We start from the raw sequence: 144,179 nt of genomic DNA, 5'->3' as shown, positions 1-144,179 counted from the left end.
AGATTCTTTTCATACTTTGAGTCAATCATCATGAAGGAGTCACAGATTTTACTGCATGATATTTGCTCAGCTTTTGACCTTGGGCTGAGGGTCACAGCCATAAAAAATTTGTGTCATTGTTATTGGTGAAAGGTATTCATTTCATCATATTACCCATACCCCTTCACTGCATCTTGAAATGTTTCATTATGAAGCAAAGAAAATTCACTCTGCTAAACACTTGCTCATCTTTTTGACCTTGGGTCAAGTTCACAAGGTTGAACTCAGTGCTGAAGTTCTTGGATTAAGGAATGGGCCATAATGGTCACCTCTCATAAAACGGTAACCTATTATATCTAACTAGCCTCATATCACCTATCAAGTAGCCACATGTACAATCTGTTCAGATATCATTTTAGTCTGTTACTTTATTTGCTGTAGGAGCTAAATTATGGTTAATTAATTTACCTGACTCTTGGATTTATGGTAGAATCAGACCTGGGAGGGTGGGGTGGGATTTGCATCTGAGACTTTTTATATGGACAGAATTGTATGGGTTCATTTCTCATAATGGCAGTTTTGGTTTTGTTTAATAATATTTGGCTGGTATGCATAATTTGAATTTTATGCTATTTTTAATACATGTATATGTGGCCTTTTATGAATATAATATGTGGAGTCGATGTTGAAGGCCAGGACTTGCTGCTGTACAGAACCAGTTCTGGCACAATGTTCACTTATTGTTGATACAGTGCAGCAATTTTTTTGGTAGAAAAGTAAAATTGCAATGTATAAAATATATTGTTGGCTGGATTGCAGAGCAGTTCTTGCTTGTGGATTGATACAAAATAATGTCAGACCATCAATACTAAGGGAAATGTTTTTGTTTAGATATTTCTCTCAGACACTCTTTCTTGTAGAGTCACATGACTTGGTATGTAGATGCTTCATTAAGGCATCCATGAAAACTAGGTCACTCTGGTATATATTATATTTTTTCATGGTTCACTATTTTGTGCCTACCTTTGTGTTAAACTCAGTTTTTCTGACACCTTTGCTTACATAGTCTTGTGATAAGGAGTAAAGAATCATGACGAATACTACACACTGAACACAAAACTATGTAAGTCTTATTTCTCAGCACAGTGACCAGCTTTGTGTTTAGCTTGGTTTCTCAGACACTGTGGTTTTCAGAGTCATGTAAATTTAAATGTAGATGTGTCATGAAGAACCTTAAATCAAAACTAGGTCACTGTGACCCATATTTCACACTCCATTGACATTTAAATTTAGCTTGATTTTTCTCAGACAGTTCTGCTTGCAGAGTAATGTAGGTTGGTAGGCAGATGGTTCATGAAAAGCACAAAACTCGGATGCAAAATTACTTCATTGTCTTAACAGGAGCTGCAGTGGAACTGTTGAGAAACCAGTGTTTCCCATCCAACCCAAGGTAAGAAGCATAATGACCAACCATTCAATTTTGACATTTTGTATTAGGGGGAGGGACAGAGGGCCCATGATTTACTTTTGAACCCGGATACATTTTGTTTTCTTAAACCTCATGACATTCTTTTCTGAATAATATAATAGATATAATTAATATTTTTAAGGCAAGAATATTTTTTAAGCTATTTAAGTACGGGATTTTTTGTTCTTCAAAAAAATCCCTGTCACCCCCTACTTCTCAATTTGTCAGTTTAAATTGTAGGTCCCTAAAGGTTGACTTTACACTTTCATACATTCTATCAAACCATTTAATGGTTATGGTATTTATGAAGTTAAGTCTACAAAGCTGATGTAATTGCTGCCAGCTACTATTTCATGTTTTACAGGCGTTTTGATCCAAGCTTTCAACAGGTTCATGACAAAATAAGGAGTGGGGAGCTGGGCAGACTTCGAGTATTCAAATCTACTAGCAGAGATGTGAAACCACCTCCATTAAGCTATGTCAAATCTTCAGGTATAATTTTTATGAAGTCCATTAATGTAATTAATGTAGTCATTTTTAACAAGAAAAGCATTGAAAAAAAATTACATTTTTGAGAAAAATTGTCTTGTTTACACAGACTTGTCATGACATTATTTTGTTAACATAGAAGTGTGTACCATGACCAAACATGTAAAATAAATTGAAGAAAGTCTGTCATGTTTACCCCGACCCAGAGTAGCCCAGTTGAAGAAAGTCCTTATTTTTCACAGCATAAAATCTTCATGGATTCGTTTTTTTTTATACATACATATAAGATTCCATGTTTTGCATTGTTGAGGAAAAGTGCATCATCATGGAAGTTGTACTTTTTAAAGAAAAGTAACTTTTTCATTAAAGGTTTGCATAAACATATGTGGGCACTTTATTGTTAAGAAGTTACATTCTTTATGAAGATTACACTTTTTCACCCAAAAAGTTTCTTTTTCTTAAAAAACTGGATACACAGGCAAGTTTTTCGTCAAGAAAGTTACATGAAAGCATTAACCAGTCCAGTAGCTTAAGTGGTTAGAGTGTCCACCTCAGTCATGAGTTCAAACCCCAGCCAAGTCATACCAGAGACTTATAAAAATGGTACTAACAACTGCCTCGCTTGGTGCTGAGCATTAAGAGGTTAGTGTTAGGACTGGTCAGCCTGGTGTCGGGATAATTTGACTGAGTGGGACATGATGCTACGTGTCTGTGGCATGATGCCCCAGTGCTAGACATCACTATAAACTGCCACACTGCAGACATTATAGCAATATGATTGAAATATTGTTAAAGCAGCATTAAAAATCCCAATCACTCATACACATACACACACACATGAAATCATTATTTCATGAAGCATTTCCAATTTATGTGAAGAAACCATTATTTTTACAAAACAATCAGTCTTCATAAAGATTGTATAATTGCCTGTTGGTGTCATTAAATGCACCAATACTTTAAAGTGAACCCTCAGTGGCTGACAAGATGAGGTGACAATGAAAGATCACTTGCCTAAATAATAATTAGGTAAGATATAAAGAAGCCACCTGGGACTAATACCATGTAACATATCCACCATCCCCCAGATGCTGCTGATACCAGATACCTTTTAGCATATCTGCCAGACCTTGCGGACACCAACTATCTTGTAGCATATCCGCCAGACCTTGCTGACACCGTCTATCTTGTAGCATATCCACCAGACCTTGCTGACACCAGCTACCTTGCAGTGGAGTTCCATTGTACATGACATCAGACCTAATGCTTACATTATTTGGTTTCTGAGTGGAGTTACATAGTATATTTAAGTATATTAACTAATATAAAGTAGTAAATTATGAATGCCATTTTTGACATCCATACAGCATGATTACTTTTGAAATTATAGGTGGCATATTTTTTGACTCAACAATTCATGACCTGGATGTTGTATCTTGGATGGTGGGGTCAAAACCAAGAACAGTCTATGCGCAAGGAAATGCTTTTAATCCAGAAATAGGACATTGTGGTGACAATGATCAGGTGTTTGTGGTTATAAAGCATGAAAATGGTGTGCTGTCCTTCATTGACAATGGCAGGCTTGCACCGTATGGATATGATCAAAGGGTAGAGGTAAGGTATCGTCTTCTCCAGGCACCCCCACTCCTCTTACATATTCTTAAATTGTTTTTACCTGTTTGATTGAGGTAAGATAAAACTATAAAATATTTATAAAATTTGCCATTATGTAACCCAAACCTGACTGTGAACTGCATAAATCCAGACTTAATGTCACATAATACACCTGTATGTCAGGGTCAAGGCTGCTTGTTTGAAATCATGAATAAACAAGCAATGTGGACCCAGATCTGCTGGTGCATTATGGGATGGAAGATCTATGTCTTAGCTGTTTGCAGACTGGTGCACATTATATGAAATAAACCTTGCAGAACACAGTAAACATATAGACACAACTACATATGTGATTTATTCAAAGCTGGTGGAAAGAATGAGTTTGATATGACAAAGGAAAACATCTAGGCTGTCATGCCTAGAACTATTTATAAGCCATATCAAAGATCTTTCCACCGACTTAGAAAAAAACACAAATGCAGTTTTGTATTTACCGCCTCCTTTACACTTTTAAAATTTGTTTAGCTTTACAGTATAAATAAAATTCAAAATTTGTTTAGCTTTACAGTATAAATGAATTTTTTTTTATATAAATATGTCACTGTAAAAATGAAATTCAAACTTTTTATAGCATTACTGTATTAATGACATTCAAAATTTGTTTGTTTTCAGAGTATAAATGAAATTAAAAATTTGTTTAGTTATGAAATTCAGAATAAATTGGGATTTATAAAGAAGTTCAGATCACTGCATGTATAAATATAAATGCACATACATCAGAGAAGACACCAAAGTAGTTAAAATTGGGGTGTTTAGAAATTCAGATTGATGATTTGTATTGATCACCAGATTGATGATTTGTATTGATCACCAGATCAACCATGTAAGATTAATTGGGTATCAGAATAACAATTGATAATTGTTTTGTCACAACCTCCTCAACTGGATATGAAAACCCAGTTTGCCAAAAAGGTCACTTGGGAACATATCTCAAGCTGGCCAAAAAGGTCAGTTGGGGATGTATCTCAAGCTGGCCAAAAAAGGTCACTTGAGGACGTATCTCAAGCTGGCCAAAAAAGGTCACTTGAGGACGTATCTCAAGCTGGCCAAAAAAGGTCACTTGGGATGTATCTCAAGCTGGCCAAAAAAGGTCACTTGAGGACGTATCTCAAGCTGGCCAAAAAAGGTCACTTGAGGACGTATCTCAAGCTGGCCAAAAAAGGTCACTTGGGGACATATCTCAAGCTGGCCAAAAAAGGTCACTTGAGGACGTATCTCAAGCTGGCCAAAAAAGGTCACTTGGGGACATATCTCAAGCTGGCCAAAAAAGGTCACTTGAGGACATATCTCAAGCTGGCCAAAAAGGTCACTTGGGGACATATCTCAAGCTGGCCAAAAGGGTCACTTGGGGACTTATTTCAGGGTGGCCAAAAAAGGTCACTTGGGGACATATCTCCAGCTGGCCAAAAAGGTCACTTGAGGACATATCTCAAGCTGGCCAATATATTGTGGAACTGTTCTGACTCCAGTTTACGGCGCTGTGACCAGAAAATTTGGCTCATGTTTTAATTGCATTCTTAAAGTGTATTGGTGGTCTTCGGTTATTATAAAAAGAAACAAATTCATATTTAGAACTCAGATGAACCCAGGTCACAAAAATATTTAAATGGTAGTTGAAGCCTAACTGTTTTTTAGGTCACAAGTGCAGAAACACCTATGTGTACACAAACTGGTTATGATCAGTAAAACATCACCAGGATTTACATGGCATGAAATTAATATTACGAAATCCTATCAATGAAAATGAACATAGTTGTTTGGTATTAAGGGTTAGTTTGAAGTATTTAATATATTTGAAGAATTTAACCATTTCATCTGATTTTTTAAACTATTTATTTAGTCCGATTTAGATTGGGGTACAAGCTGTTGCTTCACATGACATACTTGTTTCACATTGGTGTGCTTGCTTCACATGACATACTTGTTTCGCATTGGTGTGCTTGCTTCACATGCTGTACTTCTTTCACATTGGTGTGCTTGCTTCACATGCTGTACTTCTTTGGGGCCCTGAGTGGCCGAGTGGTCTAAAGCGCTGTCCATTACGGATCACTGCCATCTCACCTCTGTCTGCCTGGGTTCGAGTCTCGGATTCGGCCTATGTGGATATGTGAGAAAGCTTGCCAGTAGCTTCTCAAGGGTCGGTGGTTCTTTCCGAGGATTTCCGGGGTTCTTCCTCCACCATTAATACTGGCCGCCATGTATAGCCTATCGTGTGCTGAAAAATGGTGTTAAACCCTACAACAGCAACAAAAAAATGTACTTCTTTCACATTGGTGTGCTTGCTTCACTTTCTAGTGCCTAAGTACAAAAGATGAAACTTTTATATATCTCAACTGGTATAAAATTATTTGGACAGCAAGAGGATCAGTGGTGTATGGCAGTATATAATACATTAAAAGAAACACAAAGCATAGACTCATTCTCATACACTGATGCATATCAAACACAAAGCATAGACTCTGCCACACAATGATACATATCAAACACAAAGCATAGACTCATTGCCACACACTGATACATATCAAACACAAAGCATAGACTCATTGCCACACACTGATACATATCAAACTCAAAGCATAGACTCTGCCACACACTGATACATATCAAACACAAAGCATAGAGTCATTGCCACACACTGATACATATCAAACACAAAGCATAGACTCATTGCCACACACTGGTAGATATCAAACACAAAGCATAGACTCATTGCCACACACTGATACATATCAAACACAAAGCGTGGACTCATTGCCACACACTGATGCACATCAAAACACAAAGCAAAGACTCATTGCCATACACTGATGCATATCAGACACAAAGCATAGACTCATTGCCACACAGTGATGCATATCCAACACAAAGCATAGACACATTGCCATACACTGATACATATCAAACACAAACCACAGACTCATTGCCATACACTGATACATATCAAACACAAAGCATAGACTCATTGCCACCCACTGATAAATATCAAACACAGAGCATAGACTCATTGCCACACACTGATGCACATCAAACACAAAGCATAGACTCATTGCCATAACTGATGCATATCAAACACAAGGCATAGACTCATTGCCACACAGTGATGCATATCCAACACAAAGCATAGACACATTGCCATACACTGGTACATATCAAACACAAACTACAGACTCATTGCCATACACTGATATATACCAAATACAAAGAATTAGACTCTTTGCCAATACACTGATGCATATCAAACACAAAGCATAGACACATTGCCATACACTGATGCATATCAAACAAAGCATAGACATATTGCCACACAGTGATACATATCAAACATGAAGCATAGACTCATTGCCACACACTGATACATATCAAACACGAAGCATAGACTCATTGCCACACACTGATACATATCAAAGAAAGCATTGACTCATTGCCACACACTGATGCATATCAAACACAAAACATAAGACTCATTGCCACACACTGATCATGTCAGACACAATGCATAGTCTCATTGCCACATACTGATACATATCAAGCACAAAGCAGACTCATTGCCACACACTGATACATATCAAACACAAAGCAAAGACTCATTGCCACACACTGATACATATCAAACACAAAGCATAGACACATTGCCACACACTGATACATATCAAACACAAAGCATAGATTCATTGCCACATACTGATGCACATCAAACAACAAAGCATAGACTCGTTGCCATACACTGATACATATCAAACACAAAGCATAGACTCATTGCGACAGTGATGCATATCCAACACAAAGCATAGACACATTGCCATACACTGATACATATCAAACACAAACCACAGACTCATTGCCATACACTGATACATATCAAACACAAAGCATAGATTCATTGCCAATACACTGATGCATATCAAACACAAAGCATAGACTCTGCCACACACTGATACATATCAAACACAAAGCATAGAGTCATTGCCACACACTGATACATATCAAACACAAAGCATAGAGTCATTGCCACACACTGATACATATCAAACACAAAGCGTAGACTCATTGCCACACACTGATGCTCATCAAAACACAAAGCATAGACTCATTGCCATACACTGATGCATATCAAACACAAAGCAGACTCATTGCCACACACTGATACATATCAAGCACAAAGCAGACTCATTGCCTCACAGTGATACATATCAAACACAAAGCATAGACTCATTGCCACACACTGATACATATCAAAGAAAGCATTGACACATTGCCACACACTGATGCATATCAAACACAAAACATAAGAGTCATTACCACGCACTGATTATGTCAAACACAATGCATAGACTCATTGCCACATACTGATACATATCAAGCACAAAGCAGACTCATTGCCACACACTGATACATATCAAACACAAAGCATAGACTCATTGCCATACACTGATACATATCAAACACAAAGCATAGACTCTGCCACACACTGATACATATCAAACACAAAGTATAGAGTCATTGCCACACACTGATACATATCAAACACAAAGCATAGACTCATTGCCACACACTGATACATATCAAACACAAAGCATAGACTCATTGCCACACACTGATACATATCAAACACAAAGTATAGACTCATTGCCACACACTGATACATATCAAAGAAAGCACTGACACATTGCCACACACTGATGCATATCAAACACAAAACATAAGAGTCATTGCCACACACTGATTATGTCAAACACAATGCATAGACTCATTGCTACATACTGATACATATCAAGCACAAAGCAGACTCATTGCCACACACTGATACATATCAAACACAAAGCATAGACTCATTGCCATACACTGATACATATCAAACACAAAGCATAGACTCTGCCACACACTGATACATATCAAACACAAAGTATAGAGTCATTGCCACACACTGATACATATCAAACACAAAGCATAGACTCATTGCCACACACTGATACATATCAAACACAAAGCATAGACTCATTGCCACACACTGATACATATCAAACACAAAGCATAGACTCATTGCCACACACTGATACATATCAAAGAAAGCATTGACACATTGCCACACACTGATGCATATCAAACACAAAACATAAGAGTCATTGCCACACACTGATTATGTCAAACACAATGCATAGACTCATTGCCACATACTGATACATATCAAGCACAAAGCAGACTCATTGCCACACACTGATACATATCAAACACAAAGCATAGACTTATTGCCATACACTGATACATATCAAACACAAAGCATAGACTCTGCCACACACTGATACATATCAAACACAAAGCATAGACTCATTGCCACACACTGATACATATCAAACACAAAGCATAGACTCATTGCCACACACTGATGCTCATCAAAACACAAAGCATAGACTCATTGCCATACACTGATGCATATCAAACACAAAGCACAGACTCATTGCGACACACTGATACATATTAAGCACAAAGCAGACTCATTGCCACACAGTGATACATATCAAACACAAAGCATAGACTCATTGCCACACACTGATACATATCAAACACAAGACTCATTGCCATACACTGTTGCATATCAACCACAAAGCACAGACTCATTGCCACACACTGATACATATCAAACACAAATCAGAGACTCATTTCAGTACACTGATACATATCAGACCGGAAGGATAGACTCATTGTTACACTGATACATATCAAACACAAATCAGACTCATTACAACACAGTGATACATATCAAACAAAGCATAGACTCATTGCCATACACTGATACATATCAAACACAAGATTCATTGCCATACACTGATGCATATCAAACACAAAGCATAGACACATTGCCACACACTGATAGATATCAAACAAAGCATTGACTCATTGCCACACACTGATGCATATCAAACACAAAGCATATACTCATTGCCACATACTGATACATATCAAACACAAAGCAGACTCATTTCCACACAGTGATACATATCAAACACAAAGCATAGACTCATTACCATATACTGATACATATCAAACACAAGACTCATTGCCATACACTGATGCATATCAAACTCAAAACATAGACACATTGCCACACACTGATACATATCAAACAGAAATCATAGACTTATTGCCATACACTGTTGCATATCAAACAAAGCATAGACACATTGCAACACCATGATACATATCAAACACAAAGCATAGACCCATTGCCACACAGTGATACATATCAAACACAAAGCATAGTCTCAGTGCCACACACTGATACATATCAAACACAAAGCATATACTCATTGCCACATACTGATGCATATCAAACACAAAGCAGACTCATTGCCATACACTGATACATATCAAACACAAAGCATAGACCCATTGCCATACACTGATACATATCAAACACAAAGCATAGACTCATCGTCATACACTGATACATATCAAACACAAAGCATAAACTCATTGCCACACACTGATACATATCAAACGCAAAGCATAGACTCGTTGACACACTCTGATACATATATATCATATTCAAGGCATAGAGACATTATTATACACTGATACTTATCACTCACACAGCATACAGAAATTATCATACATTGATATATAACATACTTATCATGGAAGGCATGGATATGATACCATATGCACATTGGGTACATATGAGGAACAAAGCATAGTGACCTTGTCTTACATTGATACATAACGTGTATCACACACAAGGCATATCTACATTATCATACACTTATACAATGCATATTTATCACATACAAAGCATAGATACATTACCATATATTGATATATATCACATACAAGGTGTATAGACATTATCATATACTGATATATAACATATTTTAAACAATGATTTAAACATATTTTTCCATTATTTTAAGACTTGTATAATAATATCAAACACAATATATGCATACAATATGTATAATAATAGCAAATACATACATAGAATCATACACCCACCCACACACCACAATTCACTAACGATACTAGAATAGTCATGGCAATGCAATTCACCATAGTTCAGCAGACACTCTAGAAAAGTTGTGGCAAAGCAGGTTCACCATAGTTCACCAAACACACTAAAATAGTCCTGGCAGTGCAGTTCATCATAGTTTACCAAACACACTAGAATAGTCCTGGCATTGCAGGTTCACCATAGTTTACCAAACACACTAAAATAGTCCTGGCAATGCAGGTTCACCATAGTTTACCAAACACACTAAAATAGTCCTGGCAATGCAGGTTCATCATAGTTTACCAAATACTCTAGAATAGTTGTGGCAATGCAGGTTCACCATAGTTTACCAAGCATACTAAAAAAGTATCTACTCCAGCTGCTTTTTTATAATTTCACTCAGGATAGATTTTCTTACTGAATGATAATTCTGATAGCGCTTGGCGGTTTACTTTAAGTACTTTTGTGATAGTATGAGACCCATTTTAATCCAATCCCAGTCTCTGTATTTTATGTGACATTTATAAATAAATCACTGAAAACTGAGCATAAATCTTTTTGGTTAGATATATTGTTTATGCATCTAAAAATAAATCATTGCAAAATTTACCTATTTTTGGTTAGATATAATGTTGCTATAATTAGAAATAAATCATTGAAAATTGAGCATACATCTTTATGGTTAGATACAATGTTTCTAAATATAGAAATAAATCACTGAAAATTGAGCATTCATCCTTTTGGTTGGATACAAGGTTGCTATAATTATACACGAATCATTGAAAATTGAGCATGCATGTTTTTTGGTTAGATACATTGTTTCTATATATAGAAATAAATCACTGAAAATTGAGCATTCATCCTTTTGGTTAGATACAAGGTTGCTATAATTAGACACAAATCATTGAATATTGAGCATACATCTTTTTTGGTTAGATACATTGTTTTTATATATAGAAATAAATCCCAGAACATTGAGCATATGTCCTTTTGGTTAGATACAGAGTGGCTATAAGTTGAAATAAATTATTGAAAATTTAGCACACGTTTTTGGTTAGATACAATGTTGTTACATTCCAAATGGATATTTGTGTGATCATTCATTTTGCCCTTCTTAGACAGAAAAAGTATTTTAGTGGATCAGAAGTTTTTTGATTGTTTTCCCCACCCACAGAGCACTTATAAGAAAGTATATCCCATTACCATTCCTCTTTATTTTTGTTCCTTTTTTTCTTTCATTTCTGTAATTTTCCCAGTTGGTATTATTTATTAATCATGCAAGAACCATTGTAGATAGATCATCACACTGACAATCCAACTGTTCCTGGTTCAGTATCCACCCTGTCCATCCTGGGTACTCAGCTGTCTCAGTGTGTCCTTGGGAAAGGCACTTAGTTCCCATTTTCTCAGCGTGATACAGCAAATATTGTACTAATTTAAGTACCATTTAAATCAACAACAAGAAGTTGTCATGCAAGAAATCTAATGTGGAAATATATGTAATGTGGTTATCAGTTATTATTATTATTATTATTATAATTATTAACATTATTATACCAGGCTCTTTGTGAGAAAGGCATGTTGACTGTTGAGAACAGGCCTATGTACAACATGACATCACATACAGCTATGGGCAATTCCGTTCCACAGATTGACCAGATTTATAAGACTAGATATGTGGAGGCTTACAGAAATGAACTGGAACACTTTCTAGATGTTATACAAGGTATTTTTATTTTGAAGTTATTAAGGCCTTCCTATGACAGTTTTCTTTTGTTTAATGAATTTGATGATTTTATTTGCACCTGTCCAGCTTATGATGTGTCTATGCAACGGACATGTATATGTTTGAATGACTATCAGTTCATTAGCCACTGTGATTTTAAAGCAGCATAATGTTTTGAGCCTAATTAATGATAGAGATCACAGCAAGAAGTATTTAAATCTGAATGAAATATTTACAAATCCTGTATCACTTCCAGAAATAGTCTTAAAGCATTAATTAAAAGAAATGAAAGAAAAACTGCTCGGTGTATGTATGCATGTATATATGATTTATGATCAGCTTGGTTAGTTGAAAAACTGACTGTATAGGAATTTTAATCTTAATTGTGTTGCATCTTCTAAAATAATTCTTTTTCTTTATAAAAATGTTACCTGTATTTAGCTCACTGAGGTTAACATCTGTTCTTACACAAAACTATCACTGACAATACTTTAATTACAGTTCACTTTGAAATTCATATTACACAACACTATGACTGACTATAGCTGTGTTAGAGTTCACTTTCATGTTATACAACACTGTGACTGACTATAGCTGTGTTAGAGTTCACTTTCATGTTATACAACACTGTGACTGACTATAGCTGTGTTAGAGTTCACTTTCATGTTATACATTGTTATGACTGACTATAGCTGTGTTAGAGTTCACTTTCATGTTATACAATATTATGACTGATTATAACTGTGTTAGAGTTCACTTTCATGTTATACAATGTTATGACTGACTATAGCTGTTAGAATTCACTTTCATGTTATACAATGTTATGACTGAATATAGCTGTGTTAGAGTTCACTTTCATGTTATGACTGACTATAGCTGTATTAGAGTTCACTTTCATGTTATACAATGTTATGACTGACTATAGCTGTGTTAGAGTTCACTTTCATGTTATACAACACTGACTGACTATAGCTGTGTTAGAGTTCACTTTCATGTTGTACAACACTTTGACTGACTATAGCTATGTTAGAGTTCACTTTCATGTTATACAACACTATGACTGACTATAGCTGTTAGAATTCACTTTCATGTTATACAATATGATGACCGACTATAGCTGTATTAGAGTTCACTTTCATGTTATACAATATGATGACTGGCTATAGCTGTGTTAGAGTTCACTTTCATGTTATACAATATTATGACTGACTATAGCTGTTAGAGTTCACTTTCATGTTATACAATATGATTGACTATAGCTGTGTTAGAGTTCACTTTCATGTTACACAATGTTATGACTGGCTATAGCTGTTAGAGTTCACTTTCATGTTATACAACACTGACTGACTATAGCTGTGTTAGAGTTCACTTTCATGTTATACAACACTGACTGACTATAGCTGTGTTAGAGTTCACTTTCATGTTATACAACACTGACTGACTAAAGTTGTGTTAGAGTTCACTTTCATGTTATACAATATTATGACTGTAGAAAAGTGGCAGTAAATAGTATTAGTAGGTTGAGATTACTGTTGTAGAAAAGTGTCATAGTGACAAGTAAAAGAAATCGAGCAAGTTAAGAAACTAAAGTAATTTCAGTCATCACCAATCTTTACACCTGTCATCACCAATCTTTACGCTTTTCATCACCAATATTCACACTTTTCATCACCAATATTCACACTTTTCATCACCAATCTTCACACTTGTTGTCATCAGCAATCTTCACACTTTCACTTAAAGGCGGCCTGAACTTACACATGCTTTGACAAAATTCCATTCAATGCTTTAGGAGTAGATAGGGCAGCCGATGGACTGGAAGACAGGGCATAATAATATCCACCAAAATCTGGTTAAAATAAAGATCTACTTGTGATGTTGGAGAGCTCTTAGATTTTATCAAATTTACTTTTTGTTTTTTAGAAAAGCATTAAGTGTTAAAGGTGACAGAAGAACAATGCTGATGGAATAATGGTTCATTATTTTGTTTCACTCATTATTTTAACCAAGTTATTGTTTGCCAGGATAAAAAGGAAAAAATAATTGGAATAGTTGTTTGTATTATTTCAGAAAAAGATGAACTTAAGGTTACAAAGGAGGATACCATAATGGCAATGCGATTAGCCAATCTTTGCACCGAATCAGTGAAAGCCAGGAAAGAACTAATCTACATGGATTAGTGCAAGCCAGGAAAGAACTAATCTACATGGATTAGTGCAAGCCAGGAAAGAACTAATCTACATGGATTAGTAATGCTTTATAGTCTGTGTCTCCATATTAGATAAATTCTCAGCGCGTAATGTTGTTTATAAACATAACCATAATCATGTATAAATGCTGTGACAGGGCTTATTCTTATGGTTATAGGTTTATATGTTTTCCTTACAAGATGCTGAATGCAAATGCCTCATTATAAGCATAGACAAATTCAATTAAATCATGACAAACAGTAAATAATGACTTGTTTGATTTTTGTAAGATCTTTTTGAGAGAGAAAAAGAGGGTGGAGGGAGAAAAATGACCCTTTTTAAAAGCATAGAGTGAAAATAGTTCTGACTTCTGGATATTATTAAGGAAGTCTGATTTCTTTTGTATTCCAATTACTTTTCATTTAATCTCAACTGATCTAGTACAGATTTACACCTTTTAGTTTCATATTTAGGTTGATTGACTCATTTTTTCAGTTCACCTAGTCTTTGGTATAGCCCTACATCTGCCCATTGATATTTCCCACAGGTGTTTACTTCCCCTTAATTGCTGAGGCAGTTCAGATCAATCCTAATGTTTCTAAGGCATGTCCTACTAAAACTATGTGTTTGGTCGCTTCATTGAATACAGTTCATCTTCGTTAGCAACCAGGTGGAGAATATATTCTTGACATCTACTACTTCAAGGATAATGAGCCAGGTTAGATAACACTTTTGAAGGCATAGTCATTAATACGTGTTCTACCAAAGTTGTGTGTCTTTGGAAATTTTTTGGTTTCCATTGTACTGGATGGAAACTATTTTTTTTATATATCTCTTCCAGAACTGCTTGAATGACCAGACTTGATCAAATCTTGTAATAATGTGGCCTGTTATTAAATTAATGTTTTTGGTGGCTTCCATACCAGCTGTTTGGTTTTTAGAGCAACAAGGTGAGAAAGAATTCTGATGTGCCGCTATGGTGGCCTAGTGGTTAGAGTGTCCACTTTGGATGTTGGAGGTTGTGGGTTTGAACACAGACTGAGCCATACCAAAGACTTCTAAAAATGGTACTAACAGCTGCCTCGCTAAGGCTCAGCATTAAGAGGTTAGTGTTAGGACTGGTCGGCCTGGTGTCGGGATAATGTGATTTGGTGGGACATCATGTTATATGTCTGTGGCATGATTCCCCAGTGCTAGACATCACTATAAACTGACACACTACAGAGATCATAGTGATATGACTGAAAAATTTCTAAAGCTACGTTAAAAATCAAACAACACACATAATTCTGATGTCTTATCCAAATCTACTGAGCAAATTTTGATCAAACCTTTGTAGAGATATTCCTTAAAACACCTACCCCAAATTAAGTGTTGGACAGTTTCGTTAGTAAGTTTTCCTTTTATAGCAGCCATGTTGAATTTTCATGTCTCCTCCAAAACCACTAGTCAGGCCACTCTTTATAAAAAATCATGCTTAGGACAGCCATTGTCTTCCAAAACCTTTAGCCAGGCTACTTTTGATAAAACCTATTTGAAATCATTCTAATAACAAGTTTGTATCTTTGACATAATTACTAGCAACCTTCTAGCTTGAAAAATTTGTAGCAAGTTGTAAATGTGTTCTGCAAGCCTGAGAGGCCTCCCAAACAATGACTGGCTTCTTCAGTAACTGTGAGGGATCTCGGGATTCCATTTGGCCTTGTGTTTCAGTATATAGTAAGATCTTTCTGTCATCAAAATAACAGATGTCAGTCAAGTATGAAATGATATGTAGATTATTTTAAGGCAGCTCAGTATAACAGCAGCTATGTGGCAGCATTTAGAGGTAAAGTTTGAAAAATCAGAAAATCAAAAATTGTACAAAAAGTTTGAAAGATAAACCTTCACCATAAATATAAATAAAGTACAACACTGTAAAATGTAAAATTAAAGATGTTAAAATTCTGTTACATGTATATAAAAAACACAGGTAAAGGTAACACATGTAAAATCCTTAAAACATGGTTAAAAAAACCTGATTATCTATTTTAAAAAAGGTCTGAGATTTTCACCGATGGTACATCATCATAGTTTCTTGATGCAGTTCACATCAAATTACTTGTGTCTCACAAGGTGAAAGTTGACACACTCGGCAAGAAAGTGTTCCTATCTCGGTGTACACTGACATGATAAGCACTCTATTTGATTTTCACCATTCAGTAGGTATACATGAGTCAGGTACATATGGCTGATTGGCAAAATATCACGTCATTTCTGCAATATTTTCTAAATGAAGGATGCTGCTTTTTTCAGTAGTGGTTTTAATGTTATGAACTATGTTGTTGTAATAGGATCGAACCCTGGATCAAGCAAAAACACTTGAGACAAGTTTGTTGTTGTAATTGGATGAAAAACTGATCTAGCAAACATGATTAACACAAGTTTGTTATTGTAATTGGATGAAACCCTGGATCTATCGAAAATGCATGAAACAATCATGTGAATGAGATGTTTACTTACCATGCAAATTAATGATGAATGTATCAGACACCCAAATTAATGATGAATGTATCAGACACCCAAATAAATGATAAATGTATCAGACACACAAATTAATGATGAATGTATCAGACACACAAATTAATGAATGTATCAAACACCCTTCCTGTGCACACAAAGTTCAACAAAAGATATAACAAAATAATATCATTCAAAATAGATATGGTCAAGCATGGATTTTTGACAACTGATCTTACATGTCAGTGGATATTATCAGTGTATTGTTCTCAACAGGCATGACACTGATTGTCACATATAGAGTGACATTTGCTTTTTTAGGTTCGAAAAGCACTATATATATATATATATATATATATATATATATATATATATATATATATATATATATATATATATATATACACACATGTATATATATGCTGAATTTGTCAATCATACAAAGCCATGGAAAGCTTGAACTATTTAATTTATAAGTGAACTCTAAGTTGTTAATCGTATATGGATTAAGTTGATGACTGACAGTGACAATATTGAGACTACAATGGTTTGTTTCACACAACATTGTGAATTTTATCATATCTGTACTTCTGTAAATATTCAGGTCAGCGCCATTAAATGTAGCTAAAAGTACCTTATTTATTTTAGATATATCATGTGAAATGAATTAGGTATTTTTATCTTCATTTAATGGTGAGTTACAGATAAGATAAAATTCACGATGCTGTGTGGAACGAACTACATTAACACTGTGTTGACTTGTGATGCTGTCCATCTTGAACACATCTGCTGAAAATGTCAAAAATGCATTCATTTCATTTTCTTCCTGTAAAGTATTGTTTACAACCAATTTTCTCTACTCTTTACAAGTGATAAACCATGCATTGATGAGATTTTTTTATAAGCATTAGTACCAGTAACATTTGGTCTTGTAGCAGCTTTTTCCATCCTTGCTGTTACTAGGTCCTGGTAATAGCAAAAACTTGGACTATTTCTTATAAAATTTATCAGAGATGGACATTAAAGCAGGTCCACATGTTGCCTGAGACTAAAATTTATACCTGATATAATGGGGTTATCCATTTAACAGAGATTGAGATAAGCGGGGGAAAAATAATTAGTTTAACAAAAAATGAATTTTTGGGACCAAACAAAAATGCTTGACATACACAGATTCTCAAGATAACCGTGGTCAAGATAAGTGGGTTTCACTCTTTCTCTCTCTCTCTCTCTTGATAGATAGATGAATGGATGGATGGACAGGTGGGTGGGTGGATGGATAATATATACTGCTGTATCTTTGATATATAAGTTGTATAAACATTTCATTGTAAAGAAATGAGGCTTACTGAATTTACTTTTAATTAACAATTTTCACAACAAATGATATATCAAAGATACAGCATACATCCTATACATATATTTTATGTATGCCACCTGCAAATACACATACTTATTTTGCAACAGACTTAAAGACTAAAGGAAACTCTGTATGGAATGAGAAGTGAGCGTATCACATTCCTTACCTGTGCATCCACCAGTAAATATGCTTCAGCAATGATTGTAGCTATTCACATTCCTTACCAGTGCATCCACCAGTAAATATACTTCAGCAATGATTGTAGCTATTCACATTCCTTACCTGTGCATCCACCAGCAAATATACTTCAGCAATGATTGTAGCTATTCACATTCCTTACCTGTGCATCCACCAGCAAATATACTTCAGCAATGATTGTAGCTATTCACATTCCTTACCTGTGCATCCACCAGCAAATATACTTCAGCAGTGATTGTAGCTATTCACATTCCTTACCTGTGCATCCACCAGCAAATATAATTCAGCAATGATTGTAGCTATTCACATTCCTTGATGAAGTTGTTACATTGGCTTCTTTTTTGACCTGTTTGAGAATCTGATAGGATAAAAAAAACACAACATGAAATAAAACAAAATAGATTACAGTATGTGTATGTCATGGAATTTACCATTTGGCTTACTAGTCTCCACAGACTATTACAGTCTTGTAACATTGGTATTGTGTAACACTGGAAAGATCTCAGTAAAAGTGTACACATATCATTATTTTATTCACATCCTTTAGGTTACTTGGTGGAAGTTACAGCTTAAGGTTTTCATTCAGCTCAAATTCTTTTCTGTCTCACTCATTTCCATGCATTGTTGTCACTTAAAACATGAGAGAGAGAGATAATAGGGAAAGCAGTGGGGATTTTTTTATAAAATTGTGTAACATGTTTAAGTCATTACAAAATGGGGATAATTAGTTTTCATGTTATTTTCTCATTTTTTGAGTGAAAATTCATCACTGATAGAGAGTATCAAAGCAAGTATCCTGTTGACGCTATAATAATATGAATATTTATATGCCATGGACAAATCACAATTTGATATACCAACAGTACTGGTATATCAAACTGCTTTATACCAACACATCAAAAATCATGTGATTTGTAATGCATGTGTGTGTGTGTGTGTGTGAACATTAACATTTCTGATCATCTAATGCATACAACATGTCATTGAATTCAGCCCGTCTATTCATCTGTGAAATATTTATCTATCTGATAGCATGACATTATGTAATGTGTCTAAAACAACTTCAAAAAAATTCAATATATCAAATTTCATTACATAGAATAGACGGCAAGAAAGATTAGCTCTCATCTTCACATACCTATACAGCTGAAGATTGCTGCCATAAAGTGGACAGCTTCCTCACAAGACCTCGTTCATATTGTGATAATAGGGAATTTGGGTAACAAATGCTGTCCTGGTCGTATCCATTGCCAGAGAACTTGAGGTAATTTGAGTTCCCAGCTGCCAGAGCTTTGTGTGCAACAGTGAGGGAACAAAAATCGGTATTTTTAAATTGCCAAGGTAAACAATAATACAATCCTTGGGTAATATTACAACTGGCTAAGAAGCCCATCAACATTTTCATTCTTATATATTGCATTATTAGGCAATTTTGTGAGATATGGGAAAAATTGAGAGGAAACTCGTTTTGTTACCAGGACAAGATAGCAAGAAGAAAATCTCAAATATTTTGCCCATCTTTTCCAATGCTCAGACTGCATCAATTTGGAAGTGATACTGCTGTAAAGTCAATGCCCAATGTATCAATCATTTCTTGCTTTTGCTTTCTTTAAGAACACGAGGGCCTGGTGTCACCAAGCAGTTTTGCTCCTGAGGCAGAAATTTCCTACTTAAGGAATGAGAAACTTTACCCCTTCTTGCTCCTATAGCAAAACTTCTTAATCCCTTGTAAGATGCACCAGTTCTAAACATAAATGACTTATTAAACTCTTGCAAGTTCAGGATTTTGGTGTTCTGTTTTAATTTCTCTTTCAAATGCTTTTTCTGATCACATTAACATCAGGAATATAAGCTTATTATCTCCCAAATCCACCTCTCCAAAAGATGATAAAGCATCTCTTTTCATCTAAATCATTTAAACATTGGGCAATAACTCTTGCCCATTACCTCCCCATGACTTCCCCTAGTGTCGCTTTATTTTAGCTTTAAATGTTCATCAGTCAACAATGTGCAGATACCTCCACTAAATAAACTTCAGTAAATTCCTGAATTGCATCCATCCATCATCCGCTTTGGCTAATTTGTGTATAATAACATATCTACTAATGCTTTATACTTTATTTTATCGTTTTTGATAAGTTTGATGCAAATTTATCACATTTGTGAACTTCGATACTTTGGAACTTGTACTTCAATGAAGTATCAATGTTGCATGTTGTTGGGGTAAGAATTTTAAATTGATTCTGAATGCCCATCTCAGATAGGACTGGTCCTAGGTCTAGTAATAGATCAACCCAGGAAGATTCCAGCAAAGCCAAATCTTCTCAAACAGCTGCAGCCACATGCATTCCATCCCTGCCTGGACTAACTCCTCCTTCACATCTGGCTCTTGTCATGAGTGCCCTACAAAGGATAGAATTGAAGCCTTTGACTTTGGAGAGAATCATTATAAAAAAGGCACTCCACTTTAAGGACCAGCAGGGGAATGTGGCGTATAATCAGGGAATTAATCCAACAACTGGCTGATTTTTTTTCTCTGGCTTTATGAGGAGAAAGGTTGGTTCCAATTATTATCAAAGGTTACTGACCCATGATATTAGACACATTCAGCATCATGGTAGATTAGGTATCTGGCATGATAAAGATATATTAGACCTTGCCCATTGTCCCTCACCCTGCTTCTGAAATGGACTATCTCATGTGTCCTGCATAGCTTAATTCAGACAAATTCTAGCCTTTAGCTAGGACCTTAACGAAGCTACAATCATAAAAAACTTGTTTTGGGATAGGTTTATATTTTTATGCAGGGTGAGCAGGTTATATGTGGACCTGAACTATATTTAGGTCAGATCAGATGGTTCCATGGTCTTTATAATACAAACAGGTTTTGTCACAAAGAATTGGTTGCCATCAGTGAGCAATCAGAATCATCATATGCTCCCTCTCTTCATCAGACAAGATTACAATCACTATGAGCTTCACTTTAGATTACAATGGCTTGGAATGAGACATAAAAGAAGATGATGCCTGACATGCGCATTCAACCTTCTCAAGTTTCTATCTCCTGGATCTAGCTTCACAGACACAAGAATTAAATCTGGTGGATCCAGAGGCTGCAGCCTAGTTTTCCACCAGACCTTGCTAACATAGCACAGCCTTCATCATGGACATTCCAAGCATTTTCAATGGATTCGCCCAGTTGTCGGCAAGAAGGTTTCAATAACACTCTTCGTACATCAGTTATAATTGTCACAGGCTATGTGATTATCAGCTGTGCTGCATCCACATTAGAAGAGTGAGTCATCTTTCATTTAGGTGTTATGTATATTTATGTTTTTGTAATTCCTGGTACATGATTTTATTTCATTTTTGCAACTTTTATTCATGGTTGTAAATTGTAGTACAGAATATCTTTGGTTAGATTTTGCCAACATGACCCGAGTCTATTATGTGTATAAAATTAAATAGGATCTATAAATATATGCTTACGTATGTGTTGACAGTTACAAATAATAATCTTATTACAGTGTAATAAGACTTAATGGCACCTTTGGATTCATTCTTCATTGGCTGATGGGATTTTGACTGTTCTAGAAGAGTTTAATTAACTTCACATTGGTTGTGTTAGGTGACATGAATACACAATTTCGAGACAAATTGAGTTGTAAGATCTGTCACGTGGAATATATAATCTTAATAGACTTGTATAGAAGGAGTGAACTGAACAATCAGATTCATTCCTATTTTGGAGTCATTCTCATATCTTATGTTCCTGTTGCAAGTCTGCAGACTACTGTTAGTTTTATGTTGTACTTAGACATTATTGAGAGGGAAAACATGCTGGGACTATTTAGTAGAAATAGAAAGTGCTCATTATTTGGGCTAGTAATTATTCTGGAGCCGCTGCTGTAGTGAATTATTTCAAAAGAATTCTTGACAAAGCCATCTCAACAACATTGTGATTCTTGGCAGACCAGTACATTTCCGGTTTCTACATTTTTGCAGAACATTTCATTTACTTGGGTTTTCAAAGAACTTTGTCAACATTATTTTGGATTCATTTCCTTTGTATCTTTGATCATTAAATTATTTCTGAAGTTTTACAAAACATGTTGGTTTTGCTTTTTTCTGTTACTTAATTTATGACCATAGAGTTGAAACATGGGGAATCCAGCCTTTCTTCCCTCGAAGCTACTGGCAGCATTCTCACATATCCACACTGACCGAGTCAAACCTACGTGGACAGATGTAAAATGGCAGTGAAGGTGAGCACTTTAGCCCACTCAGCCACCCCTACCCCACTAAGCGCTGGTTCATGAGAAAATTCAATCCCATGTAAATGAAAACCTGAGATGGAGTGAATTCTGACTTCTTTAGTTAACTGTGCATCAGCAACAGAACATATCCTGATGGAAGGACTGAACCTGAATGTTGTTCATTGGCCTGTCTTTGAAATACTGGAGAATAATCAGAAGTATGCCCCTAGTACTCCCATAATACCAGATTTAAGACTCGGGGTGCGAGAGATTCTGAAAAGCATAACCAAGAATTGACAAACTTCTAAGAAATATGAGGTATTTGCTATATTTAGGAACTATCGGGGATGGGCAAATATGCATCCTGAAGATTGATGGAGATCACCCAATCTGATGGACAAAGTGCAGTATGGATTGAGGATGTGGTCTTCATTTTGAAAGATTCCTCAAGAAGAAAATTGTTTAAAGGGGAGAGATCAAAACCCTTCATCTTTTTTAAACCAGGATGATTTGGAAATGGAATGTGGGAGACCAATTGGTCAGGACTCTCTCAACTGCAACTTTATGTAAAAGGTAGGATGTTGGCAAGAACGATGCATGGGAAGAAAAGGGTTTGGGTTCCTTGGGCTGCTCCCTCCCTCTTCCTTTGGTAGGTAAGGAAAGTGAGTTCGAGAACTTCTTTTGGGTCTGAGGCATCTACTTCATGTAAACTATGAAGTTATAGTTTTGAGGTTGCATATTTGACTTGTGATTTACCCGTTTGAAAAGTTTAGTGGATGGCCCCTGAGGAAGATTTACATTTCCACTCTGCATAGTTGAAAGTGATGGGCTTAGAGCAGTTGGGAGAGATTAATGCTGATGATCCAAGTCTTGGAAAGCCACTATAGGGATGAATCACCTGAAGAGGGTCTTGGCTTTGAATGAAACTGTCACTTAGAAGGTCTTCACTTTATGGTTTGAAGAGTCCAGTGCAATGTCATGACAGAAATATATAAATTCTATCAATAATGATATTGTGAGAGAAAGTGCTGTCTAGATGTCTTGGCCACAGCTTTCAGCATGTGTTGTAAGACAGAATGTTTCAATGAAGACTTTCTCAACATACTAAACAATGTAGCAGAAGTGATGTCAGCAGCAAAGATATGGTGATGGGTAGCCCAGGTTTCTGTTTCATGGCTTCAATTGTTTTGATGGGAAGGCTCCCAATGAAGAAGAAAAAAAACCACTTTGAATGAACCAGCAACGTGGTGAGGTTAAGTAGGCCATTTCAGGAAATCTACCTGTTAACTAGCAGTGGAGACCTGGGGTCTCAATGTCGAGGAAGGGATGGACAAGCCTAACCTTTCATTGAGCAACATTTTGGCCTTCTGTGAACCTCTGTGAAATTTCCTCAGTCATGGAGGAGTAAGAGGTCTGGTTGAGGCTGCATCACAGAAATCTATTCCATTAAGAGGGAGTATGATAACAATATTTTCAAGATGGTCACTGTCGTGGCCATATTGGAAATCAGATCTACACCATTTTCATTTTGGACCTAATAACCATGAACCATTCATTTTGCATTAGCCAGACATAAAATCAGGTGGTTTGAGAAATTCATAAAAATTCTTGTTCATTGTGTAATACACAGTTATTTGAAAATACAGTAGAACTTTGATTACCTGTCAGGGTGTGGGACTGAGACCATTATGGATATGATAATAGACAGATAATAGAATATGTACATTAAAAATAATATGAAATAAAACCGGGTCATCAAAAAAAATCCCATCTACATACATGTGTACATGTACCTGTTTTTAACATTTTGACGTACAATGCCCTGATGGTTAACAGAGATTGATGGTTAATTGGGTGACTAATAATCAAAGTTCTACCAAAGTGGAGTTTTCAAACCTTTTGCCAAACATAACTAAGAAACTGGTTTATACCATATCTTAAGTCAGGATATAGAAGTGAGTGCTGTGCAGTTTTGAATGCTTTATCTGTATGTGACAAGGCAGCCAGCAATACAGAATGCTTTTCCTAGATTATTTCTATAATACCTGGGATATTATTGGGTTGTCAAATTTAAGCATTTGCAAGGCTTTCCAGGTGGAAATTTAATATGAAAAGATCATGAAATTTCCAATTTTGTCTCAGTCTTTTGAACTGTTAAGTATATACGGATGCATGGCTATGACAGAGGTTCGGAGTTCATTGAATTTATCCTGATAAAGGAGAGGATGTGTTGCTGGCAGATGAAATAACTTGTTTTTGGTGTTGATAATATACAATTTTGTTTTAAAGATTGATAGATATATGAAAAAAACAATCAGAAGTTGAAAAATAAACAAATCAGGAACAATGATTTTATTATAACCAAAGTAGCACTGTTTATTTATTCATGAAAATGGTCATGCTATACTAACAAATGTTCCAAATATAGACTAGTTATATACATATATCATTTAAATGCATTGATTCTGCAAACTTCAAACTTAACAGAGCCTTAAAAAACAGTTCAGCTGGTAATAATTTATTCAATCTTGAGAACTTCTCCCTTCCATGAATCAAGATGTTAAAGAAATTAGAAGTTTTAATCTATTCTGTAAATTATTTGTAGTTTTACAGTTTTCCACAACCACAAATGACTAATACAAATGTGTGTGTGTGTGTATATGTGTATATATATATATATATATATATATATATATATATATATATATATATATATATAAAGATAGAGAGAGAGAGAGAGAGAGAGAGAGAGAGAGAGAGATTGCATATCCAGACATGAGTCACTAGTGGCATATATAAAACAGTAAGATTCTATCATCCAGATGTTGGTTATGTAGACTGACTGATCATTCAGTCTGGTGGTTATCCAGACTGATCATTCAGTCTAGTGGTTATCCAGACTGATCATTCATGTATATGTTGGTTTTCTAGGCTGCTTATACAAGCTTATATAACTGCTCTGGTGACCTAGTGGTTAGAGCTTCTGCCTTGGATGCAGGTTCAAACCCATGCCGAGTCATACCAAAGACTTATAAAAATGGTATCAACAGATGCCTCGCTTGGTGCTCAGCATTAAGAGGTTAGTGTTGGGACTGGTCGGCCTGTTGTCAGAATAATGTGACTGGGTGGGACATCATGCTACATGTCTGCGGCATGATGCCCCAATGCTAGATATCACTATAAACTGCCACAATGCAGACATCGAAGTGATGTGACTGAAAAATTGTTAAAGCTACATAAAAAATCCAAATAACACACAATGACACAAGCTTATGTATTTTAGACATGAACCATTCATTTTGCATTAACCAGACATGAAATCAGGTGGTTAGAGAAAAAAATATAAACTGAAACATTACCCTTTTTTACTAGAATGAAACCAAATTTAAGAACTTTTTCTGATGTGAAAAGCTGAAACAATTACTTAAAAATTTAATGGCTGATTAAAGTAATTCCTCAACATTTCCCCTAGTGAATAAAGACAGGGTCAAAATTGTAAAATTGTAGATTGATAAAAAGAAATTTCATTGTGATGCCAAGTTGGTCACAGTGAGACCAATGTGGATTGCAAAGCAGTCAATGATTACTGACCAAGTAACTATCCTGATTACAATTTCCATATCAAGAAATGAAATAACAACGCTGGTAGCACAGATAGTTGCTACATTTCATTAAACAAAAAAAAACAGATCACATAATTAAAAGAGAAAGAATAATGATAAATACACTCACACATAAACCAGGTCCATTTGCAAACAGCAGAGAGCCTGATTTGCCATTACATAGTGCTATGGCAAATCAGGGTCTGTGTTGTTTGTTGATTATACCTAACAAACTGCACAGACCCAGATCTGTCACTGCATTATACAATTGCAGATCTGGGTTTATTCAGTTTGCAATTGATCTGTCTTGTACATATTAAGTATATTCAGCAGGTAAAAGAAATGGAAACACCTGACTGGAATGTAATTCATCATCACTTATTAAAGAAAAAAGGAACTATTGCCAAAAAATGAAACCAGAAACATATTGTAGCAGCTCTATGTATATCACTCGTAATATGTGACATCATTATATAATAGCTCCATTTACACCACTGCTAATATGTGACATCACAAAGTAACAGTTCCATGTAAATTACTACTAATATGTGACATCACAATGTAATAGTTCCATGTAAATTACTACTAATATGTCACACCACACTGTAATTGTTCTATTTACATCATGGTTAATATGTGACATCACAATGTAACAGCTCTATGTACATCACTGCTAATATATAACATCAGAATGTACATCACTGCTAATATGTGACATCAGTGTAACATCTCTATCCCTGTTAACATGTACATAATGTAACAGCTGTCTCACTGCTAATATGTGACATAATGTAACAGTTCCATTTAAATCACTGCTAATATGTGACATCACAATGTAACAGCTCTATGTACATCACTGCTAATATGTAACATCAAAATGTACATCACTGCTAATATGTGACATAATGTAACAGTTCCATTTAAATAACTGCTAATATGTGACATCACAAAGTAAGTTCCATGTACATTACTGCTTATCTGTGACAACAATGTAACAGCTCTATTTACATAACTAATATGTGACATCACAAAGTAACAGTTTAATTTATGCAACTGCTTATATGACATCACAAAGTAGGAGATTTATTTACATAACTGTTAATGTGAAAATACGAAGAAGTAAGCAAGAACGTCATCTTTTCACATGACAACAAAATTGACTAAGTTTTAACATTATGTTTCTGCTTTATTTCAATCATGGTCTACAAAGTGACAATGTTTGAGACTTCATTTGGTTTAAAGTATATAATCTGTGCTGAAAAATATAGTGTCTTACTGTTTTGTTCGTGAACATTGAAACTTGTCAGCCACTACCAAAACAAATCATCCCAATGAATATTTTTATATTCAAATAACAACCCATGCTAAAAGTGTCCTGAAGACACAATTTATCAACATGAATATTTATAAGAGTGCTGTAAGTGGCACATGATATATTTTCTCCATGTCCTGTATGTAGAGATTTAAAAAATTTCCACACAAGCCATTTTTTTCTTCATCTGAGTGACACTGGCAGTTGACCTTTTAATCCCAGTCAATAGGCTTCTTCCTTCCGTACAAGCCATTAGTAAAGTTTGGGTCATGGATGTAATGCAAAATTAATGTTATTGTGCGGAAACTTTTTTCGTTTTAGCCAGTGACCTAAATCTTTTTGATTTCTTTACTCCAAAATTAATAGCTCTCTTCCTTTTCCCAAATGCAAGCAATCCAAAAACTCTGTAGAGGTATGTCATGCAAAACTAATTTTCCTGTCCATAAAACATAGTTCTTGCAGTCACTGTGATCTTGACCACCGACTTTGTGATTCCAAAAATCAGTAAAGTTCTTCCTTACATCAGGTACAAGATTGTGACTGTAGATAATGGAAAACTAAAATTAATTTTTGTGTAAACCATTTTTCTTCTTGCAGTCTGAGTGACTTTGACCTTTGAGTCGTAATCAGTTTCTTCCTTACCCCAAGTGCAGACAGTCAAATAAAAGTGTTAACTGTAGACAGTGGAGAATTCGAGCTCTTGTGCAAAAACCATTTCCTTCATTCAGTCACAGTGGCCTTGACCTTTGACCTGTTGACCACAAAATCAATATGGTTTTTCCTTATCCCAAGTACAAGCCATCCACAAATTTTGGTAACTGTAGGAGGTGGATAGTTAAAGTTGTTGTGCAGACACCAACTGGTAACATAAATGTATCATCATAACCCAGACACAGTTTTTCCAAATGAATCTTTTTAAGTACAAATGTAATAACCCATGTCTCCCCCACACAGTTTACTATGTATAAAAAAAACAGTCTGGATGATCAACTATTTACTGTAATAATATCTGCAGTATAGTGAAGGGTCACCTCTTGCGAAGACCAAAACAGTAAGGCTCAATTTCTATGCAAAAGGGGCAAATCTTTTGATTCAACACAACTTCATTTCGCTTGTAGGTACCTATCCCAGTTCCAGTGGGGTCAATGAATAAGTTGGTTCTCATTGCAGGTGATATATACGTCACAAGTTATCAAATAAAAGCTAACAATACAATTTTTGTATCAACCTAAAAATCAATGAGGAGGCTTTGTACCTTAACTAATTGTGTTGAAAAATTTAAGTACAAAGTTTACACAATGCCCGTTTCCTCTCAACTGAAGTAACTCTTCACGAATTAGAAGGGAATTTTATTGCTTTTCAACTTCATCAATACAGTTGACATTATTTCTGTCAATTTCAAGAAATCAGCTTGAGGAAAACATAAAAATTGTTCATAAACAACATAGTAATACTAATTGATGTAATCAATACATTTAGAACGCATATAATGTCTTGGATTTTGGCTAATATTTCTAAGAATAATGTCATTACTAATAAGGGCAGAAAAAACATGTAAATCATACGGTTTCTAATTACTTCACTAACCGGTTTCAAAAATGTAGGATAAGCGTTCACTGTTCAAGAAGGGTAAAGTGTGCCATGGTGGTTTGTACTGTTTACATTCTGTGTATTGTGCCATGGTGTTTTCTACTATTTGAGATCACAGAGTGTGCCTTGGTGGTTTGTACTGTTTACAATCTGTAGAGTGTACCATGGTGGTTTGTACTGTTTACAATCTATATATTGTGCCATTATAGTGGTTTGTACTGTTTACAATCGGTAGAGTGTGCCATGATGGTTGTACTGTTTACAATCTGTAGAATGTGCTATGGTGGTTTGTACTGTTTACAATCCGTAGAGTATGCCATGGTGGTTTGTACTGTTTACAATCTGTAGAGTGTGCTATGGTGGTTTGTACTGTTTACAATCTGTACAGTGTGCCATGGTGGTTTGGACTGTTTACAATCTGTAGAGTGTGCCATGGTGGTTTGTACTGTTTACAATCTGTAGAGCACGCCAAGGTAGTTTGTTCTTGATGAAATCTGTGTTCCATAATGGTTTTTACTGTTTGAGATCTGTAGAGTATGCCATAGTGGCTTTCGTACTGTTTAACATGTGTATTGTGCCTTAATGGTTTTTACTGTTTGAGATATGAAGAGTGTGCCTTGGTTGTTTTGTACTATATTGGTTTGTACTGCTTAAGATCTGAAGAGAATGCAACAATGCAGGGATCGTCCTGGACTTCGCCAATGTCGCAAATTGCAATTTTTTTTCCTTATTGGCGACAAAAATATCCCATCTGGAGATTTTTTTGGTGACAGACTTTTTGGTCATTTAATTTGTACATACAATCATTGATTTGGACTGGATAAATTAAAAGGGCGAACGAAAGGAAGCCACAAACTTGACTAAGCAATGCATTGGAATCTATCTGTTAAACAAACGATCCTTTGTTCGTATTGACAACCCCATCTTTACAGTGCATTGTTACATCATAATCTGCTTATGCTGACGTCTGGGCTGCGTACTGTATGCTGTGATACAGTCCATCATGCTACCGAACTATACCTACAACTGACTGACTTCTGAAGACGCGAATAGAACAGATACAATTAATTGAATGGCTAATCCTTTTGTTTTTTGTTTTTTTTGTTTTTTTTTACATATACCAATACAATAGTTTTGCTGAACCATCATAGAAAACTGATAACCTTTGAAGTACCGACTACTGTGTATAAATACAAAAATAATTGTTTATTTCTCAAAATACAGGAGTGAAAGAATCCCTAAATTGGGTGTGAATTTATGCTTATATATACGGTCCAATATTGGCAGGTGTTGACTCGTGTAAGTTTCATTCGTGGGAATGGAGATCCTATTTTGCTTGTCGAGAAAATTTATACAGCTTTCAGTGATCATTCTTGGAATTTAAAAAGCAATTACAAGCTTTGTGAAGCTAGCCATAAGGGGGGGGAGGGGCATTTAATTACGGAATGCATGCAATCGACGGTCGCATTATATGTCACTTATCTTACATTGCAGTGTACGATCATAGAGTTTTATTATTATTAAAATGTCAACTAAAGTTGATAATGCATTGGTTAGTCAGGAGTTGGCTGGCTTTGTGGCTTATGCTAGGGTTCAAGTTCTCAGGAATGGTAAGGTGTATAGAGGTGTTAAGGGCTTGATTCAGCTGGCCGTGAGATCCAGGGCAACGTACCCTTGCGCATCTGCGGCTGCTGAGAGACTACTGGTGTCACCTGTCAGCACTGTAGACTGTGAACGTGGATTCAGTAAGATGAACTTCATAAAAACTGACATCAGAAATAAACTCTGCATCTCATCTCTCGAGAATTTAATGAGAATCAGCATGTACAGGTGTGAAAAATTAGACTGCATTCAACAAGTGGGCAGCCCTAAAATTGCGACGGACCTTCATGTAACACTTTGTAACATTTTGTTAATGCTTGTTGTAATTAAAGTATTAACTAATCTTTTGTAATTTTCATTGCCTGTTACATTAATAGATTAAATTAACACTTGGAAAAATGTACACTGCTTGTTCTGGCGACACTTTTTGAAAATTGGCAACAAAATATTGAGGTTGGCGATTTTTTTGGCGACAGCTTTTTAAAAGCCAGGACGATCCCTGAACAATGTGATGTACTGTTTAAGATTTACAGAATGTGCTATAGTGGCTTTTACAAAGCTGAGAACAAGATTTTGATTTCCATTAGAATAAATGACTAGATATTTTGAACTTCAGGGAAAACCAGATTCAATAACATATTTGATAACACTGAAATAATGAATAACACTGCTGCCAATGAACTTAACTGTTTACTCTGAAACGCTGAATAACACTGCTGCCAATGAACTTGACTGCTTACTCTGAAACACTGAATAATAACTGCTGCCAATGAACTTGACTGTTTACTCTGAAACGCTGAATAACATTGTTGCCAATAAACTTGACCGTTTACTCTGAAACGCTGAATAACACTGCTGCCAATGAACTTAACTGTTTACTCTGAAAAGCTGAATGATACTGCTGCCAATAAACTTGACTGTTTACTCTGAAATGCTGAATAACATTGTTGCCAATGAACTTGATTGTTTACTCTGAAATGCTGAATAACATTGTTGCCAATGGACTTGATTGTTTTCTCATATGGCCATCTCTCCTATAACACTGTCCTTCTATGGTGAAACATATTTTTCTATCTTGGGACCACTCTATTTTACTGCCATTATACCACCTCCAACTGAATGAAGAAAACTTTACAGAACAATTGTACAATTTCTTATGAGAGGACTGCTAACATATCTGTATGATGTGCAACCAACACTGATGACTCAGAACTGTAAATTCAGAGTTCAGCAGCTAATCTAGGTCTATGTTCCTTGGTTTACTATTTTTCTGATGATTCCCCACCTCCATCTGCTTCACATTTATGGCAAATATCTAATAAACATAATTCTGTCTGATAACAAGCTCACCCCTTCTTTTGACAAATGTATTAAGATAACCCCTGGTCATATTATGAAAGAAATACGGTAAGACTTCTGGTGGAAACATGGACCCCCTCTGCAGGTGTAATGTGCAATGACAGATAAGGATCTCTCCTCTCTGCAGTCTGCTGCAAGAAATTTCTGAGAAAGTCATGCTTTTCATATTCATGTAATTGTGTTTTTTTGTACTAGCAGATGAAAGTTGGTTCATTAATAAATACTAATTTGACAATGTATCACATCTACTGCCTACAAATAATATCCTACAAAAAAAAATATTTTCAAAACAAGCAAACTCATGTATGTATTTATTTGCATAAACTAAAAATGAAACAAAACAAAACAAAAGGAAACCAAATAAACAAAATACATTATACCAAATTCTGAAGCTCATGATTATTGAAAACATGGATAAACATTGCCTATAATGAACATTGAATGTGAAACATGAACAGAAATAGATGTTATGAAGTAATAACATATGGTAAAAACTGTACAAATTCCAACTTAAAAAAAATATTTAAAGAAAAACAATTTTTTTTTCTGTAACCTTTCACACTTTGATATTTCTCATGACTGGAAGTTTCAAAAACATGAACACAATTGTCTGGTGAAAATGCAGTAAAATAAATTTTCTTTATGTTTAAAATATATATTTTAAACAAGAATTGTAAACATGCATCCTCCAATGAACACAATTATGTTGCTCACCCCACCCTAATTCTGTTTCAAAAATGTAAATTACCTGAAGAGTAATGAAAATTACACCCAAATGTCCAAATCACTTGGATTCTACTTAGCCAAAAAACAATTTTAATGGAATTTATACTTTTCTGATGGTTTTATATTTTAATGACAAGTGCAGATTTTCAAAATTAATAATTGTTAGAAGAATTAAACACAAAATTATCAAATTTTATTTTTATGTAAGTGTTGTATGAGCATTTATAACAGAAGGAAGAGCCTTTAATAATATTTCTTTGTTAAATCTTTTATGCCTATCAAGACAAGTTCGGCAAATAAACTATAACAACATTAATTGATCACCATTACAAATCATCATGCTTTTTCTGTGTGCTTCAGATTCAAACCTATATCCATTCAGCCACAAGTCCTGCATGCTTACCACTGAGACACTATGGTTCCTGTCTGGACTGAGGTTAAAAACGTTAAAACTTTTTGGTGTTATTTTATTGTTTCTCTCTATAATACAATAATACTGACAGATTGTAAGTATTAAGTTTGAAGTTTTTAATCTGATTCCAATTTATTTCCTGTCAGTTTCATAACTTTATGACCTAGACATACATGTCTACACAACAAGTACAGAGAGTTTTGTAGCTTCAACTTGAGCCATCTGGTGGAACAAACAGCACAGACCCTGACTGGCCTAAATTTTATGCAACAGATGATCTGGGTCTATTCTGTTCATAGTTTATACCCATTATAGGAAAATTACATCTCCCATCCAGAACAAATCACAGAGATGATGTGGCAGTGTTATTAAGACACTTGCACTTTGCACAACTCAGGACAGGTGAACCTTGACCAGAATGCATACCTTGCCAGTGTTGTGTCCATTAGCAACAAAATACATTCTTGTTGAGTGAGTCCAATTACCTCTAAAAAGGACAAAAGTTCTTGTGAACTGAATTGAGAAGTACCCTCTTCAGAAAATGTTTGGCTTATGAACGGAATACAGTTTAGATAATTTATTTTGAGCTGACATATCAAGTATTTTATGGGTTTTTTAATCTTTCTCTTGCATCAGGTAGGATTACAAATTTACTTTTATTTTAAAGATTTTATATTAATATTAGAGGTGCATGGTATTACCGGTATAATGTTTATTGTGGTATTTGTTCCAGTGGTACATATCATGGTATTTTTTCACTGCATCGGTAATTGGTAGTTTCCCCTGAAGTGAATCTATGGAAATTCTCAAGTAATCTATTACGAATTTCATATCATTAATAGAATGTTTTAGTTTACAATGGAAATATTATCTCTATTTTTTTAAATACAGAATATCTTAATTTGCCACAAATTAATTTAGAACATTACATTAAAACCTGTCCTGAAAGATCACTGCAATGTGAGACCACCTGTCTTGAGAGACCATATTCTCAAAGCACAAATTTATTGATTATATAACATTGTGACCTGTTATGAGACCACCTGTCTTCAGAGACCATAATTTTCTGGCACAAGAGGTGGTCTTTCAAGACAGGTTCTACTGTATAATCACATTCATGATGCTTTCTTTGAGGTATTTTCTAGCATATGTTAACATTTTAAGGCCAAGTATTCCAGTGCAAGACTACACATCATCCTCAGATTTCACGGAAAGCAGTTGTTTTTTGTTTTGAATTTTATGTAATTTCTCAAGTCCACTAAATATTTGTTCATTTGTTCAGTCAGTGTATTTTATGTTTACCGGTCCTTCTCTCATAAATATCTTACTCACCCCACTCAAAGTTGCTCTGCCTTCGATATCAACACTAACTGCAGTGTCAGCACTTCCTATTTTTATCAACAAGGACACTAATGTCAACACAATAATCATCTCACATTAGTTATAGCTTTTAGATTACAACTTATGCAACAATTTACATACACATAGTAAATTCTACTATAAGGTACTGATTATATACCTGTGGGGAGGGGGCTGTGACACTCTTCTGAGCTGAGATTTTGTTTGCATTTATCTGAAAATAATTATTTTTTTCAAATAATATGAAGGATGTAAAATATGGTGTTATTTTCCTGTAAGTCAAAGCAAGAATTTTTCCAGCTATAAACTGATAGAATATTTTTCTCAGAGCGTTAAATCGTTGGTCCATAATATATAGAGAATCGATATCGATTTAATACTGAATTTATGAAACGAGTTGAATAATGTCCAGCTTCGGTGAAAAGTTATTATATGCAGCTCTCAATACTCACTGGAATAAATACAATCTTAATTAAGTGACACTCATTCTTACAGTAGCTAAAAATTATGTACATGTATTTTTTGTAAGCTTAAGTACAAAAATTATAAGCAAACTTACCTCATAATTAATTCAGCAGATTGCAGTTACAATAATTCTTTGTCATTATCATTTAACTTCAAAAGAATATAATTATCTTTTGGAGGGGATGCAAGAGTGTACTGTCACCTCAAGGAAATATAATAGGAAACAATATGCCTATGTCACATACAGTAAAACCTGTCTTGAAAGACCACTGCTTTGTGAGACCACCTGTCTTGAGAGATCATATTCTCAAAGTACAAATTTATTGATTATCATTGTGACATGAGACCACCTGTCTTCAGAGATCATAATTTTTTGGCACAAGAGGTGGTCTTTCAAGATAGGTTCTACTGTATTAATGCATACTGTGGCAAACAACCTATGATGCAATACATATCCATACATGTATAATAAAATACAGAGTCAGTGACTAATAATTAATAGTTACTGAAACTTTTGTAAGGTATGGAATCCATTTTCCTCCCTGAAATCAATGTGTATTGAAACATCAAAATTATCAATGCATGAATACATCAGTGACTTCTTTCATCAATAAAAAGTACAATGTCATCCTTGGTGAACAAGGTGTACCAAATGTGAAATGACATTTTCCACGAAAAATGTAGAAATATAGCCAACCAATTAAAATGAATGGATAATTGTTTCTGAAAGTGTGTGGATATACATGCACATGAAAGCAAAGGTAGGCTCAATAATTTGGTTCAGTTCTGTCCCACAAACCACAAATACCAAATTAATGTCCCTGATTTAGTAAAAATAGGCTACGGTGGCCTATATTTGATATGTTAATGTTGTCATCATTAAGATACATGTATTCTTATCCAACATTACACATAAATCAGACACCATCAACTTATATGACCAAGTTTGTTTTCAACCATATTTACCATAGCAACATAACATAGCAAAATATATCTTTGGAGGATTTGTTATCCTTGTCTAATTTTTGTCAAACCAGAATTTACTAAAGAGACACGAGTCAGATGTATATAGCTATACTTATTACAGTAAAACTTGTCTTAAAAGATCACTCCAATGTGAGACCACCTGTCTTGAGAGACCATATTCTCAAAGCACAAATTTATTGATTATATAACACTGTGACCTGTTATGAGAGACCACCTGTCTTCAGAGACCATACTTTTTTGGCACAAGAGATGGCCTTTCAAGACTGTATTAAAATATTATCATAGTTTAATTTAATAATTTCGTATACTTTCCCCTCTATTTAAAATGAATTTATCTAGAAATAAAATGTTTGCATACTATTATCTGACATTTTTTCCAAAATGTAAAATCTGAAGGAATGACATTGTATTGTAAAGACCACCATAAAGGTTGTGTCAGTTGAATATTCCGTAATAAAGATCAGATTTCCACCAACACCAGTATCACAATGATTTTATGTTGGAACACAAATATTCCACAGCATTTAATGTCCTTGTAATGGTTTGACTCTATAGGTTTGTTTTATATATTTACATAAAGCAAGGGTTACATTCCATCTATACTAAAGTAATTACAGTATTACTCCCATTATATGGCCTACTACAGCAATCAGTATGAATTCCCATTATAAAACCATCAAGGGATTAAGATAAGATCAGGGGACCTATTACAGGGCTACTCACATTGAAGAATCAGATAGCCTATTACAGTATATCCTCCCATCATAAAACCATCAAGGGCCTATGATAAGCACAGCAGGCCTATTACAGTATTACACACATGACAAAATCTGGTGACCAATTACAGTTTTACTCAAATGATAAGAACAGGAGACCTATTATTACATGATACAATCACAGTTCCTATTACAGTTTTACTCCCATGATCAGAAGACATATTACACTATCATACTCCTATGATAAGATCAGGAGACCTACTGCAATACTGCTCACAGGGTAAGATCAGGGGACCTATTACAGTTTTGTTTCCATGATAAGATCAGGGGACCTATTACAATATTGCTCACAAAATATGATCTGGGGGCCTATTATAGCACTGCTTACATTATAAGATCAGGGGACCTATTAGTTTTACTCACATGATAAAATCAGGATGTGTATTACAATATTTACCCATAGAACAAGGCCATGGGCCTTTTGCACTATTAATCAAAGGTTAAGATCAGCAGTGAATATTATGGTTACCATATTATTCACATGATGGGATCGGGGAACCTATTGCATTATTTACTCCTATGATAAGACCATGGGGGATATTACAATCCTATTGGATAAGATAAGAAAACCTATTGTAATATTTTCTCCAAAGTTAAGGCCATGGGGTACTATTGCAATATTACTCACAGGATAAGATTAAAGGTGGGGGGAATATTATGATTACTGTATTTTTCACATGATGCGGGTGGTGGTGCTATTACATTATTTACTCCAATGATAAGACCATGGGGGACTTACATTATTACTCACTGATAAGATAATGAAGCATATTACAGGATTTCTCCTATGATTAATTCAGGAGTTGGGGTGTATGCCTGTTACAGAATTACCTCCATGATCAGAAATGGGGACAATCAAATAAATTTGTCAATTTGTAGGGGTGGGATTATTAATAGACAAGGATATCATTAGAAAGTATTTGCCATAAATCCACAAATATGGAGGGGATCTTATCATCAAACATGGGCTTATCACTGGATAAATACAGTAACCTGACAATGTCTACATGACTCAAAAAAAAGGGAGTCATATATACATTTACATGGTGTTCATCATCTACTCATGGTTAGAGAATATATTGCAATATACACACATGTATTAAAAAAAAAGGTCAGACAAACATACCTCAAGACATATCAGCTTTTCTCCATGCCAAAAAAGTGGGAGACACAAACCATAAATGGTAGATATTCAGTATATTGCCTTGGTTCAAAATAATATTTCCCATGCTTACTTTTATGCAGGTATAATTCTGTCAAATCAACCAAAAATATTAAGAAGAACAAGTTCTCCTGCTAAATAATCATCTTTCTAAACAGCAGTAGACAAAAACAAGTGTTTTTCTTGCTAATCATTAATAAGCACCAAAATTCCTAAATTTTCAAAACTATGTCAAATAATCCCTATAGGAGCATCATCACAATTCAAACAAGTCGTCAATTGCTTTTTCTGATCTCCTGAGTGAATTTTGCACTGTGTAAGACTGAGTGCGAGATCGAATCACCAACACAGGAGAATCAGGAGAATCTGGATTGTCAATTACCCACTGCTGCTGATATACATGGCGAGAATTCGTCTCTGAATTTCTTCGGGGTGGAAAATCTAGAGTGTCTTCATCACTCTTGAAACTGCAAGATAAGCATCATCAATTAGAAGATATATGTTGTTAGTAAATAAAAAAATATGTATTAAACAGGTAAAGTTGTATATTTAGCAATAATGTAATACTTTTATCTGGTGTTTAACTTTAACAAGCCTAATCAAGGCAGGCTATAAAACATGGAATTAAATCTTATAGCTGAGAAAACATCTGAACATTTGCTGCACATAAAGATTAGATTATGGTGAACACGGTCTGTAGGAGAAGTACTGGGCACATAAAGATTAGATTATGGTAAACACGGTCTGTAGGAGAAGTACTGGTGATGTAACAGTTATTACTGTTGCCTTTTTGTATTACATGTACTTTTTCTACTAGTAGAGGCTGCGGATGTGAAAATATATTTCAAGTATAGCATTTTCTCTTATTACAAAACCTGCAAGCCTTAAAACAAATTAAGCTGAATTAACCAGACCAATATTTGGAGTTTCTAATTTTCCATTAAAAATGTTCACTCAATTAACATGCAATAATACTGTAAGTAAACTATAAAATATAACATTATTTATTTTTGCAATAATAAAACAAGCAATTAATCTCATTGAAAAAAAAACAAAATAGAAACACTTCAAGTTTTATATAAATCTTTTTAGATAATTCCAAAATTTTAAATTATTTTGGGTGTATCAGATTTCACCCTTTCTAAAAGGTTATACACATCAACATATTTGCTAGCCCAGTTTAAAATTAACTTGCCCTGGAAATATTAATTCAAAGACCTAGCCTGAATGTGACTCATGAATAGTCTTTCTTTTAAAATACAACTCAAATGGATTTGAAGAAAAAATATTTGTCGGGTTAATTTTGTTATTTGTCATTACCAACCCATCTTAATTCCAGCACAAACTCTTCAACCCTTACCCGTACCCCACTAGCCAACCAGTCATCCTAATACCAGTTTTAGTGGGACAAGACGAAAAAGAAACTTACCGATACTGTATACAGGGGGTATTTTACAAAATGTGTCTATGGGATCATTTCCACCCAAAGGAATTATGGGAAAAGGCATGATGAATGCATGTTGTGATGGGGAAGAGGCACCGGCTTTTGATGTGTAAATTAGAAAATGGCTATAATGAGATACAGGTGTGCTGACAGGTAAACTAGATACTACTGTCCAATAATTCACTCTATTGTCCAATAATTCACTCTATTGTCCAATAATTCACTCTATTCAGACAATTGTGCTCAATATACCAATGGAGATGCTTTGCCAAGATCATAATGTGCACAGTTTAGAGTCAAATTTGCAACTAATTTACCAATGAGAATGTGCTGCCAAGATCACAAGATGCACAGTCCTGAAATAGGTTTAATACCAATGTACTAATGGGGATGCATTGCCATGATCACATGGTGCCAGTCTTGAGTTAAGTTTTCTACTGGTACAAGTTACTTCAAATTCAGGCACAGGTACATAGCCAATTTTCATAAAGTTCTTCATAAAAATATTAGAAACAAACACAACTAAGAAAAAACTTCACAGCTAGAGAATAAATGATTAAAAACTACATATGTGTCAGTCCAACACAGGCTACCCCACCAGTATGATACAATCCCAGGACAAAGATCTAATTCAAACAGAGGCCATAACACCAATAAGTTCTGTCAGAAGATGGTGAAAACTGAACTTAACATAAGTTATTTTTAAAGTAAAATTTTTTTACCAAATCCATTTCAATCCAAGGACTCCTTCCAAAGTTGTGGAGCATTAATGAAATTAATGATGGAAAGAATAGGACAGATGGACACTGGCAATGCTCCCTCTGTAGATATTGGTGGGGACATACATGTACTCTGTATGATGTTCTACTGGAATATCTTTATCTCAATGAGCACCTTCTATTATGCTCTCCTTGACTACTTTTCAGCATTTCAGGAAGAATATGAAGACAATATCAGAACATCAGAATGCCGAAAAACTCGTAATGATGGTTATTACATTTGTATGGGAAAATATGAACAAGGTTTTTATGGAAGTACAGTATCACTTATTAAAAAAACATGGTATAATTTCTCACTCAAATGTGGTATCATATTTATTACATAGTATTTCTGTATCAAGGGGTGGATCTAACATGAACCTGTTTTGCTTCCCTAGACAATGAATGGAGAAAAAGGGATATTTACATATTGATTATAGATGCCCTCTTTCTGAGGCCTACCAATGTCAACAACAGTAGTATTCTATATTGCTCAACATTCCAACGACATCACTGACATAATTGGTAATTATTTAAAACTGCAATATAAAACAGATACCTACTTTCACTTCATGACTTATTAAATATGGAAACACTGCTCAAATTGATTACTGTGAATTTCGAAGGAATATATTATTGCACACAGATAAGATGCAAGCAAAAGTACAACTATGTATTCACATATTCATAGCATAGCAGACTTTGTAATGTGCTGTGCATTATAATTCTCAAGACTGTAAACTTCAGGTAAACAATGTAACATAGAGTAGAGTGTATTTCATGAAGCATAATTCATGGAGTAGAGTGAAGTTCGTGGAGTAAAGTATTTCCTGGAGAAGCATATAATACATGAGTTTAGTTTAGTCCCTGGAGTAGAATTATTTCACAGAGTGTAGTTAATGGAGTAGAGTGTATTTCACAGAGTAGAGTGTAGTGTAGCACATGAGCATAGAATAGTCCATGGAGTAGAGTCTATTTCATGGATCATAGCTCAGAAAGGGGAGTATAGTCCATGGAGTAGAGTCTATTTCATGGATCATAGTTCAGGAAGTGGAGTATAGTTCATGGAGTAGATTCTATTTCATGGATCATAGCTCAGGAAGTGGAGTATAGTCCATGGAGTATAGGCTATTTCATGGGTCATAGTTCAGGAAGTGGAGGATAGTTCATGGAGTAGAGTCTATTTCATGAATCATAGCTCAGGAAGTGGAGTATAGTTCATGGAGTAGAGTCTATTGCATGGATCACAGCTCAGGAAGTGGAGTATAGTTCATGGAGTAGAGTCTATTTCATGGATCATAGCTCAGGAAGTGGAGTATAGTTCATGGAGTAGAGTCTATTTCGTGGATCATAGCTCAGGAAGTGGAGTCTATTTCATGGGGTAAAGTATTTCATGGAGTTGAGTATAGTGCTTGAGTATGGTTTAGCCCATGGAGTAGAGTGTATTTCATGGAGTAAGTTTATTTCATGAAGCACAATTCATGCTACAGGGTGTAGTTCATGGAGTGGAGTGTATTTAATGGAGCACAGTTCATGGAGTACAGTGTAGGGCATGAATATAGTTTGTCCATGGTGAAGAGTGTATTTCATGAAACTGTAGTTCATGCAGCACAGTGTATTTCATGAAGCATAGTTCATGGAGTGGAATATTTCATGGAGTAGAGTGTAGTGCATGGGTGTAGTTTAGTCTATGGGTAAAGTGTATTTCATGAAGTTGACTAGTTCATGGAGCAGAGTGTAGTTCAAAAATGCATGAAACAAACTACCAGTGATGCACAAATTTCAAAACAATCATTATTCAAATGCAATGAACAAGTTAAAATACAATGGCACAAATATATACATATACAACCACTATTAATATTCCTAAAGTTACACTAAATTAGACATAATGGCAACTGTTTAATAGTGTAATCTTTTTCTAACATAAAATATTGATCAAAAAGATAAATGTAGGTAAAAGGAAAATTCAGCGATGTCAATACTGTAGCAGCTGTTACCCACAAGACAATCTATAAAGTTGCAGGTCCAGCACTTTACCACTGAAGACAATTTGTCCTTTGTGACATGTTTCACTTTGTGACATATTTCACTGAACCTGAGCAGAACATATGTCTCTCAGTCAACTCTTTGTATGCTTAAGTACATTTAGGTATGATTGAATATTTTTGGGTCTTTATTACTGAAAAACTTATTAATTTGGTGCAAATGCAGCAACTGGAAAAACTGTAGCCTAATTAAAATGAATGGGTTGGTGTTATTGCAGCAATTGGAAAAACAGTGTCCTAATTAAACTGAATCAGTTGGTGTTATTGCAGTAATTGACAAAATAGTGTCCTAATTAAAAACAATTGGGTTGATGTAATTACAGTAATTGGCAAAACAGTGTCCTAATTAAAAACAATTGGGTTGGTGTAATTATAGTAATTGGCAAAACACTGTCCTAATTATATTCCTCTCAAACATACAAAGCCACAATGATCAGTCCAAGAAAAGATTGGTTGGATTTGGTGTTTTTATAGCACAGCAACATTTTGAATGTTATATCATGCCAAGATATATAGAGGTCATGATCTGATGGTGGAAATCTAATCCACACCTTTCTGATCATGGGTCCAGCACCTTAACCACAAAGCCACTACAACTCCTTTCAACTAGTCAAAGGCCTTAACCACTAAGCCACAATGGATCCTTTCAATTAATCAAAGTTCTTAACCATTTGGCCACAATGGCTCCTTTCAATTAATCAATGTTCTTAACCATTAGAACACCTTGGTTCCATTCAACTAGTCAAAGGCCTTGACCACAAAGCACCATGACTCCTTTCAACTAGTCAAAGGCCTTGATCACAAAGCCACCATGGCTCCTTTCAACTAGTCAAAGGCCTTGACCACAAAGCCACCTTGGCTCCTTTCAACTAGTCAAATACCTTAATCATTAAGCCACCTCCAGGACCCCTTTCAATTAATCCAACTATTAGGCCACCAAAGTTCCTTTTAACTTGTGTAAGGTCTTAACCACTAAGAAACCAGGACTCATTTCATCTAGTCAAATGCTTAACCACTAAGAAACCAGGACTCATTTCATCTAGTCAAATGCTTAACCACTAAGAAACCAGGACTCATTTCAACTAGTCAATGGCTTTAACCAATAAGAAACCAGGACTCATTTCAACTAGTCAAATGCTTTAAGCACAAAGAAACCAGACCTCATTTCAACTAGTCAAATGCAATAAGCACAAAGAAACCAGGACTCATTTCAACTAGTCAAATGCTTTAATCACCAAGCCACCAAAACTCCTATCAAACATATAAAAGAGGAAAACAAAACAGAACTGGATTTGCATTTGTAAAACATGTATGCCCTCACTGCACACCAAAAAATAAATCCTAAATGTGGAAAATGTCCTGCAATGGCATGAAAATCTGATCAAGACATCTGCATACAAATATGTTAACAAAGTGTGTTTGCCTCAAATAGTTTTTGTATAATCATACTGACAAGTTTTCCTGAAAAAGTCTACCTGCCAAAAGACTGAAACCATAAAAACTAAAAAATTGTCTTGTCATATACCGATGGATACATTCAAATCAAGTTGCCCCAGCTGTGAGAAGCAGGGGCATGAAAGACTCGCCAGGTCATGTACAGATGGATACATTCAAATCAAGTTGCCCCAGCTGAGAGAAGCAGGGGCATGAAAGACTCGCCAGGTCATGTACAGATGGAAACATTCAAATCAAGTTGCCCCAGCTGAGAGAAGCAGGGGCATGAAAGACTCGCCAGGTAATGTACAGATGGACAAAATCAAATCAAGACACACAGGTGAGAGCAGTAGGGGCATGAAAAAGAAGCACATGGTATCAGCATCTTGCTTAACCACAGGCATCAAAGACCAGAACTCTGTGGATAAGAAGAGAAGAGTGCTGATTATGTAAGCTTTTCATTCATCTTAGCAAACATGGTGTTGCTATTACATTGAGATTCTGCACCCACTGCCTCATGGAAATTATCCAACACATGATTATCAATTATTCTTGCCTCTAGTATCTCTTTAAAATATATTTAAGTTAAAACTAAAAACAAGAAACACTTCATAGCTACAGCTAACAAAAATTCTGCACAAAACTAAGAATAAAAAACGATAGCTTGGTATCTGGTTCCATGCTGTATCTGGCTTACACCCTCTAAAAATATGCAATTGATTATCCAAATTACCTAGTACATTATCTGAACCATGGGTCAAAATATTTTGAAATAACAAGAAAGTCCCCAGTCTAACCAGATAAAAGCATTCTGCTGTTATTTAGACCATTGCCTGTCAGACAATAATATATGATATTTTTGGTTGCTGTTATTTAGACCATTGCCATGTCAAACAATGGTATCAGCCATTTCTTGCAGTTATTACTGTTTCACTCATATTTCTTTTATCTTGATTTGAGAAAGTCAAACATATATTACATACCAAGGGAGAAATTTTTTAAAACTAAAAATACAGATGACCTTTTTCAGTGCAAGAAACTGACCTGTATGTAGAACTTGACCAGATGGATGGATGGATGTACAGACCAATGGACAATAACATGCACTCATCCTTACTGAAGTGGGACACAATAAAATCAAACGAGATTCAGCTTCGGTTTCTCTGTTCCATTTAAGGTGTCACTGTCACATTCCTTTATGGAATTATTTATTCTTAACAACTACCACCCCTATAAAAGCAAAACACTCTAGGCCAAAAGTGATATGGTTGTGGATAATAATTACCATGACTGCAAAAGCAAAACACTGACAGACACAAGTGTCATGTTTTATGTAGTAAATGCCAATTCGTTATTTCACAAGTGTCATATTCATGTCGTACATACCCATTTGTTATTTCACAAGTGTCATATTTATCTGGCACATACCAATTTCTTATTTCACAAGTGTCATATTCATGTGGTACATAAGAATTTGTTATTTCACAAGTGTCATAGTCATCTGGTACATACCAATTTCTTATTTCACATTAGTACCATGATGATATTCAACTGATGATGCTGACTGTCAACTCGATTCAATGTTCAAGCATAGTGTGTGCAGTCAACCAGATTCAATGAAGCATAGTGTATGCAGTCAACTCGATTCAATGAAGCATAGTGTATGCAGTTAACTCGATTCAGTGAAGCATAGTGTATGCAGTCACTGGTTGAATAATACATGTGCTGTTATCAGTCAAAAGCTATATTACTGTTACCATCTTGATGGAATGTGAAAAATCCTGAATTTGTTTTCACCATAGTTCATATTTAATTTGGTAATATTACAGGTCAGTGCTCCAGCTAGAAACAAAATTGATGGGTGCCCTACTCCTCTAAGTAACAACCCCACTGTACAGTCCTCTGTCCCTTCTGTGCATCCAATGGCCTTCATAAACTGCAAAAATCTGCATCTTTATAAGCACTATGTAATTTCCATGTGACCTATATAATTAAAGTGATTGTTTTGTTTGTTTTCTTCAAAGTTGAAATACACGTTTAATTAATTGCCAGCCACATCTGACTGGGTTTCGACACCAAGTGGCATGTATATGTTCTTGCCAGAAACAAAAAAGATGAAAAGGCATTACTTCATGCAGTCTGTACTGATCATATATGTTTAAAGATCACATCACTTGTTCTATTTGGCACATTAAATGTAAGTGTCAAAGCCTAAATATTCACTGCAAAATCCAAATTTTTAATAAAAACTCATATTTAACATAAACTTTAGCATTTCACAAATGGTTGTTTGAGGAATTGATGCCAATTGGCATAAACATGCCAAATCAAAAAATGTCAACTTTTCCAGTTTCAAAATCACAATCAATCCATAACTTCCATTTAGGCACAAAAAAAAGCAGCTCTCTGTTATATATTCAGTTTGTCTGAAATAACAGTACATATAGGCATCCACTGACTTCCGCCCTTAAGTTGGTCATTTTAATCAATAAATATAATGAACCAATATGCTGTTCAATATCCAATCAATATGTTCAGCTGTTTAAAAAAAATTTAAGTACAGTTTTGATATGTATTGATTTGGAGAAAACATAAAGGTGAGGATGAAAACTTGTGCACATCTGTATGAATGACTGTTCATATCATTCAAGGATGCATTGATTCTTCACAAAGAAAAGCTTTCACGAACATGAGCATTGTGAATGGTGCAGTATATGCCTCCACCGTGTTCAAGTCACCTACGTACATGTGGATAACTGAAACTGTGCTAAACCATCCATTTTTGTTCATGGTGACCTTGACCTTTTAACCCCAAAATGAATAGGTTTCTTCTTTACTATATGTGTAAGCCATCCACAAAGTTTGACTGCAGTATGCAATGTATAACTAATGTCTTTTTGTAGAAACTATTTTTCTCTTTTCCTTTCCATGAAAATGATGGGGGCTTTTAACCATCTCATCTGAAAATCAGCAGGCTTTGTCTTTTCCCCTTCTGAAATCTATCCACAAAGGTTAGTGACTGCAGATGTGTAGAGTTATTTTGCTGAGACCAGTTTTTATTCTTTCTGTCACAACTGACCTTACGCCAGAAGGTAGATCGCTCCGACTACTGAACACGTGACTTGACAACCTCTTAACCTCCGACAAACATTTGTGAAAATGGCGGGCATGATAACATTAAAAGATATACCAGACGATATTGGTGACCAATATTTGCCATATGAAACAACACTGAGACAGAGACAGAAAGCGAGAGCATTTATCCATCGCTTGCACTTCTCTAAGTTACTTCGGTATGCGTTGAACTCGCCCCATGGGCAACTCGCCCCCACGTATCTGGAGAAGTCGCCCCAGAGTGGTTGGAGAAGTTGCCCCAATTGGTTGGAGAAGTCATCCCAAAACTAGTCACCCAAATAACCTTTTCATAACAGAATTAAGTCATCTTTTATGTGATTCATATATATATTTTTATATATACGCGATCACAAAAGAGATATTAACTAAATTAAAGCATAATCATAGTAATATTTATAAGGACGAAATTAAGTTTGTATATAATCTAATGAATGACGACAGTATAGTGATTAAAAAGGATGATAAGTCAAACACTATTATTATTGTGAATCAAGATGATTATGTTAAAGAAGATGAACGTCAATTAGAAATTAAATAAAAAATTTCAACATGCATTAATGAGATCGTTAAAAATAATAATTCCGTATGTGAGGAATTTGATACTTTCCCTCTTAACATACGTACACCTCAAAAATAATAATTCTGTATGAGGAATTTGATACTTTCCCTCTTAATATACGTACACCTCAATTCTACATATTACCCAAAACTCATACAAATCCTGACCATAATTTATCTTTAAATTTTCCAGGATGACCCATTAAATCAGGTTGTAATTCATATACTGAAAACCTATCCAAATGTATTGATAGTGTTTTACAACCTTTAATGAAATCACTTCCTTCATACATTAAAGATACAACTACTTTCATTAAAAAGTCGAAGTCTATTCCACATCTATCTGATAATTTCAATCCTGGTATCATTAGATGTAACATCACTATATACCAACATTCCGCATGCAGATGGTATTGAAGCGTGCAAATATTTTCTTGATAACAATCCTAATAATAGCACACTATCTAGCAAAGATATTTGTAAAATAATAAAAATTTATATTGGAAAATAATTATTTTCAATTTAATAATACGAATTACATACAGATAATTGGTATTAATATGGCTCCTATATACTCTCCCCTTTCATGGGTGAATTAGAAAAGGATTTTATTCAAAACGAAAAGTTTAATCCATCTCTTTGGTTCAGATTTTAAGATGACATATTTATGATCTGGAAGCAATCAAGTGAAGAACTGAAAAAAATTATTGATATACAATAGCCGAGTCGATATCGACAGAAGCAGCTTGTTGGAGGAAAATGGCGGACGTAAACAGAATGATTGACAGCTGGCGATAGGTCAATTACCTTGACCTCTGACCCCCAAATCCATTGTGTTTCCTTACACCAAATGCAACCTATCCATAGAGGTTGTAACTGTAAATGGTGGAGAATTCTACTTACTGTTCAGAAATCATTTTTCTTCATTTAGTCACAGTGACTTTGACCTCTAAACTTGTAAGCCGGAAACAAATAGCTTTATCACTGTGTAAGTTATCCACAAAGCTTGGTAACTGTAGATCATGGACACTCGAGGTATTTTTGCAGAAATTAAATTGGCAACAGACATATGGATGCACTGCCATTTTAACATAATATGCCATGCAGATGAATAAAAATATTTCTTTGAGAAAAAGTGCCTCTTTCACAAAAAATCATTTTATAAAAGGTATGCAACCTGGCCAAACATATTAAAAATTGAATAAATGTTTAGTGAAGAAACCTGTTCTAATGAATCATCTAGCCTCACAAAGAAAACAAGAGTCCCTTGAAGGGACTGATGCTCTACTGGGCAAATATTATTTACAAAATCATAATGGCCACTGGAGACAGGCATATTGGACATTTCATCGGTACAATTTTCATTTAGGACCATGGGTATTCAAAGTTTCATGACAATCCTGCAAGTGGTTTAGAATAAGAAGCAATCAAAAGCTTCTAACAATGGACAGATGGATGGCAGATGAATGTCCATCACATAAGTCAGGCATGTGCAACTTCCTCTAGTGTGTAGGCTGGACAGAGATTTTTAAAGCAATGCCATAAAGCTGATGTCAATGCAACCAGATAAAACCCGTTTACAGTCTGAATGTGGCCTGTGGTTGTACGTTTAGGCTCTCATGGTAGAGCTAGTTGCCCCATTACTATTTATTTAAGTCACAACATCATAATAAACTTTGAAACCAGACTTAGTATTGCTGTTTTGAAAGTTGACTGAATTTTTCTCAAACATTTTTTTATTGCCTGTTTTAGCTTAGATGAAGTTTGTGTACTCATATTCATGTCTATTTGTAGTTCTGTTGATTACAGACATAAATCAAACAAATGATCACAAGTGTTCAGTCTATTTACAGTTTTGTTTCTCAGTATCTTCCATTGTATTTGTTATGTGATATCTTGGCTATTAAATGAAGCAACCCAAAATCTCTATTTGTATTACAGTCACCTGTAATGGTGAAGATTTTTACTCCAGTTGTCTTCACATGTGAATCCAGCTCCGATGTCTACTACTGACATATTAATGACAATGTGTAGTAAGTAATCAATCATTATCAACAATCCAAATGTCAACTTGCCTTTTTTTATATCTTGATTATTTATTATTGCAAAAAATGTGCCCAAAATGTTAGCTTTGATTATTTATTCCTTATAACTTCAACTTGAAAAATGAAGAAAATAACAAAGAAAGTTTTATTGTAAATTCATAATTATCTTTATGATCTAGGACTTGTGACAATGGCCCTCCTTGTAAGAAAATACCATTCATCCCTCCAATGGTCACCCCACCCACACCACATAATAAATATCTGTCTAGAGCACTGAAGGTAGCTTAGTAATTGATGCATATACATGCTGATACAATACAATATATAAAAAACTGTGTATCAAGCAGAATGCCCCTTTGCTTTTGTTTTACATCATGGATTCTTCCCAGGAAATGTTTCTGTGTACTAGGCTCCTTCTTATCACAAACCCTCTCCCAAATGGTGAAATAAAAATGAGAAGATGCTTACAAATTTAATATGATACTATATAATGGTCCCTCACTGTAAGAAAAGGCCATTCATGGAAACCATAAATTGGATCCATTAAATCACCAAGGATGATATATATATAGGAGCAGTTTGCTGACTCAACTCTTGGAAAACAAAAGAATAAAGACAATTGAAGAAGAAAACAGACTGTGCATAAAGTACTATTGGTAACATAATGTAATATCAATAGCATAAAAAGCACCTATGGTGACATAAAGTACTATTGGTAGCATAAAGTACTATTGATAACAAAGTAATATCAACAGCATAAAAAGCACCTATGGTAAGATAAAGTACTAGCGGTAATAAAGTACTATTGGTAACATAAAGTACTATCAGTAGCATAAAAAGCACCTATTGGTAGCATAAAGTACTATTGGTAGCATAAAGTACTATTGGTAACATAAAGTACTATTGGTAACATAAAGTAATATCAATAGCATAAAAAGCACCTATGGTAACAAAGTATTATTGGTAACATAAAGTACTATCAGTAGCATAAAAAGCACCATTGGTAACATAAAGTACTAGTGGTAACATAAAGTACTATTGGTAACATAAAGTACCATTGGTAACATACCTAACATGGGAATGATGAGGTTATCAAGTAATTAGCAATCTGTGTCCTTGTCTGTAAGGTTAAGATGATATCGTGATTCGAGGGACATGTGTTGTGAGTGAGCCGGAATGGTGGAAGAGTCACTGAAACAACATATCAAACACATTTCTTAGCTTTCATCATGACTGGTATTTTTGACAGTCAAACATTGACTTAGATCAGCCAAAACAGTGAAAGTGATCCCCTCTTATTAGGCAAACCTTATGATAAGAAAAGGTGGCCTCAAATTGCAGTTCTACAATTCATTCTAAGCCCCAACCAAACTCATTAAGCCCCACCCAAACTCATTTTGCATTAGAACATCTTTTTACTATATCAAATTTTATCACATTGTTGTGACTCAATGCTTTGATCAAGTCAAAGACCAAGTATGCTCAGATGTGAACAAACCATAACACTAGTCCTTGAGTTATTTTATGTTCGCTAGTATAAACATTCTACATTTTAGCCGAGTTTATGTGACTATGTTCCATAAGGCAACCTACCCATGAACATCACACATGGGTGTACCAACTCGTAAAGTTATATACTTGAAAAAACATTATTTGCATAATGATAAGTACCTCCAATTTACTGGGTTACTGGCTAGAGAAAACATTATTTGCCCTGATATGTACACCCCGTGCTCCATTTTACAATCTGTACACCTCACCCTCATTTTTCAATATGTACACCCCACTCTCATTTTTACAAATGTACATTCCACACTCATTTTTACAAAGCTGGTGCTTATATTTATGATGATAATCAAATCTACTCTCTACTTGGATGACAATCAAGCCCACTCTCTACTTGGATGATAATCAAGCCCACTCTCTACTTGGATGACAATCAAGCCCACTCTCTACTTGGATGATAATCAAGCCCACTCTCTACTTGGATGATAAACAAGCCCACTCTCTACTTGGATGATAATCAAGCCCACTCTCTACTTGGATGACAATCAAGCCCACTCTCTACTTGGATGATAATCAAGCCCACTCTCTACTTGGATGATAATCAAGCCCACTCTCTACTTGGATGACAATCAAGCCCACTCTCTACCTGGATGATAATCAAGCCCACTCTCTACTTGGATGATAGATAATCAAGCCCACTCTCTACTTGGATGATAATCACGCCCACTCTCTACTTGGATGATAATCAAGCCCACTCTCTACTTGGATGATAATCAAGCCCACTCTCTACCTGGATGATAATCAAGCCAACTCTCTACTTGGATGATAGATAATCAAGCCCACTCTCTCCTTGGATGATAATCAAGCCCACTCTCTACTTGGATGTTAATTAAGCCCACTCTCTACTTTGGTGACAATCAAGCCCACTCTCTACTTAGATGATAATTAAGCCAACTCTCTATTTTGATGACAATCAAGCCCACTCTCCACCTGGATGATAATCAAGCCCATTCTCTACTTGGATGATAATCAAGCCCACTCTTTACCTGGATGATAAACAAGCCCGCTCTCTACTTGGATGATAATTAAGCCCACTCTCTACTTGGATGATAATTAAGCCCACTCTCTACTTGGATGATAATCAAGCCCACTCTCTACTTTGGTGACAATCAAGCCCCCTCTCTACTTGGATGATAATCAAGCCCACTCGTTACTTGGATGATAATGAAGCCCACTCTCTACTTGGATGAAAATTAAGCCCACTCTCTACTTTGGTGACAATCAAGCCCACTCTCTACTTGGATGATAATCAAACCCACTCTCTACTTTGATGACAATCAAGCCCACTCTCTACTTGGATGATAATGAAGCCCACTCTCTACTTGGATGATAATTAAGCCCACTCTCTACTTTGGTGACAATCAAGCCCACCCTCTACTTGGATGATAATCAAGCCCACTCTCTACTTTGATGACAATCAAGCCCACTCTCTACTTGGATGATAATCAAGCCCATTCTCTACGTGGATGATAATCAAGCCCACTCTCTACTTGGATGACAATCAAGCCCACTCTTTACATGGATGATAAGCAAGCACACTCTCTACTTGAATGATTGTTGTTGTTGTTGGAGGAAGAACCCGGGAAAACCCCAGAAAGAACCATCGACCCACGAGAAGCTACTGGCAAGCTTTCTCACATATCCACATTGGCCGAATCCAAGACTTGAACACACACAGACACAGATGAGATGGCGATGATCCGTAACGGACAGCACTTTAGACAACTCGGCCACTAGGGGCCCCTCTACTTGGATGATAATCAAGCCCACTCTCTACTTGGATAATAATCAAGCCCACTCTCTACTTTGATGATAATCAAGCCCACTCTCTACTTGGATGATAATCAAGCCCACTCTCTACTTGGATAACAATCAAGCCCACTCTCTACTTTGATGATAATCAAGCCCACTCTCTACTTGGATGATAATCAAGCCCACTCTCTACTTTGATGACAATCAAGCCCACTCTTTACTTGGATGACAACCAAGCCCACTCTCTACTTGGATGATAATCAAGCCCACTCTCTACTTGGATGGTAATCAAGCCTACTCTCTACTTGGATGACAATCAAGCCCACTCTCTACTTGGATGATAATTAAGCCCACTCTCTACTTTGGTGACAATCAAGTCCACTCTCTACTTAGATGATAATTAAGCCAACTCTCTATTTTGATGACAATCAAGCCCACTCTCCACCTGGATGATAATCAAGCCCACTCTCTACTTGGATGATAATCAAGCCCACTCTTTACCTGGATGATAATCAAGCCCGCTCTCTACTTGGATGATAATCAAGCCCATTCTCTACTTGGACGATAATTAAGCCCACTCTCTACTTGGATGATAATCAAGCCCACTCTCTACTTTGGTGACAATCAAGCCCCCTCTCTACTTGGATGATAATCAAGCCCACTCTCTACTTGGATGATAATCAAGCCCATTCTCTACATGGTTGATATTCAAGCCCACTCTCTACATGGATGATAATCAAGCCCACTCTCTACTTTGATGATAATCAAGCAAACTCTCTACTTGGATGATAATCAAGCCCACTCGTTACTTGGATGATAATCAAGCCCACTCTCTACTTGGATGAAAATTAAGCCCATTCTCTACTTTGGTGACAATCAAGCCCACTCTCTACTTGGATGATAATCAAACCCACTCTCTACTTTGATGACAATCAAGCCCACTCTCTACTTGGATGATAATCAAGCCCACTCTCTACCTGGATGATAATTAAGCCCACTCTCTACTTTGGTGACAATCAAGCCCACACTCTACTTGGATGATAATCAAGCCCACTCTCTACTTGGATGATAATCAAGCCCACTCTCTACTTTGGTGACAATCAAGCCCACTCTCTACTTGGATGATAATCAAGCCCACTCTCTACTTGGATGATAATCAAGCCCATTCTCTACTTGGATGATAATGAAGCCCACTCTCTACTTGGATGAAAATTAAGCCCATTCTCTACTTTGGTGACAATCAAGCCCACTCTCTACTTGGATGATAATCAAACCCACTCTCTACTTTGATGACAATCAAGCCCACTCTCTACTTGGATGATAATCAAGCCCACTCTCTACCTGGATGATAATTAAGCCCACTCTCTACTTTGGTGACAATCAAGCCCACACTCTACTTGGATGATAATCAAGCCCACTCTCTACTTCGATGATAATCAAGCCCACTCTCTACTTTGGTGACAATCAAGCCCACTCTCTACTTGGATGATAATCAAGCCCACTCTCTACTTGGATGATAATCAAGCCCATTCTCTACATGGTTGATATTCAAGCCCACTCTCTACGTGGATGATAATCAAGCCCACTCTCTACTTTGGTGACAATCAAGCCCCCTCTCTACTTGGATGATAATCAAGCCCACTCTCTACTTGGATGATAATCAAGCCCATTCTCTACATGGTTGATATTCAAGCCCACTCTCTACATGGATGATAATCAAGCCCACTCTCTACTTTGATGATAATCAATCAAACTCTCTACCAGGATGACAATCAAGCCCACACTCCACTTGGATGATAATCAAGCCTACTCTCTACTTGCATGACAATCAAGCCCACTCTCTACTTGGATGATAATCAAGCCTACTCTCTACTTGCATGACAATCAAGCCCACTCTCTACTTGGATGATAATCAAGCCCACTCTCTACTTGGATGATAGATAATCAAGCCCACTCTCTACCCGGATGATAATCAAGCCCACTCTCTACTTGGATGATAGATAATCAAGCCCACTCTCTACTTGGATGATAATGAAGCCCACTCTCTACTTGGATGATAATTAAGCCCACTCTCTACTTTGGTGACAATCAAGTCCACTCTCTACTTGGATGATAATTAAGCCCACTCTCTACTTGGATGATAATCAAGCCCACTCTCTACTTTGGTGACAATCAAGCCCACTCTCTACTTGGATGATAATCAAGCCCACTCTCTACTTGGATGATAATCAAGCCCATTCTCTACTTGGATGATATTCAAGCCCACTTTCTACATGGATGATAATCAAGCCCACTCTCTACTTTGATAATAATCAAGCCCACTCTCTACTTGGATGATAATCAAGCCCACTCGTTACTTGGATGATAATGAAGCCCACTCTCTACTTGGATGAAAATTAAGCCCACTCTCTACTTTGGTGACAATCAAGCCTACTCTCTACTTGGATGATAATCAAACCCACTCTCTACTTTGATGACAATCAAGCCCACTCTCTACTTGGATGATAATCAAGCCCATTCTCTACTTGGATGATAATTAAGCCCACTCTCTACTTTGGTGACAATCAAGCCCACCCTCTACTTGGATGATAATCAAGCCCACTCTCTACTTGGATGATAATCAAATCTACTCTCTACTTGGATGATAATCAAGCCCACTCTCTACTTGGATGATAATCAAGCCCATTCTCTACTTGGATGATATTCAAGCCCACTCTCTACATGGATGATAATCAAGCCCACTCTCTACTTGGATGATAATCAAGCCCACTCGTTACTTGGATGATAATGAAGCCCACTCTCTACTTGGATGAAAATTAAGCCCACTCTCTACTTTGCTGACAATCAAGCCCACTCTCTACTTGGATGATAATCAAACCCACTCTCTACTTTGATGACAATCAAGCCCACTCTCTACTTGGATGATAATCAAGCCCACTCTCTACTTGGATGATAATTAAGCCCACTCTCTACTTTGGTGACAATCAAGCCCACCCTCTACTTGGATGATAATCAAGCCCACTCTCTACTTGGATGATAATTAAGCCCACTCTCTACTTTGGTGACAATCAAGTCCACTCTCTACTTGGATGATAATTAAGCCCACTCTCTACTTGGATGATAATTAAGCCCACTCTCTACTTTGGTGACAATCAAGCCCACTCTCTACTTGGATGATAATCAAGCCCACTCTCTACTTGGATGATAATCAAGCCCACTCGTTACTTGGATGATAATGAAGCCCACTCTCTACTTGGATGAAAATTAAGCCCACTCTCTACTTTGGTGACAATCAAGCCTACTCTCTACTTGGATGATAATCAAACCCACTCTCTACTTTGATGACAATCAAGCCCACTCTCTACTTGGATGATAATCAAGCCCATTCTCTACTTGGATGATATTCAAGCCCACTCTCTACATGGATGATAATCAAGCCCACTCTCTACTTTGATGATAATCAAGCCCACTCTCTACTTGGATGATAATCAAGCCCACTCGTTGCTTGGATGATAATGAAGCCCACTCTCTACTTGGATGAAAATTAAGCCCACTCTCTACTTTGGTGACAATCAAGCCCACTCTCTACTTGGATGATAATCAAACCCACTCTCTACTTTGATGACAATCAAGCCCGCTCTCTACTTGGATGATAATCAAGCCCACTCTCTACTTGGATGATAATTAAGCCCACTCTCTACTTTGGTGACAATCAAGCCCACCCTCTACTTGGATGATAATCAAGCCCACTCTCTACTTGGATGATAATTAAGCCCACTCTCTACTTTGGTGACAATCAAGTCCACTCTCTACTTGGATGATAATTAAGCCCACTCTCTACTTGGATGATAATCAAGCCCACTCTCTACTTTGGTGACAATCAAGCCCACTCTCTACTTGGATGATAATCAAGCCCACTCTCTACTTGGATGATAATTAAGCCCATTCTCTACTTGGATGATATTCAAGCCCACTCTCTACATGGATGATAATCAAGCCCACTCTCTACTTTGATGATAATCAAGCCCACTCTCTACTTGGATGATAATCAAGCCCACTCGTTACTTGGATGATAATGAAGCCCACTCTCTACTTGGATGAAAATTAAGCCCACTCTCTACTTTGGTGACAATCAAGCCTACTCTCTACTTGGATGATAATCAAACCCACTCTCTACTTTGATGACAATCAAGCCCACTCTCTACTTGGATCATAATGAAGCCCATTCTCTACTTGGATGATAATTAAGCCCACTCTCTACTTTGGTGACAATCAAGCCCACCCTCTACTTGGATGATAATCAAGCCCACTCTCTACTTGGATGATAATCAAATCTACTCTCTACTTGGATGATAATTAAGCCCACTCTCTACTTTGGTGACAATCAAGCCCACTCTCTACTTGGATGATAATCAAGCCCACTCTCTACTTTGATGATAATCAACCCCACTCTCTACTTGGATGATAATCAAGCCCACTCTCTACTTGGATGACAATCAAGCCCACTCTCTACTTGGATGATAATCAAGCCCACTCTCTGCTTGGATGACAATCTAGCCCACTCTCTACTTGATGCTAATCAACCGTACACCCACCCTAACTTTGAGAATAATCAAACTAGGGCTTGCTACTTTGTCAGATAACAATTAAACCCAACTCCTACTTTGATACCAGTTAAACACACACCCTACTTTGATACCAGTTTAACCCACCCCTCACTTTGATACAAGTTAAAGCCACTCCTACTTTGATGCCAGTTAAACCCACTCCCTACCTTAAGTGTGTGTATTGGAATTTTAATGTAGCTTTAACAACTTTTCAGTCATCGCTACAATGTCTGCAGTGTGGCAGTTTATAGTGATGTCTAGCACTGGGTCATCATGCCGCAGATATGTAGCATGATGTCCCACCCAGGTATATTATCCTGAAACTTGGCCAACCAGTCCAAACACTAACCTCTTACTGCTAAGCGCCAAACGAGGCAGCTGTAGGTACCATTTTTATAAGTCTTTGATACCATTTAAACCCACCCCCTACTTTGATACCAGATAAACACACCCCTACTTTGATACCAGTTAAACCCACCCCCTACTTTGGTACCAGCTAAACCCACCCCCTACTTTGTCTAATAATAATTAGGCCAATCCTCTTCCTTGCCTGATAAAATTTAACCCCCCACCCCCCACTTTTGTCTAATAAAGATCAGGAAAACCCCCTACTTTGCATTATAAAAATAAAGCTCATTCTCGATTTTATATGATAACATTTAAACCCATCCTATTAGCTGTCTACTAATAATTAGGCCTACCCCTATTCTGTCTAATAATAATAATAATAATTAAGCTCACTCCCTACTGACAAAATTTAAACCCACCCCATACTCTATCTGATAATAAATCAGCCTACCCCATACCGTTTGTGTTGGACAAATCATACAGAATGGCCTCTGATCTATTCTAGGAGAACTACTCTAACTAGATTAGGAATGCAAAGTGATGCTGACTGGAACATCCAATTCAGTCGTCAGTTGTGAGGAATAAAATGGTACAAGATGACAACCATTTCATATGGACCATCTGGAGATGGACCTCACAGGATGGAGGGAACATAATGGATTGAGGATGGAGTTGTTACAACAAAAATCATTCAAGCATACAAATTGCATCACTGTGACCTATTTTCCTTTAAGAACTCTACAAGATGAGAAATAAATAGCGGTGTAACATTTTGAATGTAAGTTATTTCAGTGTGGATTTTATAGTGCATCAGCACTATATGGCTACACAGCACCACAAAATGGTTAAATGATAACGATTTATGCATTTAAAAAAATGTTTGTTAGCCATGAGCAATAACAGGCCAAAACAAAATGATGAGATGGAATGATAAGATTTTTGAATGTTAGAACAAATGTGAATATTGTTGACGGATATGTTTTAATATGGACCATATACACCCAAGTACAAAGTTGTTGAAAACAGAGCTGATTAAAATAAATTACATACATATTTTCAACAATAATAACTACTAACTTAGGTAAATTTCTATGTAAACTCCATAGTATTTTATTATTATTATTACCATTATTATTATTATTATCATGTTGTTGTTGTTACTTCTACTGTTATTACTATTATTATTATTATTAATTATTACTTTTTATTCTCAACATGGCTACCTGCTTAATACTCACTCCCACCCATAGCCATACACTGTAAACTTCTATAAAGCCTTGGCAGGGTTTGGTTTTTGCAAAAATGTATCCCGTCAGGCATAGACCTAACTATGACTGGCAAATAATTATCATAGATCATAATATCAATATATTTGTATAAGGAAGTTGCATGGAATTGTCATTTATTTTGAGGCAGTAAGAATGTCAAAATTTGGTTTTAACAAACCCTAATCTGAGCCAAAGTACGAACATTAGCAATTATCATATTGTGGGCTATTGTTAGAATTAGTTGTTGTTGTTGTTGTTATCCGGGGTTTAACACCATTATTCAGTACATGGTAGCCGGTATAACTGGTAGAGGAAGAACTTCGTAAAACACCAGTAAGAATGACTGACCCATGGGAGGTGAATGTGTGACTGATTTTCATTTTTAATGTAGCTTTAATTTTTCAGTCATATCGCAAAATGTCTGCAGTGTGGCAGTCTGTAGCGATGTCTAGCACTGGGACATCATGCCATAGACATGTAGCATGATGTCCCACTCAGTCACATCATCCCGACACCAGTCCAACCAGTCCTAACACTAACTTCTTAATGAGCACCAAGCAAGGCAGCTGCTTGTACCATTTTTAGAAGTCTTTGGTATGACATGGCTTGGGTTTGAATCTGCATCCGCAGCAGACACTCTAACCACATAAGCCATACGACATTATGGCTCATATTAATGTGTCCCATTTCAATGGAAGACTACTTAGACTTTCACACACATTCCCATTAATGTGTCCCATTTCCACAGGAGGCTACATACAGATTTTCACACACTTTCCCATTAATGTGTCCCATTTCCATGGGAGGCTACTGGCAAACTTTCATACACATTCACATTACTGTGTCCCATTTCATTGGGAGGCTTCTGCCAAATTTTCACACACATTCACATTAATGTGTCCCATTTCCATGGGAGGCAACTGACAAACTCTCACATTAATGTGTCCCATTTCCATGAGAAGCTACTGGCAAACTTTCATACACATTCAAGTTAATGTGTCCCATTTCCATGGGAGGCAACTGACAAACTCTCACGTTAATGTGTCCCATTTCCATGGGAAGCTACTGGCAAACTTTCACACACATTCCCAAGCCATAAACCCACCAGAACAGAGGTGAGATGGCAGTAATCAGTAAAGACAAGCACTTAAGACAAGTTGGCCACCTGGGGCCAATGTTTAATTTAAAATCCTCTTAAAGTAAACTTTAAAAAAATATATTTCGCAAAAACAAAATTCAACCAAAAGGGTTTTATTTAATGCATGTATGTCCTAGTGGTAGTTTTGATACTTTAAATTCAAAAGTAATATTTATACAAATATGAATATCTGTAACAACTGTATATCCTTTGTGCTAATTGCTTTATCCACTTGACCTACTTTGTTCTGTCTCAGTAACAAGCTATACATTGATAACGATTTAAGTTTTTTCCTAACACATCTATTCAAGTCAATACAAGTCAACAGCATTATTGCATTACAACTTGACTCTTGCTTGTACCTGAATAAGCATGTTCCTATTCAGCAAGGGTAAACACTAATATGATAAATGTACTCATAATATCTATCCCTCCTTCTCTCTCTCTCTCCTAATTGTCAAAGAAAAAGTAAATTTCAATTACAAATTTATAACACATGGCAATTACTTTAAACAGTGTGTGTGTGATTTGAACTTTTAATGTAGCTTTGATGATTTTTCAGTCATATCGCTACGATGTCTGCAGTGTGGCAGTTTATAGTGATGCCTAGCATTGGGGCATCATGCCACAGACATGTAGCATTAAGTCCAACCCAGTGACAATATCCTGACACCAGGCCGACCAGTCCTAAGACTAACCTCTTAATGCTGAGCATCTTAAGCAGGCAGCTGTTAGTACCATGTTTATTAGTCTTTGGTATGACTCAACCAGGGTTCGAACCTGCAACCTCCTGCATCCGTGGTGGATGCTCTAACCACTAGACCACTGGGAAGTCACTTTAATAGTGAATGAATCTATTAATTAAATCAATTGCAATGCATTTTATTCTTTAAAAAAACCAATTGTTTGATGTATGTATGGATAAATGCCACTTGAATTTCATATTTGACCAATGTAATATTTTCTTGGCTGATTGATTCCAAGGATCTATTAGGCAAAGTGACATATTCTATGTATTCTTTTTCTGAAACATTTACGATTAGTATAGTATGAAGAATGCAACTTTTAGGGACCAACCATGTTAAATTCGTGACATGACATAACATATAATGGATTCAAATGATTTTCAACATTTAACAATAGCATTAGGGAGTTTATGCTTTATCAATTTATTTAATTTCTTTTAAAAGAATGTTGTGCCTTTTTTGCATACTAATAACTACATGTATATATACCAGTAATATAACATTTAGGAGATTTTGATTCTAAGACCTTTTTCCTTGAGATATTCATGTAAAGCAATGGCTGATAACCTTAAAAAGGACACATTAAACTCTTTTACAGGAGACATACATACCCATTTTTAAATACCGACCATTGTATTAAATTAAATCACCATTTTTCTTCTTAATGAAAACTGTCACTGATCATATTTTGTCCAAAATTTAGGGTAAGAAATACAAATACTGACAACTACTTTATCAAAACTATGGGCTCATGTAAACTTAGTTTAGCAAAAAATTAAGGGTTTCCAAAACCAGGGCAAAAGTAGTATTTGACTCGTTAGCAACAGTTCTATGGATGGTTGACCCAAATTATGGTGGACATATTTTACAGGAAAGGTAAATCCAACTGGCTCAAACAATACACAGTATTTGCTGCTTAATGATTTGTTGGTTTTAATGGCACTTTTAACACATTATTGGCTGTATCATTCTGAGGAAATGGAAATTATGTGCCCTTCCAAACGACACACAGGATCGCCTGGACAAAACTGAAATTAAGTAAGAATGTGAAATAAGAGTCCATTTATATATTTGCAAAATGGACCAATACACAATTAAGGAAATATTAAAACCAAAATTCAACCTGCAAACTGAAGATACATGTAACAAGATGCCAGAAGAAGTGATTGATAGTATGAAACGAGTTTGAATACAGAAAGAAAACCCACTACAAGTAGTACATTATACATCCAAAAAGGCTATAAAAGATGCTTCAAAATGCCATATACTCTAGTGATGATGATGATCATGATGATGATGAAGATGACGATGACGATGATGACCAAACAGCAGCAATAGTGGTAGTATCAGTAGCAGTGATAAAAGTAGCAGTAGCAGTAATAGTAGTATGGTGATTGGTGTTTCATATCACAGCAAGACATGTGGTGCCAAAGCAAGTGGAGAAGAGTAGAGTGAAGTACCTTGTCCATGGAAACACATGATGGTCACCAACCAGGATTGACTGATGTTATCTAATGGCAAGATTTGAATCTGAATCACTTCGTTTGCAAGTCCTGCACACTAAACACTAAGCCATCATGAAACCTGCCTCCATTAATTATCTCTTACACCCTGCAGGAGTATCCACTGGACCTATGCTACATCATCAAGCCTGGAGGAGGTAGCAATAGCAGTAGAAGCAGTAATAGCAACAGAAGCACAAGCCACAGCAGGAGTAATAGCAATAGCAGAATCCTCAACAACAAAAAGCAATGAAAAAATACAAGGTAAACAAACCTTTCTGATGCGGGAAATTCTAGATTGCCATGTACATACATAGAAGGTTAATAAAAAAACAACTGAAAATGGTAACTTAAAATAAGCTGAAATCTGGCATGATATGAATGCATGGAAATGAATTAAATTCAATGAGTACTTATAGTCACAGGGATCAATCAATCTTCAAATTAAATTAATTGAACACTGTAAATCTTAGATCTTTAGAACTGATGTGTTGCAATAATGCTTTTGAAATGAATATGCATGTATTTGAGAGCACTGTCAATAAAAGTTTGTCAATGAGAGCAGAAGAGAACTGTCAAAGCTATGCCAATAAGCACAAGAGTACTCTCAATACAAGCTAAGCCAATGAGAGCACAACAGTACTGTCAATAGAGCTAAGCCAATGAGAGCACAACAGTACTGTCAATAGAGCTATGCCAATGAGAGCACAACAGTACTGTCAATAGAGCTATGCCAATGAGAGCACTCTCTCTGTCAATAGAGCTATGCCAGTGAGAGCACAACAGTACTGTCAATAGAGCTATGACAACAAGAGCACAAAAGCACTGTCAATACAATGTATGCCAATGAGAGCACAAGACTACTGTCAGTCAAAGCTATGCCAATGGCAGCCTATGTGTAGTCAATAAAAGCTATATGACTGAGATCACATGAGTAGTGTCACTGAAAGCCATGCCAATGTAAGCACTATGAAAATTTTGCAGTAAAAAATATTTTGAAAAAAACTTACCCTGGCATGATGTGAATGCATGGATGGTGCTGCAATGATTCTTATTTCTGGCTTGTTTTCCAAGCAAGACAAAAACATGTCAGAAAGTAAAACCCATGTGATGACCACCCTCTAGGAACGGAAAAAGTATCTTTCTAGGATAAATATTTGCCTAATATAGATTTCCAAAACAATTTGGATAAAAGACCTCAAACAAGTGTGACCTAATGAACCATATTATTATATCATCACTTCTAAATCCTCCTATTAAACTGCTTCAGTACCAAGAGCATTATTTTCCATGCAATTAAAAACATTAATCCATGCAATTAAAAACATTAATCCACAAGATTAAAAATATTAATCCACAAGATTAATAGCATTAATCCAAAACAAGACAGTACCAATGTTTACTGTCTGAAAACCAAAGTAATGTATATACTCGCTTATAAGTTGAGTCCAACTGGAAAAATAAAGATCCTAATGTGTCATAGCATAATGCACATGCAGATCAGGGTCTATGTTGTTTATTCTACTAACTACTGTAGTCTACTTACAGACTACACAGATTCAGATCTGCCAGCGCATTACACGATGGCAGAGCTGAGTGATTAGTTTGAAGTTAGACTTGTCTTATAAGCAAGTATATTATGACTTGTGCATCAATATAACGGATGAGTTTCCTTACAGTACAGTATGTACTTACCACAAAAATGTTTTTAAGTTTATTTTCAGATTCCAAATAAAATTCAATACAATTTATTTTTTGAAAAGGAGGTTTGAGAGGTTTGATAATAGAATGTTCTGGATTGACTCAATGAAATCATAAATCTGTTTTTGGCATGCTAAGTCTATATATTTCATGTGGAACTTGCAGTCGGATGAAAAATTACTTAATATGCATGAAAACCTGACTTATCAGACACTTCCATATAATGGATACCTGGTAATATTGAAGAAACTGTATGTGTTCCTTGAATTAATTTTCATAGATTTATCTTTGTTTAAAGGACATATGTTAGTAGTTTAGGCCAGCAAGAAATAGCAGTCCTCATGTTAAACAAGGTCAAAAATTTATGGCATTCACAACACTTCAGTAAATCCTACTCATCATATCTCAAATGTATGCCAATAGCTGCTATTCAAACCACCTCTGCTATGTACAAAAAAGGACTGATTGAGCAGTTACAAATTCATCAAACTAGTTTTTCATTTCTAACTTCTTACTCAATCCTGTAGTCAATCCAATAGTAGACACAGACAAGGTCATTTGAATAGTTTCGTTTTTACAAAGAAATTTCTAGTGAACAAAATTCGATTTGTATGCACTTACATCTTTAAGGCATATTTTTCTCTCGCAGAAATAGTTGATACTGTTCCAAAAAGAGTTTTGGTGTGTCTATGGGAAATTAATATTAAGCCAACGTTTTGAAATGCATGTTTGCAACAGTGTAACACACGTTGGTCTCCACTACCACTGATATGCTGTATTATATTTTATGCTTCATGACATATATGCCATCGAGATAACATTGTATACATTGTAATAGTAATAAGTTGTTGACCTCAAATGATACTCTATGACATTTAAATGGAATTTAATATTGTGGTACATTGTTCGAGATTTTTTTATATCTTAAAATGCAAACTCCTTGTATAGGGATCAATGCTCAGTCAACTACTATCCATCATCCCATGAAATTTGTCATGACAAATACCTCACATTTATTATCCAACACAACAATAGCACATATACTATCCAAAACACAGTGTGAAGCAACCCATACCCCACATTTACTAACCAACATGCAATGTGTAGTGACCAATACCCCACATTTACTGTCCATCACTGCATATTATACAATCAAAATACCATGTGTAATGATCTGCTGCCCAGTAGCTACAGTTATGTATAAGATTTATATGTAAAGCATTACCTCTGATTACCTCGGCCATGTCGGTAAATATGGATGTACTGTATTGGTGTTATAAATAGTCATAATCAAGGAAACCAACTCATAACAAAACTCGATTGGATGTGTCATAAAATAATCTTAAAATTACCAAACTGACCCATGGAACAAATTGATCAAAGATCTTAAACACAAGAAATCTGTGATCTCATTCTAGAGTGTCCTTAACACTCACCTATCTTGACTACAAGAACAGACATAAGGACTTAATAATGTTTGCTTTCCTAATTATTGTCAGCATGTTTATGTTTTGTAATTTCATGGTGTGTTTTTGTAATCTTGTGGTTGTACATATTGTAAAGCACTTACAGCTTCCAAAGATTAGGTACTGTACCAAATCCACATTATTATTATTACAATTATTAAAATTGACCAAGACAAAAGTAGCTCTAAAATCATTACACTGTCACAGACTTAAAGGAGATTGAGTGTCTGTGTGTGATTTGGATTTTTAATGCAGCTTTTTAAACAAAAAATCAGTCATATCGATATTATGCCTGCAGTGTGACAGTTTATAGTGATGTCTAGCACTGGGGCATCATACAGCAGACATGTAGCATCATGTCCCACCCTGTCACATTATCCTGACACAAGGCCAACTAGTCCGAACACTAACTTCTTAATGCAGAGCACCAAGTGAGGCAGCTGGAAGTACCATTTTTTTTATAACTTTTTGGTTTGACTCGACTGGGTATTGAACCTGCGACCTCCCACATCTGAGGCAGATGCTCTAACCACTAGGCCACTAGAGCAGTCAAAGGAGATTGAAAGAAATTTTGAAAAATGTTCAACAAACAAAAATTGGCATACAGAAAAGTAATACTAATATTATAAAACTGTCACTAACTTATACGGTGACTAAAAAGATTTGAGACAAATGTAAAAAATATGGTCCAGACTTAAATTGTCACTGACTTAGTGGAGACTGACAAAATCCAGGAAATACAATTAATAATATGGACAAAGCTAAAGGTATAGAGGTCTCGGAAACACTTAATCACACATATTTGGATGTAAATATTTTATCTGCGATGCAGAAAATTCCTTATGCAAGAGTCCTCTGTACGTAGGCAATTACTGGATGGCAAATTCAAGGGTTTGCCAGTCCTGTTTCAACCACCTGTTGTGTGAGAAAATGTTTATTTTAGCTGTGCTGATATTGACAATGAGAAAATTTAATTGGCTGAAAGTCCCCCAGATGTACATGTTGTCATTGTAAGAGTACATCTGGAGAACATGACCCAATAGCTTGGCGGCAAGTTCAAAGACTTGACTAGCTGCAGAGTGGTGGGAGAATGTGCTGATATTTACAATGACTGAAATCAGAGGCAGAAAGACCCAGTGATGTACTTGTGTATAAGTAAATCAAATGAACAACTTTAGCTTTCATTATTGTGTTCATTTCCAAGTGTAGCTGAGTAAGTAGTGCATGTGACCTCAAAATCAAGGTGTGTTGCGAGTTAGACAAAATGCTGTTTGCAAATTTGGATAAGAATTTTGGGGTTAAACACTGTAATGAAATTAAGCAGAGTGTTAAAGTTGCTAGAACTGATAATTTACATGGAACACTATGTATGATGCTTAGTGTTTGGAATAAGACCATTCCTTGGCCTGGCATAATTTACTCTCAGTCTGATGGAAAAACAAGAGCTATATGTCAGTGGAGAAAATTTAACTGAATGGCAACCAATGGTTCAACTCATCTGGAAATTTAGCCACTTCAGGTTTGTCCAATATGCTTCTGGTAGGTGACTGCAACTTTTGCTGGTGGGACTCCTGTTTTTCCCAATACAGGAGTCTTGGATTCCTAGTTTTAACATCCTAGCAAGACCTCTGAGGTCAAACCCTTAAGCTAATATGGAATTTAATTTAGTGGAGACAAAACATACCAAATAAAGTGAAGACCGACAAATGTTCGGACAAGTTTAAGATTTTTTTTAAAATTAACATTTTAATAATTTTCTTTTTACAATTTGTGAATGATATGGATTCAAAATTAAAAATTTCATGCTAGTTTGAGCGGCCAAAACCCACTTACTAACCAACAAAAAGAGGAGGAATGCACACACCTAATACCATTATCCTTAAACACACCATTGGAGAGCATATGACTATTGGCACTACACCTGGCATGTTGGCATGTTGGATAGTAAGTGCTAAGTATTGGTCACTACATGTTGAGAGTATATTTTTTGTGCTGGATAGTGGATAACTTTGTATTTATCACCATATATGGCAAGTTGCCCATTTGAAGAAGTCAACAAGTTCTAACAATGTCATAATATACCCTCAATGTTAATTTCCCATTATAGGTCACAGGGTCCCATCTGAGGTCAACAACTTCTAAAAATCTAACAATATATAGAATGTCCTCTCAATGTCATGACATGTATGATGAAATAAAAAGTTCCAGTGCAGACTGACAAATACTGTAACACTGTTACAAACATACATTTATAAAAGGACGCCTAATATTAATTCCCTGTTGACATACCTGAATTTGTTTACCCTGTTTAACAAGGGAAGTATTTAAGACTCTGATTTCATCAACCTAAACTACTGATGGTTGTGGTCTACTTGTATGTCCTTTTTTGATAGGTTGTGCTATATATTTTAAAGAATTTAACACAGAGATTAACTTCATGAAATTAAATCGGGGAATATGTGTATGACATTGAAAAGTTGTTTTTGACCATGTCAAACTGTTTGACCTTGAAAACTTTCAGCTTTTGTACCTGTGAATAAAACGGTCTTGTTTAACTTAAGATTTTGACTATCATAACTCATCATCTCTCACAGCCAGAATCATCTAAGAAACCTGGTTACATTACTCAAGTTGTCAAGTTTCTAATTATATATTTACCACAACTGTACACTGGTTCTTTTTTCAATGCAAAAAGCATTTATCACCACACATTTTCTTGTGCACCTGCTTGCTGGGGATGATCAAGTTGGTGCAATAAGCCAACAGGTATTACATAATACTGCCACAAGAGAGACAATAAACCGAACACTTATTAAGCTACAACTCACTTAAAGTACATGCATGTCTACAGAAAGAATAAAGAATAATCAGAATCTATTGACAAGCATTTCAGGTCTATTGACAAACATTTCAAAGTCTATAGAAAAGCATTTTAAAGTCTATTGACAAATATTTCAACAAATACTACCTGGCTGCTTCTTCAGTTTTGATGACAAAAAAATTGTGAATACAGTAAGCACAGTATCAGAATCTATGTGCTTGAAATCTAAAATTTTCTGATATCTTTTTTGTGCTAATGACAATTTGTAGGAAGCAAAATGACAAAAAGTCTCACAAAATAACGAAAATAAGACAAATCATGCACACATATTACATGTAGTTGTATATGTAGATGCAAAACAAATTACTGGAAAAATAACAGGCACACAGGTTCTGATACCATGCATTGAATATTATATTACATAATGTATTTTATTTTATATTGTGTTCTCATCATGTCCTTTGACTCCATCAAATTTTGCATACAACTTATCCATACCTTTTTAAATCTAGATTTTATTATGATCTACCCATTTAATGAAGTCTTTACAAGCTTGACATGCTTTTATTTGGGAACGAAAATTTGAATGAAATAATCAGCAGAATTGTCTAATTTGTTGGCTTTTCAGCTAGAATTTCAGTCTAGAGTAATTAAATATTAGCAATAAAATGCCAATTTTATTACCATTTGTGTAATACTTGCACCATCGTATAACTCCAAAAATGCGTAGTAATATTTCCTTCTGACTGGAACCATGACCATGTTTTTATCTATGCATTTACTGCATGCATATGAATATATAAATATACATATGTAGTGACATGTATGCACATGAATAGATACATATATGTAAATATGTATGTAGTGACACATATGCAAGTGAATGCCTAAATGAATGCAGGTTATGTTGTGACAGATATGAATGCATATACATATTATCCAGGTAACAATTCACATAATTACACCTCAATAACACTATCACTGCTTGTTCAGGCGGGTGGTGAGTGGGTAGGGGTGAGTGAATATTCTAAGAAACAACATAACAAGAATTCCTCAAAGGGACTGACACTCTAATGCAGAATTTACAGGAAGCCAAGATAAAACCATTTCTTGACTGCTTAGCGTTAAAACCATCTAGTATGTTAGTTTCAAACTATTTTCAATAAAAACCAACAAGACATTATTAGAAACCTTTTCATGAAAAGCTCATTTCAATATGACCATCCATTAAGAACAAATATAGTATCAATAACAAGACTTTCAAAATGGCCATCATGGCAGCCATATTGGATGGCAGTATTTTCACTGAGGACCAACTAGAGGGTCTGCTGCTGAAAACCACATCTGTGCGACCATCCATTCAGGGGGACTACCAATAACATGATGTTCAAGACAACCTTGACAATGACTATCCTGAATGTCAAACCCTCCCTGTTTTCATCAAGGACAACCTTGTGTACAATGATGATATTCAGTCATCACCACCATGACACACTGTCTTTTCCATACTAAAAATATTACAAGATTAATTGGCTCAGTGTTATTACTGTAAGGATGAGATTATAAAACCAAAATGAGCGCATGAGAAAAGTTGTTATCTCTTGAATATGTACATGTATATCAACAAGTCTTGAAATAGATCAGGCACATGCACGACTTTTCGAAAAACAAGTAAATTAGGTCAAGGTATGAATTCTGATGGTCTTAAAGGCAAAAATAAAGAACACCTGGAAAACAACAGAAGAAAATTACTAAACCAGGTGGGTGCAGACTGAGATGCCAAACAAAATCATTCAAAAACACATGGTAATTAACAGAAAGAAATTAAAATGGTCCACATAATCTGAACAAAAATCCCAAGAAGTCATTAACTTTAATTTAGACTTGCAAGGTGAGTGATACATGTATCAGTATATATGCATGTATATATGTGTATATATATAAACTTCATGACACCATCTGCATCTTTGGATGAAACCATGCCTGGCATGAGAACACCTGTCTGAGAACATGGTTCTCATGATTTTTCACACCCCAACACTGGCTGTAATGCCGTTCGCAGCTGAGAAACTGCACCACATCTGAAGCAGAAGTGATGAGAACAAAGATGGTGCAACATGACCACTGTGATGTGCTGTGCTTATTGTTCTGTGGATTTCTACCACAAACATCTAAAAACAATGAAGGATGTGTTGGACATTGAGGTAAAAGTCCAAATACATGTTGCCCCAAAACAGCCCATGTTCAAGAGTCACCAAAAAGATAACTATATGATGCTGAATATCAACTATCCATTGCTTAATGTCCACTAAATGGTGTTGAATAGCGACTATATGGTGTTGAATGTCAACTTTATGGTGTTGAATAGTGACTATATGGTGTTGAATGTCAACTTTATGGTATTGAATGTCAACTATACAGTGTTAAATATCAACTATACCGTGTTGAATGTCAACAACATTTAAAGCTGGTTTCCAGCAAGGAAGAACGAAGTTGTTATATGCTATTCTTGCAATAAACAACACACCTAACAAGTTAAGATAAAGCAAGAAACCGTGCTGTACGGTACAAAAAAAAACTAAAAATAATCTGTTAGATACTTAAAAAGCTGAGGGACCGACTATTATATTTAATTAGTGTATGTGTGTGTGTGTTTTATTTTTCTTCAACTAAATTAACACATTAACCCCCAGCGACGACTTAACGGGGCAGGAGGTAGTAGCCTACTGCCGAGCTCTGTAGCATCATGGTCATGCAAGATACACTAAAGTGGGTGGTATTATAGAAAGGTAGACAGATGTAGCTCTACAATGATACCAAATAATCTGGAATATCTAGTTGCACTACAAAATACAGATTTTAAAAAACTCATTTTTTGGACCCGACTTTTTTTTAAACCCAAAATTTGCCCATGGTCGAAATCTGATTTTGTGTTCGGATTTTAGACTTTTTGGTCTCAGATCTAAGGCAAACCGGTATGAACTGCAAACAGACAGATGAGCCTTTGCAAAAAGTAGGATAAGATGGGCATTTGTAATAAATAGTGGTCTCCATACCAAAATAATGGCTCTGTTTAGCAAAAAACAAAAAGAAAAAGGACTCAAACTTTTACCCTTCTGCTCATGTGCGAGTCAAATAGCCAATGAAAAACGATGTTTCTAACACAACTAGGCAGTATGTTATTGAAAGATGACCGGGGATTTGGTAATTTCGAGTCTATTCAGAAATGGCTTTCAAAATGTGTTTCCTACTCGATTTTCAGGCGAAAATGACAAAAAGCTCCAGGGGTTAATGTGTTAAACAGAGCATTTTGATGACGTCACAAAATATGAATATTCCTTGCGTATTTAATCACTTGTGCATCAACATTGCACATAAATTACAAATTTAGCAATTCCTTGACAATTTGTAAAAAAAAAAAAAAATCCTTGCAATCAGCTACTTACTTCTACATATAAAAGGAAGAATATTTTTATTCAAGCTGTCTGAGAAAAAGGCCACACACACCCTGAAAACTAAATGGTTGGTCCTAAACTGACCAATTGGACACAAAACCCACTGGCTTTGGAGTCGGTCACTCTACTGAATGGGATATCACACTCATTCATAAATGCTCTTGAATAACTGTGTTTGCTTTCAAATGTAATGGCGAAGTGTATGTTGCTTTCGAAAAGTTGTTTTCTTAAATGGGTTTGTGAAGTTGCAAAAAATTTAATGAAACAGATTATTACAAAGGCAAGTTTTTAAGAACACAAAAAGATGTATGTATATCATATTAAACTGTACTCAGAGCACTGTTACAGGTCTATACAGGGCCATGGTGGGGCAAATTATGGGACTTCCATCTGAATAACCATGTACCAACAATATGTACTCACATACATGCTGGATCCAGCTACAAACTAGATAGACCAGATCTGCTGTAGCATAATATGCCAGATCTGGGTCTATGCAATTTGTTAGAGATTATTGGTAAAACAAACAATATAGACCCTGATCTACAGACTAACTGTGTGAATGAAGATCTGGGTCTATGCAGTTTGTTAGAGATTATTGGTAAAACAAACAATACAGACCCTGATCTACAGACTAATTCTGTTAATGCAGATCTGGGTCTATGCAGTTTGTTAGAGATTATTGGTAAAACAAACAATACAGACCCTGATCTACAGACTAATTCTGCGAATGCAGATTTTGGTCTATGCAGTTTGCAGCTGGATCAAACATACATGAAAGTATATACTGCTGGATTCTAAAAATGAGGAAATTAAACAACTGTTACAATAAAACTGAATCAGGGAAAACAGTTACAGGAACAAATATCAGGGAAACAAAGTCACAATAAATAAGAATAGTCATTTTTCTTTAATATCATTCAAATTAGCACAAATTTGTTGTCATAATTTATTAGTATTGTTAAAAAAAAGTTATTTTGCAAGCTATAAGAAGTTGAAAAAACCTGCCTTACCATTAAACATTATTATGACAACTTATAATAAAAACAAATTTAAAAAATTCAATAAATAGCTAAAAAAGTTACTTGCCCAACGCAAGGTACAATCAAATCAAGCTCAGACATGCCAAAGTTGGTGTTTGTACAGCCACCATTGAAACATTTAAAACAACATTCATCATTTTTATAAAAAATAATAATCTATTATTATTGGTAGACTCTGACACAGATATTATGACAACTTATAATAAAAACAAATTTAAAAAATTCAGTAAATAGCTAAAAAATCACTTGCCCAATGCAAGGTACAATCAAATTAAGCTCAGACATGCCAAAGTTGGTGTTTGTACAGCCACCATTGAAACATTTTGTTATAAAAAATAATAATCTATTATTGGCAGACTCTGACACAGATACTTCGCGGGGAATGACACTGTAGACATTTCTACCAAAACTCTAAATAGCAGGTACACTACAATTTGGTTATGACAGTGTAGATAGCAGATACACTACAGTTTCATTATAAAAGTCTCAATGGCAAGTACACTACAGTTTGGTTATTAAAGTGTAAATGGCAGGTACACTACAGTTTCGTCATAAAAGTCTAAATGGTAGGTACACTACAGTTTGGTTTTAAAAGTGTAGATGTCAGATACACTACAGTTTGGTTATGAAAGTCTAAGTGGCAAGTAGACTACAATTTGGTAATGACAGTGTAAATGGCAGGTACACAACAATTTGGTTACGAAAGTCTCAATGGCAAGTAGACTACAATTTGGTAATGAAAGTGTAAATGGCAGGTACACTACAATTTGGTTACGAAAGTGTAAATGACAGGTACACTACAATTTGGTTATGAGAGTCTCAATGGCAAGTACACTACAATTTGGTTATGAAAGTGTAAATGGCAGGTACACTACAATTTGATTATAAAAGTCTCAATGGCAAGTACACTACAATTTGGTTATTAGAGTCTCAATGGCAAGTACACTACAATTTGGTTATGAAAGTGTAAATGGCAGGTACACTACAATTTGGTTATGAAAGTGTAAATGGCAGGTACACTACAATTTGATTATAAAAGTCTCATTGGCAAGTACACTACAATTTGGTTATTAGAGTCTCAATGGCAAGTACACTACAATTTGGTTATGAAAGTGTAAATGGCAGGTACACTATAATTTGATTATAAAAGTCTCAATGGCAAGTACACTACAATTTGGTTATTAGAGTCTCAAAGGCAAGTACACTACAATTTGGTTATGAGAGTCTCAGTGGCAAGTATACTACAATTTGGTTATGAAAGTGTAAATGGCAGGTACGCTACAATTTGGTTATGAAAGTGTAAATGGCAGGTACACTACAATTTGGTTATAAAAGTCTCATTGGCAAGTACACTACAATTTGGTTATGAAAGTGTAAATGGCAGGTACACTACAATTTGGTTCTGAAAGTCTCAGTGGCAGTTATACTACGATTTGGTTATAAAATCAATGATAAGTTATGTCATAAATTGTTTATCTTAAAATAAATTTTGCATACAATAAACTGCATATAAATAAAATAATGATATTATATTACTTTAAGTCATGTACATTAAGAATTTATCTTAACCAAACATGGTTGTGACCCTTTTTCCTGTGACTTTTTCCCAGGTAAAACTGTGCCTTTCTATTGGTGAATTTTCATCAAGTGACTTTCTGTTTCCTATAAAATTGTCCAGAGGGGTACAATGACTCCAGAAAACTTACCAGGTTGTAAATGATAAACAAATAATATGTCATATGAGGGGCAGGGATGGAGGAACTGAAACTGTATATTTCATTGAGACACTAAATGTTTTTCATGGATTCCAGTATAGTGTGCTTGTTTTGTTTTATTTTGTTTTCGGGTTTTTTTTGTTTCTTTCTTTTTCCAGGGTGGATCAATAAACTGCATACATTCAACACCTAATGGTTCTCTCTACATAGGAACATAAAAATATAGTCTCATACACTGATAGCATGTTTGTTAATGTATTAAAAGAGAAATGAAATAGGATAACTCCATCAGTTGAATATGTGACTCTTAGACACTGGGTCATAAGACTGAATATCGGTGCCATCAGACTATTTCATCCGACTCTTAGACACTGGGTCATAAGATTGAATATCGGTGCCATCAGATTATTTCATCCAACTCTTAGACATTGGGTCATAAGTTTGAATATCAGTGCCATCAGACTATTTCATCTGACTCTTAGACACTGGGTCATAAGTTTGAATATCGGTGCCATAAGACTCTTAGACATTGGGTCATAAGTTTGAATATCGGTGCCATCAGACTATTTCAACACCCTTGAGCAAGGTACTTTGCTTCTTGCTAGATCTGTTTTTAGTAACAGCTGACAAATTATAATGTTATTTGTTGAAAAATATTTAAACAGATGATGATGATGATGATGATGATGATGATGATGATATTATTATTCTACTAACAACATAAACCTACAAGCTGCCAGACTGGGTCCCTCTGCTTGTGATTTTAAGCAAATCACATAAACCCTGATTGGCTACACATGATGCACTGACAGATCTAGGTCAATGCTGCTTGCAATTTGATGACATTCATACACCAGCATACATAGTACAAACATAGCTCTATATATCGCTTTTCAAGGAAGCTATAAGACCATACTGTGCTATATGTACCTTATACTGGGATACATAATACAGTATGTAAGATTATTATTACACAATGTAGTGGGATCCATAACTACAACAGTTACTGCCTAAAAAAGATCAATGTTATACTGAGGCACCTTAAAATGAGGTAACACTGTACAGTGTCAGAGGCCTGACAGAGATTACTTGTCATATATGCATTTCCTTATTGCGAGGTAACAATGTATATACATTGTCAGAGGCTTGATAGAGATTACTTGTCATATATGCATTAACTTATGGTGAGGTAACACTATATATGGTGTCAGAGGCTTGACATAGGCTAGTTTTCATATATGCATTTCCTTGTAGTGAGGTAACACTTTATGTGCAGTGTAAAGGGCTTGACCAAGTACTTGTCATATATGCATTTCCTTATTGTGAGCTAACACTATGTACAGTGTCAGAGGCTTGACAGATTATTTGTAATATATGCATTTCCTTATAGAATGGTAGTGTTTTATGTACAGTGTCAGAGGCCTGATAATGATTACTTGTCATATATTCATTTCCTTATAGTGAGGTAACAGTGAATGTACAGTGTCAGAGGCTTGATAATGATTACTTGTCATATATGCATTTCCTTATAGTGAGGTAACAGTGTATGTACAGTGTCAGAGGCCTGACATAAATTCATTAATTACTCTTCCTGAGATGCATCAACATATACACCATCACTTTCAAGCTAGTGTATATTACAAGCACAGTACATGTCATATTCACCAAGTCTTCCCAACACGGATATAACATGCTCTCACTACAAGGCACCTCATTATAACACAGTTCCTTTATAAGGCTGACATGGTCAAGTAAGATATTTCGTTATGTAATAGTAAAATGTACTTCATTATAAGGCAATCTTAGTATAGGGCAGTATACCGTATGACTACTACAGACAGTGCTATAATAAGGCAACATTTATTATGCATTATAGCACTGTCCCACCTAAAAGGAAATACATGCTATGGCTACAGTGGATAATTTACAATAATGGTGTACCGTATTATGCACTTCATTAAAACAATGTCTCACCTATAAGGCAATTAAAACTATGGCTCCCATGGACAGTGTTACAATGAGGGTGTACTGCATTATGGCCTCAATATAATGCTGTTATCACTTACAATGCAATAAACCATGTGGGTCCCATCAACAGTGTTATAATGAGGGAGTATTGCATTATGGCCTCATTTATAATGCTGTATCACTTACAGTGCAATAAACCATATAGTTCCCGTCAACAGTTTTATAATGAGCACTGCATTATGGTCTCATTATAATGCTGTATCACTTACAATGCAATAAACCATGTGGCTCCCATCACAGGTGTTATAATGAGGGAGCACTGTATTATGGACTTCATTATAACACTGTCTCACCTATAAGGCTATAAAACCTATTGCTCCAAAATTAGCCACTGTGCCCAACATTAGATGATATATCAGCAGGACCAAGTACAGATAGAGGGATCGTCCTGGGCTTCGCCAATGTCGCAAATTGCGATTTTTTTCCCTTATTGGCGACAAATATATCCCATCTGGCAATTTTTTTGGTGACATACTTTTTGGTTAGTTAATTTGTACATACAATCATGATTTGGACTGGATAAATTAAAAGGGAGAACGAAAGGAAGCCACAAACTTGACTAAGCAATGCATTGGAATCAATCTGTTACACAAACGATCCTTTGTTCGTATAAACGACCCCATCTTTACAGTGCATTGTTACATCATAATCTGCTTATGCTGACATCTGGGCTGAGTACTGTATGCTGCGATAGTCAATCATGCTACCGCACTATACCTACAACTGACCGACTTCTGAAGACGTGAACAGAACAGATACAATTAATTGTATGGCTAATTTTTCTGTGTTTTATTTTTGTTTTTTTTACATATACCAATATAATAGTTTCGCTGAACTTTTATAGAAAACTGATAACGTTTGAAATACCCACTATGTATCAATACAAAGCAAATGGGAAAAATCTCAATCACAATTATATCTGTCGCCAGTGCAACATTTTACTCAATGATCTTTTCCTTTTGCCATCGATTCCGTGTTACGGCTGCAGAGACTTAAACTCCGCAACAAGAAATAGCACAAAAAAAAGTTCTGCATAATTAATAATAATTATTTATTTCTCAAAACACAGGAGTGAAATAATCCCTAAATTAGGTGTGAATTTATGCTTATATATACGGTCCAATATTGCCATGTGTTGACTCGTGTAAGTTTCATTCGTGGGAATGGAGATCCTATTTTGCTTGTCGAGAAAATTTATACAGCATTCAGTGATCACTCTTGGGATTTAGGAAGCAATTCACTACAAGCTTTGTGAAGCTAGCCATAAAGGGGTGGGGGGGGCTGCTGAGAGACTACTGGTGTCACCTGTCAGCACTGTAGACTGTGAACGTGGATTCAGTAAGATGAACCTCATAAAAACTGACATCAGAAATAAGCTCTGCATCTCATCTCTCGAGAATTTAATGAGAATGAGCACGTACAGATGTGAAAAATCAGACTTTGAAACTGCATTCAACAAGTGGGCAGTCCTAAAATCGCGACAGATCTTCATGAAACACTTTGTAACATTTTGTTAATGCTTGTTGTAATTAAAGTATTAACTAACCCATCTTTTGTAATTTTCATTGCCTGTTACATTAATAGACTAAATTAACACTTGGAAAAATGTACACTACTTGTTTTGGCGACACTTTTTGAAAATTGGCGACAAAATATTGAGGTTGGCGATTTTTTTGGTGACAGCTTTTTAAAAGCCAGGACCATCCCTGGTAGACACAATTAGAAGTCTTCTGGTGAAAATCCCAACAGCATTTGACCAACCATTCAGTGGAAGCAAAAACAAGATTTTCAAGATGGCTGCCATGGTGACCATAATGGAAGTCGGACTGACAAGATTTTCATTTAGGACAAACAAAACAGTATAAGAATTGTTTCTGTGAAAATCCTAATCTGACATGACCATCTGCTTTGAAGTGTTCTGGTGAAAATCCCATATCAATGTCATTGTGTTGAGGAGAAGAAGTAATTTTCAAGATGATAGTAATGGCAGCCATACTGGTTGTTAGAGTGGCACCATTTTCACTTAGATTTAACTAAATATACAATAAATCTTGTGGTGAAATCCCCATGCTGACATGACCATCCATCAAGGAGAAAAAGCAATAAGATTTTCCAAGATGGCCACTGTAACAGCCATACTGGAGGTCAGATCTATACCATTTTCATTCAGGACAAACTACACATCATATTAAGATGTCTGGTAAAATTCTCATTTTTTATGAATTTTAGTTCAGAAGGAGTTAATAGCAGGATTTTCAAGTTGGCAACATTGGAAATAGAAGAGGTGCCATTTTCCTTCAGGACCATCCAGACATTTTTAAGTGAAAACCCCATGTCAATATGACTTTCTGTTCAGGAGATCTTTCTAAATGATTGCCATTATGACCATATTTGTGGGTGAATTTATCTGCTGGCCAGTGGCATGAGAGTTTGGAGCATGGTCAGTTAATACTACTAGCCACATGCCCACGGAGCCTGTTCAATTTCCTAAAGTTGTCATTAAGTAGATACCATAAAATTATGAAGTTTCATTTGAAAATATTTTTTGAAGCCAATAAGGTCAAACATGTCAAAATACTGAAATATAACACATTAATGAAATTAATTTTGTATCATTGGACAAGGTCAGTTGATTTTTAGCACAGCCAATGGAAATTTAGCTTGTCCCACTGCCCAATGGTAACTCAGGATGTACTAAGTGGACCTCTGATACTGACTGTCAGATAGGCAACCATTTTCATTTAATACCAACTAGACATCATAAAACGGTCTGTTAAGGAAACTTCCATGTTGACATGGTCATCAGTTTTGAAGTAATAGCAATAAAAAGGTTTTCATATTGGATGTCCAAACAGCACCATTTTCATTTAGGACCAATTACAACATGGGATGAATGTCTTTGCTATGTTTATGGCTAGTCGCCAAATAGTTTAGGACTAATAGCAATGACAAATTTGTGGTAACGGACATATGGACAATGGATGTCAGATAAACTTGTGATAATGGACAGATGGACAATGGATGTCTGATAAACTTGTGATAATGGACAGATGGACAATGGATGTCTGATAAACTTGTGATAATGGACAGATGGACAGTGGATGTCTGATAAACTTGTGCTAACAGACAGATGGACAATGGATGTCTGATAAATATGTGATAATGGACAAATGACAATGGATGTCTGATAAACTTGTGATAATGGACATATGGACAATGGATGTCTGATAAACTTGTGACAATGGACAGATGGACAATCGATGTCTAATAAACTTGTGCTAACAGACATGGACAATGGATGTCAGATAAATTTTTGACAATGGACAGATGGACAATGGATGTCTAATAAACTTGTGCTAACAGACAGATGGACAATGGATGTCTTATAAATATGTATAAATGGACAGATGGGCAATGGATGTCTGATAAACTTGTGCTAACAGACAGATGGACAATGAATGTCAGATAAATTTGTGATAATGGACAGATGGACAATGGATGTCTGATAAATATGTATAAATGGACAGATGGACAATGGATGTCTGATAAACTTGTGATAATGGACAGATGGACAATGGATGTCTGATAAACTTGCGCTAACAGACATATGGACAATGGATGTCAGATAAATTTGTGATAATGGACACATGGACAATGGATGTCTAATAAACTTGTGTTAACAGACAGATGGACAATGGATGTCTGATAAATATGCATAAATGGACAGATGGACAATGGATGTCTGATAAACTTGTGATAATGGACAGATGGACAATGGATGTCTGATAAACTTGCGCTAACAGACATATGGACAATGGATGTCAGATAAATTTGTGATAATGGACACATGGACAATGGATGTCTAATAAACTTGTGTTAACAGACAGATGGACAATGGATGTCTGATAAATATGTATAAATGGACAGATGGACAATGGATGTCTAATAAACTTGTGCTAACAGACAGATGGACAATGGATGTCGGATAAATATGTATATATGGACAGAAGGACAATGGATGTCTAATAAACTTGTGCTAACAGACAGATGGACAATGGATGTCTGATAAATATGTATAAATGGACAGATGGACAATGGATGTCTGATAAACTTGTGATAATGGACAGATGGACAATGGATGTCTGATAAACTTGCGCTAACAGACATATGGACAATGGATGTCAGATAAATTTGTGATAATGGACATATGGACAATGGATGTCTAATAAACTTGTGCTAACAGACAGATGGACAATGGATGTCTGATAAATATGTATAAATGGACAGATGGACAATGGATGTCTGATAAACTTATGATAATGGACAGATCGACAGTGGATGTCTGATAAACTTGTGCTAACAGACATATGGACAATGGATGTCAGATAAATTTGTGATAATGGACATATGGACAATGGATGTCAGATAAACTTGTGATGATGGACAGATGGACAGTGGATGTCTGATAAACTTGTGCTAACAGACATATGGAAAATAGATGTCTGATAAACTTGTGCAAATGGACACATGGACAATAGACGTCAGATAAACTTGTGCTAACAGAGTGTTGGACAATGGATGTCAAACTTGTGCTAACAGACAGATGGACAATGGATGTCAAACTTGTGCTAATAGACAGATGGACAATGGATGTCAAACTTGTGCTAACAGACAGATGGAAAATGGATGTCAAACTTGTGCTAACAGACAGATGGACAATGGATGTCAAACTTGTGCTAACAGACAGATGGACAATGGATGTCAAACTTGTGCTAACAGACAGATGGACAATGGATGTCAAACTTGTGCTAACAGACAGATGGACAATAAATGTCAAACTTGTGCTAACAGACAGATGGACAATAGATGTCAAACTTGTGCTAACAGACAGATGGACAATAGATGTCAAATTTGTGCTAACAGACAGATGGACATTAGATGTCAAACTTGTGCTAACAGACACATGAGCTCATCTTTCCTATAACCAGTAGAGGTAGAACCCAACATATTTTTTTAGGAAAAAGATAAAGGACACTAATTTCTTCAAGTCATTAAGATTTGTTTTAAAAAAACAACTAAATTACCCTTCTATTATTATCTGAAATAACAACCAAGCAATCTATAATACATGCTTTTGGACTATTTTAAGCAAGAAATAAATAAACAGAAACAGTATTTGCCTTCTATTTCCATTTAGCATACATTCCAAAATAAATGGCATTTTCCACTGACATCTTTGCCTATGTTTTTTTAACATCAAGACATGTTTTATGTAAAAAAGAGAAAACGAAAGACATGAAGAAACTCTAAAAAGATTACATTTTACCTTTTACATTCATGGTCTTTCAGAGCCCTCATTAGTGAGAAACCCTTCTTCCAAAATTTGGTTCATCGTGATTGCCTGTATACTGTATACAACTTGGTTCATCATCATGACTACCTGTATATTGTATACAACTTGGTTCATCATCATGATTACCTGTATACTGTATATTTGTTCATCGTCATGATTGCCTGTATACTGTATACAATTTGTTATCAGTAAACTGTATACAATTTGGTTCATCATCATGATTACCCGTATACTGTATATTTGTTCATCGTCATGATTGCCTGTATACTGTATACAATTTGTTATCAGTAAACTGTATACAATTTGGTTCATCATCATGATTACCTGTATACTGTAAACAACAATGTTCATCATCATGATTACCTGTATACTGTATATTTGTTAATCATCATGATTACCTGTATACTGTAAACAACTTGGTTCATCATCATGATTACCTGTATACTGTATATTTGTTCATTGTCATGATTACCTGTATACTGTATACAACTTGGTTCATCATCATGATTACCTGTATACTGTATATTTTTGTTCGTCATGATTACCTGTATACTGTATACAACTTGGTTCATCATTATGATTACCTGTATACTGTATACAATTTGGTTCATCATCATGATTACCTGTATACTGTATACAATTTGGTTCATCATCATGATTACCTGTATACTGTATACAACTTGGTTCATCATTATGATTACCTGTATACTGTATACAATTTGGTTCATCATCATGATTACCTGTATACTGTATACAATTTGGTTCATCATCATGATTACCTGTATACTGTATACAATTTGGTTCATCATCATGATTACCTGTATACTGTATACAACTTGGTTCATCATTATGATTACCTGTATACTGTATACAACTTGGTTCATCATTATGATTACCTGTATACAACTTGGTTCATCATCATGATTACCTGTAAACTGTATACAACTTGGTTCATCATTATGATTACTGTATACTGTAAACAACTTGTTTTATCATCACTATTACCTGTATACTGTATACAACTTGGTTCATCATCATGATTACATGTATACTGTATATAACTTTGTTTATCATCACAAGTACCTATGTACTGCATATAATCATGTTGATTATTGTAATTACCTTTACTATATATAAACTTCATTGATTATTGTTAATAATTATACTGTAAATAAATTTGGCTGATTATTGTAATTACCTTTTATACTGATTATTAATTTGGTTGATTATATTTACTAGACCAAATGCAATGTTTTTAAATCTGGTACATCATTATGAATACCTGTATACAGTATATAAATTTGGGTGATTATAGTAATTAACTATACTGTATAAATCTGGTTTATTATTGCAATTACCTATACTGTATACAAACATAGTTGATCATCAATAGATTATCTACATTATGTATATATATAAATGTTTCATCATCGTGATTACCTATATACTGTATACAATATTTTGTATACTGGATTCAGTTTTATGCAAAATTTGGTCTTGGACTTCAATTGTCAAAGTCACTAATAGTGACCGCTACTTTTGAAAGTCCTGCATTTTACAAAATTCATCGAAATACTAACAAAATGCAGACTAAATTAATGATTGGCAAAAGTGCTGTTTGCTGAGTATAAAATTAAAATCATAAATTAGTCATGCAGTATGAATCACTGACAGGGTGAATGTATACAATTCCATATGGCAAAATGTACAGAAATTAAAAATATTACCTCGCATTTTTCTCCAACTCTTTGACATTAGATTTTAATTGTGCTATATTCGCATCAAATTTACTGAAAAAGTCCATGTGTGTATTTCGGGCTGGTTTTTCTGGTGAATCATTTTGTACAGGTGCCTTTTTATCTTCAGTTGATGAAGTGATTTCACTGTTTGAACGGCTTCTATTTTCAGCTGTCACTATTTCCCAGTCATCTGTAATTAGGCTATAATTCTCATTTGTGACTGGAATAAGTAAAAACTCTTTCAGGAAAAGACTATCATTTGTCCACAACTTATTTTCTCTCTTTATCTGTTCAACCTGCAAAAGAAAAAGTTGTGTCTAATGTATCATATTTTCAGAGGCATGGTCAATGATATGTCTTCATTCTTTAACATATTCCATCACAGCATGGATTTAACACCAGGGTGGCCTCCTGATGTGTAGTTTGTATATTTTAACACCAGGGTGGCCTCCTGATATACAGTTTGTATATTTTAACACCAGGGTGGCCTCCTGATATACAGTTTGTGTATTTTAACACCAGGGTGACCTTCTGATATACAGTTTGTATATTTTAACACCAGGGTGGCCTCCTGATATACAGTTTGTATATTTTAACACCAGGGTGACCTTCTGATATACAGTTTGTATATTTTAACACCAGGGTGGCCTCCTGATATGTAGTTTGTATATTTTAACACCAGGGTGACCTTCTGATATACAGTTTGTATATTTTAACACCAGGGTGGCCTCCTGATATGCAGTTTGTATATTTTAACACCAGGGTGGCCTCCTGTTTTGCAATGAGAAGACAACTATACTATGCCTGCAAGAAAATTCAAACTTTTTCCTGTAGCTGGGTTTCCAAGGTTGCTCTCCAATAGTCCTCCAAGCTAAGATCATCCTGAAGGGAAAGTTTCCGAGTTTGACATGAGATTTATTACTATATATCTCTTAGGCTATGTGGGTATGTGAGAAAGCTTGCCAATAGCTTCTCATAGGTCGGTGGTTCTTTCCGGGGTTTTCCCGGTTTCTTCCTTCACCATTAATACTGGCCGCCATGTATAGCCTATCGTGTGCTGAAAAATGGCATTAAACCCTACTACAACAACAAATATCTCTTAGGCTGGGTATTTTGAGCATGGGGAATAAAGCTTATTTTTCGGCATTTTGACATGAACTGAACTAAAACACATCAATTGTCTTTAAATATTCATATAAAAACATCTTAAACAATACAATAACAATTAAACCATTAAAAAATCAAAATATGAACTGGAGCATTTCTGTCTATATCATTTCTTGGTAATTCTCTCCATTTTATCTCATCTCTGCCAAATTGCTGACATTTGATCAGAAGTTAATCCAAGCTTTTATTATTCCTTTATTACTTATAATACCACATAAAACATCCCATATTTGGCTGTAAATTCTCCAGATTACATCAGTACAGTAATCTGCTAACAGCTTGTTATGGACACATTAGCCTTTGTTATCTAACTGCTCAGTTGCACATCACTGCACCTGTACAACATTTCCATTGTTTTTCCTTCGAGTTTACTAAATTCTATTAATTCATCTGGCCAAAAGAAAAAATGTGTGTTTCTGGTCAGCTGACCATCCTTGTTTCTCATTGCCAACCCTAGCACTTTTTGAAATTGTTGGTCTACATTAGTTTCATTTTACACAAACAAAACTGAGAATCACTTTAGCAGAATATGTATGATGAAAGCAGACTCTTGGCCAATAAATACACACAAGCATACTTTGAAGAAGGCCTAATGGTACATTGGTTCTGTAACTAATTTAGTTACCTTCTCTAAATATAGTCTGTATTATTATTATTATTATAAATCACGAGTTGGAATTCATCAATACAGACTTACAAAGTACAAACTCAAAGGTTGCAGAAACAAAACATTGTTATTGTAAATATCCATGAGTAACCACGAAAAATTATTGAAAATGACAAAAGCTTTAACACCAGTGTTTGAAAGTATAAAAATAGTCAGAATCCATGGCTAAATCTGATGGTTCGTGGAAAATTAAGATTATGATTTCTTATGAACAGTAACTGTCACTATATGAGTAGATTTTGTCCATTTGAATGAGACAAGTCAGGGAACATGATTTTGACTGATCTTAAACACGGTCCTATATAAAAAACAGGAGATTATGTTCAACTGTAATGTTGGCCTCCTGTAGTCTTGGTGCATGTAAACTTATCAAAATCTGATGCAAATTTTGTGAACATGGATTTCAGTGATGGTGTATTTGTTATCACATTTAATATGCTTCGAAATGGGGCTTCTGGATGATGCATAATGTCACTCTTTAAAATCATCTTTACAGGAAGAGCAGAATGCTTACCGTATATACTCACTTATAAGTTGACATTTTTTACTCACAAATTTATTAATGTTTAGTAGAGATCGTCTTCTAAGTGAGATATATAAAAAAAATTGACCTTCTCTCTTTGCTTGTAAAGCAGAACTTGCATTGTTTTCTCAATTCACAATGTTTTGATAGACTTGCTAGTTAGACAAATACGACCTTAATCCTTTAGCATGTACAAGCTGCACCACTTTGTTTTCTCCAGTGGATAATCTGCATCACTATTCTTGATTTTCTCTTTAAAGTCTTTAACTAGTGTGATACTTGTCCAATGCTGAGTTACCGCACAAATGACACCTGTTCAGCTGCAGCAATCCTTTGATGAGATTTGATGAGGAAAGTGTCTCCTACAGACCAAAAGCTCTGCTTAAATAATGGTTATCCTGAAATTTGTAGTCTTTACTTCAAACAATGGACCTCTTCCTATAATAATATCCTGTCAATTACAGTGAACTTTGTCCCTTAGATATCAGACATCATTAATTTCTGAACTTACATACTTTCACCATTATGGGGAAAACAAAATGTAATGCATATGATGAAACATTTAAATTAAAGGTTATAGACCTTGCAGAGAAAAACAACGATAGTACTGCAGAACATGGATTTGGTATGTTGGAGAAACAGGTATATGACTGGCTCAAGAAAAAGTCAGTTCTAGTTGACAGTGCCAGATGTCTGAAGAAAATTCAAATAATGGAAAGCCCTTATGCAAACTGTGAGTTAGATTAGAGCAGTGTGTTTCTGGTGCATTGATGCAATTTGTGAAATAGAAGTTGCTGCGACATCAAACACACCATGCTGTGATCCGTGGTAGTACCACGTCAGTGCTACATCCATTGGATGCTTGCCAAAACAAGCCATTTAAGTCAAATATGCATAAACAGTGACACTTGTAGATTGTAGATAGGCCCAAAGAATTTACAAAAGCAGGAAATGTGAAGCTTCCAGGGATTGAGTTAGTGTTTCTGTGGATGTGCAATGTGCAGAAGGAAATTCCAAATGAGATGGTGGTCAAATAATTTACAAAACAGTAATATTTCCAATACAACAGACGGAAAAGAGGATGACAAATACTTAAGTCATTTCATTCAACATAATCAGACAAGAAATCTGTGCTGAATCACATCCTTCTGGATTACCATTTTTATTGAAGCACACGACATAATTCAATGCATGGATTTGTTACATAAATGGATTAAAAATGTTAAGCATTAAGGCAGTGCTAAAAAAAAATCAGATAGCCCGATCCCTGGGGCCCTTCTAATTGTAGATAAGGCCTATCCTGTATTCTAGGTGAGGTGCCTGTCAGACTTGTTGAAAAAAAAAATTTGCCTGAGAAGACTTTGATCACGCTGATGAAATGTGTAAATGTATTTTCTCGACATTGACATACCTGCCATTACACGATGCAATCAAAATCAGATCACTTCTGTCCTACGTGAAATTGAGATCTCATTTTAATCAGATTGAAGCATGGCTTGGCATGCTAAAAATATGATTTTGTACTCCCAAACCCCCTGTCAAGGTTGTGTTTTGAGAAAACACAATTTTCAGTAACCTTCAACAAAAAAAACAAAAAACAAAACACCACTTTAAGTATATGCCTGTTACATGTAGCATTTATGTTCACACCTCTTAGCCCTGTCCCAGCATATAACCCCATCCCAGCATATAGAACTGGTTAGGACTTGAAAGTGACACCATGTGTTCCTAAATGTACTATTTTTTAATTAGAAATTGTATGTTTCCCTGTCCACCCATTATAGATTACGTGTGATAATACTATAATGAATATGGGTAATATAAATTACACTTTTGACAGGGCTGCTCTTGAGTCTGTTCCATCAAATATTAATAGTTTTGTTATCCCTCAATAAAAATTCCAGCTGGTAAGTACTCCCTTCCACATGCTGGGCTCGTACTGGGCCTGGTTTCCTTTCCTGCTTTCCCTTAACATGTAAAATTTATAAACGGTAAACAGTCATGATTGGAGCTGATATAAAACTATCTCCTAGGCAGTTTAAACAGTGGCAATTTAAGGCAAAGGGGTCAGGTACAAACCACCATTTCACATATTACTTAACTGGCTGACAATAGCTAGTAAGACATTTTTGAACGCTGCAATGGATGAGCCAATTGAGCTAATTTGCATAGGTAGGATCAGGAAATGGAACAACACATTATAGGTAAATCAACAAGGTGTTAGATATGTGTACAAGAAAAAAGTTATTACATGTCATTGCCTTGAATGAGAATGTTCAAGTCATGTGTATTATATTTTTGACAACAGCGGCAATGTTTCTTTGAAGTCAGATTTTACTGCATATGTAGAATGCAAAGCATCATCATTTCAGTTTTCGAAATAGTGTTTAATTTTTTGCACTGATTTAGGAACCAATTAGCTATCAGCAAAATCCAACAAAAATAAATTTCAGAACTCATGGTTGACCAAGTTTTACTTTGTGAAGCACGCCAGTGTAGTGATGAACACTAACGATACTTGCATTACCTTCAAACTCCTTTGAACGTATTGAATTTATATTTGAATTGTAGCTATTGCAACACTGCATAACAACATTAAAAAAATTAAAATCTGGGCACATGGAGTCTGGGCTTGTCAAATTTCAGTCAGGGCTTATGAGCATTTGTCTTTATTTGTCCAATTTCTATGTCTATCCGTCTATCTAGTTTGACTTTTTAATATTTCCCAAGTGCAACTCCAACTCATTGACCACATGTCACCCCTTGCTGACAGATATGACCTGCAAAAACCCACAGTGGCTTTTAGAGAAATTCCCTTTTCGCAATAATAAAATGATGGGGGGGGGGGTGTTGAATATAGTCAAATTGACTTATACGTATACATGGTATGCATATCCCTTGGAACTTGATTGCAACCACTGAAATTCCCATTTCCAACAATCACAGAATCTTGTGCGATATTTTTTATTGCTTGGATTTTGGTTTTTTGGCATTGGCATGCTGAGATATCTTGAGAAACATACCACGTTTATGCCATTTGGGCAATCCAGCAACCACAATCAATTAAAATATGCAATCCTGTCCAAATTACTTTTGATTATACAGATTATAGACTCCAATCCATCCCAACAACTTTAAATACCAAAGCAAAACATACCTTGTGGAGAGAATCAAAGTAATGTTTATTGTATTATGCTGACTTAGCTCTTTATTAAACCAATCATAACAAATAAGCATTTTTATCTTTTGGAATAACTTCTGTTCACACATAGTATAATCCACATACACAAACTTCAAAAAAAAAAAAGCCAGCCAACAGGATGAAATGGTGAAATTTGCAGCTTGCCCTGCTTAAGCCCACTCACAGACTTGTGATCACAGGCAGTATTACCATGTTGTAAAATTATACTACACTGGAACCAAAATTTGATGATGGAAAAAATGAAAAATTTATGTTTTCCACTAATAAATTTGCATTGCCAGGAGATTTCAGTGAGATACTGGAGGGATTGGAGGCAACCCTAAACTCGAGAGTACAAGCCTCCCATTACATGGCTATCAAAGAATTTCAGGATGAGCAGTGGTGGACTCACGAAACTCAGGAGTCCCCATCCTATATCTGAGAGTCCCTGGCATAAATTCAGGAGTCCCTCACTTTCAAAAGGATAGAAAGGAAAGTGAAAAGCAAGTGCTCATTATTTTAAACATTGCGTGGACTGAATTCTTAACCATTTATAGTATCACACACCAAATGGAATTTTAAATTTAATTATCATCCATGTATATTTTGCTCTTTTAAACCTCTAAACAAATACTAAAACAACCAAAAAAACACAACAATAAAATTTTCAACAATTAGTTTCCATCCCAAAAATTATCACTGGGTATGCTGTGGAGTCTTCTTGACAAGTAAAATAACATCTCCATTCTCACTAAAGAAACTTAAATGAATAAACACCTGACATTACACTGTACCATATATATCAGAACATGAATTATCATCATTTTTTTAAAAAACAAAATAAAAAACATACCAAGCAGCAACTGTTGCCATATGAGGCATAACATGAGCTTTATAGAAAAAAATGGTTGGCACAAGTATGGTATCTAAATACATGTAGCTTGAGATTTTAACTGTTGTCAAGATGAATTCACACACACTTGTATTACTCATAACATCACAAATGAAATGGAACTACTTTCATTTTTATTTATGTTTCTTTTGTTGGTTCATCACAAGTCTGTTCTCCAAAAATTAAAAACAGATTTCATGGACTCAATTATTCAAGTCAATGTACTTTTCTGCACTCTTTTAAAAAGTTCCTAATGATAACGTATAATAATAATGTTGTGCCTCACGTCACACGTACTTAAATAGCAATTATTATTTAAGGCATATCGATCATTTGACAATGTTGTCCAAAATCAGAGAAAGTTTTGATTAGATTATTGATTTATATTCACGTCAATTTAATTTAGCACCATTATAATAAAATAGGGCATCTTTGATTACCAATCAAACTGCAGGTACTACATATACACCTAACACAGCATGGTTTCTTTGAAGTAAGCTGGAGGGCAGCCCATTTTGCAAGATAACTGCAATCATAAGGATTAACTGCTAAGTAGTCACACCGTTTTCTTGCTTGTTTACCTAAGTTTAGCAAATAGCCATTGTGCTATTAGCACAATGAAAGGTGGCACATCCTTGGGGGAAACGAGGAATGTCATAGGGAGAAATTTCATGAGCATCTGACCAGGAAGCCTGTATCTCTGAAAGCCCTGCATGCAGGAGGTTCACATGTATGTAACTGATAGCATCTATGTTTCAACTGCAAGAGGGCTCCAGTTTCACAGTACATGCAGTGACATTTTCTTGGCCTCTCGACCTACCTGGCCACCCTGGTTTCACTTTTGTTTTCAATATGTCTCTTCAAGTTAGGATTTTACATTACCTTGTTTATGGACATCACAGTCAATATCAATATATTTCCCATTGGTTGAGATAGCAAAAAGGATGCAAAATCACATTTGGTTTTATATAAAATGTTCTCAGAGATAAAGCAAAAGCTCTGAAGTGGAGAATGTATGTCAGTCTGACTTTATTTTAATCCTTAATGCCTGCTTAATATTATTTCCTTGTTACCCACCATGCAATAAGAATTATACAAAGAAATCTCAATTGAAGAAGTAACAATGAAAATGGAACAAGGCAATCGGAAATTATCATCTGGACCGGCCGCCATTTTTGTGCTAGAATCCAAGGAAAAATTTCATGAACTCTTAATACTTTGCTGTAATTGCGAGTACGATTTCTTATAATAATTATACTGGCAAATAACAAATGTAAGGCTTTTATCTTTTGCTTCCAAACGTTATGGTTTTCGATGAAATGTGCAACAGAACGGCAGTATTGATTTCTTTAATGAATTTCTTAATCTGTTTACCTGTTTCAATTTCTTAATATCTCAAACCTGGTCTAAGTATCAGTATAACAGGAAAGGTTAAAACAGTGAATGTCAGGAGAACGAACCGTTGATCCGTATCTTAATGCTATTCCCATCAGAGTGTCGTCCTGTTTTACAGGATGCTTTACAAAACTTGATGACCGAGGTGCAGGTTTCGTGGTACTTCCATATTTAGCCTGATTCCGCACGAAATTGCCCAAAAACTGGCGTTCCCCACCACCACCTTCCGCCATTTTGGACAAATTTCGTCACGTGATCCATTCATGGTCTTGGGTGCCAATTAGTACTTCCGGTGTAGTATCGACAAATGTAGTCCAGACTGTTTAGAGCATATTTTATCCTCTTTCATTTCGGTGGTGATATAAGAGTTTGATTTAGACATTCTTGGCATTGTTTTAAATGTAAGTGTTTAGTCTTTGAATTTGTGTATTGTGGTATAGTTGTTTGTATGCACTTTGGCGACAGTGCACCGTGAGTAATCAGGCATTTATGCTGATCCGGAAGTGAAATATGTGACCCACTGTACGGTGCATTGCTGACAGTCAAGCCTCTCAAAACGAAATACCAGATAACCTGTCCGAAACATATGATTTATCAGGATTTGGACACAGTGGAAAGTTCATTACCAACAAACAAATATATAGACCTTATATGAAAAAAATAATTGTGATACGAGTCCATCTAACAACTTTTGTCAATTACGAAGAAATTTTAAATTTTTCAAATGTTACCTCCCACCATCAGATTGCGATTCTCAAACAGAAAAGAAAACCTGATTGTGCACGATATATTAAAAACCAGAGCAATCAAACAAAATATGCTTTTTCCGAAGGTTAGTTGAATACCTTCAAAGCGACTCGGAAGTCTCGTTTAAGCTGACACGTGTGTGTTCATGAACTCTAAGTAACGCGAGAGTCTGGTGGAATGAGACTAAAGACGCAGAGGTATTCAGCCGGTCGGTTGATCACTCTTGGTCATTTCCGTCGGATCGTGAAATAACCTTGGAAGTAGTTGTAGGAAGACACTTTTAATGTATTGATATGCTTCGTGATATACATCGGTGGAGTGCATCACTTATGTTACAACAGCAAAGACCAATATAATTTCGATTTCTATGTGAAGGAAAGTAGTTCAGAATATAGTTCTAAATGGCAATAAATTACAACATATTAATAATGATGAGGAGGACTTTGTATAGCGCCTAATCTTTAGAAGCTCTAAGCGCTTTACAACATTCATCATCATCATCAGTCTCTTGACCTAGTGTGGTCGTTGAGGCGCTGTGCTGCTGAACATCTGACCAGTTCCCTCCACTTGTCTCGATCATGTGCCAATGCCTGTGTCTCCGCAAAACTTTTCCTGGTCCATTCTGTGATGTTATCAGTCCACTTTTTTCTCTGTCTATCTTTCCTTCTTCCACCCTGGATGCTGCCCTGTAGGACTGTTGTGGAGAGACTGTTGGCTCTAGTGAAATGGCCATACCATTTCAGCTTTCTCTTTTTGACGATGGTGAGGAGGTCCTCATATTGGCCTACTTTGCGTCTGATGGTGTTACGCACTTCTTCATTTGTGATGTGGTCCATGTAAGAGATGCGAAGGATGGTTCTGTAGCATCTCATTTCAAGTGCCTGGATTCTTCGTTGTAATTCTGCTGTCAACGTTCAGGCCTCACATGAGTACAAAAAAGATTGAGGTGACTAGTGCTCGCAATGGTCTGATTTTAGTTTTCAGACAGATATTCTTGTCTCTCCAGATGGGTCTTAGCTTTGACATAGCTGCCGTTGTTTGTGTTGCTCTTGACAAAATTTCTGCTCTTGATCCCTCTTCGGTGATTATGGAACCAAGATATCTGAACTGGCTCACTGTTTCCAGTTCATGTCCTCTGACTTTAATCTTGGCTGAGATTTGTTTGCCACTATTTGTCATCAGCTTTGTCTTCTAAGCGCTTATCTACATGTCAGATCTGGAAGATGTTTCATCCAGGTTCTTCACTAAGGTGGCAAGCTCGTCTTCACTGCCTGCCAGCCCATCAATGTCGTCTGCAAAGCGTAGGTTGTTGATGTTACGCCCTCCAAGTCTGACTGTCCCACAGTGGTTTTCCGGGGCTTCGCTCATGATGCGCTCTTAGTAGATGTTGAAAAGCATGGGTGACAGGATACAGCCTTGACGCACTCCGACTGTTGTCTGGAACCAGTCCCCCGCAGAACCTTGGGCAATTACTGCACTGGTAGCCTTGGCGTACAGCTGCTTGATGGTATGGGTCAGCTTTTGACCCATGTTGTACTTCTTCATTGTGGCCCACAATGCCTCATGCCACACTCTGTCAAAGGCCTTTTTGAAAAATATGAACACATGATAGATGTCTTGTTGGTGTTGCGAGTACTTTTCACATAGAACCCCGAGATTGAATATTTGTTCTGTTGTGCTTCTTCCAATCCGGAAACCGGCCTGTTCTTCAGCGATTATTTCTTCTGCTTGTGGTTTCAGTCTGTTCAAGATGATCTTCAGCATTACCTTACTAGCATGGCTGATCAAACTGATAGTTCTGTAATATTGGCACAGCTGGAAATTGCCTTTTTGAGGGATTGTTATAATCAGTGACTGGGTCCATTGTGTTGGCCATTCACCTGTCTGCCAGATCTTGTTGCAGATTTTTGTTAGTAGCTCTTTCACTGAATCCCCACCCCCATTCTTGATACGTTCAGCTGGGATGTTGTCTACTCCAGCTGCCTTCCCATTCTTCAGTGCTCTTATTGCTGACTCCACCTCTTCTTTGAGAATGAGGAAATCATCATCATTTGAGGAGTTTGGAGCTTCAAGCACCTCTGGGTCTCCTGTTGACTGATGGTTGTAGAGTTCTTTGCAATACTCAGTCCATCTTTCTGCAGTGTCACTCGCAGAAAGATGGATTGAGTATTGCAAAGAACTCTAAAACATTAGACAACACCTATAAAATAAAAAACAATATATATAATGATATAATTACAAACACAAACACCATGAAATTAGAAAACATAAAAAACATGATGAGAATATTTAAGGTAGGAAACATTAATAGGTCTTTAAGTTTGTTCTTGCTGTCGAAATAAGTGAGTTTTTAGAGCACTCTTGAATCAGATCACTGTGTCTTTGTGTCTAAGTTCAGTGGACAATTCATTCCACGTTGCTGGGCCCTGGTATGCAAAAGAATGCTGTCCATATGATTTTGTTTTCATAGTGGAAATAATGAGTATTCGATTGTCAGAAGAGGAACGTAAGTATCTTGCGGGTGTGTACACATGAGCGAGGTCGGATAAGCATGTTGGACTAGAGTCCGTCAGTGAAACGTAGCACATAGAACAAATTTTGTGTTTGATTCTGGATCGAATGGATAGCCGGTGTAGGGTACAGAGCAGCGGGGAGGTGTGCTCTGATCGTGGTACTCTAAGTATGATCCGAGCAGATGTGTTTTGAACTTTTTGGAGCAGATATTGAGATGAACCAGACAGAATTGAGTTACAGTAGTCCAGTCTTGAAAGTACTAATGAACACACACGTGTTTTAGTGGCATCAACTGAAAGATATTTTTCTTTTAGTATGGTTTCCAGCTTGGCATGAGTTGCAATCCGCGTACAGCAGTGTGCAAATCAGGTTTTATATGAAGAAGAAAACCAGACTAATTTTTCATCGCAACTTTGCGGAAAAGGCCAATGATAATTCGATTGTATTGGAATGTATCACTCGAATATTGTCGGACGTTATCCTTATAAAGCCAATGATGCGTACAAGGGCATAAGTCAAAAGCTAAGTGAAACGAAAAACGAAAACGAGACAAGAAACTAGAAACGGACATAAAGCGTTTTGCTGTTTATTCCTCAGTACGAGATATGCAAATTCTATGTGCAGATACATTCTGGAAGGGAATTGTTGGCAGACGAAAATCCTATTATGTTTCAAATAATAGATCCTTATACTAATGGTATGTCTTGAAATGAACCCTTCGCAACATTTTCAATAATCAACGAATTACGAACACTTCAGATTTGTAAGGCTGATGTTATTTGCACGGCCGCCGTGTACCATAAATGTATACACTTTATGTAAGGCTATTCTTTCTGCTGGTTTGTACCTGGTCTGTGAGATATCTCGTTTTTAAAAATAGTTTTCTTTAATTTTTGCATATTTGAAAGTGATTGTTGTTAAAATATATATAATACTCCTTCACCTCCGATAGAAATATAAAGTTTTGATTAAATATTGAGTGGATAACATGCTCCAGTATTGTCACCCATTCGATGAACCTTTTCCTATACTCACTCAGAACAAAATTTTCTTTTCATTTTAGCCCAAACAAGTTCGCTAGCTAAAGTAAAGTAAATATATTATATCTTTTTTTATATCTCCTTATCTTTTTTACAAGTTAGTTCTTTGTGTAAATGTTAAAAGAAAAGAATTAAAGAGATTTTAATCTTTTTTTCCTTCAGTTTGTTTATATGTTGACAATAAAGAGTTTTGACATTATGTATCAATTTATGCATTTGTCATCTGTTTATACTTACAAATTGGGACCGATAGGTAATAAATTCAAAGCTGTGGGACTTAAAAAGCAGGGTCCACTTATCTAGTCACGGGTAGACAAATGTTTAGCAAATTCTTAACAGGCTATGCTAAAGAAAATAGCCCAGAACAATACTATCCAATAACCATTTTGAATTTTCTTTGCGTGTCTTTGTGTGTGCTTGTTTTTATGACCGATATTGTTCTAACTGATCATATCTTTCTTTCAGATTTATAATCAATTTTCTGCATTATGTGTGTGTGTGTGTGTGGTCAGAGTTTATATCTTTTCTAGGAGAAATAAACATCAAATAACTAATAGAAAAAATTTGGCCACACAAAGGCCAGTCCAGACAGAAACTATATAAAAAAAATATTATAGCATATACGTAGCAGACATGGAAGATCGTTGGCCACGATCACTGGAAATAGAGATCATCTTATGTAATTATCCATATATATGTTAATGGGTAATAGCACAAAACATATAACAAGTTATTAATTTTCCAGAACAAAGCTTTTATGTATTGGGAGAGGAGGAGTGTGTGTGTGTGTGTGATTTGGTTTTTTAACGTAGCTTTAACAATTTTTAAGTCATATCGCTACGATATCTGCAGTGCGGCAATTTATAGTGATGTCTAGCACTTGGGCATCATGCCGCAGACACGAAGCATGATGTCCCACCCATTCACATTGTCCTGATACCAGGACGACCAGTCCTAACACTAACCTCTTAATGCTGAGCGCCAAGCAAGGCATCTGTTAGTACCATTTTTATAAGTCTTTGGTATGACTCTGCCGGGGATCGAACCCACGACCTCCCGCGTCCGGGAGAGGAGGAAATAAAGGTCCTGTAGATATAGGAACCTCAGAGGACTCATCCAAGAAAATGGCAAATTAAGAGAAACCATCGCAACTAAAACGATTATAAAAGTACATTTTCTTTTCCAACTTCCTTTTGATTTTTGACGGAGGAAAAAAACAACACATAAATATCAGAGGAAGGGAACACGAAAACATAAAAGCCTTTGTATGTTTCGAACAACGAAGGGGGGGGGGGGGCAATAGCTAATTATATCTAAATGTCGAAGGTGTGCCCACAAATAAAAATTAAGATCATTGTAGAATATATATATATATATATATATATATATATATATATATATATATATATATATATATATATATATATATAATTAAGTATGCAGTTTAGGGACTTATATGTCATCCCGTACATTGTCGATAATTTCCGAGCAAATGGAAGTTGGAGATGTTCGTTGTTACGTTTCGTACAAAGAATTTCTAATTGCTTTAGTAATTCAACGTATTCCATTTTAACCCAGAATTTAACTTTGCAATGAATTTAAAAAATCTCTTTTGTAGTAAATTTATCACGTACATTTTTCTGGACAGTATTTGGGAAAATTTGGGCAGTATTTAGGTGTATTTGGGCAGTATTTGGGTAAATCGTGGAGCCGTGGAAATTGTACGTAATATTATTTGATCTTCTTAGGAATGGCCCCCACTCTTCCGTCGAATCGGTTTCTTAATAAATCGATGCGCCATGTATCGCCTGAATGTTGCTATTACCGGAAAGAAACGAGCGATGTTCCGATTCGCTCATATTCGTCGTTTCCGGTTTGAACATTGTTGCAGTGGGTAGAAGATACACAAGTAACTTCTAAAACAATTCGGACAAAATGAGTGCATATCAACTGTACCGAAATACAACCCTTGGTCACACACTTCAGGAAAGTCTAGATGAACTGATTCAGGTGATATATCTAAAATTTAAGTGTCAAGGGCTGAAACTTTCTGTTGATCTCCAGGTGCTCGACGCGAGCTTGATTGACATGAAAAAACAATAATTTGAAGGGAAAGAAAATCATACATAGTGACAAAAATGCCATAGATTACCCCCATGACCCGTTTTGACATAGGACCCTCTCTATCATACTATATAAGAGAGAAGGTACGTAACTTCCAAATACTTGGTTCCACCCTAGTCTTGGTTCCACCCTAGTCTACAATGTAAGACATAGCACGTTGTTTTTGTTTTAGTGCTGTGTCTTACTATCAAATTACGGACTTTCATAGCGTGTTCCGATGTCGGTTGACATCGGAATGAGTAGTCAAATTTTCAGGAATATCTCACCTGGCAGCCTATATCGCCACTCTTCCACTTACATTGTAGGACTAGGTTAAACCCATGACCCTCAATTTCCTCCTGCTATGTGTGTCTTTAAAGGCACACAGCCATACTCTATGCCTTATTTTACTCCTGATATATTTATCTAGTTATCAAGCCATCATTGACATTTCTGCGCTATTCCGAACTGAAGTTATGGGCTCCGAAATGAGCAAATTTCTCGAATTTTGCTTGCTGGGACAACGTCGAGCTCATGTGACAACCAGTGAAAAGAGCCACATATACCATGTTTGTGACTCTTTGATACATCCCTTCTTTAATTACAGAACAGTAGTAGATGCAAAAGCAAGTTTTTACTTACCATTAACTCAATTCAGCTTTAGGAATCCTGTTCCATGGAAGAATTAGACATTGTCTTCTTCATTGTACATACATTGTGTACAAGCGACTCTCTTTTTCAAAACATGTACACTATGCAGCACACACGTGAATGCCAAAATATGATTGGCTCAAAAGGTTATACTTAAATAACATCCATGCATCAGAGAACCATTTCACGATGTAGACTACTTGTACCCAGGCCAAAAAAGGTATGTCTGTGTCTTACATTGTAGTACTAGGGTGGAACCAAGTATTTGGAAGTTACGTACCTTCTCTCTTATATAGTATGATAGAGAGGGTCCTATGTCAGAATGGGTCATGAGAGTAATCTGAGGTATTTTTGTATGATTTTTTTCCTTCAGATTATTGTTTTTTTTCTCAACATCAAGCTTGTGTCGATCACCTGTGTTGATCTCTGGGTAAGATATTTTTATATAAAAAAAACAAATTTATGCCTAATTGTGCCACACATGGGTCCATGCATTTTGTTGAAGTCAAAAGAAGCATGTACATTTTTTTAAATATATATTATGCCATGTAGATTCAATGGTAAATATATTTTGCAGTTAAATCCCACTTTAATTTTTCACCTGTACTTTCCATCTTTAAGTAAAGTAACCACAGGGGCTCGTAGTGTTGAGTACAGTTTAACTAACAGTGATACATATAGTATAAATCAATACAAGTGAGAACACTTTTTTCTCGCACGACCTATTTAAGAATCAACACTGATATTTCAGGCTACATTTTGCATAACATAAATTTAGTACCGATGCTTTGTGCAGGCATTCAACTTTGTATTCTTATCCAAAGTTTGGCTTACTATTAGTTCTTTAAGGAATGCTAGACCATTTTTCCCATGCTACTGGTCAACATCGCCATGATCGCTACTCGATTAATATGCAAGTGAAATCCCGCTGAATGGAATATTGTCCTTTCATTGGTTAAAAGAAAATGACTCCTGCAGTTATTTATAACCAATTTTCAGTTGGCCAGTGAGAAGGCAATATTCAATTCAGTGTGTTTTACTTGCATATTAAGCGGCGCAATCAGGGCCATGTCAAGCAATAGTGTGAGAAAATGGTTTGGTATTCATTAAAGGTATGATATTAAGTGAAACTTTGGATAGGAATACACAGTCAAATACCTAAGCTAAATATCAGTACCAAATTTATTAAGCTACACAAAGGCTTGAAATATCAGCATTTATTCTAAATTAGATCATGCAAAAAAGGAGAGAAGTGTCCTCCCATGTAGTTATTATATAGTACATGTATAACAGGTAAATTGTAAGCAATGATATGGGCTCGTGTGAAGTAACTTTACAGGTCACAAAGTAGTTCTACAGTGTAAGACATCTAACCTGATATTTATGTTGCTTGCGTAAATATCAAGGTAGCCGTCCTACATTGTAGGACTAGTCATGACGGGTTGGATGCATGCAGATTCAGACCTAGTCCACCAAGGTTTTCATTGCCTTTTTTTTTAGGTGGATTGTTGGGTCTGTCGGCACTGATTATCAGGTTTTGACTGACTTTTGTATGCAGATGTTAAGTATGATCCCTTTCCTATTGATCCATGTCATTACATCTTATTGAACACTCACTTTCTGACTATTAATCCCTGTAAGAAGTGAACACCAGTTATTGATCCATGTCATTGCATCTTATAGAACACTCACTTTTTGACTATTAATCCCTGTCAGAAGTGAACACCAATCATTGATCTATGTCATTACATCTTATTGAACACTCATTTTGTGAGTATTAATCTCTGTCAGAAGTGAACACCATTCATTGATCCATGTCATTACATCTTATTGAACACTCATTTTGTGAGTATTAATCCCTGCCTTAGTTAGAAAACAAATTACAGTGGGAATCTTGTGTTATCTGTCATGGCAAAGAAAGCATGGTTAGCATCAGCATACCAATAGTATTTACCTGATATAGACTTAAGAACATTTTATTATTAGCCAAACTTCTTGGGGAAAAAACAACTCTGCTTAGTAGATTTTAACTATTGTGACTTTTTGTCTTTGAAAATAGTTTATATTGCAAGGTATAGGATCATTTTGTAGCCATGTTGAGGCTATGAAATCATAGCTAACTTGCTATATGGTTAAGAAGTGTTGGTTTGCCTTGAGGTGATGCTGCATCCATTGCATGCATCAGTAATACAAAATCAAAGTTTTAAAAAAAGGCAGAGAACAACTTCATTCTATAAGTCCAGACCATATTGCAGGCTGATTCTATGTTTCATCTTAGATTTAAATGCGACAGTTACAGTTGTTCAAATTATGATATTTCAACTTTTCTCAGTATGTTGAGCAGTTCAAAATTTCATTTAAGGAAACAAAACCCAGGTTTGAGTTGAGATAATTGTGCTGTACTGTATCACATGAAATACTGTCAGACTATAAATCTTGTATTGCCAATTTAATAGTGAAATATTTTCATATCAGCATAATCACCTTTGTGCAAAATTGGAATAGTTAACTTTATTTTATTGAGAAAAATTTCGAATTAGTAACACACTGAAAAAAATAATGATCTTTGCTTATATGGAGTTGTTGTTATATTATATATGTGTTAATCATCTCTCAGTACAGAACTCCTTGCGTTTACTATATACTTACATTTAGTAATACATTTGAACCTGCCTTGAAAGACCACCCCATTTGTCAAAAAATTATGGTCTATCAAAACAGGTGGTCTGTCATTACAGGTCACAATATTATGTAATCAGTAAATATGTGCTTTGAGGATGTTGTCTTTCAAGACCGGTGGCCTTCATAACAGTGGTCTTTTAAGACAGGTTTAACAGTATTTGCAAAATTTTCCAATGTTAGCATGGAAATAAAGTAAGTTGGTTTCTTGTTCTAGGTTTTATTTGGAATCTAAATATTCAACAATAAGAGTAAAGTAAGTTTTAAAATTTATTATTCATCCAAAATTTTAACAATATTTATTTCGTAATTATAGTACCAAGAAAACAGTTTGCAAGAGAAATGGATAAAAGTTTTGGGTCTGTGTATACGCATTATTTTTTTTATAGTGTTGAAAGTTGGCCATATTGGCCAGATTTACGAAAGGTTTCAGAATGTTTTTCAGAGATTAAAAATTAACTTTGTTTTCTTTTTTGTAGCCAATGTAAAGTTATTTAGTTTAAAGAGAATCAAAATGTGATAGGCTATATCTATTTTGTTCTGATTTTGGCTTGGAATTTTTGAAGATGAATCTTGGGTAAATTTAAGAGCTCCATTATCTTACTATGTTTGCAAAAACAGTACTAACTACTTTAAAAAAGCCAAGTATATGTGTCACGTTTTTCATATAATATTTAACATAACCTGAATCAGTCTAGCATTTGGTCTGAATCAACCACCATTTGGTGTTCGGTACTGACTATTTCAGCTATATAGGCATCATATTTTAGAATTTGATTACACATACCTTTAAATGGTGATTATTCATTTTTTGTGCTCCTTGGAAGATTATTATATGAATACCCCAGAGAAATAGGACACCGTTGTTCAACTAAACATACGATTTTAGACCATGCCAACTAAGAAGTATGATCCTGTTTAACCCATAGCATGATGTCACAATTAAAATGCAGTGTATTAAAAAAAAAATTAAATTATCCCTGAATTGGTAGTGATTTGACCCAACTTGTTTTCTTTACCCAATTTAGTACCAGTCTGCCATAGTACAAGTCCATAGCAATTAATCATTTTTTTTGTTGTCTTGAAGTTTTATGATGACAACATGGGTACAGATTAGGTGCTCAGCATTAAGAGGTTAGTGTTAGGACTGGCCGGCCTGGTGTCAGAATAATGTGACTGGGTGGGACATCATGCTACATGTCTGTGACATGATGCCTCAGTGCTAGACATCACTAAAAACTGCCACACAACAGACCCTGTAGCGATATGACTGAAAAATTGTTAAAACTATGTTAAAAGTCCAATTCACTCACTCACTTTATTATACTGAAGGGACAGATCAGACTCTGTATATATCTCTTTATTATCTTGAAGGGAGATATCAAACTCTGTATATTATCTCTTTATTATCATTAAGGGACAGATCAAACTCTTTTCTTTAAAAATGACCCAGAAATGTCTGCTTTCATGAGTTTTGTAAAGAGAGATTAAGTATTATTCATGTCATGCCAGATTCTGTAAAAATTACCATAATCACGACTAAATGAAATAACCAAAACACTTGCATTTGTCCTGTTCACATTGTAGCAGTACTTCTCGGATGTGGGAGGTCACAGGTTCAAACCTGGGCCTAGTCATATCAAAGACTTATAAAAATGGTATTTACAGCTGCTTCGCTAACTGTTCAGCATAAAGAGGTTAGTGTTAGGACTGGTCGGCCTGGTGTCAGAATAATGTGACTGGGTGGGACATCATGCAACATGTCTGTGGTATGGTGCCCCAGTGCTAGACATCACTATAAACTGCCACACTGCAGACAGTGTAGCGATATGACTGAAAATTTGTTAAAAGCTATGTTAAAAATCCAATCCGGATCAGCTATATTTATCTTGTTCACATTGCAGCAATAACCCATATGTGGGGGTGGGGGTGGAAATCTCATGTTCTACTCATGCTGCAGCAATACCCTTTGTATGAAGAAAACGCCTGTATGTGTCTGACACTGTAGAAATACCAAGGTATAAAAAACACACCTGTATGTGTCCTATTTATGCTGTAGGAGTACCCAGGTACAATATATAAAGAAAACACATGTGTCCTTTTCACACTGTAGGAGTACCCTGCTATAAAGAAAACACCTTTATGTGTCTTATTCACACTGTAGAAGTACCAATGTATAAAGAAAATACCTTTATGTGTCCTTTTCACACTGTAGGAGTACCCTGGTGTAGAGAAAACACCAGTATATCTTATTCACACTGTAGGAGTACCCTGGTATAAAGAAAACACCTTTATGTGTCTTATTCACACTGTAGGAGTACCCTGGTATAAAGAAAACACCTTAATGTGTCTTATTGACACTGTAGGAGTACCAGTGTGTAAAGAAAACACCTTTATGTGTCTTATTGACGCAGTAGGAGTACCCTAGCATAAAGAAAACATCTTCATTTGTCTTATTGACACTGTAGGAGTACCAGTGTATAAAGAAAACAACTTTATGTGTCTTATTGACACTGTAGGAGTACCAATGTATAAAGAAAACACCTTTATGTGTCTTATTTACACTGTAGGAGTACCAAGGTATAAAGAAAACACCCGCACATGTCCTATTCATACTGTAGCACAACCCCAGTGTGAAGATAACACCTTTATGTTTTATATTACAACTATAGCAGTATCCAAGTGTGAAAAAATACATTATTGTGACATCTGTTTTACTCTGTAGCAGTACCTCAGCATCAAGAAAACAGGTGTGAAGAAAAGCATATATTAACACCTATTTACACTGTAGCTGTACCCCATTTGTGAAGAAATAGTGGTCTGTTCAGTCAGGTTATGTTTGAATTTGTATGAAGTTTTAGTTAAAGTCATAGCTATGCAAAATCAGGACAAATTATTGTGAATAAATTTGTCTCAAAAGTATATCTTGTTTATGCATACAATGCTTCCTACCTTTGAAAAGGAAATAAAGTACATTTTGTAAGATGCAGTAATAACTGATTGCCTCCATTAGTATAGTGATACTTGGAATTTTCCATGTAGTATCAGAAAAGATGTAATGATGGAACTTAATTTTGAAAATAACTTTAGTCAATTTTTTTAAAATACAAAATGCCTCCCTCCCCAAATAAGTTGGAAAGTAAAAGTAAAATTTGATTGTGCATTTATACTAATCAACTACCATATATACTAGCTTACAATTCAAGTCCAACTGCAAAGAACATAGACTTTGATTTGCAATAACATATGTACCAGTATATCAGGGTCTGTATTTGCTCTACTGACTGCTTCTTACAAATTGCATAGAGCCAGATCAGATCACACATTATGCAATGGCAAATCAGGGTCTGTATTTGCTCTACTGACTACTTTGTACAAATTGCATAGAGCCAGATCAGATCACACATTATGCAATGGCAAATAAGGGTTTATATTTGCTCTACTGACTACTTTGTACAAATTGCATAGAGCCAGATCAGATCACACATTATGCAATGGCAAATCAGGGTCTATATTTGCTCTACTGACTACTTTGTACAAATTGCATAGAGCCAGATCAGATCACACATTGTGCAATGGCAAATCAGGGTCTATATTTGCTCTACTGACTGCTTCTTACAAATTGCATAGAGCCAGATCAGATCACACATTATGCAATGGCAAATCAGGGTCTATATTTGCTCTACTGACTACTTTGTACAAACTGCATAGAGCCAGATAAGATCACACATTATGCAATGACAGATCTAGGTTAGTAATGTTTGCAGTTGGATTTATAAACAAGTATAGATCATATGTAACTCACAGAGTTTTAATAAAACTTATGCAGTGTAGGAGCAGGCTGTCAGCTCAGTTAGCAAAGAGGCCAGGGGAATAAAGTTAAACCTTATTGTGCACTCATCTTCTTTACAAAGGTTCATTAAAACCCTCCATTCAGGGTGGAAGAAGGCAAAGCCATGGAAGACTAAAAGACTCAGTGGTGTGCAGTGGCAAGGATGATATCCCGCTCATCTTTGTATTGCAGATATAAATGAAAATTAATCGTTTAGAAAACTTATTGATTCTTGCAAATGTAATTATTGATTTTCCTTTTGCAGTGTGGCCAGATTACCCCTCAGTTGGCATTGAAGGTGCTTCTCCAGTTTGACAAGGCTATCAACAATGCCCTTGCTACACGTGTGCGAAACAGAATCACATTTAAGGTATTTTGAGGTATTTTCTGTAGCCAAAAAAGAGTGTCATTCTTACACTTGACCAAACTTGAATGACTGAAGTTGTTTTTTGATGTAGAAATAATGCCATGTGAGCTTTCGGTATGATTTGTTTTCCATAATCCATCAACATTTGTTGTTTTCAGTATCTTGAAAAGCTCTGGGCAGATTCTAGCTTGACACATATATTTCAGAGGTATCTGAGTAGATCTCTTTTTTTATATTTCCAACTTTTTTTGTCTTTTCCATTGTTTCTTTTTATAAGTTGTCATAATTTTACATGTTCCCCTGCAGTCACCAACTGACTGGATGTGTGGGGCATTTTCTTAAAATGATTTTCCATCCTGATCTTTACATATGTTCTCTTACTTAGACATAACACAACACATACATATGCATGCACACAAACACATACATTCACAAGTACTGTTCACAAAGAATCATTCATATAAACCCCAAAGTTCTTACAATGCCCATTTGTTTGATGTGAAAGTAAAGAAAAACTAAGAAATCAAATCAGAGGATGACAGTAGGGTCCACTTTTTCTTAAACTGTTCTTCACTTTGGTGACATATTTTTCCTGCCTTTTGTGTGATGAAACAGTTTTTATGGTAGGTGAGATTTGGAATTTTTGATGCACAACATGCTCTGTATAGAACATGTATATTGCGAGCAAAGTTAGGATGTGGATAAGATCAGCAGAGTTGTTATTATCTATAAAGACATTTTTTTTCATGTAATTTTTTTTAATTTGGATCATAAGCTTGGATCGATTCCAAAAATGTTCAGTAACTGAACAGTCATAGAATAAGTGCTCACTTTGTTCTATTTCCTCCTTACAGAAGGTGCATTTATCATTATCACGTAAATTAATCTTTTTCAAAAACTGGATTGTGGCACTGTTTCTGTTTAGAAATGTAAACTTAAAGCTAACCGGTTTTGTGTCTTATGTGCTTAGTTTAGCCAAAACAAGAGTTGGACCATTCTTTTACATCAATTGACACTCTAACAGACTGGACCAAGTTTCATATTTGACATTTGGCTTTTGTATCATGGTTCTTTTCAGATCTTTATAAATAAATGTATTCTTCACTTTTACCCTAAGAAGTGAAGTTTTGTAGAATACTACATGGAAATTATTTCTACTTTTAAAAAACTTTTAATTTTCTTTTTCCACTTCAGTGTTATCTTTGAGATACTGTATACAATTATTAGTTTGTGTTTTGTTTTTTCTCATCAAAACTTGTAGAATTGTGCATCAAAAAGGGGTTAAACAAGTACATCTCTGTTCTCCATCATGTGTATGATTTAAAATTGTCTGTAGTTAGTAAATTATAAGTATCTCGAGACACAAATTCCTGAACAGTCAATGGTTCATTTTTCTATTGTGATAAAGCATAAAAAACATGAATCACAATAATATCGTATACCTTATTGAATGTGTGCATTGAAACAATATAAAATGATTTATAATCCTTGTTTCAGAAGGTTAAAATAAAAAATAAAACAAACACATGTAAGAGCTAATATTTAATTACCAGATTACAGTATTGACATGTTATCATTATTCCTCCTAAACTACTTGAAGGATTGCCACAAAACTTTACACACATTATCATTACTCCTCCTAAACTACTTGAAGGATTGCCACAAAACTTTTGCACACATGTTATCATTACTCCTCCTAAACTACTTGAAGGATTGCCACAAAACTTTACACACATGTTATCATTATTCCTCCTAAACTACTTGAAGGATTGCCACAAAACTTTACACACATGTTATCATTATTCCTCCTAAACTACTTGAAGGATTGCCACAAAACTTTACACACATGTTATCATTATTCCTCCTAAACTACTTGAAGGATTGCCACAAAACTTTACACACATGTTATCATTATTCCTCCTAAACTACTTGAAGGATTGCCACAAAACTTTACACACATGTTATCATTATTCCTCCTAAACTACTTGAAGGATTGCCACAAAACTTTACACACATTATCATTACTCCTCCTAAACTACTTGAAGGATTGCCACAAAACTTTTGCACACACGTTATCATTACTCCTCCTAAACTACTTGAAGGATTGCCACAAAACTTTACACACATGTTATCATTATTCCTCCTAAACTACTTGAAGGATTGCCACAAAACTTTACACACGTTATCATTACTCCTCCTAAACTACTTGAAGGATTGCTACAAAACTTTACACACATGTTATCATTACTCCTCCTAAACTACTTGAAGGATTGCCACAAAACTTTTGCACACACGTTATCATTACTCCTCCTAAACTACTTGAAGGATTGCTACAAAACTTTACACACATGTTATCATTATTCCTCCTAAACTACTTGAAGGATTGCTACAAAACTTTACACACATGTTATCATTATTCCTCCTAAACTACTTGAAGGATTGCCACAAAACTTTTGCACACACGTTATCATTACTCCTCCTAAACTACTTGAAGGATTGCTACAAAACTTTACACACATGTTATCATTATTCCTCCTAAACTACTTGAAGGATTGCCACAAAACTTTACACACGTTATCATTACTCCTCCTAAACTACTTGAAGGATTGCCACAAACTTTACACACTTTATCATTACTCCTCCTAAACTACTTGAAGGATTGCCACAAAACTTTACACACATGTTATCATTACTCCTCCTAAACTACTTGAAGGATTGCCACAAAACTTTACGCACACGTTATCATTACTCCTCCTAAACTACTTGAAGGATTGCCACAAAACTTTACACACGTTATCATTACTTCTCCTAAACTACTTGAAGGATTGCCACAAAACTTTACACACGTTATCATTACTCCTAAACTACTTTAAGGATGGCCATGAAACTTTACACACATATTAACTACTTGGAGGATTGCCTAGAAACTTTACACACGTTATCATTACTCCTCGTAAACTACTTGAAGCCTTGCCACAAAACTTTACACACATGTTATCATTACTCCTCCTAAACTACTTGAAGGATTGCCACAAAACTTTACACACATTATCATTACTCCTCGTAAACTACTTGAAGCCTTGCCACAAAACTTTACACACATGTTATCATTACTCCTCGTAAACTACTTGAAGCCTTGCCACAAAACTTTACACACATGTTATCATTACTCCTCCTAAACTACTTGAAGGATTGCCACAAAACTTTACACACGTTATCATTACTCCTAAACTACTTTAAGGATGGCCTTGAAACTTTACACACATATTAACTACTTGAAGGATTGCCTAGAAACTTTACACACATTATCATTACTCCTCGTAAACTACTTGAAGCCTTGCCACAAAACTTTACACACGTTATCATTACTCCTCCTAAACTACTTGGAGCATATCAACACGGGAGCATATTGACATAGGATTTAAATAAAAGACTATTTATGATGTCTAGTTAATCCAAACAGCCACAACCCTACCTGGATAGAAAGTCAAACTGATATGGAGTTTTCATTAGAAGACTAATGTGTAAACATTGATATACTAGGAGCTCTGTCATGCCAGTCTTGCCTGCTTAAGCATTATGGTGAACAGTGTTATGAATTTGCATTCAAGCCTTTGAAAGTCACACACCTGCTACATCATAGGCTGCATTCACCTGATACTTGAGGATAATGTTATTATGTTATTATGGGTCAAAAGTTCCTAAGCTGATATGCTTGGAGTTCTTGTTATGCTTGTCTCCCCTGCTTAACTCATTAACCCCCGGATGTTTTTGTCATTTTTGCCTGAAATGTGAGTAGGAAACACATTTTGGGGGCTATTTCTGAATGCATCCAAATACATAGACTTTCAAGAGATTTCCCATTAACCTAATGCTAATTGTGTTAGAAACATTGTTTATCATTGGTTACTTGACTCGCACAGGAGCAGAAGGGTAAAAGTTGGAGTTCTTTTCTTTTTCTTTTGCTTAATGGACCCATCATTTTCATATCGAGACCCCTCTTTATTCCAAATGCCCTTCTTATCCTACTTTTTGCAAAGGTTCAACTGTGTGCAGTTCTGACTGGTCTGCCTTAGATCTGAGGCCAAAAAGTCTAAAATCTGGACACAAAATCAGATTCCAACCAGGGGCAAATTTTGGGTAAAAAAGAAACCCCAGGTCCAAAACATTAGGTCTTTCCCTCTGTATTTTGAAGTGTAACTAGAACGTCCAGATTATTTGGTATCATTGTAGAGCTACATCTGTCTACCTTTCTATAATACCACCCACTTTAGTGTACCATACATGACCTTGATGCTACAGAGCTCTGCAGTAGGCTACTACCTCCAGACATGTAAATGCAGTGCCAGGGGTTAATGAGTTAACAGGGGTTTTGGACATTTTTTAAAAATTGTCAAGAATGGCTAAATTTATAATTTATGTACAGTGTTGATGCACAAGTGATTAAATATGCAAGGAATATTCAAATTTGGTAACATCAAAATGCACCCATTAACTCATTAACCCCTGGAGGTTTTTGTCGTTTTTGCCTGAAATGTGAGTAGGAAACACATTTTGGGGGCTATTTCTGAATATATCCAAATATATTGACTTCCAAGAGATTTCCGGTTAACCTAATGCTAATTGTGTTAGAAACATTGTTTATCATTGGCTATTTGACTCGTGCAGGAGCATAAGGGTAAAAGTTCTTTTTTATTTCGTTTTTCTTTTTTGCTTAACGGACCCATCATTTTGGTATCGAGACTACTCTTTATTCCAATTGCCCATCTTATCCTACTTTTTGCAAAGGTGCAGCTATAATGTCCAGATTTTTTTGGCATCATTGTAGAGCAACATATGTCTACCTTTCTATAATACCACCCACTTTAGTGTATCATGCATGACCATGATGCTACAGAGCTTGGCAGTAGGCTACTACCTCCTGACACATAAACGCAGGGCCAGGGGTTAATGAGTTAAGTTGCTCCATTAATGTGACAATTTTGTGTTTTGAAAGCTACATATATGATTTTCTACATTGGAGGCCACATTCAACTGAAACTTTGGTATAATATTGCAGTAGATCTAAATTTTATATTCTGATATAACAGAAGTTTCTTATCTGATATGACAGAAGTTCCTGTCTGATATGATAGGAATTCCTGTCTCATATGACAGGAGTTCTTGTCTGATATGATAGGAATTCCTGTCTGATATGATAGGAGTTTCTATCTGATATGACAGGAATTCTTGTCTAGCACTGGGGCATCATGCCACAGACATGTAGCATGATGTCCCCCACCAAGTCACATTATCCTGACACCAGGCCGACCAATCCTAACACTAACCTCTTAATGCTGGTCAACAGTATTAAAGTGTGTGTGAGAGTCAGATTGTTATACTGACAAGCATATTGATACAGATGTGGTGCACGTTTCGGCAGAATTGTTTATTTGGTTTTTTGAATCTTGCCTAAGACTCTTTAATGTATTTTTGTAAACTTACTATTTACACTGGACATATTGCAGACTTCTAAATTTAAAGCAGGAAATTTTTTTCGGCATTCTTCAGAATTTTGTTGATGTTGTTTGTTCTTACTGTTAATGAAAACCTTAATTTTTTGGCAGGGGCGACTAAATACCTACAGGTTCTGTGATAATGTGTGGACATTTGTGCTGAATAATGTGGATTTCAGAGAGGTGCAAGACTTTGCAAAAGTAGATAAAGTTAAAATTGTGGCGTGTGATGGCAAGAGTGAAAAGACATAAAGAGATATGGTAAGTTTAACTTAGTAATGCATATTTATTCCCTTGCCTGCAATAGCATTGTGAGACATCACTGTTACTATTCTGGCTGTGACAGTGACATTATCAACATTAGCACTGTCAACTGTATCAGTATCAGTGTTAATATAAGCATTGTCAACCATATTAGTGTCAACATTAGCATTGTCAGCTGTATCAGTGTCAACATTAGCATAGTCAATGATCTCACTGTCAACATTAGCATTGTCAAACATATATGTGTCAATGTTAGCATTGTCAACTCTATCAGTGTCAACATTAGCATAGTCAACCATATCACTGTCAATGTTAGCATTGCCAACCATATCAGTGTCAACATTAGCATTGTCAAACATATAAGTGTCAATGTTAGCATTGTCAGCTGTAAACATTAGCATAGTCAACCATATCACTGTCAGTGTTAGCATTGTCAACCATATCAGTGTCAGCATTAGCATAGCATTGTCAAACATGTGTCAATGTTAGCATTGTTAGATGTATCAGTGTCAACATTAGCATTGTCAACCATATATGTGTCTATAGCATAGCTGCCAAGTGTCCCGTTTTTTCCGTATTTGTCCCGTATTTTGGACCTGAATACTGGTGTACGTTTTTTGTCAAAAAATACGTTTTTAATTTTTAAAAAAAATATTTAAAAAATTCCCTGCAATTTTCAGTTTAGAACGGGCACACGGTTCCATTCTGATAGAAATGTATCGCATTATATAGGAATACAGTTCTACAATATGATTGGTTCATTCGAAATCTAGGCTACAATGCCTGTCTTTATCCGCCATATTTGATTTCTCAAACAGTTACTGCTGTCACTGTATCTCATTTTCATAATATTCAACTTCAAATCATGTTGAATAGGAAAGCAGAATATTCAGAATTTTCTCCACGAAAGACAAAAAAAAAACAAGCAAAAAACAGAACTAGAAGGACAATCGTGCCATCTTGTTTAGATTTGTGAAACCATCTAGTAAAAGAGAAAATTACGTTTTGCAAGTTGTGTAACGTGATTTCGCTATTGGGCGCCTATGAAATAAAGAGCATGAAAAAGTTAATAAACATCAGCTTGCTGCTTCATCATACACAACTCAGCCTGAACTTACGATGTATATAAATACCAGAGAGAACCTTGATGTAATTTGATCGAAATTCGGTTTATTAAATTTCTTTTGGAAATTAACCATCCTCTTTCAGTTACTAGTGTTGCTGGCGATTTATTTCGCACACGTTTTCCAGACAGTAAAATCGCAAAGGATTACTCATATGCTAGAACAAAAATAGTTCAATAAGAAAATCACACAGAATTGAAGGTTGATACATCCAACTTGATAATGATTGGAAAAAGATATGGTGTGGAAAAGGCTACTATAAAAAGTCTGTGTCTGAGTGTGTTGCACTCTTGCACCTTCTGAATGGGCATCTGAATGCAATTTGTACAACATATGCATATTTGACATTAAATAATTATGTAAAGCACTGTCCTACTTTACTGATGGTTGTATATGTTGTAAATGGTTACATATGCATTAAAATTTTAAAAATCAGTATTTGTTCCTGAAAATCAGTATTTTTGTCACAAGAAGTCAGTATTTTTTTATTCGGGGGTTGGCAGCTATGCTATAGGGCCGGCACCAGACTGTCTGGCGCCTTAAGCAAGGTTAGATTCTGGCGGCCCCCACCCTGGGAAAAATCAATTTGAAAATTTATAACAATAAATTTTTAACAAATTTGTTTCAACATTGGAGCACCAACCAAGGGTAATTTTAAAAAAATTATCCCTTTGTGCTCAAATGTCTGGACACCCCCAAAAAAGCACAACTTGATACTATTTTATTTGCAAAATTAAGACAAGAATAAACAAACATAAAGACAGACATTTAAATACCCCACACAGGCCATTTCTTTCCTTGTTTATACCATTAAAATAAGGAGTTACCCCCTCCTCAATTTGGTTTCCGCAGCAAATTGAAGGTTTCATATACGCGTGATTCCATGGAAAAACTCGTGGCCTATAAAAACACACGAACGTAATTACGTCCTGAAAGTTTCGTTTACGCGCGATTTTCACTCACTCATTTTGCTTGTTTCGGTCAGACTGAATCTACCCAATTATTTGTCCCTGTATGAAATAAACCAAGATAAAAAAACAACCCTCAATAAAACTGAAATTTATTTATTTATTTTTCAAAACTGTTGTTGATTTGGGGAAATGCGCCCTCTGAAATCAGCACCCTAGGCGGCTGCCTAGTTTGCCTATATGGTAGCGCTGGCCCTGTGTGTCTAAATAAGCATGGTCAACTTTAAAATTATATGTTTTGTTTTGCATTGCATCATTACCTGGGCCAGACTAAGATCCTCAGAAACATCTCATTCTTGTAGTACCAAATACACTCTAATACAGTTATAGCAGTTGGAGTGTAGATTGGGATATTTTATGAAGGGGTAGGAGTAAGGGGCACCATTTATAATGACAGCACCATTCCAAGTGAAGAAAATCATTTGATTTGAAAGGGCATTTGTTTGTGACTAAGGAAATATTGTTAGTGATACAATTTTGAGTGTTATCTCTTTGATAGTAGAAACTATCAATAGCATATGGACATTAGTATCCAAATTGATAGTGGAAACTGACAATAACACATGGATGTTTGTATCCAACATGATAGTAGAAACTGACAATAACACATGGGTGTTTGTATCCAACATGATAGTAGAAACTGACAATAACACATGGGTGTTTGTATCCAACATGATAGTAGAAACTGACAATAACACATGGGTGTTTGTATCCAGCATGATAGTAGAAACTGACAATAACACATGGGTGTTTGTATCCAGCATGATAGTAGAAACTGACAATAACACATGGGTGTTTGTATCCAACATGATAGTAGAAACTGACAATAACACATGGGCAGTTGTATTCAACATGAAATTTAAAAAAAAAACCATTAACAAACTAGATAATTTCATAATTTAATTGAGCTGTTTTGGGGCTGTTAACATCATTTCTCAATGCAAAATAGGTTATACATTTCTCACATACCCACATTAGACAAGCCTGAGAATTGAACCCATGCTGAAAGAGGTGAGATGGCATTGGTAAATAAAGGTGAGTGCATTAGACCACTCAGCCACCCGAGACCCCCAGTTTGAATGAGGTCTTTAGTTAACTGAAGAGAGGCCAAGGAGAGGGTTTAGATGGGCACAGGGGGAGGACACTAAGGGCACAGGTTGGAAGACTAAAAGCTCAGGAGAAAGACACCGAGGGCGCAGGTTGGAACACTAAAGGCACAGGGGAATGACACGAAGGGCACAAGTCAGAACACTAAGGGTATGGGAGGACACGAATGGCACAGGGAGGAGACACTAAGGGCACAGGGTATGACACTAAGGGCATGGGTTGAAACATTAAATGCACAGGGGGAGGACACTAAGTGCACAAGTCAGAACACTAAGGGTATGGGGAGGACACTTAGGGCACAGGGGGAGGACTCTAAGGGAACAAGTCAGTCACTAAAAATGGGAGGACACTAACTGCACAGAGAGAGAACATTAAGGGCACAGGGAGTGGACACTAAGGGCACAGGGAACGAGAGGTTGGAACATTAAGGCCACATGGAGAGGACACTAAGGGCATGGGTTGGAACATTAAGGGCACAGGGGGTGGACATTAAGGGCACAAGTCAGAACACTAAAAATGGGAGGACACTAACTGCACAGGGAGAGGACATTTAGGGCACAGGTTGGAACATTAAGGGCACAAGGAGAGGACACAGGGAATGACACTAAGGACAGGGCATGGGTTGGAACATTAAGGGCACAGGGGGAGGACACCACATGTACAAGTCAGAACACTAAGGGTATGGGGAGGACACTAAAGGCACATGTTACAACAATAAGATCATGATAAGGACACAAAGGGCCAGGTCGGAACACTAAGGGCATGGGGAGGACACTATGGGCACAGGTAGGAACACTAAGGGCATGGGGAGGACACTATGGGCACAGGTAGGAACACTAAGGGTATGGGGAGGACACTATGGGCACAGGTAGGAACACTAAGGGCATGGGGAGGACACTATGGGCACATGTTGGAACACTAAGTGCATGATGAGGACACTATGGGCACAGGTTAGAACACTAAAGGACTCTGAGGACAGAGATGGACAACAATCCATTTTTTCACTCAGTATTAAGCTTTAGACTTTTCTTGGGGCAAACTATGCAGTCTTTTTTTAGGGGTGCATTATGCTAATACCATTGGACACATTATTTCCTGAACAGGATATGTGATAAATAACAGTACTACATAACATTGCTTAAACACATTTCATAAATAACACTACTACATATTATTGCATAAAAACGTTTCATATGTTTAATGTTAGACATATTTCAGATGCAGTGGAATCTCATAATGATGCATTTAATATTATGTGATGTAAAATTGTAACTTCCAAGGCAGTCAGATGTATATAAGGCAAAAAAAACTATTTTAAAAAACCATAGGGTACAGGTTACATTGGAAAGAAAATTAAGGTTGGTAGGTCTGTACAAACTTTAAAAAAGAATTGTTTAGTCTGGTCAAATTTAAATGAATCATAAACCAGAAAATAAGCATTATTTGCATCCTGAATTTAACTTAAATCATACTTAGATCACTTTGTGGACCCCCCCACCCCCAACAAAGTAGGGTCAGCAGGAACAATTAAAGTCGGTCAGTTAACCAGAACCAGACATACTATGTTTTTTTTTCCTAACAGTCATTTCATAGCAGTTTGCATTTTGTGGCTTATAAAATAATTTGTACCATCAGATAAATAGAATGCCATATTTCTCAATATCTCTTGCTATATTTGTAGCATATTGTTGATTGTTTGCTTGCCAAGCACACAAAGAGCACATGGTTCATTCAGCCTTGAAAGGTCCTAAAATTTAAGAAAAGTTAATTTATTGTTATCCTTGAAAAGTCCTTGAATTTATTGACAAGCTTTGTACTGGTCATCAAGAGCTTATTGGATGGTACAGCTTTTGACCATCATCCATTGATCTGTCCATTAGCACAAGTTTTTATCATTACTCCTCCTAAACTAGTTGGATTGTTGCACTGACACTTTATATATATATATATATATATATATATATATATATATATATATATATATATATATATATATATATATATATATATATATATATATATATATATATATATATATATGTATACATACATTCACAACATGGAATACTTGGTTTTGGATGAAAATGGTGCTGCCCTCACATCCAAATTCCAATTTGGCTGCCATAGTGACCATCATTAAAATCTTGTTATCAGCACACGTAAATGGATGATCATACTAGCATAGGGTTTTCACGCAAAGACATCTTATGATGTCTAGTTGGTCCTAAATGAAAATGGTGCCGATCTAATTTTGAGTATGGCAACCATGGTAGCCATCTTGAAAATTTTGTTATTGCTAATTCCACCTGAATGGATGGTCATGGCAGCTTTGGGGTTTTCACTGAAAATTTTCTTTAATGACTAGTTTGTCCTAACTGATATCCAGTTTTTCTGCTATGGCAGCCATTTTGAAAATCTTGGTATGTATACATCTCCTGAATTGATGGTCATATCATAATGGTGTTTCCATGGAAAGAACTTTTACTGTGTATAATTGGTTTTAAATCAGAATAGCTCCAGTTTGTTGTCCAATGTGGCTACCTTGGCAGTCATCTTGAAAATCTTGTTACAGCTTCTTCTCAGTTGCTGGTCACATTGACATGGAGTTTTAACAGCAAGATTCTTATTCTGTGTAATTGGTCCTAATAAATATGATGCAAATGTCCATGCAGCCATCTTGAAAACCTTGTTATCTCAACTCATTCTGAACAGAAAGTCATTTGACATGGTTTTTTACTAAAATATTTATTTTGATATCAAGTTGGTCATACGTGAAAATGGTCTTGATCTGACATCGAATATGGCAACCACAGAATCTAGTTATCACTACTCCTTCAGAATGGACAGTCATGCATACACACATGCACATATTGATTAAAATCCCAGATAATAAAGATCAAGTCGCCTTTAACATTTTCTGTGATTTGCATTATGTTTGAAAGAGGTATTATTATCGTGATTGTTGTTATTGTCTTCTACACTTTGATTAAGTATATCAGTGTTTACCAGGTCTAGGGTAAAGGGAGTTGTTACATATTTTTGTGAAATTTATTTTTGCTGGCCTTTGCTGATATCTGATTGCTTCCTAAATCACCTTAAAATATGAATCACATTTGAACACTATTCTGACAGTTGAAATAATCATGCAAAAATCCAGCTTAAAAGAAACATTGCAGTTGTTCACAAATTTGTCATTAATCTTTAATACAGATGGCTTCAACTTTCTCATTCAAACCAGTGATAGGTAAAAACTTCTGTTCTTCAACACACATCTAGCATCTCTTTGATTTACCTATTTTGGGTTGCTCCACTTCATGATCTTACCTATGCAAATTAGCACAATGGGCTCACCCACTGCAGCCTTCGAAAAAATTTAACTAGCTATTGTCAGCCAATTAAGTAATATGTGAAATGGTGGTGTATACCTGGACTCTTTGACTTTTAATTGCTGCTATTTAAATGTGCAAAGTATATTTTTACATCAGCTCCAGTCATGACCATTTTCTATTTATTCATGCTGCATTCAAAACAACCATATCAAGGGGTTTGGGAGTACAGAATCGTGTTTTTATTATGACATGTCATGTTACAATCTGATTAAAATCTGATCTCGACTTAACATAAACATATGACAACATCTTGAAAATAAATTTTGCTTTTAATCAGCACAGTTAAAGTTTCCTAAGGCAAATTTGATTTTTTTCAACAAGCCAGATGGTCACATCACTTGCAATACAGTAGGGTCGCAATCTGAAGTTAGAGAGGCATCGGGCAATCAAATTTTTTTGTTGTATTGGTTGACACTTTTATTAGATCTGTTGCTCATGTTTTCACACACTTCAAGAAATCCAAGCAAGGCATCCACTATGAATTAAAAAGTATTTGTTGATTGGAATTCAGTACATGTAACTTTATTTTCATGTAGTGTAGTGATCTTTTACATATATCCATGTTGCTGCATATTTGCTTAGTTGGAAATTTGTCATGATATGTTCATTTCACTGCCTCAGTGATGAAATTATTTCTTGCATGGATAGTGATAGTGTCTATTTTTTTAACTTGCATAAGATCTGGGATTACCTTTCTTCCATGTTGTCAACATCCTCTTTGGTGACTCCAGAGAGCTCAGATGAGGCCAAACAAAAGATATGTTTCTGGTTGGTTGACTTTCCTTTTCTCATTGCCAACCCCAGCAATTTTTCCCCCTTGGTTAAAAAAAAATGCTTACCCTAATTTTAAAATCCGTCAATAGGAAACATATTTTTTCTTGGCCTAGACTAGATTCATTGAAAAGTTTCTGAAATGTTGATATTGCTAGATTTGCCATCAGTTTCTTTGTGTGTAGAACCCTGGTAAGTATTTTTAAAATAATACCATTTTTTACAGACAAATATACCACTTTTTACAGCCACAATGAGGCTTTACCAAAACCATTTAAGTACTTAGATGAACAATATCCATAATGAATAAATCCTAGACGAATGAATAATTATGACATTCACTGCTAGTTTTAGGAACTATTTACAGTACAAACAAAGATACATTACTAAAACAATTAACCACCATACCTATTTTAAAAAACTGCCCTCACACCAAATCAGCCGTATATTTAGATTTATTGCACTCAAAAACTTGTGTATTGTTATATGAATTTATATGATGTCTAACTAATAGCTCTGATATTATAAATGGTACATTGTTGTAATGAAAATGCTTTTTTTGTTTTACATAAGTAAGCCCTATATCATAATCAGTAGTTTTCAAGAAATGCATACTCACTCATTCTGCTTACAGGAAAATATTTCATACAAGACTTATTTTAATTTAATATTTTTCACTTTTAATACTTCATTTGTATTCCTGTAAATGAATTCCACCATGTCTTGTGTCACGTCGATAAACACACTTTGCAAATTAAAGTTTAACTTTAAACCTTCAGGTCATTTTATCAGCTCTGGTGACATATTTGGCGAGGCAGATAGGTTAACCTATAAATCGTGATGGATTATCATGATTGTCATCTTCATCGATACTTCAATATATTCTCCCTGATATCACTCCTACGCCTGACCAAAATTGACCTGTACTTTTCATATGGATATTGTTATTGCTACTATGGTCTGAATATACCTCCCTGTTTGTTTGTAAACCCACTTTACCACCAATTAAAAAACCGTAGAGCATAAATGAGATAAAAAAAATGTACAGAACTGAGTCATTTCATTCATTAATTTATAATTTCAAACCTGACTATGATGGAGGTGGGACAAACACCATTATCGTCTGCATGTTTCATATCAAATGGAAATTTTCAGTGTAAAAGATGACCTTGCTCGCTGGTCATTTCCAGTTCCTGGACAATTCCATTTTCAGAAATGGAATCAGTGCACAAATTCACATGTATATACATGTACATAGAAGGTAAATTACTATGTTGTCTGCTTCTGATATTTACAATGTTGAATCAAGCAAAGGAAAAGAATGACAACTTCCAATTTGCCTTTCACATGGATTTAACAAGCAGTGTAATATATATATATATATATATATATATATATATATATATATATATATATATATATATATGTGTGTGTGTGTGTGTGTGTGCAGAGAGCTATAGCTTTCAACTCTCTCTCTCTCTCTCTCTCTCTCTCTCTCTCTCTATATATATATATATATATATATATATATATATATATATATATATATATATCTGTGTGTGTTTGTGTGTGCAGAGAGCTATAGCTTTCAACTCTCATCCTTATGGTAATTGATGGAATTATCCGGCAGTTACAGGATAGCATGAAGGGGCCCTGAGTGGTCTAAAGCGCTTTCCTTTACGGATCACTGCCATCTCACCTCTGTCTTCGTTGTTTTGAGTCTCGGATTCGGCCAGTGTGGGTATATGAGAAAGCTTGCCTGTAGCTTCTCGAGGGTCGGTAGTTCTTTCTGGGGATTTCCTGGGTTCTTCCTCCATCATTAATACTGGTCGCCATGTATAGCCTATCATGTGCTGAAATGGCGTTTAACTCTGCAACAACAACAACAACAGGATATCATGAACTATGTCAATCTGTTGTCTCAGGAAAATAGACTCGCCCATAGTGTACACAATATGGCGCCATGTTAGTATGGAAAGTCCGTTGAACATGAAACCTACAGACAATGACAGTGTTAGGGCCACCCTGCTCTTAGTCAGGTTAGAAATTATAAATCATTGATGAATTCTGTGCATTTTTTATCGCATTAAAAGTTTTCGTTATTGAAATCGGTACAAGATACATACAAATGGGGATTTATGCAGAAACAATAATGGTGCCTTGATGGATGTCTTGTAAATCTTACTTTCACTGATCCCCATAAAGGATCATATTTACAAAGGGTCCAGCATCTTCTTATCAGTTATATACACCACAGTTTCAACACTGAGCGGTTGTAAGGAAGAAATGGTTTTATAATGCTATTCTAGAAATTCAATTTGCCCAGTAGAGCCTTAGTCCCACTGAGGGACTCTTGTTAAACTCGTGTCAGGGAGTAGAAAAGGTTTAAAGTAGACAAAATTGTCACTTCTTACTTTCAGAATTTATTTACATATTTCCAAATATGATAAATAAATGGGAAAAAAATTGGTCGATCAAAAGACACAACACTGGTAAGTTGACATATGGAGTAATGACCCTTTCCATAGTGGTACAGTCAGTACTTCTTGTCTACATTTGTTTGTATTTAGAGCAGAGATAAAAAAAGAAAAATTCATCTGCAAGAAGTAATACCACTTGAGAAAACTTCTTGAAACATCCTCGGAAATAAACTTTCCAGGACAGTCTGAAAGATGATTTTTTTTAAAAAAACTTTCTCAGAATTCAACTCTTCTGTTGTACATGTTTGTCTAATTCAATAACAACTCTTCTAAGATCCCTTATTTTCTTTCTTTTTACAGATTTTCTGGTCTCTACAAGTTTTTGTTGGCATATAAGAATTTATTTTTTCCACATTTTCTGAAGATTCTATTCCTGGGAATGAAATGGGACACTTTCATAAAGAACTGACTTGTTTTGCATCCATTATCCTCAAAGATAGTAAATCACAACAATATCAGAATGCATCAAGATAGTGGATGATACGTAACTACGGCATTACATCAAAACCCCATATTCTGAGGACTACAAGGTCGTGACATTGAAGTATAACCTGAGGACTACAAGGTCGTGACATTGAAGTATAACCTGGGAACTACAAGGTCATGACTGAGATACAGCCTGAAAACTGTAAGGTCATAATAATGAGGTATAGCCTGAGAGTTACAAGTTGATGACTTTGTGGTGTAGCCTTACATTGGGAATCATAAACAGTGTTATAGTACTTACTCAATTCACCTGTATATTTCAGTTAATTCTTTAGGACAGTGAGTTTAAAAAAAAGCTGATAAACACAGACATTGTCAATCATAGGGTAAATAATTGTCAGATTTTACAAGTATTGTAATTAATGTCTCAGATTCTACTTTTTCTTTTATATCAGTTTTTCTTTGCTATACTTTTATTTTTCTTTGTGTGAATTATTTGAAAATTGCAGCTATTGTGAAAGAGTATCTTTGTTGAAGGAAAGTACATCAAGATTGACAAAAATTAGGGAATTTTAAACGAGACATGAGGTCAGTAATTTCATCTGACTTCAAACAAACTTATGTTCAAAAGAATGGCTTTTGTGATATGATCTGTGTTTACAGAACCCATGATCTTTGTACTAACATGTTTTTCAAATAGCATGTTTTCACAATAAATTTTTCTTTTGAGTCTTAAAAAAGTATTAATGATGTGCTGTTAGCATGATTTTGTGTAATCCATTGAAATGTCTTGAGTATTTGAGGGGTTATTGAGTGCAAGGAGAGACACTTGATAAAATCTCAGTGAATATCTCAATTAATGACAGTGTTGTAGGTAAATGTTTCAAAATTAATTTGTCCATTCCACAGCAGCTTTCAGTGTATTGTGTTTTATTCTCACTTGTATACCATTAATATATGCTAGATTTTCAAGATAAGTGTTAATTATAAAAAAAAGAATTTATATACTGTTGTAAATGTCATATTTTGCCAAACCATGGAATTAATAAGTAATTGAAAAGAAATGAAAACACAGTACCTAAAAATAAGTTCCAGCACTGAAAGTGCTTTCATGTTGCTTAATGTACATGTATGTATATACACATAAGTTTTTGAAACACATTCAAGTGAGAATGTTATTTTGGAGTTCTAAAAAGGGTTTTAAAATAATAACCCCAAAAATGGACATTTTCATCATGTGTTGTACCAAGATTTTTTTGTTGTTATGATTGATCTTCAAAGTAAAATTGTCTAGTCTGACTTTTATTACCTTCTTCTTGTCTGTAATTATAATTTCTCATGGGCACTCTAAGATGGTATTATTTGCCCCAGAATTTCAATGTAGACATAACCTGATATATTATAATGTCAGACTTCTATATAGTAGTGTTTTAATTTTGTAGCACTTGTGCAGGATATTGTGGTTTTCATCAAAATAAATATGTCTGCATTGCTGTGCCTAGAAACACAAATGACAATGACTGATTTAGACATGGTCTACATTTCAGCAAGGTCTCTTCTTTAAAAACATATTATTACTCCAAGCTCTTTTTTAGATAATAAAAAAGTAAAGTACACACAGTCTGGTTTCATAAGGTCTAGAATTAGCTCACCTGGCATAGTGTCACTTGCGGTATGGCCCATTGTTTCTCATCCACTGTCTATCAACAATTGCTAATTTCATTTTCTGGTGAAAAACTGCATGACGAATTTCAAGCTTAGTAAATAAAAAAGCATGATGGCATAGAAGCCTCTCCATTTTTTCAGATGACGCCAACCTGCCATCAAATAAGCAGCTGTTAACATTACAGAGCATAATCAACCCGATTTGGCAGAAAAACATAGAGGCCTTTCAAATTTATATAGATAATACTATCATATGTTGATGCCTTTACTAAAATTATCAAGACAGCATTTTCACTGAAAAACCTTTTATGATATCCAAGTTGGGCCTGAATGAAAATTGTGATCTGAAACTCAATATGGCCATCATGATAACCTTGTTATCACTAGTCCTCCTGAATCAATGGTCACATCAATATGGGTTTTGACCTAAAGATTTCTTATGATGTCTAGTTGATCCTAAATCAAAATGGTGCTGATCCGACATCCAATATGGCCGCCTGGGTCCTCTTGAATATCTTGTTATGGCTACTCCTTGGGGTTTTCATGAAAAGAGTTCTTATGATGTCCTAGTTGATGCTGAATTAAAATGGTGACAGTCTGACATACATTACAGTAGGTATTCCAAGCAATGAGGATATCAGCAAATACAATCAAAAGCACTTGTTACCATCCTTAAGACTTTAATATGAAAATAAAATGTTGAAAAAATCATGTAAATTGCTCAAATACATTTCAAGATATGACTTTGCAGATTTTTTGAGGGACTTGGGAAATTTGCGATCCCCATTGAAAATACAATTACCATCAACTTCAGATGAGTAAAAACATACTTTGAAGCTATACAACAGTGACATTTACTAGACAAGTTCCTTGTTATTCAAGAAATGCAAGCACTACAATCATACACAAAACATCCTTTTTATTAGGTTCACTCTAAAACAGTCAAATTTAAGAGGGTGGCATTACTGGAAAAGCTAGAAATTGAGCTTTTCCATGTCTTTGCATCCTTGCTATAATAAGGCCATGACATTTAAATGCAAATTTAAGTATGTTCCTGTGAGAAAACCTTCGTAAAACAAAGCCCAATTTTTTCTGGGCCAATGGGTATGAAACTTTTGCCGTACCCGATCATAGAAATTGGGAAAATGAGCAAAACTATGATTGTACACAAAAAAAATGCAAAAACAATTTTCAAAAGGTCACAACTTTTTTTAATTTATTAACAGATTTTAATAATTCTTGTACCACAATGCAGGGTATTATATGAAAAATTCATGCAACATACAAAGAGTGTCAACATTAGTGTGAAAGTAGGTTTTAAAGCAGAAGCAATATCTGAAAATAGGCAAAAATGGCAAAAACAACAATTTTCAAAAGTTTGCAACTTCATCAAGTAGTAACTGATTTTGATAGTTTTTGCACCAAAATGGAGCATATTACAGCCTTAATGCATACATAATAATAAAGCAAATATAATTATGATAAAGTAAAAATAGGTTACAAAGCAAGAACCATTGGCAAAGTATCAAAATCTTTCACTACAACTAATGTTTTGAAGATAATGTACACTTCAAACAGTAGATACAATTGTAAGGTCATAAAGGACTGCTTTGTTAAAATAATCAGAAAAGTAACATCTTTAACAAAGTTTTAGCTTGAGAATTTTAATCTGCTGTATTTTGCTGGTCAGTGTGTCCAATATTTTTAACTTTCCAAGTTCGGCCATCACTTGAAACTGATTGTACATTAAAGTTCCGATCAAACACAAAAACATGACTTAACCTCTGCAGTGTCATCACTGGCTGGCCATTTGAAACAGTTTTGGTTTTCATCAGGCATAAAAACTGTACGAGTGCCAGATCAGGTTGGTGTACTTCCAACGCTTGTCCAATGTACCCCGGTAATATTGGTCATCATAATACACAGCTACCCATGTGAAGTAGTATGAATATAGGATGTCTCCGGATAGAGTATCTTAATCCACTTATAAACCTGAAATGTATTAGGTTAGAAAGAGTTATGTCAGATGCACTTGAACTGATGAATGCAACAAAGCAAAAGAAAAGAAGTAAAAGAATTTAAATAAATTAGACTAAGTGTAGATTATTTTTTCAGCCCAAAATATTTTTTTTTTATTTTTAAAAATGGTCCTGTTTTGTAGTTTAGCATTGCTTGTTCTTTGATTTCCTAATTGAGGCCAAATTAATTCATTTCATACGCAGTATTTAAAATGAATTAGGTACTTTTAGCAACATTTAATGATGCTGACCTGAAAGTTTACATAGTTGTTACAGAATGGAAAAATTAGAAATGCCGTGTAGATATATAAAAATTGGAAATTGGGGATAGGTCTCGTAGTATTAATTTACTAAAATTCCAGTCTGGAGCTAGCTAGATTTGCAATGCCCTTTCATCATCAATAAACACTTATCCAAAATTTTGGACCTTGCTCAAAATTAAAAACCAAAAGAAACAAAGTTAAAAGAAATAAAGAAGGGTAACAGAGCCCAATTTCCTTTTGGTGAATAGTGTTTACAAACAGAAAGGTCAAAGGTCACAATTTGATCGTTATCCAATTCAATCTATTAATTATTACTTACTCAGTCACATACAAGAAGAAGAAAAAAAATATGTCAACAAATTTACTTTAAATATGTAAAATAACATGCCCAGCTTCATCCAAGGCCATTTTTGTATGCGTAATTCATATGTAAAAATGACTTAGCCGAAGAACTCAGACTCGAAGGTTTTCCTTGAACTGTCAAATAGAACCTCCAATTAATTACTTCAAGTACTCAAAATACAGATATAAAGACAAAAATAAATATAAAACATTAAAAATGATTCATTTTACTTAAAAACTAGTGATAAATAATCCATGGATAGAATATCGGAAGCCATAATACGTCTTGGATTTACATCGAGTCATGTGGCAAAAGTGTAAGGCTAGCCATTGCATATGGCTTCCCAGCATACTTTAAAAAGCCAGGTGATCTCGCGTGATGTCACGGAAAATTCTGCTGTTCATACAGAAGTTAAGTATAATGAGCATGCTTTAAAATGATATCAAATTTGTATTTTAAAATTGAGATTTACCTGAAAAGTTATCATTTTTGAAGTTTTCAAAGTGTAAAATTTTAAGCAAAAAGAAAACTGATTTACACAGTAAAGATAGAAAAATGTAGGTCATTCTCTCTGCTTTACAGTGGTGCTAAATATAGTAACATGAGAAATTCCACACATAATCCCAAGCCTTACAATAAACATGTATGTAAAATTTCAACATTAGGACGGACCACTGCTGTACAAATTATGCCCTTTACATACCTCAAACAAATATATTTTCAAATATGAAAATAAAAGAAAAACAAAGATTTATGCATAAAATGATAGAAGAAAAGTAGTTCTTGTGACAAATGCGTATATTTGTTGATTTTTTAAATAGTGATGGCATCAAATTTATTGTTCAAAATGTGCACAATTTTGACTTTTGCCCTGCTGGCAGCCTATTGAACTGGTCAGCTAGGGCAGCTTGGAATACCTAATTACAGCCACGATGGCATCCATCTTGAAAGACTTATCGCTTCTTGTTTTGATTGGATTGCCCTATCAACATGGGGTTTTCACTGAAAGACTTCTTTGATGTCTGGTTGATGCTTAATTAAAATGGTGACAATCTGACATCCATGGCAGCCATCTTGAAAGACTTATCGCTTCTCCTTCTGATTGCATTGCCCTATCAGCATGGGGTTTTCACTGAAAGACTTCTTATGATGTCTAGTTGATCCTAAATAAAAACTAAGTCAGTGTTATGTTCAATGTGGTTGCCATCTTAAAAATCACAAATCTACTTGAACAGAAAGTCATATTGACATGGGATTTTGAATAAGATTCTTATGACATCCAGTTCATCTTAAATGAAAATTGTGCCAGTCTGATGTCCAGTATAGCTGGCACAGCAACCATCTTGGAAATCTTTTAGTTTCTACTCCTCAATGGAAAGTCATTTCTTATTCAAATATGTTACCCAATCATAATACCAAAGGAGAACTACTACGAACTCCCAAATTCAGCCCATCAAGATTAAAACTTTTTAGCTAAAAGTTATCTGCCCATGGAGGTGACCATTACTTTGAGTGCTCTCCCCATGAGACCGGCATCATGTGAAATTATTAGTTACTACTTCTGCTGGTGCAGAGTAGTACACCCTCTATGGACAGAGCGGTGTTGCAAAATCCCTGATGGGCTGTCGGAAAGTTTTCTACATTAAAACAAATTGGAGTAGGTATAAATTCGAAGGGAAGTATACTACATCTATAATTTCCAACTTTTCGGTTCTTTCCATCATCAATGACAAAACATCTAACTTTTCAGTGTTATAACTTCACACAGCTAGGAGCCTACTTGCATGGGTCACAATGGCATCCTGTCACATTGCATTAATCACATTAATAAGTGATGGTTTGGGACGTTATAAAGAAAAAAGATTTTTATTGTGTTATAATTGTCACTATATCTGCATATATATTAGCAAGTTTGCTATATGATATTGTTCTAGCATCCACTTCATACTTATATAGGTGACTCTTTACTGATTTTCATTATATTATAGAATGTCATTGAGCCTTTCCTACAGGTAACATTCTCTCACAATGTATGTTGTAGCATCTACTTCATAAGTGTGAATAATTATGCTTCAGAGCCTTTTATGTGCAGTCTAACCTGCATAGTTATGTCATGCTTTCCCTGCAGATGATGTACAGTTTATATAGGCACTATCTTGGATCAGTCTAACAAAACAGTACCTCTAGTCAGTTCTGGTGTACGAAGTCCATCTTGGTGTCTTAGCTCCTCACAGTTGACTCGCCTTCAAGCCTCTGCCACTCAAAGGGAGCAACTACTTAGCAACACCTTGGAAGTAAGGGGATTTATTCATAATGTGCTGCAAGTATAGTGGACCACCATTGACATTCTTCTACAACTACTTAGTAGGTTGAAGAGACATTGACTTTGCTACCTTAATTCAATCTGATGAAAGCTGGCCCTCAAGTTCCCTCGTCATTATGAGATCTTACTATGATGAATTAAATTCTGCCTTGCTGGTCAGTACTGAAGAGGTTTTCCACCAACTGTTCTCTTTCCTCTACATCACCTGCTGGGTCTACAGTTCCAACATCAGGTGACCATTGTATATGGAAGAACCTACTCTCAATGGCTTCCACAATTTGAGAAGTTACTGCCATTTTGGGGCTACTTATGCCATCAATTACAGGTTCCAAGCGTCTACGGACGTCTATTCTTGTAAAAGCCTTCCCTCGGTTTTCCATTTGGATACCTACGAGTTGATTAGTAACGTCGTGATCGTGGAATCCATGTTGCATCTAGTATTTATAGTGATCTTCAACAGGTGGAACACAGCTTACCTTCTCCCAACCCGAATCTCAATGGAATACATGGGAGCATGTTTATAAAATGGTCCAATTTATAACATAGAGTCCCAACATACTATGGCCACGGCAGTAACATCAGCTATGAACTTACGAACAGGTGCAATGAGACGCATGCACTCTACCTCCACCTTTCTTAAAGCTTGCAAGCTGCATCATCTAATCTTTAATGATCTGGTTAATCAAACTGACAACAAACCATCAAGAATGCCTTCTTTCCATTGCTCACAGTCTCGGCTACAGTGGAGGGGTTTGCAATTCAACAAAAAAGGTCAGATTAAAGTCCCAAGAGCACATGCCACTGTGAAAAGGTCTTACTGAATATACAACTGTCAAAGACCACGGTCCTCCAGAACTAATTGGAAGACTCAAAGGGAGGTCGATCGTGTTCGCGAGCATTCCACGAGACCGTCCTTGTCTAAAATGATATACATCCATGCTCCCATTATAACAGGTCCTGTTTGGGAGAAGGCTTCAATCGTTTGTTGCCGAATGTGGAAGATTTACCATGACGACATGTGGACCAGACAAATGGTGTCTTGGGGACATGGTATTACGTTCTGCACACATTAAGCCTTTGCCCAGATTCTTTCAGGTACAAAGCACTTATCACTGGTCATCAACCTAAGCGCATTCAATAAACTCAAGAGCTTCTAATGCCATCCATTGTGGAGACTGCAATCATGGTGGGGGTCCTGAGTGGCCGAGTGGTCTAAGGCGCTAACCTTTCCAAATCACTGCCATCTCACCTGTGAGCGTGGGTTCGAGTCTCAGGCTCAGCTAATGTGGGTACGTGAGACAACTTGCTGTTAGTTTTTCTTGGGTCGGTGGTTCTTTTCTTGGTTTTCCAGGGTTCTTTCTCCACCAGTTATACTGGCCACCATGTATAGCCTATCGTGTACTGAAAAATAGCGTTAAATCCTACAACAACAGCAATCATGGTGGGCTTACAAGAGCCTTACTTCGCGTCCCCACTCACACTGCTTCAAGAAGGTCTGATTCGCCGTCAACAGACTACAGAGCAGCCAGCTAGTTATATTTTAGAGCGAGACATTTCACGTTTTGCTCTCTTTTTTCATTCCTCTAAATCTCCTTGTCAACACATGTCCGACCTCGTACCCTATCAAGAACTCGGTCGACTAGGTCTGGAATCAGTGTTCAAGTAAAATAATTTTTACCCCAGGAACGAGAATTGAAATTAATGCCATGGTATATTCATTGCCTACATGGAGCAATCTATCTGCTAGAGAATTCCTTCGGCTGTCCAGTTTTGCTCAATGCGGCATCGGACACTTTAGTCTTTGGTCGCTTTCTTGAGCTCCAGTAATACTGTGGTCCAAAATGGAGAACGAATCTTTGACCATTGGACCAACCTTCAGAATCTCCACAATATAAGGTTGCATTTCGAAGGCACGGAAACCACCCTGAACTCGCGCCGAGGATACCTCTGCAAGTGCGACATCCGGTTATTACGATCACCATGGATGCGAACACAAATGAATGTGGGAACAAGTCTCCTACCATTTCGGGATGACATAGGAGTGTGGCCTCCTCATGATCATTATTTACAAATAAACATCTTCGAGATAAAATCGTTTAGAAAGCTTTTAATTTTGGCTGGAGAACCTTCATGGGAATGGAGTCTCCATTCTGTCTGACAGCTCCAGTGTGGTGACGTATCTGAAACAGCAATGCGGAACCAAGTATCTAGACCTTTGTATTCTTTTGGGGGATTTTCTAACTGGCGTCCTCAATGACAAATTCTCGTTTAAGTTCGACATATCCTAGGCTGGCTAATCTATTGGCGTACTCTTTCCTGCTAGAAGGAAATAATATAAACAGAATGGTCTCTTGATCCTTCAGCTTTCAATCAACAGGCACTCACTGGGCTCGACCAATGATGGGCATATTGGCGACAAGGTGAAATGCCAAAAGCCTACACTTTGTCTCGCCAGTCCTGGATCCTAAAGGCCTGAATAAAAGATTGGATTGACCAAATGTACTCACTTCTCCAACACCTCAGGTCCTGAAGGTGATACAGGAACCAAAAGAATCTCATCAATCTCGTAACAGTATGGCCAGGAATCGAGATATTCCCTATCTGCATTAAGCCACGGTGGAAGGTGTTTCATCCTAACCCAGTCTTACTGAAACTGCACAGCTGGATCTTATTAAATACGCCCTTAACAACCAGTTCTCACAACAATTGGTGGAAAATCTCTCAAATGATGCGTACGAAGGCGATGGAAGATAATCTCAGAAGAGTGCACCAACGTACGTTATACCAATTTAGGCATCCATACCTCAGTAGCCAACCTTCTGTGGCTCTTTGATGCGAAACAGTTGGCACCAATCACAACTGAATCCACCATTCCACGATCACAGGTATACTGTGTTATCATGGAAGAAGAGTATATCAGACAAACCATAGACATATAAGATTTTCTGTTCATTTTGGATTAAACCCACACCAATGAATTAGCTTTGCTTATCGGCTCACAAGGTTGGGACATTTGCCACTAACAATGCATATGAGCAAAACTGTTCTTAAACTAAAATTATTCATGTCGTGGAATGGCGATCCGAGTACACTTATCCAGTATTATCAGAGATATTTCATCTTAAAAGACACATTTCGATCCTTTACCTGTGGTGCAAAAGGTTACCTTTCCAGGTCGTTCGACAGCTCACAAGGACGCGGCTTCACAACTTACGAAGCCGCTCCACGACATACGGGACATATTGAAGCTGTCTCACATATCTTACGGACTGGAGATGGTCTGTCCAGGGTAAGGTGGTTATGTCCCGCTACCTCTTGCATATTCTTCTAAAGCATTATGATTAGGCAAGGTATTTGAAGAAGAAACCACTTTTTTCTTCTCTAGTAAAATATGTTTCTTCGATAATATTTACCCAATCATAATACACATACACCCTCCCAGCCTCACTGCAGATAAATCCATATAGAGAGCGTGCCTTTCACTTCAGTAGTAGTTGGCGATTTCACGGGCTTTGGCACCAATCCGGGTATCAAGGGTGGGGTTTCTCTATTTGAACTACCACCTAGACGGGCAGATAGTTTTAGCTTTTCACCTTAAAAGTTTTGATCTGGGATAGCTGGATTTGCCACGTAGTAATTTTCCTAGGGTATTATGATTATTATCAAAGAAACATATACTAGAAATAAAATTGATATCTTGAAAATATCTCGTCTCCTGTCCAAGCTATGGCTACATTAACATGGAGTTTTCAGCAATAGACTTCTTATGATTCATAGTTGTTTCTAAATTAAAATGGTACCAATCGTACATCCAATATAGCAAGCATGGCAACTGTCTTAATACTATTTTCACACACACACCCATCAATGGATGGTCATTACGACGTTTGGTTTTCACCAAGAGACTTTTAATAATGTCAACTTTGTCCTAAATGAAATATGTGTAATACAGTAGCTAATATGGTATCAAAACTCGACGCTTTAAAGGAAGAAATGGTCTTATCTTGCATTTTAGGAAATTCGAAGAAATCATGTTCGATCAATAAGGGACTAGAAATATTGATGAGCTATCTGCTTTAGTGCACGAATTCCATAATTACAACATGTAAAGGAATTTCAGTCACAGTACATGAAAGTAAAACAGAGGTATGCCAGTATTTTCTCCACTATACATGTAGGAAATGGAAATAACTTTTATACCTGTTCCCCTTTTAATCTATAACTGGAGAGTGCAATCTAAATGGCTTCTCAAGAATCGCTCAACATAAGCAGACCAATTTTGACCGGAGGAATTCTGGCAGAAAGCTCTTTTAAATGTGTTCAAATGATGTCAATCCACCATCAGATGTGGCTAGAGGATCTTTAAACTTTTTCTCAAGATCCATTTAACAAAATTAGACTTAATTTGAAGGAAAGAATCCCGACATGACGGTCTCGCAAATTTGTTCAAATCATGCTGATCCACCATCAGATGTGTTTGCCTGTCCTTACTGAAAAAAGATACGATGTTAAACGGATTATCAAAAGCCGCTCGACAGAATGTAAACAAAGATATTGACAAAAAGCTTACTGGCATGGAGTTTTCTTTTTAAAAAAAAATGTTAAATGATTAAATATATTAAATGTTACTGCTGTTACATACAACAAAAATAGAAAAGCACTACATTACTCTTGAAGAATTGCTCAGCGAAATTCTACCAAATTTGACAGCATCCTGACATGATGGTCCTTCGGATTTATTCAGATTTTGCTGATCAGCCATCAAATAGCCTCATTGGAATACGACAGAAAGCATTCTGGCATGAAGGTCTTTTCAGATGCTGCCATCAAATAAGCCTCAACGGAACACGACAGAAAGCATTCTGGCATGAAGGTCTTTCAAGTTTTTTTTTCAGATGTTGCCATCAAGCCATCAAATAAGCCTCAGTGGAATACAACAGAAAGCATTCTGGCATGAAGGTCTTTCAAGTTTTTTTTTCAGATGTTGCCATCAAGCCATCAAATAAGCCTCAGTGGAATACGACAGAAAGCATTCTGGCATGAAGGTCTTTCAAGTTTTTTTTCAGATGTTGCCATCAAATAAGCCTCAGTGGAATACGACAGAAAGCATCCTGGCATGAAGGTATTTCAAGTTTTTTTCAGATGTTGCCATCAAATAAGCCTCTATGGAATGCGACAGAAAGCATTCTGGCATGAAGGTATTTCAAGTTTTGTTCAGATGTTGCCATCAAATAAGCCTCTATGGAATACGACAGAAAGCATTCTGGCATGAAGGTATTTCAAGTTTTGTTCAGATGTTGCCATCAAATAAGCCTCAAAGGAATACGACAGAAAACATTCTGGCATGAAGTCTTTCAAGTTTTGTTCAGATGTTGCCATCAAATAAGCCTCTATGGAATACGACAGAAAGCATTCTGGCATGAAGGTATTTCAAGTTTTGTTCAGATGTTGCCATCAAATAAGCCTCAAAGGAATACGACAGAAAACATTCTGGCATGAAGTCTTTCAAGTTTTGTTCAGATGTTACCATCAAATAAGCCTCTATGGAATACGACAGAAAGCATTCTGGCATGAAGGTCTCTCAAGTTTATTTTTCAGATGTTGCCATCAAATAAGCCTGTATGGAATACGACAGAAAACATTCTGGCAAGAAGGTCTTTCAAGTTTTTTTTCAGATGTTACCATCAAATAAGCCTCAACGGAATACGACAGAAAGCATTCTGGCATGAAGGTCTTTCAAGTTTATTTTTCAGATGTTGCCATCAAATAAGCCTCTATGGAATACGACAGAAAGCATTCTGGCATGAAGGTATTTCAAGTTTATTTTTCAGATGTTGCCATCAAATAAGCCTCAGTGGAATACGACAGAAAGCATTCTGGCATGAAGGTCTTTCAAGTTTTTTTTCAGATGTTGCCATCAAGTAAGCCTGTATGGAATACGACAGAAAACATTCTGGTATGAAGGTCTTTCAAGTTTTGTTCAGATGTTGCCATCAAATAAGTCTCTATGGAATACGACAGAAAGCATTCTGGCATGAAGGTCTTTCAAGTTTTTTTTCAGATGTTGCCATCAAATAAGTCTATGGAATACGACAGAAAACATTCTGGCATGAAGGTCTTTCAAGTTTTGTTCAGATGTAGCCATCAAATATGCCTCAACGGAATACGACAGAAAGCATTCTGGCACGAAGGTCTTTCAACTTTTTTTCTTCAGATGATGCCGATCAACCATCAAATATGACTACCATTATATTTTTTTTTTACAAATACCAATAACTGTCTCCTTATTAACCGCTATGCAGAATTCGGCCGTATTTGATAGAGAGCATAATGGCATATAAATCTTTCATATTTATACAAATGATTCCAATATGCAATAAAATATGGTAATCACATCACATTTTCTTTCAGGAATGCATGGCTTTGATCCAAACAACATACATATCAGGGTATGTCTTACATTGTAGGACTTGATTCGGACGCTATATAGTCCCAACATGTTTCTTCGCAATCAATATGTGGCTCGCGATTTGCGAATCCTTAGTCACAGTTCTCAAATAATATTCGTATCCTAGAAATCCTGAGATTGTGGTAGTAATCAAATCGAAATGATCATAATGATACCAGTGAATAAAGTTTCCACCTTGGAAATCTAGTCCTCGTATTTAAAAAAAAAGCTCTGTAAAAGACTGGAGGGTATAATTTCAACAATAGCTAGGTGCCAAGATGTCTTTAAGTTTGTGCATTACATGTTTCTTTAGATATGCATCACTGCTGTAAAAGAGTTCTGCTTCTCTTCGTTGTTTAGCTCTGTCCGACTTTCCTAAGGTCTACCATGCTCTTTTTCATTTGCGGTCTCATTATTCTGGCATATATTCGGCCCACGTCGATGGCTCTAGCTAAACACATGTGGTCTTGTGAGTTGTCAATTTGGAAAATACTGCGTTTGATACCCCATGACAACACAAGTTTCTTGAGAGAAAAAAATCAAGACATCATAAGGTGGATATCCAGATTTGCTGCAAAGTAATTGCATACTCTCTTTTGTTGTTCATTTATCCATATTTGTCCTTGTCAAAAATTAGATGGGGCTTTTCCGTGATTCTTTTTATTTCTTTTTAGTTTAAAATCACGCCGTATAATTTCGACAATAAAGCAAATGCCGTTATTTCAGAAACAAAATTGCAATCATCTTACAATTTCCAGGCTGACAAACCAAGCTAAACTTTTTTTACCAGAGCCAAACGGCATAATCCTTATGTGTAGTTGTAAGGTCTAATGCGAACTGTTGTTGAACATATGTGGTACTTTATCTTTTTGACAAAAGAGATACCACTGATATGTAGACAAATGTTCACAATTAGATTGATTTCATTGCTTGCAAGAGTCGCAATGTATGCATTCAGACGTACAATTTAAACCACATGAACCGCATGGCCAAAATATTGCTCCTTTAGTTGCGGAAATTTTGTGCTTTTTAAGAGGCATGGTAAATTTCTTAAATTTGAACGAATTGACATAGATTTTATAATATATATATATATATATATATATATATATATATATATATATATATATATATATATATATATATATATATATATATATATATATACATACTAGTTAAAGACTTGTTTATAATTAATGTACCTCCATACAATTATGCAATTACATTACGACTAGTTAACCGCAACCATGAACAAGATTTATTTTTAGAGACCTTAAGATCTGCAGTGCAAACAAACTGTGACTTGCACTTGACCGCACGAGCACAACAACTAAACAAACGCTTTTGATACTAATTAATTTAATGTGCGGTTCATGGATTAATGGAATTAACGCCAGGAAATCATCCGTTATATAAACAACGGCATCCCTTTCATGAATTAACTGGATAACACCGAAACCATTAACAAGATTAAATTTCACGAGATCTTTAGGTGTGCAAAACAAACAAACTTTGAATTGCGGTACATCACTTACATCAATTAATCGGTTCCCTTTTATGAGCTAATTGGATTATTGTTGTTGTTGTTGTTCATAGGTTTAACGCCATTTTTCAGCGCAAGATAGACTATACATGGCGGCTAGTATAACTGGCGGAGGAAGAACCCTGGAAAACCCAGGGAAGAACCACCGACCCACGAGAAGCTACTGGCAGGCTTTCCCACGTACCCACGCTAGCCAAGCCTTGGACTCGAACACACGCAGACAGAGGTGAGATGGCAGTGATCCGGAACGGCGAGCGCTTTAGACCACTCGGCCACTCGGGGCCCCCGCTAATTGGATTAAGCTACCTTGCAAAATGAATGATACTGAAACGTAAATGTAGTGCAGGAGGGGAATATATAAACTCAAAGATTTCACTGAAAGATATTAGCATTAGTCGTGCTTCTATGCGAATTATTAGTTCAGTAAATTTCTCATATCTCTTGCCTGGCTAGTATGAAGATCAGAACATTTATTTTCCTTGGCGATTATCGACATATTAAACAATAATATAAGACAATTTAGGAATTTTACTAATTTTGTTAACAACTAAAATAATCATCATTGTTGATTTCATTTTTTAACTGTAGACACTTATCATGGGTAGCTGATGGTATTTTAGTGTAGTCCTGAAGTGTTTTAGGGTAGTTTGGGGTGTCTATGTGTGTATTGAGGTCTTTAGACGGACCGGCGTTTGATACTGCGAATATCGTCCTCCAACAGCACTTTTCTGAGTGGTCCGCTACCTCTAAGCGATGAATCGTGAGTCATATAAAGAGCAGCTTTTCCATCAGATAATCACATATTAAAGTTGTCATTGGATTGTTGAATTTTTTCAGTGCTTTGGGATTGTCTTAATTCTGCATGTGTGCTAAACAAGACTGGAGACATCACACTGTCTTGGTAATGGAGAGTCTACAACGATTGTCCTCTTTGGCTCAATGTCTCTAGCAAGGAATCCCATAAATCTGATCTCTGGTGGTACTTCAGACTTGAACTCTGAATTTCACCGCGTATGTCGAAGTAGTGCTTCTAAATTTTCTGGAAGTCAGTTTTTGCATCACTCGAATGTCATAGTAATCTTTGGGAGCTAATGAACGACTTTCTTTCTTGAAGGATCTGGATTCCCTTGGTCTGGTGGCAGAAGATGCGGTTGTTGATTCAGGTTCAATCGTGTCATTTTCAAAAATAACTGGCGTGTACATGGGCTAACACTTCAGTTATCATAAGAGTCCACATGAAAATTGTCGTCTCTTGGCTTCTTTTTCTTCTCGTTTCTTCCAAGGAAAGTGTGATCAAATCTTGATTCCAAAATTTGATTTCATTTAATTTTACACGCTTTCGCCTCCGTATAGAAAACTTCTCACCCTGTGGATATGTAAATCATTTAGCTTTCTAACTGTGAAGAGGAAGACGGAAGTGTCAAAAGAGATCATGCTTTTCAACCGAGAATTTACAGAGCGTCATTCAAAAGTATATTTTAGGTGAGACTACTGACTAATCCACTCGAGATAAAGGCCATTTACAACAAGGATTACAACCACTGATGAATCCCACATATTTGTCAGACATGGCAACGCTACGAACAATTATTACAACATCTTCAATTATTTCGCCAGAAGGCTTTACACATGCACTGAGAGATTTTAAAATGTTATAAAACAAAGAAAACAAACAGCAACAAAGAGGATGACAGACACAGCCAACGGGATGGAAGAAGACGAAGAAGAGTTTCAAAGCCTACCTGCAAAAACACCCAAGATGACACCAACGGAGGAACTAAACAAATTGTATCATGCAACCAAGAACCATACTCTATAGTTTGCGTCTGCAAGATGTGCAACAATAGTTACGAGAGCAATCGACTTACATATTGCACATACCCATCGCTGAAACGTTTCTAGAAGTAAAACTGTTAAAATAAACATGGTCAAGAACACTTGAACAAAAATGATCCTTGGTTTTTTAAAACAAAACATGCACCATCGAATCCCCAACTGACGACATGAGAATTCCTTCAAGATATTATGTTCATGCTGAATATCTCGTAGAAACGATTTCAGCATTAAGGATCAGTTTGGCAAAGCACTGGATAAACTTCACCGATATCTTGATCACATATCTATCTAACTTCTCTGTGTCAAAAAATTAGATTATTCCGATGCCAACACGCTGTCAATCACATTTTCTCCCAGTCTGTTAACTATTATGTGATAAAACAATTTTCTCGTTCCTACTCAAAGCCATAATCAACAACATCAACCGATTCTACAAGTAGTTTCCTTACCCTATTTAATCGAACGAATGGCTGAATTTGATGTTTTTGTCCTCTGATATCATCAAGTATAACGTTATGGGAACACAGCTGCTCCGTAGCTGAGAGTGATTTCTTTCAAAAGTGGATTCTGCCTTCAGATCTTGCATGACTCTGTTTGAAGCCACTGGACAATTAGGAACCAACAGTACATATGTTAGTTCCTACGTCGATTATACACGAGGACAGGCTTTGTGAGGATTTGATTTCAGTCCCGACCATGGCAGAGAAGAACATTTGCACAATATAAAATCAGGATAAATCCGTGCTGAACTTCAGTTTACAAGGGCTCTCGTGAACGAAGTCTTTATGCAAAATTTGATACTACTCTGGAAATCAGTTTTAGAAAAATGATTCGAGACCAGTACAAACATGGAAGACGAATCCATGTAGATAGGCGAGGATGATGTTTTCTATCTATAACTGAAGGATGGACACTAACTGGAGAAGAAGAAAAGAAAGATATTTAACAAAACGTCACGGACGCAGACAAACAGGATGCTGTTTTGCATGCAGAAGAAATGTCACAGACCAGAAGAGAATTTGTATGATGTGTTTTGGGGCACTGCGGGTCATAACATTACGCCATAGGGTTATATTGTGGGTTGGCCGTAGTTCATACTGGAAAACCTATGTTAACATTGTACATAGACTTCCATGGGTGGGTCGCTCTGGAGCGTAAGGGAAATTGAACATAGAATTGATCTATACCCCAGTTTGTCCTAGAAATTTAGGGTAAGAACGGTCACTCTGGGGCATAAGGAAATTTAACACAGGCAGTGTGGGGCATAAGAGAAATTGAACATATGATCTATATATACCCCTAACTTCCCTAGCAATTTAGGGTTAGATTGGTCACTCCTGGGTATAAAATGTAATGTTAAAAGTTTGATCTACAATCCAGCAAAACCCGTTTACAATCCAATACCCCCTACTGTTCAACACCCGCTCTTTGTTATTATTATCCAATCACACACACCCTTACGATCCTGCACTCGGTTTTTATTACTGTCCGAAACACACCTCACTATCCAGAGCCCACCTTTTGATCACTATCTGGAACACATTCCAGTAATCAGCACCCATATTTCTTATTCCTGTCCAGAGCACTCTTCACTATCCAGCGCCCACTTTTGGATTACTATCCAAACACACTGTCCACTCTTCTGTGCCAACCTCCTGGCTACTATGATGCAGCTGCTTATTTATTACTATCCTACGCCCACTTTTGAGTACTATCCAACAACCCATACATCTAAAACATATTGTATAGCGTTTAAAAGACCCACGCCTACCATCTAACGTAAAGGGTGAGCAGCAGAGGAGATGAACTGACCTATTCCTGGAACGTCATTTTAGAAAAAATAAAGCTTCATACGAAAACGAAAAAAATAAGGTCAATAACGTCAAACCGAAGCCTCTTACTTACCGAGAGTTTCTCTAATTGGGTTAGAATTTTTGTTACTTTATCGTTGTCGTTCGAGTTTTTCTAAATATATATCTACGTTGTGTTTACCCGCCGGACGTTTCATTGAGGTCGCACCTCCTCTGCCGCTATAAATGTATGAGCAATTAAATCAATCTCTCAAACAAATATTTTATCAATACCTATACAATATCGCGATAGAGGATAATGTAAATTTATTGTTATAAATCCGTATGGGGTAGATTGTGCTTTTGAAAATAAATTTTCGAACCTAATCATGTCCATATCCCCACTACACCAAGTCTGATGAATATTTCGCAGAGTATGTGTATCAACTCTATTAAACACAACTACAATATTGCAGTTATCTCTGATCACTGTAGGTATTTGTGTATATCGCTGAGTAACATAAATCACATCAGTATTTTTATGTCTGCCTCGAGAAAATATTCTTGCTGGATTTGATTGTTTGTCGAGCATTACATCGTCATATCCTACTAAATTATTAATAAATCCATCGAGGTCATCTGCAGATGGGGCTTCATCAATATCGGTGATAAAATAATAATATCATTGCCGTCCTCGTCCAACAATTTTACGTTTTCATTAAAATCTTTAAGTTCATCGTAACATCTCTGATCATCAACTGACGGAGCCACTAAATATAACTTATCCCATCTGAGCCATCTCTTTATCAAATTAAGCAGTAATTGCGTTTTAAAAGACACAGATGGACCTATTATCATTCTGATAGAATTCGGTAATGCTGAAATATTTTTTTACTGGCTCTTGTTTTCGTGTTGCTTTAGAAATCGATGACATCCATGTTGTATAAATATAATAAATAATATGAATTTATATTGCATTCGATGCAAAGAATCCACCCCCACAAGTGGATTAACGGCACTAATAACAAAAACTAAAAGGCGTGTACTTACCGGTGAATGTGTAAAATGTGGTATAAATTTATTTCTATTAATAAAATTGGTGGTGATATCGCTACTTCATTAGGAAACTTACCAGGAGCTCCACGGGCTTAATACCCAGGAGAAAAACATATTCCAGGATATAATTATTGTGGTCCTGGAACCCGACTTGATATCCGACTTGATGAGCGAGATCAACCAAGACCTGGAGATTATCCAAGAAATGCTACTGATCAAGCATGTCACGCTCATGATGTTGCTTATAAAAGTAAAGATCTGCAACATATTGCAGATATGCAGTTGATTCACTCGTTAAATTTCATTAAAAAAAAATTTATTAGAGAATCATTAGCTAATTGGTTGGTAAGATCTGCGATGAAAGGTAAATTATTATTCGGAGCCGGTAAATAATCAACCGATTATTATAAAATAATGGAATCGACTTATTCAAACCCAAGAGGATATTGGAAAGGTAGAGCTGCGATTAGCAAACTCGCTGATGCAAAAAAATGTACACGTCCTGTTGCTGAAAAATGGTTAACACGACAGGCAATATGGCAAATTTATTTACTACTACCTAAATTCAGCATGCTCATTTTGATGTCAGCGCTCCTAATGAAGTTAGTCAAGCAGATATTTTATTTTTACCACATGATACTATTAATATTGGAATACGTCAATCACGCACATACACATACGCGTTGACTGTCGTTGATGTTGCAAGTAGATATAAGGAAGCAGCACCACTATCAACTAAAACAGCAACTGAAGTTTCTTCTGCTTTTGAACGAATTTATCAACGAGGACTCTTGCGATGGCCACAACTATTACAGGTTGATCCTGGCAAAGAATTTCTTGGTGCAGTATCATCTCTGATGAAAAAACATAACGTCAAAATCAGAATCAGACAAGGATATACCGCAATTCATCGTGACTAGGCAATTGTTGAACGATTTGATCGAACACTTGCTGAGCAGTTATTTGGATATCAATATGCGAAGGAACTAATTCAGAAAGATAGAAGATCTTGCGAATGGGTTGCAAGATTACCAAGTGTGATAGCTGTGTTAAATAATGAAATTATTCGAACAACTGTCATTAAACCTATTACAGCAATTACACAAAAAAACACATCCCAATACAACGACATGACTTTTCAAACAGCCAGTACTAGGTAATGCTACTGTAAGATATTTATATGAACCTGGAAAACTTGATGGTGGTAAAAAAAAGAGCAACTGATCATATTTGGAGTATTACAGCACATACAGTTTCTAGCGTGGTAAGATCAACGGGTGGTCATGCAATCTGCTAACTAGATTCAACTGCTCCTCAGCGTGGATTTGTACGTGAACAATTCAATTACAAGTAATTCCTGAAAATACACAATTACTACCGCATTCACTTTTGTAAACTAGCACCTCGACGTAGATTGCTTTCAAGATAAGTCAGAATTACATTTTCGCGTGTGTGACCACAATTACTATTAATTCTGTCTACAGTAAATTGTCGTCGATGTTTTGAATATTGCCACAACATTACTGTGTTAGAGCTCGCACAATGATTATTCTGTTTTGTTTTAATGTCATGATAAATTGAGCAAAGAGATCAAACTCGCGTTTATTTTTTTTGTTACGCCGTTTATAGCAAAACTAATTTTTCTTAATATATCATCGACATTCCCAGCAATGGTTTCTTGAATTTGTTTATTATTTTCTGCGAATTCTATGACAATTCTCCACAACTGTGATATTCTTCTGACTCCAGACACTGCGAGATAAACTAAATTTAACCATTCGATAAGATCATCGACGATCCAAAAAACATTTTTATCAGAGATGATTAATCCTTGTGATGAATGAATTGTCATTGCGTATCTATCTTCCATGGAGTTTTGTCCATAGTTAACGCGCTCTCAACAACATTGACAGGAACTAAAACAATATCATCTAATACAATATTTTGTTTTTATGGCGATCCTGGTATATCAACGTCGATATTCTGTCGTCGTCTAGGATCTGCTGGTCGATAACACATTGGTACGGGTAGATTTGAAAAATGTTCTTAATGTAACATAAATAGTTGTTGTTGAAGTGTATCACGAACTATCTTTCTACTTGTCACTATCAAATCATTTGATCTCCATAAATTCCAAAAATTGTTAATAGGAGTTTCTGAAATTATTTCACGCAGTATTTCACATTGAATTTTATTCGTTTGTAGTCTGATTAATTTTTTAAACTCTCTTAATTCTGGATGAAATGTTCTATCATCATCAGTTATTTGTTCATAATAATCTACAAAATTCCTCAGCCATTCGTATGGAGTCAATCGACCAAAAGGCGGTGGTTGACCATGATCTCCGCACATTATTACAGCAGTATTTTTTGTCAATAACCAATCAAGAAATATTTTTAACATTTCTAATGAAACAGTGCATATTTCATCCCAAACAATTATCTTTTCTCTCCAATTCGTTCAGGAGTCCATTTCTCTCCTTTCCATCGAAAGAATTTATGATAGTGCATGATTTAATATTTTTTCCTTCATTTCTCTTGCGAGTCTTTGTGTAGGTGTTAATACAACTATTTCTGAACAACTGTTCAAGAATAATTCAATCACAATAATTGTTTTAGCAGAACCTTCAGGCCCATTGAGATAAACTGTTTTATGTCTAGCTACATGATCAAATGCAGATGGTGCATATGACGACTTTGATATTTGAATTGTTTGGTGATAAATATCCTTAATTTAACGTCGGCGGATTCAGAGTAATATGTATATTTTCTTGTTTTATTCTCCATTCACCCCATGATGCATAAGTGCCGATATGTAGTTGTTCTGGCAATCCCGTATTTTTTATTGATATAAAATAAACTCGTAGCGACTCTGACAGCAAACTTGGAAAGACTATTCATCATCTATAATAGATTTATCGAAACGTAGCAAACATTGAAGACCTTAAATGAGTAAACTGCGGTGACTCACCATAAATATAAATCACAATTGTAATTAATTTAGTTCCGCCTGATAAATTAACATTACTTCGACTAATAAACCTATTTCTGTTCAGAAACATAAATAAATCCACGCTGTATTTTATTTACACATATTCATCTGTAGGGATCCAGCATAGGTAGCTTTATAATAATTTCTGAAACATATCCTTAGGTTACATGTTTAGGCTCGAAAAAACAGTAACACAAGAAAGAGTTAAAACAGCAAGGTTTGAAAAAAATATAATAATTTATTTTATGGAAAAATTCTGTAAAAATGAAAAGATATGAA

The 144,179-nt window shown here is 35.8% G+C and overlaps 3 protein-coding genes across 8 annotated transcripts in view; 2 read left to right on the top strand and 1 right to left on the bottom strand.

Annotated features, from left to right (window-relative positions):
• LOC149793094 (uncharacterized) overlaps window positions 1-14,775 on the top strand; it is a 22,380-nt gene extending 7,605 nt beyond the window's left edge. For 3 of the 4 annotated variants that reach the window (XM_089966999.1, XM_089966998.1, XM_089966996.1), the window contains exons 6-9: window positions 1,812-1,939; window positions 3,327-3,550; window positions 12,153-12,318; window positions 14,389-14,775. In XM_089966999.1, coding sequence (XP_089823125.1) covers window positions 1,812-1,939; window positions 3,327-3,550; window positions 12,153-12,318; window positions 14,389-14,498 — 628 coding nt within the window. In that variant the 3' untranslated portion in view covers window positions 14,499-14,775. The remainder of the gene's footprint in view (window positions 1-1,811; window positions 1,940-3,326; window positions 3,551-12,152; window positions 12,319-14,388) is intronic. The other variant, XM_089966997.1, reaches the window with a different exon arrangement.
• Window positions 14,776-25,157: 10,382 nt separating this feature from the next.
• On the bottom strand, window positions 25,158-92,093 carry LOC149793093 (lysM and putative peptidoglycan-binding domain-containing protein 2-like). 3 transcript variants are annotated; one of them, XR_016422716.1, is made up of 4 exons: window positions 91,733-92,093; window positions 83,831-84,138; window positions 27,306-38,639; window positions 25,158-27,189 (listed from the first exon to the last, which is right to left on the bottom strand). XR_016422716.1 is itself a non-coding variant. In XM_089966995.1 (4 exons), the coding sequence occupies exons 1-3, from the start codon at window positions 91,898-91,900 to the stop codon at window positions 50,695-50,697; spliced, it is 567 nt and encodes a 188-aa protein (XP_089823121.1). In that variant the 5' UTR covers window positions 91,901-92,093; the 3' UTR covers window positions 38,505-38,639; window positions 50,664-50,694. The 3 variants fall into 3 exon arrangements, 2 of the variants coding, with proteins under 2 accessions (XP_089823120.1, XP_089823121.1); XM_089966995.1 differs by lacking the exon at window positions 25,158-27,189 and adding an exon at window positions 50,664-50,785 and having other exon boundaries at window positions 38,505-38,639; XM_089966994.1 differs by having other exon boundaries at window positions 25,158-38,639.
• A 5,722-nt stretch (window positions 92,094-97,815) lies between these two features.
• LOC149793092 (transcription initiation factor IIA subunit 2-like) lies at window positions 97,816-123,240 on the top strand. The gene is made up of 4 exons (XM_089966993.1): window positions 97,816-97,978; window positions 105,499-105,603; window positions 111,207-111,356; window positions 121,499-123,240. Exons 1-3 carry the CDS (start codon window positions 97,904-97,906, stop codon window positions 111,345-111,347), a joined length of 321 nt encoding a protein of 106 aa, XP_089823119.1. The 5' UTR covers window positions 97,816-97,903; the 3' UTR covers window positions 111,348-111,356; window positions 121,499-123,240.
• The last annotated feature ends 20,939 nt before the right edge of the window (window positions 123,241-144,179 follow it).

The sequence above is a fragment of the Sinohyriopsis cumingii genome, chromosome 8 (assembly GCF_028554795.1).
Source record: "Sinohyriopsis cumingii isolate HCF-2022 chromosome 8, ASM2855479v2, whole genome shotgun sequence".
NCBI classification, from domain to species: domain Eukaryota; kingdom Metazoa; phylum Mollusca; class Bivalvia; order Unionida; family Unionidae; genus Sinohyriopsis; species Sinohyriopsis cumingii.
Note: the sequence above shows the minus strand (reverse complement) of the source record. Positions and strands in the feature narration are given on the sequence as shown.

Excerpts from the sequence above, each read along its gene's own strand:
- LOC149793093 (XM_089966994.1), bottom strand. The coding sequence starts at position 91,900 with ATGGCGGAAGGTGGTGGTGGGGAACGCCAGTTTTTGGGCAATTTCGTG. Across the intron at positions 84,139-91,732 it reads CATTAAGATACGGATCAACG|GTTGAACAGATAAAGAGAGA; the intron begins GTTCGTTCTCCT and ends TTTCTTTTGCAG. Across the intron at positions 38,640-83,830 it reads GAGTTGGAGAAAAATGCGAG|TTTCAAGAGTGATGAAGACA; the intron begins GTAATATTTTTA and ends CTTATCTTGCAG.
- LOC149793092 (XM_089966993.1), top strand. The coding sequence starts at position 97,904 with ATGAGTGCATATCAACTGTACCGAAATACAACCCTTGGTCACACACTT. Across the intron at positions 97,979-105,498 it reads GTCTAGATGAACTGATTCAG|TGTGGCCAGATTACCCCTCA; the intron begins GTGATATATCTA and ends TTCCTTTTGCAG. Across the intron at positions 105,604-111,206 it reads GAAACAGAATCACATTTAAG|GGGCGACTAAATACCTACAG; the intron begins GTATTTTGAGGT and ends ATTTTTTGGCAG.